At 45.5% G+C, this 144,179-nt stretch overlaps 1 pseudogene; it reads right to left on the minus strand.

Moving 5' to 3' along the window:
• Nucleotides 1-29,901: 29,901 nt before the first annotated feature.
• LOC140912725 (up-regulator of cell proliferation-like) lies at nt 29,902-117,713 on the minus strand (annotated as a pseudogene).
• Nucleotides 117,714-144,179: the final 26,466 nt, after the last annotated feature.

Consider the following 144,179-nt stretch of genomic DNA (forward strand, 5'->3'; position numbering starts at 1 on the left):
TCCTACAACGCCACTAGTGCCCTTTCTGCTCTCCAGACCTGCTCCCTGCAGCAGGACAGAGACACCCCTTAACTCCCCGAGTCCTGATTTCCTGCCATTCAAGGGGCTGGGGGCTTGCATTGCCCCCACCCCCACCATCAGATACTTTTCCGATGGGAATCTCCCTAGAGCAGGGGAGAAATCTGTTCTTCCCTTAGAGCCAGCCTGCTCAGTAAATCAACCCACACTGACCTCATCTTGGCTGCTTTGTTTATCCATGATTAGTGGTGTTGCCGGCACCCAGCGCCGAGAGGCTGAACAACAGCTTGAGTTGGTTCGTTACCTGGTGTGCTGCACCCAATAATCACAACGGGGTGGAGAAACAGAAAAGTTTATTTGCAGCTGCAAAAAGGTACAGGGAGAATAAAATCTCAAATCCTGCACACAGAGCAGGAAGTTACACAGGCTTTTATACATTCTTTTTTCCAGCATACTTATCCAATAGCAAGCTGCCCCAAGTATCCATATAGCCAGCCAATCCAGTTCCCAGCTAGTTCCCTGATTTTCTGTATCATTTGTTAAACTATACATAAAGCTGCTTTATTTAGCATTGTTCTTCCATCTTTCCCCTGTTTGGCCTTGCTTAGTTGCAGGCAGTCTGACTCTGCAACATATTGTTGCAGATTCTTAGCATAACTGCTGTGTGTGCCTCCAGGCGGGGGGTGGGGGGGGGCAAGGACACTTGGGCCTAGTACGCAGAGCTGCTGCGAGTGCCTCCAGGCAGGAGGGGGGGCCAAGGACACCTGGGCCTAGTGCGAGGGGGCTTTATCGACAGTCGTGGTCTTCCATCCCCTCGAGTTACCTAGTGGCCATGCCCCAGTGTCCCCAACAGTGGTATCTTTGGAAATTCCTTCGCGTGTGGGGGAGAGAGCTGGAGCGGGGGATACGGGAGCTCCAGCAGATTCCCCTGAAGAACACCACCCTGTCTTTCTCTGGTCAGGGTCAGACTAGCCGTCCATTGCAGAGGTGAAGACCAGATGGGGGCTGCTGGATTGACCTTGATATGCCATGTCCTTGTGTGGATGAAGGACCTACATCTCAGGCATGGCCAGCAGCAGATGTATCATGTGTCCAGGAATAGTCTGAACAACCTACACTGACAGGTAAGTAAAGTCGTGGCCACATGCAGTGGTGAGCTGGAGCCGGTTCGCACGAACCGGTTGTTACATTTTGAAGCCATTTTAGAACCAGTTGTTAACCCGCTTCCCTGCAGGGGGCGCTGAGGCTTTGATGGGCTCCGGCCGGGAAGTGATGTAATTCCTCCTCCGGCCACCGGGGGCGCTGCGCTGTGGGAGCCACGTGGGCTGCCGCCTGGCCCTGGGCATGAGCCCTGGGGCTGCTGCTGCTCCCCTGGCCCTGGGGCTCCCACTACTGCCTGCTGGGTCCCTGGCTGCTCTGCTGGGCCTGGGCTGCGTCCTGCTGCTCTCCCCGTGAGCACCCACCACCCTGCCTGCAGCCACCCCCTGCCGCACCCCCTGCCCGCAGCCAGCCCCTGTCTCCAGCCACCCCCTGCTGCTCCCACCCCCACATCCACTCGTGCCCTGCTGTTCCCAGGGCAGTAACCCTGCACACCTGCTTCAATGGGGGGGGGGAGGGAGCAGCTGGGACCTACACATGTGCACACCCTAGGGTGACCAGACAGCAAGTGTGAAAAATCAGGACATGGGGTGGGGGGTAATAGGAGCCGGGGGGTAATAGGAGCCTATATAAGAAAGACCCCAAAATCAGGACTGTCCCTATAAAATCAGGACATCTGGTCACCCTAGCACACCCCCAGGGAGTGGCAGGGACCCACACATGTGAAACGGAGCTCATTTCTAGTACAGGCCCATCTTTTTAAAAAAGAACTTTAGGCAGGATTAATATACATCCATATTTTCCCAGACAGGTCAGGCTTTTTGGTTCTTAAATCGCCGTCCAGGAATACAGACGTATGCTGATCCTGTTTGTACAAAAAATACATACTGGGGCACATCCCTTAAATCAGAACTTTTTATAGGGAAGCGGTTGTTAAGATTTTGGCAGCTCATCACTGGCCACATGTAGACACCACAGGAATTGGGGGGATTGAACCAGGGTCCTTCAGCACAAGCTCCGCTCACTCATTGTCAACCAATCCAGCTCCACCCACTAGATCTCACCCCCTTTCACAGTCACAGAATCCAGGAGCCCTAAGTCTCAGATCCATGCCTCACATCACAAGGCCAAACCTCCTCCCAAAATGGGTGCTGTAGAAGGGACCATCTGCACAGACCCCTCTACATTACCCATCAGAGACTGCAGCCACGGGTGACCAGTGAATGAGCAGAGATCTCCCCTGTGGGAATCCGAGGGGCTGCACATTTGGGGTTTCACAGGGAAGGCGTCTGGCAGCCATTAACAGAGTGACCCTGTGAAGAGATTTTCCATCTCTAACGAAGGGTTTCTGTTCCCCCAGATCTCAGCCGCTCAGCAGAATGCAGGAGAGCCGAGTGCTGATGGGCTAGAGGGGTCACAGGAGTCACCGTGCAGCAGCTGTGGTGTCTACAGTCAGCATGGGCCAAACCCTGTGCTCCAGGCTGTTTCTCTGGATTGCGAAGGGGAGTTTGGCTTGGGGAATCGGTTGCTGGTGCCTGTGTCCACAACTGGGATGTTTTCAGGTGGCTACTCAATGGTCCATGAAACGCCATCCAAGCAAGTGGAGAGTGGACATTAAAGAGCGAGGCTGGGACCTCCGCAGAGCTGCTGCAGTCCAGCATCCACAGCCAGAAGAGAGACAATGGGAAAGGTACGGAGATGGCTGGCCACAGCAGCAGCCGCCATCTCATAAACCTCTGCTCATGCTCTACACAACAGAGGCAGGACAAAGAGCCACACAGTGAGAGCTTGGGTTGCAATGAGCAATACACGGTTTTTCAGTAGATTATGCTGCCCTGACAGTCTACTGCCTGTAATGTGCACATCCAGCCTCCCAGGCTGACCTCAGTGGGAGTTAGGTGCTCTGTGCCCACAGGACACGGCTGGCCTTACTAGGAAGTGAACTGAGGTGGCCGCCTCAGGTGCCAGACTGTGGGGGGCGCCACTAGGACCCAGAGTGTAGAAAACTGTGTCTGCTGCTGGTGCATGTGGATTCTCTCTGCTCGAGATGCACAGAGAGGGTGGAGTGCTGTGCTGGAGGAAGGAGGGCACAAGAGACATAACAGGCAGGCAGGAGAAAAGGTGAGAGAGAATCACAGAAAGCAGCAGGAGCTGCAGGGAGAGAGAGGAGGAGGAGCCTCTTATGTACCTCTCTAGCATCCCCAGGAGCCTGGACTGATTAACCCCAGCTTCTCAGGGAGCTTCCTGTTTCCTGCTGCTTCCCTGAACCCACGTGAGGAGAACAGGAAGTCAGCTGAGGTAGTAGGAGCCAGTTAGGCCCTTAAGACGCTGATTTCTTCCCTCACTCAGGCCCTGCTACCAGCCTGCTTATTTGTCCCCTTCAACTGAGTGTTGAGAGCCACTATAGCTGGCACAGAACAGCAGTCATGAGTGAAAGAAGAAAACGTCCCTCTGAGGCAGCATTCAGAAAAAGAGAAATGCTTCTTTTGCTTTCTTTATCTAAGCAGGAAGGAGCTCTCCTGAGATACGTAGACACAAATGTTCACAGTGAGCCTTCCAGCCCCAGTGAGGATGTGAGTGGTGAGGAGATACCTGATCTTCCAGTTCATCAGAGTGCAGGTGACCTGGCAGCTACTGCAGCGTCCCTATCTGCATCTCCAATGGATGTAACCATGCACGTTCCTGAAGAAAAGTGTAGATCAGAGAAGAGTGTGGTGGAGGCGCAAGAAACTGCTGCTGCTGAGTTGAATTCCTTGAGTCTAGATGATCTAGGACTGTGGACCCACTTGAGCAGTAGCCTGAGGGACTTCCTTGTACTGCACGGGCCACAGCAAGTGAAAAACTTCATGTTCCCCAAAGACAATGAAAATAGTAGTTCCCATCCAACACATTACTGGCATGAAATCCCCAATGGTGACAAAGTGGAGAGGCCACGGCTTATGTATTCAAAAATCGAGAATACTGCATTCTAATGTTCCAGCCTCTTGGGGCTCTACAGAAACAAAGGACTGGAGAAATCTGGCATGCCATGAGAAGGCAGCAAATCACCAGAGAGCATTCCATAGGTGGAAAGAGCTTGAGATGAGACTAAGGTTAAAGGCCTCCATAGATGATCAGCCTCAAGAGAAGATTGCATCAGAGTCTCTTTCCTGGCAAAATGTTCGGAAAAGGCTCCTTGCCATTGTGAGAATGCTTGCTACCCAAAACCTAGCACTGCGTGGCATGTCAGATCAGCTGTATGTGCCAAACAATGAAAACTTCCTTAAAATTGTGGAGCTGATGGCTGAGTTTGGTGCTGTACTCCAGGAGCTTCTAAGAAGTGTCATCACCCAAGAAATGTACACACACTACTACCTTGGAAAACCATTCAAAATGGGATCATTCAGTTACTGGCAACAAAAGTCAAATGGATGATTGTGGGAGATCTTAAGTCAGCAAGATATTACCCTTTTATTCTGGACTGCACACCTGACATCAGCCATACGAACACATGCCTTTAATGGTGAGTGTTGTGTGCAGGCCACAGAATCTCACCCACCCACTCCTAAAATAAACCTCTCACCTGCATCTGAGCCATTGAAGTCCTCAAATCATAGTTTAAAGACTTCAAGGTGCAGAGAATCCTCCAGCAAGTGACCCGTGCCCTATGCTGCAGAGGAAGGCAAAAGAACCCCAGGGCTTCTGCCAGTCTGCCCTGGGGGAAAATTCCTTCCTGACCCCAAATATGGCAATCAGCTGAACCCTGAGCATGTGGGCAAGATTCACCAGCCAGATACTACAGAGAATTCTTTTCTGGGTAACTCAGATCCCATTCCATCCAACATCCTGTCCCAGGCCACTAGGCCCCACCTACCACAAATAGTCAAAGATCAATTAATTGCCAAAATCATGTTAACCCATCATACTATCTCCTCCATAAATTTATCAAGCTTAATCTTGAAACCAGCTAGGTCTTTTGCCCCCACTGCTTCCCTTGGAAGGCTGTTCCAGAACTTCACTCCTCTGATGGTACTCTCCTCTAATTTCAAGTCTAAACTTCCTGTGGAAGTAACAAAAAGGGATTTAAGTTCAGCCATCTTAGTTCTGTTGAAAAGAAAGCAAAAGTCAGGCTAACTCTAATGCAAAACTTGTAAAGGCAAAACTGGTAAGCGTATAAAAATTGCAAAGCAAAGCTGGTTTTAACCTTGCCTTACAATAACAATAAAATGTAATTGTTTAACATTTTTGCTACAAATAAAATATAAACAAGTATAAACAAAACAAAGCTTTATTATTACATAAATAATAAAAAGGTATAAATACTTGCTTTACATTTTTTATACTTTAAAAATTTGCGTAAGGACACTCTGTCCAAATGGACATCTTCCTTCTTGCAATTGCCCAAAAATAAAACTGTCTCTAACTTGTTGCATCCAAACTAAAAGTAAGAACTTGTTTTCTTCCACAATTTGGTGCCGTGACTCGGATAACGATGCCCGGCTAAAACAGCAGCAACTACTACAAACCTTTCCCCTTCAAAGCCCAAAGCACCAAACAAAAGGTAAAAAAAAACCTATAAAAATCGATACTGGGGTATCAAAAAAAAAATCCTAACCATGGGACTGTCTGTCCCTTTGGGCTCGCGCCATGCAAACTTATTTATTATGCAACAAGGCCAAATGCAAAGTGGTGCTGAAAAACTTTTTTCCGCACCCCCAATATGAGGTTGAGGTCAAACCTAATCAAAGCTAAAAATTTTTGCTGCCTCAATAAGGGTGTATTACGTCCAAACATAAAACATTAAGGTTATAGATTAAAAAAATGCATCTAAATATAAAAGTAAATAAAATAAAAGTAAATAATAAATGTGTAAAAAGTAAGTGCTGTTATCAAGGTCTGGGACTTAAGCTAACCTCAGGCACACCAGGGCCCTCACTCTCTAAGTAAAAAAGTTCTAAACATAAGGGGGGAGGGGTCAGCCAAACCTCATGACCCAGCAAACAGTGCAAAAAAGTAAAAGCCCTTCCTACTTATAAGCTGCTACCCCGCAAACCCTTTCCCTAAAGTATGTAAAAATCTTTTTAGCTTTTAAGCAGCTAACACAGCAAACAAAATAAACTGGGGAAACTATTTTATAAGCCGCTAAGTGAACAAAATACTCCCTTGTGTAATTAAAAGTTTTACATAATAATCCCTCTAAACAATTCCCACTAAAAGGTACCTTCAATTTAAATAAAATCATACACATTAAAAAAAAAAGCTACAAAAACCTCCATAAGTCTCAAGTGCAAAAGCCAAAAAACTCCCTCCCCAAATTAAAAACTCAAGTACAAAATGTAAAAACTAAATGTAATGCAACCAAATGCCTCCCTACCCAAACTATATTGTTAACCCTCTCAGCTCTTTCATATCCCCAATTAGTTAAAGCTAAATGAAAATAAATAAATAAATAAATAAAGGGCGGGGGGGGGGAGGTTAATTTAAAAGTCAGTTTGGCCTAAAAATAAAAAAAGCTGCCCTGCATTCAAAAATCAAAAAACAGAGACCAAGCCAAGTAGAAAAAAACTGCTTTCACACCCAGCTGGCTGTAAAAAAAATATAAACACACATAAAACAAAAAGCAAATAAGTTGCAAAACTAAAATTACATTTGCAAAGATTGGCTGCCCGGTAAAACCCAACAGTCTGCCTTTGCAACCCTAAAGCCAGAATGGTTTGAAAACGCTAAAAAGGCCACAAACAGCCGGCGTAAACTAAAATACCAAGCAAAGATCCCTAAAAGGAACGCCCCAAAAAACCCAGGGCATAAAAATCCCTCCGAAAAGGAAAAGCAAGTTACAAAATTTTGCAGCGTACCTCTAAACAATCTATACACAAAACAACCTACCATCCACCTTTCTCTCTCTATCTCTCTCTCCTACCCCCAGGGCTGGCTAGCCCGGGCAGCGTGTGTACATGTATAAAAGTGGGTCAAGGTTTAAGTATTAACATTTTTTCTTTCTTTAAGTGACGTAAAAGCAATTCCTACACTCACCACTGTGTTAGTTTATTAATAAAGATTTAAAATTCAGTCACATGGTGTGTGCTCTTCATCTCCGCCCCTGCGATCCTGTGGTCTTAGCCTAATTAACTAAGGCACAGGCAAATTGGTAACAAAAAATCTGAGACAGTTGAAGAAAAAATTGCAAAGGGAAAAAGCCCTGAACAGTGCACCCCATCTATCTGTTTTATCCTTGTTATTTCACGTTTGCTTTGTTTGGCACTGTTGGTATTATAGGTTAAAAATTGCATAATTAAAAATAAGCCCCACTCTCCATTGTAGTATGCCTAAAAAACAAAACACAACAAAACGGTTTAGCATTCCGCTCTCCACCCCGGGCTGCAAACAAAGGGTGCAGGTGGGTCTACCCCAAGTCATAGCAAAACTAAGCAATAAAAAAAAATTAAAAAAATATGTGTACCCAACAGCTCAAGAAAATGAAGCAACTAAAAGCATAAATCACTATCCAAGCAGAAACTCAAACCTCCACCCCAAACAAGTTGCAAGCCTTAAAACTAAACTTCCAGGCAAAAAAAGCGGAATGCACACTCCTGAAGCCCTGGCTAAGCAAGTACCAGCCTTTCAGGAACATGTGAAAATGTAACCATGTGGGCTCAGCATATGCCGCAATGGCCGTGTGTCTGCCGTAAAAAAACATGAAACAGTGACAACGCCAATTGGCCATGCATTCTGCCCAGGTGGCCAGCCTCACACGCCACCACCCGGGTAGCCCTTGGAAATAAAAATGTTTCCAAAAAATAACCCAAAGGGGTGGGGGCTAGTTAAAAAGCCCACCCTCCTTGCTAAAGTGGTAATAAAACAAGGCTTGTACCCATAAAAAGGAACGGTTCCGCAAAAAAAGCAAAATCGGGCCCAAGCAAGCAACACAACATTTTTTTTTCAAGTTAAAAACTTTAAAAGCATAGCTAATTACAAGCATCAAAAATTTAAATCCCTAGAACAATTAATTAACTTAGATTTTACTATTTTAAGTGTCATTTTAAAAAATAAGTAATTTAAAAAAACTAAAGTTAACTCTATAATTGTTAAAAAAATTAAGCAGATAAATTTTACAAAATGCTGGAAAAAAAAAGAAATTCTTGGTTTTTTTGCAGCCAGTCGGAAAAAAAAGGGGCCCTTTCCCAAAAAAAGGTCTGCAAATAAATCCAGGCAAAAAAATGATTTAATTAAAATCATTTGGCCATAAACATTTTAGTCAAATGAGCTAAAAATACATAAGGGGTTTTATTAAAACCTAACTGCCCCAAGAAAAATACGGGGGCTTAAAATGGGTCCAAGCAGCCGTAAAATCTGCAGAACACTGCCAGGCATTAATAAAATGTGTTAGGTCTCTGTATTCACAGGTAAGAAAAGTCCTGCTCCAAGAAACCTCAATCAATCTGCTATTGGTTAAAAAACAGGTAACTGGGTCTATGTACAGGTCCATCAACACAAAACTGCTCTGGCCCCACGCTAAAAAGGCCCTTAGCAAGTCCTGCTAACTACCAACACTGCTGTAAAGTGCCAAGAGCTCACTGCCTGAACCCATGCTTCTTTCTGCAAGAAAGTCCCTCGGCCTCAAAATAACTCCACTTCAACTACTAATCAGCCGCTCCCTCCTTCTCGTATTGCTTTTCCTCCTTCTGGACAGCAAAACTAACAAACAAACAAACAAATTGAAGTGCTAGTAACCGCTCACATGTCCAGTAATGAAATTACCACACAGCCAGCATTTGCCAAAAAAACCCAGACCACTGCAGGGTAACGTGCTGGTCACTTCTCCCCTGCATGGTACTAAACCACAACTGCTTCAAGCAAAAAAACCCGCTCTCTCTGCTAAAACTGCCAACGTCCAAAAATTCCTAACTACAAAAAATATTAAAAACTAACCCTGGTAAAAAAACAAAAAATTATACACTGGCCAAAAAAGCCTTGTAAAACCCATGCTTAACAAAGTGGTATTAATTAAATGTGGGGCTTTATTCAACAGGCTGTGCCCTATGTTTTTAAATAAGTATCTTCAGCATATATTGTCCTTTCTGATTGGCTGTTAAATAACAACTACCAGAAACGCCTTGTTTCCACTGCCCCCGCCATTTTCTCCACTATACTATCCCCCTGTAACACATCCAAGTACAGACAATACCATATAGTCTAATAACACCCAATAGCCAAGGCCTTCCCACTTTAGTAATTTATTTAAATATTGTTTAAAAATATTTTTAACGTTCAAAATATCCCATATAAGCAAACAATTAAGTAATACAAACCGGTCAGTAAAAGTAAAGGTATATCACATGACTACAAATAAGCCTAAAAAATTTAAAATGTAAATTAGTGGGTTTTATAATGGGGTTAATATAATGGCCATTCCAGGGGTCTGTAGTATATATATATATATAAAAAATGGGTCCTTATTGATTTTGGTGACCTAATTAGAAAATAATTAAATTCATGTTTAAAAAAGGTGTGTTCTGCCACCAAAAAATTACCTGTACTAAAATAGTCCCAGTAATTAATAACCTAATCTGTACCATATTGCAATATACCCCTTCCTATGCTATTCATGTCAATGCTTCTTAAAGGTACATAAAAATTTTAAACAAATGTGGTACCGTATTTATTGAAAAAAAAGTTTTAAAATACTAATTTACAGTAATTTATGTTACATTAAAAAATGTAAAATTTGTTTGGCCCTATCTCATTTCAGGTCAATTTTATATATCCAAACTGCTCCAAGGGGGCTGCTGTTCTGTTGGCACAACAAAGGCCGTGGGTCTCCTCTAGAAAAAGGAAATCTGGTAAAACACCTATAAAATGGTGCCAGGAGTGCAGCAGCAATTTAAAACATTTCAAGGCCAACAGCATAATAAAAAATTAAAACAGCTAAAAAAGGCCACTGGTCTTATTACTAAAGGACAGTTAACCCAGGTACAGGCTAAAGTTGGTAAATTACATGTTATCTCCACCCTTAGTTCAAGGACCCAAAAGCGGTTCACAAAAATGGTATTAAATATCACTAAGGCAAAAAAAAAAATGCAGTAAAAACTGGCATGTTCAAACATGCAGAATTTCCCAGATAACCAGCTAACGGCCATTCAAAGTAACCTTAAGCATCAGGCTTGGTCCACTGCCCTTACTAGTGCTTCAAAAGTGCCATCTGATCTGTGGCCGTAAAAACAAACTTAAATGTTTTCAGGGTAAAGTTTCAGGCACTCGCAGTGCTCCTTCCAAGCCTACGGGCCGGTTAAAGGGGTGTGGGCTCCCACATACCAAATCCTGCCAGGTCCATAAAAAAATGCAGGTAAAGTTAAATAATTCACTGTAATATTTAAAAAATTAAACCACCTTGTATGCCTAGCCAATTTGTTGTCAGTGCTCCTAAAATAACACCTAATGTTTAAATAAAAATAAAAAATTAATAAACACTTTGGCCTTTAAAGCCCCCACAGCTTCAGTGCGTACAAAAGCTAAATCCAAAAAAAGTCGTCACTGTTTATAACAATGGTTGTTAAAAAGGTAGCAAACAGAAAATGACCCGAACAAAACACCTAATTTCCCAGTTAGTAACAGCCGTGTAAATGTTGAGGCCACCACTTTGTAAAATATACATTTTAATCTCATCACTGCTGCCAACAATTCCATTATTGGCCTGCAAATAAAGTCCTACAATTAAATCTTAGGTTTCAAATACCTTTGAATTAAACTACCTTCATACCAAACCAATTCCAAAACCTACACTCACTCCTACCAAAGGTTCAAAAAATCTCTAAATTACAAGGTCAAATTTATGTACTTCAAGTTATATTGTATTTATGTACTTCACTGATGTACATATATATTTATGTACTTCAAAGTATATTATATTATACTTCAAATTATATATTCAATTAAAAACCATGCATTCCACAATTTATAAAGTGTCTATCATAATGTAATGTGTTATGTAACTAAGGCTATAAATCAACCCCAGCAGATTGTTACAATAAAAACAGTAATGTTTATATTGTTTTTGTGTAGTTTAAAAATATGTTGTTGTAAAAAATGTAATAACAAAAATACCTTTCATGTTCAAACAGCGTGCTTTGTTGTTATATCCAGTCACAGTTGATAAGGCTAACCATTTAATCTAAAATCAAAAATACAAAATCTAATAAAAATAAAAAATTTAAAATGGTAGTTGTGCTAAAAAATGCACAAAAGGCGGGGGGGGGGGTGTAAAAACAAAATTAAAAAAACATTAAATGTCGGCCTCTCAGTTGATTTAAAAACAAAGCAACAGTCAGGCTAATGCAGAACCATAATAACACAAAATTTGTAAAGGCAGACCTGCTTAAGCGTATAAAAAACTGCAAACAAAGCTGTTTAACCTTGCCTTAAAATAAAAATAAAATGTAATTGTTAGCAAAAAATTTTAAAAACAAATAAAATATCAAAAAAGTATAAACAAAGACACCATCTTATATAATCAAAGGGTATAAATACTGCTTTATATTGTTTATACTTTAAAAAACTACTAAGGCAAAGGTATTCTTCATCCATTGCATTTCTTCCCTTGCAATTGCTTAAAAATAAACTCTTTTTGGCTTGTTGCATTCAAACTAATATATTATGTGTATATATATATTTTCTTCCACAGTACTAAACCACAATTGCTCCAAAACAAACAAACAAACAAACAAAGCCGCTCACTCTGCTAAAACCGCCAAAGTCCAAAAATTCCTAACTACAAAGGACATTAAAAACTGGCCCTGGTAAACAAGGCGAAGCGTTATACACTGGCAAAAAAAAAAAACCCTTGTAAAATCCATGCTTAATAGTGTGGTATTAATTGGGTTTGGGGGTTTATTCCAAGGCTGCGCCCTGTGTTTTTCAATAAGTACCTTCAGCATGTATTGCCCTCCCTACTTCGCTTTCAAATAACAAATACCAAAGGTGCCTTGTTGCCACTGCCCCTGCCATTCCCTCCATGATACTTCTACCCCCGTAACACATCCAAATACAAACAACACCATATATTCTAATAAAACCCAATGGCCAAGGCCTTCACATTTTAATAATGTAATTAAATATTGTTTAAAAAATTAGGTTAAAGGTTCAAAATATCCTATCTAAGAAAACAATTAAATAAAAAACAAACTAGTCCATAAAAAGAAAAGTATACAATATCACTACAAATAAGCCTCAAAAATCTAAAATTAAAATTCGTGGATTTTATAGCGGGGTTAATATAAAAGCCATCTTAGGGGTCTATAATATGTCATAAAAAAGGTCCTTATTGGTTTTGGTTGCCCAATTAGTAAATAATCAAATTCATATTTAAAAAAGGGTGTGTTCTGCCACCAAAAATTTACCTGTACTAAAATAGTCCCAGTAATTAATAACCTAATCTGTACCATATTGCAAAATACCCCTCCTATGCTATTCATGTCAATGCTTCTTAAAAGTATTTTAAATTATATAAACAACAAATGTGGTATGGTACTTTACTAAAAGAAATGTGTTAAAGTAAGAGTAATTAATGCTATATTAAAAACTATAAAATTTACTCTTCCCCTATTTAGCTTTCAGGTCACGTATATCTATCCCAACTGCTCCAAAAAAGCTGCCATTCGGTTAGCAGAGCAAAGCGCCCGTGTCTCCTCTAAAAAAATATTTGGTCAAACACCTGTCAAGTGGGGCCAATAGTGCAGCAGCAATTGAAAACATTTATAAAAGCCAACAACATAATAAAAAATCAGGGCAGCTAAAAAAGGCCACTAGTCTTATGACTGAAGCACAGTTAACCCAAGTGCAAGCTGAAATGGATAAATTACATGTTATCTCCGCCCTTAGGTTAATAACCCAAAAGCTATTAATAAAAATGGTATTAAATATCACTAAGGCAAAAAAAATTGCAATAAAATCTGGCATGTTCCAAATTTCCTAAATAACCAGCTAGCGGCCATTCACAGTGACTTTAAGCACCAGGCCTGGCCCACTGCCCTTACTCGTGCTTCAAAAGTGCCATCTGATCTGTGGCCGTAAAAACAAACTTAAACGTTTTCAGGGTAAAGTTGCAGGCACTCGCAGTGCTCCTGCCAAGCCTACGGGCCGGTGAAAGGGGTGTGGGCTCCCACATACCAAATCCTGCCGGGTCCGTAAAAACAATGCATAGAACATGAAACAATTCACGGTAATATTAAAAAAATTAATTCCCCTGGTATGCCGAGCCAATTTGTTGTCAGTGCTCCTAAAATAACACCCAATGTTTACATAAAAATAAAAAGCCAATAAACATTTTTGGCCTTTAAAGCCCCCACAGCCTCAGTGCGTACAAAAGCTAAAGCCAAAAAAAATTTGTCACTGTTTCTAACAGCGTTTGTTAAAAAAGTAGAAAAGAAACACCGACCCTAACAAAACACCGGCTCTTCCAAGCTAGTTACAGCTGTGTAAACGTTAAGGTCACCATTTGCAAAACATACATTTTAATTTCACCATTGCTGCAAAAAATCCTTATCTATTGGCCTGCAAATAAAATCCTATAATTAAATCTTAGGCTTCAAATACCCTTTCATTAAACCACCTTAATACCCGAACAATTCCAAAACCTACACTCACTCCTACCAAAGGTTCAAAAACTCTCTAAATTACAAGGCCAAATCTATGTGCTTCAAAATATATATCAAATTAAAAAACATGCCTTTCATACCATCTATAAAGCATTTATCTTATGGACTAATTATAATATATTGTGCTATGCAACTAAGGCTACAAAATAACTCCAGCATATTATTACACTAAACACATTAATGTTTGTATTGTTTTTGTTTAATTAAAAATATGTTATTGTTGTTATAAAAAACAGAATAACAAAAATACTTTTCATGTTCATACTAATTATGCATTATCGTTACATCCAACCAAAAGTTATGGAGCCGATCCTTTTAATCTAATATCAAAAATACAAGGTCTAATAACAATAAAAGTTTTAAAATGATGGTTGGGCTAAAAGCACTGAAGAGGGGAGTGTGAAAGTAAAAAAGGGCATTTAAGTGCAGCCATCTTAGTTCTGTTTAAAAAAAAAAAAAAAAAAGCAAAAGTCAGGGTAACTCTAACCCCTAAGAATTCAAAACTTCTAAAGTCAAAACTGGTGTAAGCGTACAAAAATTGCAAAGCAAAAACCTTGCCTTAAAAGAACAATAAAATGTAATTGTAGCAAAAACATGTTAAAAACAAATACAATATAAAAAATGTATAGACAAAGCAGAGCTTTATGTAATAAAAAGGTATAAATACTTGCTTTACATTGTTTATACTTTAAAAATTTGCATAAAAACAGACACCCTGTCCAAACGGCTGTCTTCCTTCTTGCAATTGCCTAAAAATAAAACTGTCTCTAACTTGTTGCATGCAAACTAAAAGTAAGAACTTGTCTTCTTCCACAGTATCCATTTGTTCTTGTGTCCACATTGGTACTGAGCTTAAAGAATTCCTCTCCCTCCATGGTATTTATCCCTCCGATGTATTTACAGAGAGCAATCACATGTTCCCTCAGCCTTCTTTTGGTTAGGCTAAAGCAGCCAAGCTCCTTGAGTCTCCTTTCATAAGACAGGTTTTCCATTTCTCGGATCATCCTAGTAGCTCTTCTCTGTACCTGTTCCTGTATCCTTCTTAAACATGGGAGATCAGAACTGCATACAGTCTTCCAGATGAGGTCTCACCAGTGCCTTGTAGAACGGTACTAACACCTCCTTATCTCTACTGGAAATACCTCACCTGATGCATGCCAAAACCGCATTAGCTTTCTTCACGGCCATATCACATTGGTGGCCCATAGTCATCCTGCGGTCAACCAATCCTCCAAGGGCCTTCTCCTCCTCTGTTACTTCCAATTGATGCATCTCCAGCTTATAACTAAAATTCTTGTTATTAATCCCTAAATGCATGACCTTACACTTCTCACTATTAATTTTCATCCTATGACTATTACTCCAGTTTACAAGGTCATTCAGGTCTTCCTGTATGATATCCCAGTCCTTCTCTGAATTGGCAATACCTCCCAGCTTTGTGTCATACACAAACATTATTAGCATACACTCACTTTTTGTGCCGAGGTCAGTCATAAAAAGATTAAATAAGATTGGCCCCAAAACCGATCCCTGAGGAACTCCACTGGTAACCTCCCTCCAGCCTGACAGTTCACCTTTCAGTAGGACCCTCTGTAATAATTTGTATTCTTGAACTAATAATTCCCCATGTGGCACCGTAACAAACGCCTTACTGAAATCTAGCTAAATTAGATCCACTGTGTTTCCTTTGTCTAAAAAATCTGTTACTGTCTCAAGGAAGGAGATCAGGTTGGTCTGGCACCATCTAACTTTTGTTAAACCATGTTGTATTTTGTCCCATTTACCATTGACCTCAATGTCCTTAACTACTTTCTCCTTCAAAATTTTTTCTATACTACAGATGTCAAACTAACAGGCCTATAGTTACCCGGATCAAATGTTTTCCTTTCTTAAAAATAGGAACTATGTTAGCAATTCTCCAGTCATGTGGTACAACCCCTGCGTTTACAAATTCATTAAACATTCTTGCTCATGGGCTTGCAAGTTCATGTGCCAATTCCTTTAATATTCTTGGATGAAGATTATCTGGACCCCCCATTTAGTCCCATTCAGCTGTACAAGTTTGGCTTCTATCTCGGATATGGTAATCTCTACCTCCATAGCCTCATTCCCATTTGTCATGCTACCATTACCCTAAGATCCTCATTAGCCTCATTAAAGACAAAGGCAAAGTACTTGTTTAGCTATTGGGCCATGCCTAGATATTCTATGATTCTATGATTATCCTTAACTTCCATTCAGTCCTCAGTGTTTAACTGTCCCACTTCTTCTTTCTTTGTTTTCTTCTTATTTATATGGCTATAGCACCTTTTACTATTTGTTTTAATTCCCTTTGCAAGCTCCAACTCTACATGGCTTTTAGCCTTTCTCACTTTATCCCGACATGTTCTAACCTCAATAAGGTAGCTTTCCTTGCTGATCCCTCCCATCTTCCACACCCTGTATACTTTCTGCTTTGTCCTAATCACCTCTCTGAGATGCTTGCTTATCCAGCTTGGTCTACAAGTCCTGCCTATGAATTTTTTCCCCTTTCTTGGGATGCAGGCTTCTGACAGCTTCTGCAACTTTGACTTGCAGGAATCCCAGGCCTCCTCTGCCTTTAGATCCATAAGTTCTTCAGTCCAATCCACTTCCCTAACTAATGTCCTTCATTTTTTTAAAGTTAGCCCTTTTGAAATCAAAAACCCTACTCACAGATCTATTTTTTGTTATCCTTCCCTTCAGGTTAAGGTGAATTAGCTCATGATCACTGGAACCAAGGGTGTCCCCTACAACCATTTCTTCTAGGAGGTTCTCACAACTTACCAAAACCAAATCTAAAATGACATCCCCAGTTGTTGGTTCAGCAACTACTTGATGAAGGAATTCATCAGCTATCGCATCTATTAAAATCTGAGCCCTATTATTATTATTACTAGCACTTGTCCTCCAGTCTATATCTGGGAAGTTAAAGTCTCCCATGAGCTCACAGTTCCCATGAGTATTTACTTCATTAAAAACATTAAAGAGGGCAACAGTGGAAGAAAACATGAGTTTTTCATTGTGTCCTCCACCGCTTGGGTCACCACCACTGCTGCCTCTGTGTCTGCCTTTCCCTTCTCACCTCAGTCCTTCTCCTCCAGCAGAACTCCCCCTCAACCTCCCCTGTCTCCAGCTCTGTTGGCTGGCTCCTCTGCCGCTGCAGCCACCTACACTCCTTCCGGCCAGATGAGGGATTTCAAAACGTTCTGAAGAGTGCGCAGAAATGGGTAGAGGAGTTTCACACTGAAGCTATTTCCCCACCCATTCAAGAATACAAGAGTCACCAAAGAGGACGACATTTTGTATATGAGGCACGGGATAATCTCATAAGAGACCCCAAACAACAATTCAAAGCTGAATTCTTTAACCGGGTGCTAGACTGTGCGATACAATCAGTTGCAGAATGTTTCATGCAGCTCAAGGATCACAGCAGCATATTTGGGATGTTGTAGGATGTTCCCAAACTCCTCACTGTACCTGAAGAAGACCTAAACCAGCAATGCAGGGCACTAGAGACCCTGTTGACACATGATGACATGTGCGATATTGATGCAAGTGATATAGGTGATGAACTGAAAGCCCTTTTCAGATACATTCAACAGGATCAACTCCAAAGGCTGTTCTGGAATATGCATGCACAAATAAGATGACCACCATCTTTCCAAATTATTTTGTTGCTCTGTGCATATTTCTAACACTTCCTGTAACAGCTGCCAGTGGAGAACACAGCTTCTCCAAGCTGAAATTAGTAAAAATACATCTATGCTCCACAATGACCCAGGAGAGGCTAGTCAGCCTTGCAACCATCTCAATAGAGTATGAGTTGGCCCAGACTGTGGACCTTCAGGAAGCAGAAGCAGTTCAAATCTCTGCAACCAAGAAGGCACGGAAGCACCACTTTGATTATTCAAACATCAAAATGCCAGTGTTAACTTTCAAATGCCTGAACAGCATATGTAACTTTTCTTGTCTGCATAATAAAGTGTACTGACAATTTTTGAACAAGGCATTTAAAGTTGTTAGTTCTCCTTTATTGGGGTAGGTAGCAGAGCAGTACCATGGGCGGAGTAGAACAGAAAGTAGGCAGAATTGAGACCTTTCAAAGTTTTGGCCCAAGCAAGGGGGCTTGGGGGTGTCATTTGAGCTCCCCGCCTGATAGGGTGACCAGACAGCAAATGTGAAAAATCAGGAGAGGGGGTGGGGGGTAATAGGAACCCATATAAGAAAAAGACCCAAAAGTCGGCACTGGCCCTATAAAGTTGGGACATCTGGTCACCCTAATGCCTGAGGTGCCAAAATGTTGTGGGCCGGCCCTGCCGGCAGGTGCAGTGTATTGAATAAAACAAACACATACAAAACAGGATGTGATTGAAGAGAATTAGTCATTAAATTACTTATTTCTTTTCTGTTTATCTTGATGGAGGTATTAAATCAGGAATCACAGACTCTGCAAGCCCCAAAGCTGTGGGAGAAAGGTGGCATAAATCCCGAGTTGGAATTAGACTTTCAACAAACCAGAGAGCCGGAGGAGACAGACCTTCCCCAAGACAATGTCCTCTTATCGCCCTTTGTTCTGTAGTGGCAGTGAACATGGTTAGAAGAGATTGGCACTGCCAGGTGTGAATGGGGCTTGTGAGAGTGAAGTATTTTCATTGTATTCTGCAGATAATATTGCTCAGATTCAAAAGGAGATGCCGAGTTAACTCAAGCTACACCTTATGCATTGCCCTAACTCGACTCCTGTCCACATAGAAAAACCCTAAAGATGTGCTGCTTATAACTCAAGTGAGCTGGCCCCTCGGGGCACAGGCTAAAGCCTAAGTTAGCACAACTCACCAGCTAACATGATCTTTCTGTAGTATGGATGCAAGCTAGCTGCACTTGAGTGCTTCTAATTCGCCAATGCCTTCCCACTCTTCCCCCTGTGTCCCAAGAAAGGACAGACAAGTTCTCCCACCATCCACTGGGGAAGAATCCATACAGTGGCTCAGCTCACTGCTGTGCAAAGAGCCTTAGGATGAGCTCCTAAAAGTCTGAGTGCCCCACCTGAGTGAGTGCAGTGCCAGTCTGGACACAGCAGGACCTTTGTTTATTCACAGTGTGGCTCTTCTCATGTGAGAGAGGCTGATTCAAGCCCAGTAATTGAGTGTAGAAAACTCAAGTTAACTCTGCAGTGAAGACAAAGCCTCAGCTCTTTCGGCTGACAGGGATCTATTCTACCACAGTGGTTCTCAACTGGGGGGGTCTGTGGCCCTGTGGGTGACGGGTGTCACAAGCAGGCTTAAGAAGATCTGCCCAAATAAACCAGAGAGCATGGCTGGCCTTAGACTCGGAGGCTTCTCTATCAAGCCTTAAAACCCACAGATTGTGTTAATCACTCCTATTTATGGACCAGGCGATTCCACAGGCTACTGCCCACTACCTCCAACTGTAACACAAACTTTAACTGTGACATCAGCAACATTAACATGAGCTTTCTAGAAACGTGAAGATACATGATCTATTCTTTTTGTGTGGGGGAAGTATGAATTCAGAGTTAAGGTTTTGTGTTGCAGTTCAAGCTAAAGGCATTTTTTTGTGTGTACTGTATTTCTTTATAGGGTTGCCTCTCGGTCCAAGTGCTTAGCAGTATTTGGGGCCTCTCCAGGTTGTTTCCATTAAGAGGAGAAAATGATTATAAATGTCCCATATTTCTTGGTACAATCTTGTTTACTTAAGAAGAAGGTGCACACAGTTCTGTTTCCCTGAACACAGTAGAAATGCAAACTTGCTTATAGCCAGTCCTGCGCCCTAACAAAGGGCTTTTTCTTGGCTTCCTCCACAGCCACATTACCAAGGCTTCTCTGGGTTTCTGCTGGCTTCCTTATTCCTTTCGATAGTTATCTGCAACATAAATCCATTCCCCAGCCCCTGCATTTTTGCAATCAGTCCTAGGGTTCTCCTCAGCCTGCTTGTCTCACCTACTACTCAGGCCTTGCCATGCTGGTCCATGCCTTGGGTGGTGGGTTCTGTTGTTTTTGCTCCCACTAAACCATGGGGTATTTAATTGCTCCCATATTTAGCCTAACTGAAAGGGTGCGTTGTCCACACCTGAACTTCAAAGGTGGCTATCAATGGACGGGATATATTTGACCTCCTTGTAGGAGGTGGAAAGAAGAAGAAACTGCAGTCGTAGGTGGGGAGGGAGAAAGAGCACAGATCCTAGCTCAGCTGCAAAGGCCTCCTTTGCCTTTCACAAAGATCATCAGTGCTGGGATCCCCAGTGATTGAACTAAGGATCTCTTGTACCATGGGCCAATCATCAGGGAGAGAACTCCTGACTAAGGATGCATGACATTAATGGGGGGGGGGGCATTTACAGAGGTTATAGCTGCCCCCACCATTCCTTCTCTCCCATGTTCCTCCCAGATATTCCTGCTCCCCCAGTCCTTCCATAGCATAGGCCAGAAGGGCCTCTCCTTGCCCCCCAGTAACCTCCCTTTGCAGCTGGGGAAGTGTCCCATCAGCACTGGCCCCTCAGAGCAGGACATCCCTTCCCGCAAGCAGCAGGAGAAGCTCTCGGAGAGCAGAACTGGCACCTGAGCTCTGGAAACCGCTTCAGGGACAAGTTTCCTCTCTCTCAATTTGACAAGGGGCAGGAAGAAGAGGCATAAATCCCTGGAGCTGTGTCGAGAGCTGGAGGAAAGGACTGTGTGTCCATGGCTGAAGGTGGGAGGGGAATGGATGGAGATGTGGTTCTCTGCTCTCTCACACGGAACGTGTCAGCCAGCACAGCTGAGCCATCGTGGGGTTCTGTTAATTTTCTGCTGTTAGATGCCTGCCCTAAATTACTGCCTCCCATCTGAATGAAGGCAAAGCAAGAGGGGCACTGTGCCCTCACCCTTGTCTGGACTTAGGGGATGTCTTCACCACCAAGCGTGGCAACGCTTTAATGTGGCTGTGTAGTCGCAGCACCAGCGCTGGGAAAGAGCTCTCCCAGTACTGTAAAAAAACCCACCCTGACCAGGGGAGTAGCTGCCAGTGCTGGGAGCATTTCCCCACCCCCGTGTCCCACCCAGCTACCAAGTGGCGGGAACTTTTACCAGCAGCGGAGGGTGGGGAACCCTGGTGGGCCAGCTTATATTCCATCTTAGTTCTGTTGAAGACTTGCCACTTTTAGGTCTGTAATCGAGTGACCAGAGAGATTGAAGTGTTCTCCAACCAGTTTTTGAATGTTATAATTCTTGACATCTGATTTGTGTCCATTTATTCTTTTACCTAGAGACTGTCCAGTTTGGCCAATGTACATGGCAGAGGGGCATTGCTGGCACATATCACATTGGTAGATGTGCAGATAAACGAGCCTCTGATAGTGTGGCTGATGTGATTAGGCCCTATGATGGTGTCCCCTGAATAGATATGTGGACACAGTTGGCAACGGGCTTTGTTGCAAGGATAGGTTCCTGGGTTAGTGGTTCTGTGGTGTGGTGTGTGGTTGCTGGTGAGTATTTGCCTCAGGTTGGGGGGCTGTCTGTAGGCAAGGACTGGCCTGTCTCCCAAGATTTGTGAGAGTGATAGGTCGTCCCTCAGGATAGGTTGTAGATCCTTGCTGATGCGTTGGAGAGGTTTTAGTTGGGGGCTGAAGATGATGGCTAGTGGCGTTCTGTTATTTCCTCATTGGGCCTGTCCTGTAGTAGGTGAATTCTGGGTACTCTTCTGTCTCTGTCAATTTGTTTCTTCGCTTCAGCAGGTGGGTATTGTAGTTGTAAGAATGCTTGATAGAGATCTTGTAGGTGTTTGTCCCTGTCTGAGGGGTTGGAGCAAATGCAGTTGTATCGTAGAGCTTGGCTATAGACAATGGATCGTGTGGTATGGTCTGGGTGAAAGCTGGAGGCATGTAGGTAGGAGCGGTCAGTAGGTTTCCGGTATAGGGTGGTGTTTATGTGACCATCGCTTATTAGCACCGTAGTGTCCAGGAAGTGGATCTCTTGTGTGGACTGGTCCAGGCTGAGGTTGATGGTGGGATGGAAATTGTTGAAATCATGGTGGAATTCCTCAAGGGCTACTTTCCCATGGGTCCAGATGATGAAGATGTCATCAATATAGCGCAAGTAGAGTAGGGGCAATAGGGGACGAGAGCTGAGGAAGCATTGTTCTAAGTCAGCCATAAAAATGTTTGCATACTGAGGGGCCATGCGGGTACCCATAGCAGTGCCGCTGATCTGAAGGTATACATTGTCCCCAAATGTGAAATAGTTATGGGTGAGGACAAAGTCACAAAGTTCAGCCACCAGGTTGGCCGTGACATTATTGGGGATAATGTTCCTGACAGCTTGTAGTCCATCTTTGTGTGGAATGTTGGTGTTGAGGGCTTCTACATCCATAGTGGCCAGGATGGTGTTATCAGGAAGATCACCGATGGATTGTAGTTTCCTCAGGAAGTCAGTGGTGTCTCGAAGATAGCTGGGAGTGCTGGTAGCGTAGGGCCTGAGGAGGGAGTCTACATAGCCAGACAATCCTGCTGTCAGGGTGCCAATGACTCAGATGATGGGGCATCCAGGATTTCCAGGTTTATGGATCTTGGGTAGCAAATAGAATAGCCCTGGTCAGAGTTCCAGGGGTGTGTCTATGCGGATTTGTTCTTGTGCTTTTTCAGGGAGTTTCTTGAGCAAATGGTGTAGTTTCTTTTGGTAACTCTCAGTGGGATCAGAGGGTAATGGCTCGTAGAAAGTGGTGTTGGAGAGCTGCCGGGCAGCCTCTTGTTCATATGCTGACCTATTCATGATGACAACAGCACCTCCTTTGTCAGCCTTTTTGACTATGCTGTCAGAGTTGTTTCTGAGGCTGTGGATGGCATTGTGTTCTGCACAGCTGAGGTTATGGGGCAAGTGATGCTGCTTTTCAACAATTTCAGCCCATGCACGTCAGCGGAAGCACTCTATGTAGAAGTCCAGTCTCTTGTTTCGACCTTCAGGAGGAGTCCACCTAGAATCCTTTTTGTAGTGTTGGTAGGAAGGTCTCTGTGGATTAGTATGTTGTTCAGAGGTGTGTTGGAAATATTCCTTGAGTCGGAGACGTTGAAAATAGGATTCTAGGTCACCGCAGAACTGTATGATGTTCGTGGGGGTGGAGGGGCAGAAGGAGAGGCCCCGAGATAGGACAGAGTCTTCTGCTGGGCTAAGAGTATAATTGGATAGATTAACAATATTGCTGGGTGGGTTAAGGGAACCATTGCTGTGGCCCCTTGTGGCATGTAGTAGTTTAGATAGTTTAGTGTCCTTTTTCTTTTGTAGAGAAGCAAAGTGTGTGTTGTAAATGGCTAGTCTAGTTTTTGTAAATTCCAGCCACGAGGAAGTTTGTGTGGAGGGTTGTTTTTTTATGAGAGTATCCAGTTCTGAGAGCTCATTCTTAATCTTTCCCTGTTTGCTGTAGAGGATGTTGATCAGGTGCTTCTGCAGTTTCTTTGAGAGCGTGTGGCACAAGCTGTCCGCATAGTCTGTGTGGTATGTAGATTGTAATGGATTTTTTACCTTCAGTCCTTTTGGTATGATGTCCATCTGTCTGCATTTGGAAAGGAAGATGATGCCTGTCTGTATCTGTACGAGTTTTTTCATGAATTTCCGATCTTCCAGTTTTGGACAGTTAAGATAGCGACCCTCATGTCTGTGATTGCGTGACCAGAGAGATGGAAGTGTTCTCCGACTGGTTTATGAATGTTATAATTCTTGACATCTGATTTGTGTCCATTTATTCTTTTACGTAGAGACTGTCCGGTTTGGCCAATGTACATGGCAGAGGGGCATTGCTGGCACATGATGGCATATATCACATTGGTGGATGTGCAGGTGAACGAGCCTCTGATAGTGTGGCTGATGTGATTAGGCCCTTTGATGGTGTTCCCTGAATAGATATGTGGTAGATTGCGTGACCAGAGATCAGATATCACCATCGGCCCTTTACATGCTCCTCCTCCCACTGTCCTGTCCCTGCTTTGCCCCTTCACCCCCACAAGTCCTGCTGCTCCTCCATATCACCACCACCACCCCCCCGCACACACACACACAGCAGGACATATCCCACTCCCAGCGCTGTGCGGAGAACCAGCTCCTGTTTGGAGCACTGCACTTATTAACAGTCTGGCCGGCAGACTCCTTCCTTCCCCCACTGCCTCTGGCTGGGCCAGCACCCTGGGAAAGCCCAAGACCCTCCGGCCCGGGACACTGGCCAGGAGGAGCCGAGCCCTCCGTGTGTCAAAGCCCTGTGCAATCCATGCATGGGGAAGCCGCTAAGCTCTGGACTGGGGTGGGAAACAATTTCCAGCCTGTTCCCAACCTGACCCTGCAGGCTTCACAGCAGCCCCCGGACAGGGGTTTAGTGCCCTCTTTGCCCTGCGGTCCAGCCCCCAAGGAGCGTGGGGCTGCTCTGTCCCCTAGGCACCCTCCCCTGCTGAGCTACCTCTCTGGCCGGGTTCTCTGAAGCCTCTGCAATCAGGTTACCTGGGCCCTGGTGCACAGTGCATTCTTAAGGCTTAACCCCTTCCTTCCCACGCTGTAGCCGGGGGGGACAGAAGGCATCTAGGTTATGTTGGTGGCCAGCAGAAGCATGGAGTCTTAGCTGCTTTATGATACTGTGTGGGCAGGAAGGGACAAGCTGCTTCCAGCCACGGTGGGGGTGGGGGGAACAAGATGAGAATAGCTCTGCAAAGACGAGGGCCAGGTCATCATTTCCTCTCTACTCCTCCCCTGTGGCTGGAAGCAGCTCCTATCCCTTCCCTCCTGCACAGTGCCAATAGGCTGCTGGTGGCCACATGCCACATTTTGGTATAAGCCCTGGCAGAAATGGGGGGAGGCATGTGACCCTGCGTGCCCCCATCCATGTGTTGCCTTGGTAAGATGTGGCACCAGGTACCAGGAGAGGCAGGTCTGACCCGGGGGCCCAGCCAGGCATGGAGGGCAAAGAGCACCAGGCAGGGAAAGGGTCGAGTCCGTCAGTCACACACACATACACCCGTGTGAGAGAGGTGTATGGGCGTGTGTGTGCGTCACCTCACCCTGCAGGCGTGGGAAGGTGTGTGTGGGGGGGTGTCACACACCCCTAAATGTGAACCCTAAAGCCTTAAAGATAAGAAGATAAATAAAAAGAATCCAACTAGGCAGTATTTCTTTTTAATGGAGGCTCAGTCAACTTGATGCTAATTTGAATGTTTGTACTGCATAGTTCTGACTGATTGCCAGTGAACTCACGAGTAATTTTACGAGGTGTTCATATCCAGCATAGGGAAATATGGTCACCCTAATTATAAAACACACCACCATGTTGGGCTCTCTGCCCTATTTTCTGACAGTCTGCCCTGAGATTGGCACTCACAGTTGTGAGCCACTCCAGACAGCATGAAATTAGGAGAACCTGGTATAGGGGGAAGGGGGCACATAGCACCCCTAGCATGGAGGGAAGTTGGGAATGGGGGGCAGACAGAGCTCCTGGCCTGAGAGTGAAGGGAGGCCCTGGTTTAGAGGGAGGGAGTAATAGGGGGCACACAGAGCTCCTGGTGGGGGGAAGATTAGGGAACTCCGGTATGGAGGGAGTGAAGAAGAATGCGTGGGGGGGTAGGGGAATGGGAGCACATTCAGAACCCCTGCTATTGGGGGAGGAATGGGGGGAGTGAGGAATGGGGTACACAAAGCCCCTGGTATGGGGGGAATGGGAGTCACACAGAGCTGCTGTCATTGGAGGGGGAAACGGGGGGTAGTATGGGAGGAGGAGGGACTTTGGGGGGCACAGAGAGCCCCTGAAATAGAGGGGCATGGGAGCGTGGCATGCAGGAAGCTTGTGCGAGGGATGTGAGGGAATGGAGGGATGTGAGGATCCTCTGGGGTGTGAAATAAGTTCACCCGACAGTAGCAACCTAGTGTGTGACCCCCTTCGACACATACACTAAACCCAGAACATAAAGTTTGCAACATCAGCCTTATCCACAGGCCTGTGTCGGGGTACTGATATGGCAGGATGTAAGAGGCTGCACAGGGTGACTGTTGAAAAAAATGAGAAAACTGAATGAGATGATGGGGCTGGCTGCCTAGACAGGGAAAGGTACTTGGACAGAGCAGTGCTGGGGAAGGTCAGGGGGAGCTAGGGTAGCTCTGGCCTGACCAACTCCCAGGCTGAGGGCCTGATACAGGGCCTGGAGGAGGTATTAGGGCTGCAGAGGGGCAGCCAGGGGAGGAAGAGGCAGCAGATCCACCCCCTTACTGATGATGAGTGGCCAGTTCAGACTGCAGTTTGCCCCTGAGGGAAGGGGGCTAGGTGAAGAACGGCAGTGGGTCACTGAGGCGAGTGGTGGGATTAGGGGTAGCCAGTTCCCTGGAGGGGCAGCACCCAGAGAGTGGGGCACTGCCAGAGGGCAGTACCCCAGGAAAGTGCACCATGGTCTGGGAGGGATGTAGGGCCTAATGTGGTGGAGCTTGGAAAAGGGCAGGTAATTGTGGGCAAGACACCACCTGCAGAGGATGCTCCTGAGTGGCGAGAGCTAATGCCCTAGCCTGGCCAGCCTCGTATCTACCTCACAGTCTGTGTGAGAATCTAAAGAGATCCCCTCCCCCAACGAAGCGTCTGTATTATGCAGTGGACACTTATGGTAAGTCAGACATTTCAATAAGTATTCTGGGGAGAGCCGCTGGCCGGTGTCCCTCTGGGTTGACAGAAAATTGGCAGAAGAGAAGAAGTCACATCCCTAAAGAGCGCACATAATCCCCCTCTCCTGTGACCCTTGGCACCATCACAGGCTCTATTTGTATCCAGTCGTGAACCAAGAAGAAACTGAAAGGGTTTGAGCTCAGGTTCAGACTGTCCTTCATCAGAGAGCATGACTCGCAGGGCAAGAGCAGCTGCTTCGGGACACCGATATCTTTCTGCTCTCCTCCAGCTCCCAGGGACGTGCTCCCAGCCAGGAAGCTGGTATGGCAGGGCCAGGTCACTACTGAGCTGTGACTGAGAAAGGCCAAGAAACAAAACAGATCATAGCTAGAGACATAAAGGGTGACAAGAAAACATTCTACAACTACGTTAGAAGCAAAAGGAAGATCAAGGACAGGGGAGGCCCATTACTCAATGAAGAGGAAAAAAACAATAACAGAAAATGTGGAAATGGCAGCGGTGCTTAATGACTTCTTTGTTTCAGTGTTCAAGAAGAGGGTTAGTGGTAATTGGACATCTAGTATACTGAATGCCAGTGAAAGTGAGGTGGGATCCGAGGATAAAATAGGAAAAGAACAAGTAAAAAATTATTTAGACCAATTAGATGTCTTCAGGTCACCAGGGCCTGATGAAATGCATCCTAGAATACTCAAGAAGCTGACTGAGGAGATATCTGAGCCATTAGTGATTATCTTTGAAAAGTCATGGAAAACGGGAGAGATTTCAGAAGACTTGAAAAGGGCATCTATAAAAAGGGAAATAAGGACAACCTGGGGAAATACAGACCAGTCAGCTTAACTTCTGTACCTGGAAAGATAATGGAGCAAATAATTAAGCTCTAAATTTGCAAACATCTGGAAGATAATAAGGTGATAAGTAATAGTCAGCATGGATTTGTCAAGAACAAATCCTGTCAAACCAACCTGATAGCTTTCTTTGACAGGGTAACGAGCCTTGTGGATGGGGAGAAGCAGTAGATGTGGTATATGTTGACGGTAGTAAGGCTTTTGATGCAGTCTCACATGACCTTCTCATAAACAAACTAACTAGGGAAAGACAACTTAGATGGAGTTACTATAAGATGCGTGCAAAACTGGTGGAAAACCATTCCCAGAGAGTAGCTATCAATGGCTAACTTCCTGTCAGGGTGGTTAAGCACTGAAATAAATTGCCTGTGGGGTTCTGGAATCTCCATCAGTGGAGATTTTTTAGAGTAGGTTAAACAAACACCTGTCTGGGATGATCTAGATAATGCTTAGTCATGCCATGAGTGCAGGGGACTGGATTAGATCAGTGGTTCTCAGCCGGGGGTCAGTGAGCCCTTTCAGGGGGGCCGCAGAGCCCCACGGCTGAAACCTGGAGCCCCAGTGCTGAAGCCTGGGGGCCCCCCTTCCTCCTAAGCCAGGAGCAGTGCAGGTCTGAAGCCAGTGGGCCCCCTGCCCTAGTTAGGAGCAGCGCGGGGCTGAAGCCCGTGGTGCCCTCCCCATGCCCCCCAAGCCGTGAGTGTCGCAGCCAGAAGCTAGGTGAGGCTGAAGCTGGCAGGGTCCCCACATCCCCTCCAAGCCAGGAGCAACGCGGTGCTCGAGCCAGCAAACCTCCCCTCCCCCACAAGCCAGGAGCAGCAGGGAGGCTGAAGCCGGGAGTCCCAGTGCCTTGCCCCTGAAGCTGGGCATTGCACTGGAAGCCCCCCTGCATGCATACAGCCCATAGCTACCCCCTGCCCATACACAGCCCTTAGCTATTCCCTCCCTGCACCGTGAGCTACTCCCCTCATTTCACACAGCCCCTAAATAACCTCCTGCCCGCACCTGAGCGGTTTTCAAACTTTTTGAACTGAGTCCCCCCTTTCAGTTATATTTTTGGTTGCATCCCCCCAGAGCCCAGACTAGCTGGGTGACCTCCTGAGTGAGACAGGGGGTGGAGATGGCACATCCTTCCTGCACCCTGCTGTGTGGAGCTGGAATGAGCCCTGCCAGGCCTTCCTCCCCCCAACCCCCCCAAAAATAGAAGTAAAACTATGCCTATGCCCAAGTGTGTCCCCCTGGCCTGGAGCCCATGTTTCCCCGCTGCTGGGCGCTGTTGTTTTTATAGGATGTTGAATGGGGCCTCAGCAAGAAAAAGGTTGAGAACCCCTGGATTTGATGATCTCTCAAGGTCCCTTCCAGTCCTATGATTCTATGTGGAAAGGAAAAATTTCTGGAGGCCGATCAGAGTGCAGTAATGCAACACCTCGTTCACACTGACGCTGGGGCGTTTCAGCCGAGACGCACCAAGCGTTATGCTTCTGGTGGAGGTGGATTAGCAGGGGCACTCCCGCTACAAAGTCCAGGTGCTCTACGTGCCTTGCCAGTGTGGATGCATCGTGAGTTAGGGTGCCTGGGGCTGCTTTAATGCACTCTAACTCACAAGTGTAGCCAAGTCCTTAGTGATTTTCAGCTATTAGGCTGGGCAGAAATGCTGTCCTGCCACAAGTAATTGTCAGCTCTTTTGAGCACTTAAAATAACAAAAGGCCCTATCTTCTGAACAGTGGGGAGAAACAGGTTAAACCAGACCAGGGACCCTTAGGGAGAGTTCACTCCTCCTGGCAGAGATACCTCTCCTCACCCCTCTTACCTTCACAGGAGTCAGGCATTCGAGCACCTGGCTTAATGAGTCCTTTCAGCTGTGGGTGACCCCTCATTTGAGACAGGTTAAGCACAGTTCTGCTCCCCTTTACTCATACAATAAATACAACAACACTGACAACAGCATTTCACTACCCCTTCATTCAGTACTAAAGTGATTTGTAACCCAACACAAGTCAATATTGATCACTTTGAGCAACACCTCTATATCTGATGGATATCTAGGCAGAGTAGGTGAGTTCATGTAAATACAATTTCCTCCTAAAGTCTCTCCCGCTCCCAGCTAGCTGTCATGGGAGAACTCATTCGGACCCTGTTTACATAGTTATGTTAGGAAGAAGCTTCTCCTCTAAAAACGTTTCTATACAATTTCCATTAGATGGTTTCTTGCACCTCCCACTGAGACATTTTGTAATGGCCACTGTCAGAGACAGGATGGATCACTGGTTTGATCCAGTACAGCAGGGAGATGAGATACCGAGCTAGATGGCCTTTAGGTCTGATCCAATACAGCAAGGATGTGGGATACTAGGCTATATGGGTGATTGGTCTGATCCAGTACTGCAGAGAGGTGGGGATACCAGGCTAGATGGGCTGTTATTCTGGTTCAGCAAGGACACAGGGATACACGGACTATCAGTTTGCTTTGGTATGGCTGTTCCTGTGCAGCAGCCTTGCACTAACTGGAAGATGTGACCTGCAATTGATTTTTTGTTTTTAGTTTTCAATTTAAAAAACGGTACAGGCTGTCAGATTTGTTCATATTCCGTTTTTTTTTTAATTAAGGGTTTTGTTTTGTTGAAGTGTATCCTATTTAAAGAGACTCTTGGCATGTCTATTATTTCATGTAAAATGCTTCCTTTAGGCTCTTCAGCGCCTGCTCTTTCATTATATTTTTCCAGTCTCCTGGAAGTTCTGCTGCTTTAGCACCATACGCTCTAGCTAACTGGTCATTGAATGATTTGAAAACAAATTTCCGGAAATCAGAAGCATCAATGCTGGGATCAGGCTGAATGCGCCAGTCTGGGTAGTAATGGCGGTAATCTTTGTAGGGATGAAATTTCCCATCTGCGGCTGCAGTTCGGAATTCACGATTGGAAACCACATCAGAGGAGCATATGGAATGCTCAAGCTTTTGTGAATCACAATCCCTGAAGTTCCCTAACCCTTTGGGTCGATGGACTGATACAAAATGCTCTTTATGGTCAGTGCCTCCTGCTTCACAGGGGGCTTCACAGAACGGACACTGCTTCCCACAGCCAAACACTCGCTTGAAGATCTCATCCTGGGGTTTCACTGGCAGGCTGGAGAGTTTGGTCTCAAGTTCCAAATGATTAAACTGGGTTAAGATTTGTTGTTCCAGCTCCAGAAGGAAGATTTCAATGTTACCAGAAAGCTGCTCAATTTTTGCTGTGGTTTTAAACTGTACTCCAACTAAGCTATTGCTGGAAATGGCCAGGTCCTGCTGCAGCTCTTTGCAAAAGCTGTCTAAAAAGGCAGAAACTGTGTTATTGTTTTTATTTATGGAGTTTTTCAGAACTCCCTTGATTTTATTTATTATTCCGGATAGAATCCCTTTCTCCAAATCTCTCAAACTTGCCTTCCCTCCATAGTGGTCTATCAGACATCTCTGTATCCAGGATTTGACAAACTCTTCATAGTTACTTATGTATTTCACATAGTTGCCAAAGTTCATCTCTTCCAGCAGCTTCTTTAGCAAAAAGAACTGAAAGAAGCTTCGGCTGGCGTATTCAAGGGCCTGTTCACTGCTGAGAATATTGTCAACTATTTCTAGTCCGAGCCTTTTGTTGACATAACCCACCAGGGCAGGTTTGAGACACTGATCACAGAAATTCCTCACCCTTGTTTGGCTCTCTTTCTTTTCCAAATAGAGATCAGTAAATATGGAGAAATAATGAGGTTTCAGCTTCTCCAGACGTTGCTGAGGATCGTTTTCTTTGATAAAATCTTCATGCATCTTCTGAAATGCCCAAGCTGCTTCCCCCAAACGTGACGCTTCAGGTCAACTTCAAACAAAGGAGAAGTGTGAAGTTTCTCAATCTCCTCCTCTTTTAACCTCTCATTAACCATATGCAGCAGTTCTCCACAATAGGTTTCATCATAGTCTGTTTTGGATTTAACTTTTTCTTCAATGTATTTCTTGCATTCAGTCATTAAAGATAGAGCAAGCTCTTCAGTTTTACAGTAACATTCCTGTGAGAAGTATTCTACAACTGCTCTGGTCCATTTTAGGTTTAAGTATTCCTTCTTCATTGTGAAAGACTTCATTCTATAATCCAGCAGGCTTTTTGCATGTTGCAGTATCTGTCTGACAGCACCCGCTCTGTGCTTCAGATCCTTTCTCAGCTGGAGATCCATATCTTGAACAACTTGACATTTCTGTAAAGTACAGAGCGTTAACTCTGACAAGGTTTCTCGTCACATCGTTTCAAATTCTTTCTTCAGTTTCTCATGGTCGAGTTTATCTTCTCTGTTTCGGCATTCAGCCAAGAGTCTGGCAACTTCCCCTTCAATTTTCTGCTTGTACCCAGACTGGATATTGTCTATCTTGCGCTGTCCTCTTCGTATTCGAATTGCTTCCTCACAGTTACTGGTTGAATAATTTTCAAGTTCTCTTTTGAGGCTATTCGTGCTCCTTTTGAAATCTTCTCTGTACTTTTCTATCAGGTTCAAATTTGGAGCTTCACCTTTCAAATACTGTTCTAAGTTATTCAAGAGCTTCTGTTCTCCCTGCTGTAGTTTCCCTTGTGCTTCCATTTTTAAGCTGTGAAAGAGATCACCCTCTAGTGTCTCTGGCAGCTGATTCTAGATAAAAGTTTCTTTTTCAGATATCCAGAGATACATCTCCTTGCGGAAACCCCATTGCCATTCAGAATACTTCACAGACAGCAAGTTATAGGCTTCAGCTACAAGGCTGTTTCTAAAGCTAAAGATGAAGTTCTCATGTTTCACTGACTTCCACAAGCTCTTCAACCATACAATAAAATCAGGAATATCCTTTCCAGCTCTTTTCCGTGAACGGTTCTCTATGAATTCAAACAGTTATTTCTTTAGCTTTCACACCCTCTCACTGTATCCAGTGTTTACGGGAGCCATGGGAGGGACTTCATGCCACAAGCCAGGTATGTACCAATTGTGTTTTTCTGGGTCATACTCCATAATATCAGAAAATGTCATTTCCCTGCTTTGCTTTTCCATCCTTGCTGCAGCTTTGGTCATTTCATTCAGCTGCTCCAGGAGGTGTTTCCTGTCCCTCATATTTTGAACATGAGCAGACACATCACTGACGTTCTGGTGCACAAACTGGCAGTTTGGCTGTTTTCCTATTTCCTCCATTCTGAGAAATGCCTGGACCACAATTTGCAGAACATCCTTCATTTCTGTGGCATTCTCCATGGCCATGTTAACGATGGTGACGTCACTCAGTCCAATCACCAGGGTGGCCAGCTCATTGTCATGTTGATAACTGTCTTCCAGTGCTGTTAGTTCAGGGGCCTTCAGACCTTCAGTGTCTATCACCAGGATGAAATCACAGCCAAGCGGCTCCTGAACAGCTTCTGTAACTTTAATGAGCGTCATGAAGGCTCCTCGCGCACTTCGACCGCTACTCACTGCAAACTGCAGGCCGAACATGGTGTTGAGAGGATGGATTTCCCAGTGCTCTGCACTCTCAGCACTGTTATAACCACCATTCTGGATCTAACCCCTAGCCTGATATGGAGATGAGTTAGAACCTCTACTACCAAGTTCATGGGGATATTGGAGGCATCTCCATCGGTCAGCTAAACAGGAAACCCTTCCAGCATCAGGTCAGCTGCTATGCATGGGAGACGGGTGAAATGTCTTTGGCTTTCTTCCATTTTCCCTTCTTTAACCATTGAGCATTCAGCTTCATAGAACTGCCCCAACTCACGCATGAAATACTCCACCCCCAAGGAACTATCAGATATTAATTCATCTAATTCCTCCAGCTGTTTTTGGTCCACTCCTGGAGTTTCACATTTCTCTTTATAGTCCGCCCGCATTTTAGAAAGATTCGCCTCGCAATATTATCCAGGATAAATTTCATCCATTTCAGAAAGTAATGTTTCTCCACTGGCTTCAGCTGTACTATTCCCTTGATGAACTTAGTCAAACCATTAGTACGGTCACACTGATTCTGCTGTCTGCGTATCTCTAACCATTTCTGTTTCAGCGCAGATTTATAGTCTTCAATGGCCATGACCCCTTGCCTTTTCATTCGGCACATCTCTTCTTCCACTTTAGCCAAGTTTTTCCATAGGTCTCCTTGCAGGCTCAGCATTTCCCTTTTGTATTTTGCCCCATCTCTTATTTCTGCAGTGATTTCTTCAGTATATTTGCTCACACATTGACATGCCTGACAGTCCTCATTCACCAGGATTCCTAGGTCAGGTGCCGTCACAGCCATGGCTTCCAAACTCACTGTCTTCAGAGATGAATTCACTATGGTTCCTATGGTGGACTGCACCTTTTTCACAAATCCTGCATTATTCATGGTACGATCTTTCACCAGTAGCTGTGATTTGCTCAGCTTCAACACTGAGGACAGCTTATTAAGGAATCCCAGAGTTTCTTTGGGTTTCTTATTCTTGTAGTTGAGGATGAAGTAATATTTAGAGCTGGATTCTTTCCAAGATGATATCAGTGCCTATTCTCTCTCACCGATGCTCTCGGTAACTATGAACACTGCGGAGGAGACCTCTGTTCAAAAGCTAAACTGTAGCCAGTGGGACTCAATGTCTCCACGCAGATTTGTAACTGCAATGGGTTCTGGGAAAAGATCAGAATTTTCCATCCCCCCAGGGAAATACCAGGCAATCTCAACCAGCCCATCTGCGATTTTCCGAAGGAAGTTCCCAGACTCCATGTCCCGCACTGATAAAGAAATCGTGGTGCTGCTGGGAGGGGCTGAGAACCTCATTGAGGAGGTGGGACTTGGAGAAGCTGCAGCTCCCCATCCACACAAAAGAAATGGTTGGCATTGACGTGAGCATCAAGCTCTCCTCTCTGAACCCTCTGTTCTCTGCCAGGGAGTGCGGCCTCCACTTCCGCACAATGTCCCTCATGGCCCACAGTATTAGGGTGCACTTGGGGGTGTCAAGGGTGAGTAGCAGCAGAGGAAAGGCAAACTGGCACATGGACATTTTGGACAGGATCTCCTGCTTTAGGAAGCTGTCTGAGCAAAGCAGAACAGCACAGAGAACATCAAGAGGTTGCAGAGAAATTTTCATCTCAGTGTCACTAAAACAGAAAGTGCCATCAATATGCAGCTTCTCCTCATAATCACCCATTTCTTCTGCAGGAGCCTTGTGCCCAATGCTTGTATTTCTGGCCGTCCCATTCAGAGCCATGACCTTCCTCAGGAAATGCCAAGGTAAATCATCTAATGCCTCTGGAATCTTGTTCTTGATGCTTTCTGGGCAAATCTCCAGGACATCCCTCAGCCTGATCTTGATGCTTCTGTGCTTCTCCAGGTTTAATCTGGACAGAACATCTTGAAATGCTTTACTTCTTTCTGCAGAAGGAAGTTAAAACAAACCAAAATTTCAGAGTAGAAAATGGTGACTTTATATACAGTTTACTCATTCCATAGACAGCCTGATGTTTGTAATTTAAAGAAAAGCAGTACCCAGTAAGTAACAGATGACTTATACATCCTGGGTTCAATTCTTCTCTTACTTATATTGATATAACAAAAATGAAGCCAATGGGATTACTTCTATACAAATAAAACATAGTTCTGGCCCACTTTGAACTCCGCTAATGTGAGGTTGGTTTGCATTTTTTGATCCCAATCCTTATCCTCAGTGCAGTGCAGAGTCCACTTTAAAATGGCTTAAGTGGCCAACTGAGAATTTCCTAGAAAATCTTCCAGTATAACCAGCTCTATGACATCCCAGCTCACCGCTACTGGAGGAGGGGGCATAGACTCAGGACCCTGTCTCTGTGGTGATCCCAGAAGCTGGAATGATCCCTTGGCTGCTCTAAGCTGCTGCTCAGGATCAGACTGGTGCCTGGCAGTCTGAGGATCAGGTGGCTGTGATGGTAGCCTTCACCCCTCACCCTGAGCTGTGCTGGGCATCAATGGCTCATCCGGAGGATCTGACCCTTTATTTCCCTTTCAGCAGTCAGTGCAGATTACACCTTCTGGGTTACGCCTTCATTTTTGATTTTCTTCATATCTTCCTCCATCTCTTTGCTGGGACATGTCTTTTACAGGTGTAGCTAACAGCACTGTGGCTTTGCTTACCTCCCAGCGACCAAATCAGTCCCTTCACTCACGCTACTTCCTCTCTCCTTTTGGGGAGCTGTGAGGACTGTCATTACTTACAAAGCAAATTTACCCACATTGCAACCTGGGGAGCTAATGCTAAGACACCTCCAGGCCAGTCCTGGTACGGTAATGTCTCCGGTGCAGTGTTAGGGTATTTGGACCTGATAAACGATTAACCCATTTATTATGTGTTATAGAGACATTATTAAGGTCACAAGAGCAAACTATTCCACTGCACAGGAAAGATAGGAAGAATGGCAAGAGACCACCCTGGCTTAACCAGGAGATCTTCCATGATCTAAAAATAAAAAAAAGAGTCCTATAAAAAGTGGAAACTAGGTCAGATGACAAAGGACGAATACAAACAAACAACACAAGTATGTAGGGGCAAAATTAGAAAGGCCAAGGCACAAAAGGAAATCAAACAAGCTAGGGACATAAAGGGTAACAAGAAAACATTCTACAAATACATTAGAAGCAAGAGGAAGACCAAGGACAGAGTAGGCCCATTACTCAAAGAAGACAAAAAACCAATAACAGAAAATGTGGAAATGGCAGACGTGCTTAATGACTTCTTTGTTTCGGTTTTCACCAAGAAGATTGGTGGCGATTGGACACCTAACATAGTGAACACCAGTGAAAATGGGGTAGGTTCAAAACAGGAAAGAGCAAGGTGAAAATTACTTAGACAAGTGAGATGTCTTCAAGTCACTAGAGCCCAATGAAGTGCATCCTAGAATACACAAGGAGCTGACTGAGGAGATATCTGAGCCATTAGCTATTATCTTTGAAAAGTCATGGAAGACGGGTGATATTCCAGAAGACTGGAAAAGGGCACATATAGTGCCTATCTATAAAAAGGGAAATAAGGACAACCCAGGGAATTACAGACCAGTCAGCTTAACTTCTGGACCCGGAAAGATAATGGAGCAAATAATGAAGGAATCAATTTGCAAACATCTAGAAGATAATAAGGCAATATGTAATAGTCAGCATGGATTTGTCAAGAACAAATCATATCAAACTGACTCGATAGTTTTCTTTGACAGGGTGACGGCCGTGTGGATGGGGGGAAGCGGTAGATGTGGTATATCGAGACTTTAGTAAGGCATCTGATATAGTCTCAAATGACCTTCTCATTAAAAAACTAGGGAAATACAACCTAGATGGAGCTATTATAAGGTTGGTGCATAACTGGTTGGATAACCATTCCCAGAGTAGTTATCAATGGCTCACAGTCATGCTGGAAGGGCACAATGAGTCGGCTTCTGCAAGGATCAGTTCTGGGTCTAGTTCTGTTCAATATAGTCATCAATGATTTAGATAATGGCATAGAGAGTACACTTATAAAATTTGCAGACGATACCAAGGTGGGAGGAGTTGCAAGTGCTTTGGAGGATAGGATTATAATTGAAAAAGAGCTGGACAAACTGGAGAAATGGTCTGAGGTAACTAGGACGAAATTCAATAAGAACAAATGCAAAGTATTCCACTTAGGAAGGAACAATCAGTTGTACATGTACAAAATGGAAAATGACTGCCTGGGAAGGATTACTGCAAAAAAGGGATCAAGAGGTCAGAGTGGACCACAAGCTAAATATGAGTTAACAGTGTAAGACTGTTGCAAAAAAAACCAAACATCATTCTGGGATGTATTAGCAGGAGTGTTGTAAGCAAGACATGCAAAGTAATTCTTCTGCTCCAGTCCACGTTGATTATGCCTCAGCTGGAGTATTGTGTCCAGTTCTGGGTGCCACATTTCAGTAAAGATGTGGACAAACTGGAAAAAGTCCAGAGAAGAGCAACAAAAATGATTCAAGATCTAGAAAGCATGACCTATGAGGGAAGATTGAAAAAATTGGGTTTGTTTAGTCTGGAAAAGAGAAGACTGAGAAGGGACATGATAACAGTTTTCAAGTACCTAAAAGGTTGTTTTAAGGAGGAGGAAGAAAAATTATTTTCCTATCCTCTGATGATTGGACAAGAAGCAATTGGCTTAAATTGCAGCAAGGGAAGTTTTGAGAGGAAATTTTTCCTAATGTCCGAACTGTCAGGGTGGTTAAGCACTGGAATAAATTGGCTAGGGAGGTTGTGGAATCTCCGTCATTGGAGATTTTTAAGAGCAGGTTAGACAAACACCTGTCAGGGGTGGTCTATATGGTGCTTGGTCCTGCCTTGAGGGCAGGGGACTGGACTTGATGACCTCTCAAGGTCACTTCCAGGCCTATGATTGTATAATGAAGCACCAGCTCTGCTTTAGTTTAGGTTGAGAAGCCCTTTCTACTTAAATGTTATTTCTTCTTAGTGCTGTAAGATCTGTATGCTTACTTGGACTGTCTTGAAATTTGTTGTCTCATGGGGGAACAGGATAGGGTTAGTGACCCAAATTTCAGGGTCATTTGAGCAAGGAGTTCCCTAGGCACAGCTCGTCAAAAACACAGCATTTTGCAAAATCAGCAGTCTTATAATGGAGGGGATTGTGCACCACACAGCTCAAGATCCCCTACTTGATCTCAGTCACTCAGCATTTATTTCAGCCAGTGTGTGGCACTGACTGCCCGTTTGAGGAAGCAAAACTGAAAACATCTATTAAAGGAAACCTTTGTCTTTCTAGAACACTGCATGCAAACACTCATGAGCCAAAGAGATTGAAACGTGCATGGGCTGTGAGCCTAGGCAAGAGTCTTTCCAGACAGTCCACTCTCACAGTAGCTGGATGGCTCAAGTACATTTGAGCCCTACTCTACTCCACAGTATTAACAACCTTCCTCAGAATACCATCCTTGCCACCATGGATGTCACTTTCCTATACACCAATATCCCTCACAATGACAGGATAGCTGCCTGCCCCAAATATTTAAAAGACAATGGACAACCATCAATTATCCATCCCAAACACATAGCCAAACTCATCCAGTTCATCCTCGCCTGTCATAGATTTACCTTCAGCAATAAACATTTTGTCCAAAGCATGAGAACAGCCAGGGGTACTAGGATGGCTCCCCAATATGCTAACCTCTTCATGGGTCATCCTGAAGAAGAATTTCTGGAGAAGTGCATCATGAAACCAGTGATATACCTGAGAAATTTTCATCCTATGGGAAGACAGCTTAAACTCCCTCAGACTTCCACCACAACTTCAACAACCACCACCCATCCATTAAACTCTCTCTGGAGCTTTCCCACACTAGCATCAACTTCTGGACACCACAATCAGCTTCAGCAATGGAACCCTACAGACAACCATATACAAGAAACCCATGGATCACCACACCTACCTTCATAGATCTAGTAACCACCCCAACCATACCAAGAAATATGTTATTGACAGCCAGGCACTCAGATACCACAGAATGTGCTCTGAGGAGAAAGTAAGTGATATATACCTTAATGAAGGGATAGCCTATTTTTGTCAAGGTCCAAATTTCTTGGTCAAGGTACAGTCAAGGTCCAGAATCCAAGAAAAAAATGTTTAAAACCCCATAATGATAATAAAGAAATAAAAACATTGTGGGGTCCATTCAAAAGCATCTCGCATTCCGGATTTGGCCCACGGTCCACCTATTGACTATTCCTGGCTTAACACACTTGTTGTCGATATTGTGAAGGCCAAAACTATAACCGTGGTCAAAAAAGACCTAGGTAAATTGATGGAAGATAGGTCCATCAATGACTATTAGCCAGGATGGGCAGGGATGGTGTCCCTAGCCTCTCTTTGCCAGAAGTTGGGAATGGGTGACAGGGGATGGATCACTTGATGATTACCTTTTTTATTCATTCCTTCTGAAGCACCTGGCATTGGCCTCTGTCAGAAGACAGAATACTGAGCTAGATGGACTTTGGTCTGACCCAGTATGGCTGTTCTTATGTTCACTTAAAACCACCTTCACCAAACAAGGACACTTCATCAGAGAAGTAGATTGCATCATGCAACAGGCCACCCAAATACCCCAGGAGAATCTGCTTCAATACAGAAATAAACCCCCTTCTGACTGCATACCCCTATTTGTCACCTACCACCCCACACTGGAACCCATACAGTAAAGCTAGTGTAACCACCAATGGGTGTAAACAACTACACCCCATACTTGATGGGTACCCCATCATGAAAGAAATATTTCAAGAACCATCTCTTCTGGTCTTCGAACAATCTCTTCAAACTCATTGTTGCCCTGGTTTGAGGGATGTGTATACCCCATTATGTGATCAAACTAATTGCAACCATATTATGTGCATTCTGCCAATAGGAATTAATGAAATAGAACACCACATAGTTAAGGGTTAATTTGGAGACAGGCTTTTAGAAGCGAGGTCATATCTAGCTGATAGTTTTTTGCTAATCAGAATGGGAGGAGGGGACAGACAAGTAAACAACTGAGACTGAAAACCTTGGTGGTTGGAAAACTTTGAATCTAGGCACCTCTGATATGAAAAGTTGACTGAAAGTTAGAAAAGAGATGATCCAGTTGGGGTCATTATGACCTATGTGTTTTGTAGAAGTTAGTTATAAAAGATTAGCTAATAGAGTATATTGTGGAGCAGTCCTCTGAAGCCATCTTGAGACACTTTTTTCTGACACCCTTTCTCCCTGGTGGGTGAGCAACTGGCCACTGCAAACCTGCTGTTAATTACACAATACCATTCCAGATCTTAGGAAAAAGATCTGGGATGTTCTAAACCTATTGCTTATGTCTCTGTATGCTTAAATCTAATAAACTGCAGTGTTAGATAAGAGCATACTTACTTGCATTTAATCCTTGATCAGACAGAAGTGCTGTGTTCCTATTGATTGATTCCTGACACTGCATGGAGTGAAATAGTTAAGTTGCCCCTGCTGTGGGTTCTCAAAACCCCAGGTAACCCTCGTCATCAAGAGCAAGCTCCCCACAGACCAGGACACACCCACTCAAAGCAGCACCAGACTCTGCCAGAACTATAGATGCAAAACTTGCAGACATATCTCCATTACTATAATGATCAACATTCCACACAAAACACCTTTCAAGATCCCAGGATCTTATACATGCCTATCACATGTAGCACACTTCATCCAGTGCACTAAATGCCTGAATAATGATTATATGGATGAAACAGATAAGCATTATAAACTCAAATGAATATACACAGGAAAATGATAAAAGACAAAAACACCCTATCACCTGTGGGTGAACACTTTTCATAAAGTAATCACTCTATATCTGACCTATCAGACCCAATCCTCAAAGGCAACTTGCACAGCATTTTCAAAAGAAGAACCAGGGAGCTTACATTCATTACTCTGCTGGACACCAAATCATGGATTATGGACATCATGGATTGAACAGAGACACTAGATTTATGGTTTATTAAAACAATCTGTAATCCACTAACCCCTTCTTTTTTTCCTATGTTTGCAGAGGTGCTAATGGCCCATTCTACTTTGAATGGTCCCTTACAATATTTGCTAACTACTTATGCTAAATAATCTGTTCCATCTTGCATTTTGCTCTGACATTGGGAGTAATGTTCCCAGACCTGAAGAAGAGCTCTTTGTGGCTCAAAAGCTTGTCACTCTCACCAACAGAAGTTGGTCTAAGAAAAGATATTACCTCACCCACATTGGCTTTCCAATATCCTGGGATCTACCCAGCTACATCTACACTGCAGACAACCCTATGCTTGTCAGAAATCTGAGAATCATCTCTAGGAATATTGACAGGTTTCAGAGTAGCAGCCGTGTTAGTCTGTATTCGCAAAAAGAAAAGGAGTCCTTCTGGCACCTTAGAGACTAACCAATTTATTTGAGAATAAGCTTTCGTGAGCTACAGCTCACTTCATTGGATGCATTCAGTGGAAAATACAGTGAGGAGATTTATGTACACACAGAACATGAAAAAAATGGGTGTTATCATACACACTCACTTAAGATGAGCTATTACCAGCAGGAGAGTGGGGGCGGAGGGTGTGGGGAAGAAAACCATTCTTGATAACTTCTGGAAATGGCCCACCTTGCTTATCACTACAAAAGGTTTTCTCCCGTGCCCCCCCCAGTGGTAATTATTATTTTCTGCGAGTATCTGCTGCTGTTCTTGTGACACAGTGCCCTCTGGTGGGCAAAAGGTGGAATGCAGCAACATTTTGGCAGAAGCTTTTTTTTTCTACACAAAAATTAAAGATATGCATGGCTCATTAATTATGCATGCCTACAGTAGTACAGAATTCCTCCAGGAGTAACGTTTGGTGAAAACCTGATTTCACAACAGCTGTTCCTTTGCAGAAGATTTTCTTCTTTGATGAAACAAATGCCTCGTGATTAAAAAAATCCCATTCCCCATGCACCAAGTGAACACTCCAAGGGTTGAAATGCAGGACTATTCAAGTTCAAAATCTTGGTCTTTATCTTCAAGGTGCTCAATGGCCTTGGCCTAGTGTATCTAAAAAATCAACTAACGCTACAGGACAAAGACTGTGGTCAACATTTACTCTTGTCTGCCACAATGAAATGGAATTCTTTACAAGGTAAAGCTCGTCTAGGTAGGAGACAGAGTTTCCTTGAAAAGGTGACCAATAATTTAAATCTGATTGAATATCAGATGAGGAGTGAGCAGAGGGATTCAAAGAGGAAAGTGATGGGTTCAAATCAACAGGTAGAGAACATGCTTTTAGCAGCTCAACCTCAATACATTATTTCTTTAAAAAAATGCTTATGGATACACTGGACACAGAAATATTTTGGATTGCTTTTTCCCAAAATTGGCATTTCTGAATTGTTTGGGATATATACTCAATGTGTGTCCACCTCAGATACCCATCCTACCTGACCTTCAATGAAATTGAGGAGTTCAACATTAAAAATTAAACGTTGTTTTAAAACTAAGTATTTTAAATACTTGTGGCACCTTAGAGACTAACAAATTTATTTATATGCTCAAATACATTTGTTCGTCTCTAAGGTGACACAAGTCCTCCTTTTCTTTTTGCGAATACAGACTAACACGGCTGCTACTCTGAAACCTATTTTACATACATTATTCTTCCTCTATAATGTGGTCATGGCCTTTCCAGTGTGCAGTAAATCAGTTACTGAAATTGCGAACTGATGGTAGTTGGCTTATTTAGGCACATTATGGTACCTTTCCTCAGTCCTCAAGTCCATGCAGTTCCATCCCCCCTCTTGAGTCACATGAGCTTGGGGAGGAGAGAAACTATGGAGACAACCCAGAAACTCAGCTGAGGGGGACTGGGGCATGCAGCTCTAACGAGGACCTGCAGATTCTGATGGTGTCATCAATCACACGTTCATAGAATCATAGAATCATAGAATATCAGGGTTGGAAGGGACCTCAGGAGGTCATCTAGTCCAACCCCCTGCTCAAAGCAGGACCAATCCCCAATTAAATCATCCCAGCCAGGGCTTTGTCAAGCCTGACCGTGAAAACTTCTAAGGAAGGAGATTCTACCACCTCCAAAGGGAACGCATTCCAGTGTTTCACCACCCTCCGAGTGAAAAAGTTTTTCCTAATATCCAACCTAAACCTCCCCCACTGCAACTTGAGACCATTACTCCTTCTCCTGTCCTCTTCTACCACTGAGAATAGTCTAGAACCATCCTCTCTGGAACCACCTCTCAGGTAGTTGAAAGCAGCTATCAAATCCCCCCTCATTCTTCTCTTCTGCAGACTAAACAATCCCAGTTCCCTCAGCCTCTCCTCATAGGTCATGTGTTCCAGACTCCTAATCATTTTTGTTGCCCTTCGCTGGACTCTCTCCAATTTATCCACATCCTTCTTGTAGTGTGGGGCCCAAAACTGGACACAGTACTTCAGATGAGGCCTCACCAATGTCGAATAGAGGGGGACGATCACGTCCCTCGATCTGCTCGCTATGCCCCTACTTATACATCCCAAAATGCCACTGGCCTTCTTGGCAACAAGGGCACACTGCTGACTCATATCCAGCTTCTCGTCCACTGTCACCCCTAGGTCCTTTTCCGCAGAACTGCTGCCTAGCCATTCGGTCCCTAGTCTGTAGCTGTGCATTGGGTTTTTCCGTCCTAAGTGCAGGACCCTGCACTTATCCTTATTAAACCTCATCAGATTTCTTTTGGCCCAATCCTCCAATTTGTCTAGGTCCCTCTGTATCCTATCCCTGCCCTCCAGCGTATCAACCACTCCTCCCAGTTTAGTATCATCCGCAAATTTGATGAGACTGCAATCCACACCATCCTCCAGATCATTTATGAAGATATTGAACAAAACCGGCCCCAGGACTGACCCCTGGGGCACTCCACTTGACACCGGCTGCCAACTAGACATGGAGCCATTGATCACTACCCGTTGAGCCCGACAATCTAGCCAACTTTCTACCCACCTTATAGTGCATTCATCCAGCCCATACTTCTTTAACTTGCTGACAAGAATACTGTGGGAGACCATGTCAAAACCTTTGCTAAAGTCAAGAAACAACACATCCACTGCTTTCCCTTCATCCACAGAACCAGTAATCTCATCATAGAAGGCGATTAGATTAGTCAGGCATGACCTTCCCTTGGTGAATCCATGCTGACTGTTCCTGATCACTTTCCTCTCATGCAAGTGCTTCAAGATTGAATCTTTGAGGACCTGCTCCATGATTTTTCCGGGGACTGAGGTGAAAACCCGTTGTGGGTTTTTTATATATTTTCACTCTAGACATTAGTAGTATACAGCTCAATAGGATTCATCAATATATATATTTTTACAGGTTTCCACACCCTCTTTTGTCCTCCAGTTTCATATGTTGACACATACACATTTGGCACTGTTGACCATTTTTGAAGGAAAAAAAAGTATTTTTTCCTTTTCACAAGGCATATTTATTAGAGATGACTTGAAGAAGTCTTCTTCTGAAAGCAGTGAAATTGAGAAAGCCTTTACAAAATACATACACCACAGGAAGCTGAGTATTTTGTACATTGTGCAAAATGTGTTTTGCCAGGGGAAAAAAGACAAATGATTATTTTAAAAACAAAGTATATGGTTCTCTTTAAAACCATGGAGATAAACTGCAAGTTACAACCCAGGCATGGCAAACGTACCCTGGGAAAACACAATTCTTTTGGGAGGCTTTTGAGGATGCTATCAAAAAGCCCAGAAGTTTCTGCTGGTGGATTTAAATGTTTTAGCACCCGAAGCCTACAGGTTAAGAACAAGCATTTCTCCCCCAGACTGGCCCTATGTATACACCTTGAAAAAAACAGAAAAGTAGTAATTTTTTTAACAATCCTTAGCCATTTTAAAAAAAAAGAGCATCCCCCTGATAAGCATAACTTGACTATACCTTGACCAACAAATTTGGACCGTGACAAAAAAATAATTGACTATCCCTGGCCTAACGTCTAACCGGAAGAAGCCCCATTGTGCTAGCAGACAGTCCCTGCCCTGAAGAGCTTGTAATTTAACTAGTCCGGACATGCCAGCAGAGTGAACAATGTAATGGCAGCAAACATGTTAGTTCCAAGATATATTTTTTGAGGGGGTATTTAGGAGGGGATCAATTCAATGTAAAGAAAAGGGCACAGGGTATGGGAGAGGCAGGTAGGAGGCAGGCGTGATACTGTGGTGAAGAGACTGGGAGGGAGGGTTGGAACAAACAGCCAATTAAGGGACTGCTGCACTAAGGTGAGGGGATAAAATTGGACCCCGTCAAGACTAACCCTCCCTCCAGTACCGGGACACAGAATGTGCCGTGGAAGTTAAGGTTAATATGAGAAGTTAAGGTTAATATGAGAATCTTAACTTGAGCATTTCTCGACTTTATTAAAAATTGTAACCTTAATATTACATTAATGTAATCTGTGTGTACACGTAGTGATGATAATTGTGAGACAAGTTATAGAGGGAGCTAGTAACAAACCCTTTATTTAGATTGCCTCACTATAAAAGATTCTCATGATTCCCTCTCCCCGCCACACACAATATCTAAGACCTCCATTGTTGGAAGCAGAACAGAAAGATAGTCCCTGCCCCAAACAGCTGACAATCTAAATATAAGACAAGATGGTGCAGTAAGTACTTTAGCTTTCAGCCAAAAACTTTTTCTTTCTAATATGGACACATTTCTTTCTCAAACATATATACAATTACTGATAGCTCAGAATTATACTGGATGAAGATCATGACAGGCAATGATAGACTTACCCCATTCGTACCTTTTACAAAAGACCAGGTCTAAACTTTTGACTGAAATGTTCCAACTGGAAAGTTTGGTTTGGATATAATCAAACTTTTTTTTTTTTTGAAACTCAAAAGCCACTCCTGGAAAACACTAGTGAGTAAGGCAACAATTACAAGGGTACTATGAAAGGAGGTTTATTAATTGAGGATAGTCCTTTAACTATATCTTAAAAATACCTTTTAATATTTTATTTATATGCTAGTTTATATCATATTTGGGGAGGTGTCAAGGTTCCTTCCCCACTTTGAACACTAGGGTACAGATGTGGGGACCTGCATGAAAACCTCCTAAGCTTACTTTTACCAGCTTAGGTTAAAACTTCCCCAAGGTACAAAATTATTTTACCCTTGGATTTCCACTGCCACCACCAAACTTTATCTGGGTTTCTGAAAAAATGGAGTTTGGACACATCTTTCCCCCTAAAATCCTCCCAACCCTTGCACCCCACTTCCTGGGGAAGGTTTGGTAAAAATCCTCACCAATGTGCATAGGTGACCACAGACCCAAAGCCTTGGATCTTAGAACAATGAAAAAGCATTCAGTTTCCTTACAAGAAGACTTTTAATAGAAATAAAGGAATCACCTCTGTAAACTCAGGATGGTAGAAACCTTGCAGGGTAATGAGATTCAAAACACAGAGAAAAATCCCTCTAGGCAAAACCTTAAGTTACAAAAAAGACACACAGACAGGAACAGTCATTCTATTCAGCACAGCTCTTTTCTCAGCCATTTCAAGAAATCATAATCTAACACATACCTAGCTAGATTACTTACTGAAAGTTCTAAGACTCCATTCCTGTTCTGTCCCAGGCAAAAGCAGCATACAGACAGACACAGACCCTTTGTTTTTCTCCCTCGTCCCAGCTTTTGAAAGTATCTTGTCTCCTCATTGGTCATTTTGGTCAGGTGCCAGCGAGGTTACCTTTAGCTTCTTCACCCTTTACAGGTGAGAGGATTATTCCTCTGGCCAGGAGAGATTTTAAAGGGGTTTACCCTTCCCTTTATATTTGTGACAACTATTAATCGAAAGAAAGAAAGAAAGAAATTAGTAGTCCTTACATATCCTGCTTTCTTTGTATGTGTCTGTCTTCCTTAGATCATAAGGTCTTTGTATTGTTAAGGAAAAGTTAGCACATGTGACTCCATTTTGGTTTGGGCCCACCATTGTCTAAAAGCAAGCCCATCATGCACCAGGAGGAGTGTTCCTTAGACACTGCATCCCTGTGAAAATCCTCCTCCTTGTCTCCAGCCTGCCTTGACTCCCAGTATCTGGTTTTTGTCAGTCTCTAACTCCCTATCTCCTGGCCTGTGATGTGAGGCCTCCCATCCTGATAAAAAAAGTTCCTGACGCATGGCTTTCGGACCATGCTGTGTAATTAACATACTGGTTTAGCACGAGGAATGCACCAAGCAGGGATAGGTGGTAGATAAGAAAAGGGTTTGTTTATTGGCTAAGGTTTCTGATGCATGAGGGCAATATGCTTTGCTAAAAAGTATATAACCTTTGTATAATCTGTATTCGGGGTCCCCTCCTGGCTAGCAGGGGGTCACCACGCTCGAGCGTAATAAACTTGGTGTTTTGTGGGAACTCTGCAGTTGTGGACTTTGTTTATGTGCCTCAGCCTAGATTCGAACTGTGCGTGTCCTATCAGGTGTAATTCACAGCATTTGTGTACATGTCCTACCAGGTATAATTCGCAGCAGTTGTGTGCGTGTCCTATAAGGTATAATTCGTAACAGTTTTAGGGAGTGTCCTTACACTTTCTGTTTTGTAAAGCACACACGATTGGTACTGAACAGATAAATAATGGATACATCACCAAAAAACAAACAAAAAACAAAACAAAACCCACCTTTGTCATAAAGGTTGGTCTCCTCAGTAAAGTAAGCCATAACAATTAGGACAAAGGCTACGAAGTCAAGTACTCTCAAGTTAGGAAATACCAGAATGAGTATTGCCCATGAAACATTAACTCTGCAATAAATGAGGCAGGGATCCTGCAGACAACAGACTCCTTCAATACACAGCCACAGAGCAAAGAATTTTGTGCACTGAATAAGGCAGGGGTTGCGAGGGAAAAAAATAACATGGGATCATGTAATTAACGTCTGCATCATCGGGCAAAGGCACAAGAGGACTGAATTAAGGGTGCCACGGCAACACTTATTTGGACATTTGCTAACCTGAGAATGCTAAACTTCTTAACCTTTTAATCCTTTTTAAAACCTTGACTTTGTATTTCCTAATTATTTGATGGTTTAATTTATTGATGAAAGCTAAGCTAAGAAGCGTTAAATGAAGGGTTTTTGGTTTCTTAATTTCCTTCATTTTTTAATAGAAAGAACATCTATTATATATGTGCTGTTTAAACAATGAAGCTCTTACTCATCTGTTGTTTTCAGTATATATTTTATTGCCATTCTTATCTTTGTGAAGGTCCCTTTTCACCACTCAGTGCTGTGTTGATCAGAGTATAGAAAGTAATGAAATTAAACTGTATTAAAATAAAACTCATTTTCTGCAACTTCAGTATCAGTGAAAGTTCTAAGCTCTAATCCTCAATTTGTAAGAAGCAGATAAACAATATCCAAGTAAAAGAGCAGGAATTTTGCATCTTATTTTCACTGAGCCTTTACTAAGGAAAGTAGCAAACAATTGCTCTTTGAAAAGAAACACTGTACGGTACCACAGTACAAACCCAAATGAGCCCAGCAGGAGACTGTCCTGCTTATCCAAATCTGGTCCTGTTTCATTACAAACTTCCTTTCTGTGAGGATGTTCTGGTAAGAAGGGGGCAATCAGTTGTCAAAGGTAGCTGTTGCCATGGCAGCCAGGGGCTAGTCATTCTCCCCAGGTGTGACAAGGAGCTGGAGGCAGGGAGCGCTGAGTGGTGGATTATCTCTGATGTCACAATGCTACTGCTCAGGCAACACCAGTGGGCAGCAAATGTGCAGTGTGTGTGTCGGGGGGGGGGGGGGGAACAGGCTTTCCCAGTGCTCCTGTTTCCCCAAATTTCCTAAAGAAACCTACAACATAACACCGAATGCACATTAGTGATTGTTCCACACACATGCTAATTAGTAGCTGAAATTTGATTCAAATTCCCGATGGCATGTTTAGAAACCAGTGTTCCAAAACAAGGAGAGACCTTGTAAAACAGAAAATTTGGATGCTCTGGTGTACTTGTGGTTGTGTTAAATATTGGATACTGCGACTTTAAATTTTGGGCACGGTTCCTGGACCTACTTCCATGCTAAGCAGCGCAGTGGGGGTGTAGCAGCAGTCAGTCAGTCAGCAGGTACCCAGTGAATTGTGCCTCTCTGTTATAGGCAGAAGCTTACATTCTCTCCTTCTGATTTTGGGGTTCCTATGTGTTTTTGTTCTGGTCTTAAGAAACAAATTAGTGAGACATTGCAAACTTCCAGCAAGAATCATTTATGTTTTTCTCTAACTTCTCTGCTTGTGTGCCGGAAAACCTAAAAGACACAATCTCATAAAAACTGAAATAAAATTCTGCAGCCAAAAGTCCTAACTTCCCCTATACTAATTTCCCCCTACTCCTACTGACATCTTCTGGTCAACTGTTTGAAATGGGCCACCCTCATTGCCACGACAAAAGTGATTTTTCCTCCTCTGGTATCCTACTCTTAATTGAATTGTCTCGTTGGAACATGTCCATCTCCATGATTTTTCGTTTGCTGGGAGTCCCAACCAAAATGGGATAGTGGGGGAGTTCAGAGGTTGTTGTAGGGGCGTTACAGCATTGCCACGCTCACTTCCGTGCTGCCTTCAGACCTGGGCTCTGAGGGCAGCAGCCAAGAAACTTTCTGAAGTGAGAGGAGGTTCTAAGATGTGCGGATGGGTCCCTGCTGCTGAGAGCACCTCAGCTGGGGGCTCCTACCTACTAGTCCCCTGGCAAATTAACGCAAGGACCAATTTGGGGGCATCCAGAAAAATGGACCCCTGAGCCCCAGAAGGAACTGCAAGGGAAGCCCTGAGCCCCAGCTGCGGATGCCGGGAAGACACCCAGAGTGCCGAGAGCAGTGGGGAGGGGCATGAAAGTCCTGAGCTCAGCACCCCAGCCTTGGCTGCAGCCACGGGGGTCAGAAGTCCCTAGCCCAGACACCCAGAGACGTGGCTGGAGCAGAAGTTGCCAAGGTCAAACCCCTGAGCCCAACGCTGGGCTGATGCAGTGCACTCACTTCTGCATGCCTCTGGTGCATCTGATATCCCCAGCCCAGCAGACAAACAGCTAGGAGGCCCCTACTGGGTTCTCCTGGCTGGAGGGATCCCAGCAGGACAGGGAGATCAGATTTCATGGGGCAGGGCTAATTCGATCTTGCCAAGAAAGGCACAACAAGAACCAACAGCTGTCAGTTGAAGCCAGAGAAATTCAGATGAGAAGTAAGGCACACATTTTTGACAGTGAGGGAGACTAACCACTGGAACAAACAGAAAAGGAGGACTTGTGGCACCTTAGAGACTAACACATTTATTTGAGCATAAGCATTCGTGAACTACAGCTCACTTCATCAGATGCATGCAGTGGAAAATACAGTGGGGAGATTTCATATACACAGAGAACATGAAACAATGGGTGTTACTATACACACTGTAATGAGAGTGATCAGGTAAGGTGAGCTATTACCAGCAGGAGAGAGGGAAAAAAACAAAAAATAAAAAATCTTTTGTTGTGATAATCAAGGTGGGCCATTTCCAGCAGTTGACAAGACCGTCTGAGGAACAGCGGGTGCTGGCGGGGGGATAAACATGGGGAAATAGTTTTATTTTCTGTAATGACCCATCCACTCCCAGGCTATATTCAAGCCTAAATTAATTGTATCCAGTTTGCAAATTAATTCCAATTCAGCAGTCTCTCACTGGAGTCTGTTTTTGAAGTTTTTTTTTGTTGAAGACTTGCCACTTTTAGGTCTGTAATCGAGTGACCAAAGAGATTGAAGTGTTCTCCCACCCAGTTTTTGAATGTTATAATTCTTGACATCTGATTTGTGTCCATTTATTCTTTTACATAGAGACTGTCCAGTTTGGCCAATGTACATGGCAGAGGGGCATTGCTGGCACATGATGGCATATATCACGTTGGTAGATGTGCAGGTGAACGAGCCTCTGATAGTGTGGCTGATGTGATTAGGCCCTATGATGGTGTCCCCTGGATAGATATGTGGACACAGTTAGCAACGAGCTTTGTTGCAAGGATAGGTTCCTGGGTTAGTGGTTCTGTGGTGTGGTGTGTAGTTGCTGGTGAGTATTTGCTTCAGGTTCAAGCATCAAATCCGTTGGGGTTCTTGCCCCAAACAACAATCACCCATTGTCCTTTAGAGCACAAGGGCTCTAACACGCCTGACGTGCTCAAATCTCTTGCCTGCTAGGACTTAGAGAATTTTCTCCATCTCCATGATAGAGAGGAAAAGAGAAAAGAAGTGACCTCTCTTTGGTCACAAACCACGGTCATGCTGGAGCTAGAAAGAGAAGCATAAGAAAAACGTTGTATGAAAATGTTTTGCATTTAAAACTGATTTCTTAAACAAAGGAAATTTGAAGTTTGGTTAGTGAACTAAAATGATACGTTCTGGTTTTCACATGTTTCTAGATTTATGAACTAGTATATCCATCCCCTCACACCTAGTTTTTATCCATAGATTGAGGGAGGAAAAGAAGTTTGCCTGTTTTGTGAACTCTCAATGGCTTTCTTGAATTTCAACGAATGAGTCGTTGAACTGAACTCTTTGAATAAACTGAAAAGAAGACAATAGTTTCTGCACCTTCCAAGGAAGCTATTGCTGTCCAAAGCTGGCTTAGCATTTCAGCTAACTTTGCTTCCAGGGCTTTAGCTATCAATTCAGTGGTGTGACGCTCTCAAAAACTTGGCAGTGAACATGTTCGATTTCATGTTATTTTTTCCTCTTCTATTTAAATTATTGAAGAGATTTTCATAAATTTTGTCATTAATTTAAAATAGATGATTTTTTTGGTCAAGCTGGGCCTTACAAATCTCTAAGGATGAAGATTCCACCACCTCCATAGGTCACACTCAGGGCCAGGGAGACTGGGAATAGAAGAAAATCACCAGTGAAAGCCAGGAGTCCAGATTCCCACCCCCTGCCTCAGTCACAATAACAAGTCACACTCAGAGCTATGGAGACTCGGAATCGAGTCCCGCTGGCACTTCGCAGCTCTGGAAGGGACTGTTCCTCTAGTGTTTAGTGCGGGAGCCTGGACAAAGGCTCCATCCCCGGCTCTATCCCTGACTCCCTCGGCAACCGTGAGGCAGTGGCTTCTCCTGCCCAGGCCTCTGTTTCCCTCACTGGGGCTGGGGACACTCCCCTACAGCCCTTGGGTCATCACGCTTCAGGAATGTGCTTGAGATACGAGGAGACCTGGAGATGGGAGGTGTGCTGCTGGCCATAGGTCAGTGTTGTAAACCCCCGGTTGCTAGGCTGAGTTTATCCATCCCCTGACAATAAAACGTCATCTTGTTTTCACAGCCACTTTCAACCTGCAGGCTTCTACTCCCTGCTCTGCTGGCAGAGCATTGGGCAGCACCCTTTCCAGCCCACCTTGGTGCAGGAGATCAAGGAGGAGGGCAAGAGACTAGGCCTCGGTGAGTATCTGCCATCCAGCGCTTTCCCATCTAGAGCAAGTGAGTGGAGTTCTCCAGAGCCATCCCCAGTGTGGTGGGAATGGGCCAGCAAGAGGGCTCCCAGGCCTTCCCTTGCAGGAGATTGTTCCCCACGTCGAGAGTCTTTGGGGAGGGCAGAACCTGCCAGGTGCTGAACACCCACAACCGCAATCAGTGAAATCAGTGGGAACTGAGGGCGACTCCTCCCTCCCAGCATTGGCACCTTCTGAACTTTCGCTGGGGACTGTCCGGCTGCTGCTCTTTCCCTGGCCTGGGAGGGAGCGGGACCTTCTGGGGTGGAGGGAGCTGCTTGTCCAAACTAACAGAGAGCCCCACTGCTCTGAAAGGACGAGACTCCCCTGGTGTCACAGGGCCCCAGGGGTGAGGGGGAACGTTGGGAGCAGCCTGTGCTGTGAGCTGCTGCCAGTGGGTGTGGACGGCAGCCCCCATGCTCTGGGGTGGGGTGTGTGGTGAGGAGAAATTGCCTCAGCGGAGGGGAGGTGGATGGAGGAACAGGCAGGCACATTAATGAGAGGCTGCCTTGAACCCAGACTCATGGTTGCTCCCCACTCTTTCCCAGGATGCAGCGGCTGAGGCGGATGCTGAGGAGGAAGGCCGGGCTGGTGGCTCCCGAGCCGGTAGGGAGCAGCGGCCGGCTTTCCCAGGAGGATAGCGGCCCCTCTGTCCCCGCGGGCGGGGAAGAGGCCAGTGGCCAGGCGAGGAGGAGGAGCTCCCTGGCTTTCTGGAGGAGGAGGAAGACACCAGCTCCCTTAGCATGCCCTGAGGCCCCTTCTGGTCCCAAATGGAGGTGGCCCAGGGTGATGCTATGTAGGAGGGACCCAAGAGAGGGTGGGAGCCTGGGAAGGTGGCTCTGCAGCTTCCTTCACAGGAAGCGGAGGAGCCAGGAGCCGCACCCCAGTGCCCAACCGGAGCCATCCACCAGCCTGGCCACTGAGGAGTCCCCAGCCAGCCCAGAGCAGGAGCTGGGCGACTCTGGCACGGGGACCAGCAGCTCCTCCTTCTCCCGAGGGGCCAGCAGCCCCTCCGTAGGGTCTGAGAGCCCTGAGGCTGAAGTCTCCCTCTGTGCAGGTGAGGGGAGACCCACGGGACAGGGGGGAGGACAGGGGCAGCGGGGGACTAGTAACACCCTGTCAAGGTTTCTTCCCTACTCTGAACTTTATGGTACAGAGGTAGGGACCTGCATGAAAGACCCCTAAGCTTATTTTTACCAGCTTAGGTTAAAAAAAACTTTCCCAAGGTATAAACTTTGCCTTGTCCTTGAACAGTCTGCTGCCACCACGAAGCATTTTAAACAAAGAACAGGGAAAGAGACCACTTGGAGACGTTTTCCCCCAAAATATTTCCCCCAGCCCTACACCCCCTTTTCTGGGGAAGGCTTCATAATAATTTTTACCAATTGGTAAAGGTGAACAGAGACCCAAAGTCTTGGATTTTAAGAACAATGAAAAATTAATTAGGTGTTTAAAAGACGAATTTTAATTAAAGAAAAGAGAAAAGAATTACCTATATAAAGTTAGGATGGTAAATACCTTACAGGGTAATTAGATTTAAAACAGAGAATTTCTTGAGGCAAAACCTTAAGTTACAAAAAGACACAAAAACAGGAATATACATTTCCTTCAAAGTTAGTAACAGCCCGTTTGTTGAGCCATTTATGAAACAGATTTGTTATTTGGTTTACATAAGCCACATTAGTTCAGGCCTTTTTTAAGGGTTTGAAATTTTACTTTGTACGTTTTAGGTGTAACTTGAAATTGGCGATTTGGCTGTATTGCGCAACAAATGGCCTGTAATATCTGGCCAAGCCTAAGAAGGATTGGACCAGTTTTTTGTTTTTTGTTTTACTTTGGGACAGGCCACTTTTGGATAGCATTCACTTTGGCCTGTAGGGGGTTGATAGTTTCTTGACCCACCTGATGTTCAAGGTAAGCTACTCTGTTTAGGCCTATTTGACACTTTTTAGTCTTAACAGTTAGTTTTGCCTCCCTTATGCGCTTGAAGACTTTTTGTAGATGTTCCAGGTGTTTTGCCCAGGATTCCAAAAATATGGCCACATCATCAAGGTCTGTGACTGCACATTTTTCCAATTCCGCTAGGAGACCATCTACAAGTTTTTGGAAGGTGGCGGGTGCATTCTGCAGCCTGAAAGAGAGCACATTAAATTCATACAGCCCGACATGTGTGATGAAGGCTGACCTTTTCTTGGCGGATTTATTTAGCGGTACCTGCCAGTACCCCTGGGTTAAGTCCAAGATAGGGATGAACTGGGCCCGTCCCAGTTTCTTCACTAGTTTATTTGTTCGTGGCATTGGATAGTTGTTTGGGAGCGTTACAGCATTCAGCTTATGGTAGTCCATGCAAAAACCTATTTCCCCATTTGGGTTGGGAACTAGAACCACTGGAGATGCCCATGCACTGCCAGAGGGGCAGATTACACCCATTTGTAGCATATCCTGGATCTTCCATTCTATAGCAGTTTTAGCTTGAGGAGACACCCGGTAAGGTCGGGCTCTAATTGGGTGAGCATTACCTGTGTCAATGGAGTGGTATGCCCGTTCAGTCAGTCCTGGGTGGCTGAGAACGTCGGCGTGTAGCTAGTGCTCAGCTGCTTGATTTGCTGTCGCTGCATATGCCCAAGGGTCATGGAGAGGTTTACCTTTTCCACACCACCATCACTTTTTCCTTTGTAGTAGACACCTTTAAGCAACTCAGCGTTATCTCCCCCCTGGGCTGTAAACTGACAAATCTTTAATTCTTTGGAATAAAAGGGCTTTAGAGAATTAATATGGTACACCTTAGGCTTTCGGTTGGAGGTGGGGAATGCTATGAGATAATTAACAGCTCCCAGGAGCTCCTGGACCATTAATGGCCCTTCCCACAACGCTTTTATTCTGTGGGCCTAGAGTGCCTTCAAGACCATGACCTGGTCCCCTACATTGAAGGAACGCTTTCTGGCATGTTTATCATACCAGACTTTTTGCTCTTTTTGAGCATCCTGTAGGTTTTCTTTAGCAAGGGCTAAAGAGGTTCCGCAGGTGTTTTGTAGGTTGGTTACAAAGTTCAGAATGTTAGTTCCTGGAGAAGGTGTAAACCCCTCCCATTGCTGCTTTACCAACTGTAATGGCCCCTTAACCTCGTGGCCATATACAAGTTCAAATGGTGAAAACCCTAAACTGGGATGTGGTACAGCTTTGTAGTCAAAAAGCAACTGCTGCAACACTAGGTCCCAATTATTGGAGTGCTTATTTACAAATGTACGTATTATGGCTTCCAAAGTTTCATTAAACTTCTCCACCATGGCATTTGTTTGATGGTGGTAAGGAGTGGCAACCAAGTGGTTCACCCCATGAGCTTCCCAAAGGCATTCCATAGTTCCTGCCAGGAAATTAGTTCCTGCATCTGTAAAGATGTTGGAGGGCCAACTTACACTGGCAAAAATGTCTGCTGGTGCCTGGCACACACTTTTAGCCCTGGTGTTGCTTAGAGCTACTGTTTCTGGCCATCGGGTGGCAAAATCCATGAAAGTCAGTATGTACTGCTTTCCTCTGGCTGTCTTTTTTGGAAAAGGAGCCAGAATATTTACAGCTACTTGCTGAAATGGAACCTCAATGATGGGGAGTGGCTGGAGAGGGGCTTTGACCTGGTCTTGGGGTTTTCCCACTCTGTGGCACACCTCACAAGACCGGACATAGGTAGAAACATTCTTGCCCATTCCCTCCCAGTGGAACGACTTTCCCAAATGGTTTTTGGTTCTGTTCACCCCAGCATGGCCACTAGGATGATCATGGGCTAAGCTTAATAGCATTACCCGGTACTCAGTTGGAACTACCAACTGTCTCTGAGGATGCCAGTTTTCTTCGTATCCACCAGAAAGAGTTTGCTTGTATAAAAGTCCCTTTTTTACAACAAACCTGGATTGATTCGAAGGCTGAGAGGCGGTGGGTTGTTCCGTGCCGCCGTCCAAGCTCTCTGGAGGCTTTGATCTGCTTTCTGTTCGGTCTGGAACTGTTCCCTTGATGCTGGAGACATCAGTTCCTGATTGGATTGTGGACCTGGGCTTGGTCCCTCTGGAAGCGATGCAGGTGATGGGGCTGTTTTAGTTGACTGTGAACCGCTCTTGGCTGGTGCACTATGTTGGGGTTTAGGCTCTGGCTGAGCCTCTTGTGTAGGGTTATCTGCTGCTGCCAGTGCAGGTTGGGTGGGGCCCTCTGGTGCTGAGGTTGCAAGTACTGGATTCAGTGCTGGCAATGGTTCTGATGCTGGTTTTTTTGCCGGTTCCAGTTCTGGGACTGGCTCTACTACTGCTGTTGCAGACGTTGGTATGGGGTCTGGTTCCAACATCTTTGAGTGCGTCCTGGTAGAAGTCTCCAGAACAGAGCTAGGTGTGATAGCTTGCTTAGCCTGTCTGTGGGTGACCATTCCCACCTTCTTGGCTAGCTTCACATGATTGGCCAAGTCTTCCCTCAACAGCACGGGGATGGGATAATTATCATAGACTGCAAAAGTCCACGTTCCTGACAAGCCCTTGTAGGGAACAGACAACTTGTCTGTAGGCAAGTCAAAAGAGTTGGACTTGAAGGCTTGAATCATTGCTTGGACCTCTGGGTCGATTAAATTGGGGTCCACTAAGGAAGCCTGGATAGCCAACACTCCGGTGTCCCTCCATTTTGTGACCTTCTTCCTGCCCACACTCACAGTTTCCCTCTGCTCTGAGGGTGTCTGGGAGGCATCTGGGCCTGAGGACCTCTGGTGTGATTTCGGTGCAATGAACTGTAATTTCCAGGGGTTCTTGGGGCAGTTGGCCTTTACATGTCCCGGCTTGTTACATTTAAAACTTTGCCCAGCTAACTGGTTACCGGGGCGAGGTGGGTTGCTGGAGAACGGTGTAGTGGGACAACAAGGTGTCTGGAGTGTTCCTTGGAGAATAGTTGGGGCCTTGGGCTGCCCCGGGTAGTAGGGTGTGGTCTGAGGGTGTCCCTTCTGGTATCCGCTCCAACTGTGATCAGGGTTGTTCCTCTCTCCTCCCTCCACCCGTTTTGTTCTGGTTTGCCCCGCCTCTCTGGCAGTCTTGGACTGCTTGTATTGATCAGCATAAAAAGCAAGACTTCCTGCTGAGTCCATTTTTTTATCCCATAAACACTGCTTTCTATCATCCTTGGACATATTCAGGAATTGCTCCTGTATTATCAAATCCCGTATTCCTCCAAAGCTAGTTACATCCTGTCCATTGAGCCATTTCTCAAACAGATCTGTTCTCTGGTTTACATAAGCCACATTACTTAGTCCAGGTCCTCTCTTAAGGGCTTTCACTTTTACTCTGTAAGTTGCAGGTGTAACTTGAAATTGTTTTAAATCCAAACCCTTGGATTTATTATAGTTCGAAGCCTCCTCAATCACCATCTTATTGAATATGTCCAGAGCTCTTCCAGGCAATTTTGCGGCCGACCTGGTCATCTTGTGAGCTTCAGGGATTTGATGGAGTGTGCACAGTCTCTCAAAGGTGAGAAAATAATCAGCAATATCACTGGATTCATTATACTGTGGACATAGTGTAATGGATTGTTGGGGAAGGATTGTTAGGGTTATTTGGTATATTCTGCCGAGCCTTTGCCTTCTCCATCTCCAGTGTATGCTTCCTCTCTTTTTCCTTCTCCTCCTCTGCATGCTTCCTTTCTTTTTTCCTTTGCCTCCATTTCTTTTTCCTTTGCCTTCATTTTCTCTGTCTGAGTTCGACCCATCTTTTATGTTCCTTTTGTTTTTCCTCAGCCTCAAATCTGGCTAATTGCAGCTTCTGTTGAACATGGCATTCTGTCCTCCTAACCTCTCTGTTTTTAACTCACTTTACACCCAGGAGTTAGAAATAAAGCAAAAAAACCCAAAAACCCTGACTTGTAAAATTTTGCTGTGCTGTAACCTGATACCTTTCTTCTTTGATAGCTGTTCTCAGCCTACAGAACACTCCTACAGAAAAATTAATTAGGTTTTTAAAAGAATTTTAATTAAAGTAAAGGTAAAAGAATTACCTCTGTAAAATCAGGATGGTAAATACCTTACAGGGTAATCAGATTTAAAACATAGAGAATCCTTCTAGGCAAAACCTTAAGTTACAAAAAGACACAAAAACAGGAATATACATTCCCTCCAACACAGCTTATTTTACCATCCATTAAACAAAAGAAAATCTAACACATTTGCTAGTTAGATTACTTACTAACTTAGCAGGAGTTGGAAGGCTTGCATTTCTGATTTGTCCCCAGCAAAAGCATTACACAGACAGACAGACCCCTTTATTTATTTAGCCCTCCGCCCCCCTCCAGATTTGAAAGTATTTTGTTCCCTCATTGGTCATTTTGGGTTAGGTGCCAGCGAGGTTATCTTAGCTTCTTAACTCTTTAGAGGTGAAAGGGTTTTGCCTCTGGCCAGGAGGGATTTTATAGCACTGTATACACAAAGGTGGTTACCCTTCCCTTGATCTTTATGTCACACCCTGTGCCCATTGGCTCACCAAGGCGCCAGGACTGAGCCACGGGAGCCCCACTGACACCAGTGGGAGTGGCCCAGCCACACTCCATGGCAGGAGATGCTGGGCAGAGTTGGGGGAGCTCCAGCCTCCCCTGATAATATTGGGCGGGGGCTGATGGCCACGGGGCCCTGAGGCTGATGGGGCTGAGGTCATCTCTGGGAAGGGCAGGGTGGGGACCTCGATGCCATGGGGTTCCTTGTTGAGGATGGGGGACATTGAGCCATTTCTCTACCCTGCATTCTCACAGCAGTAGCATAAATGATGCTTTTCTCCTTCTCTCCCTGGTGCAGAGACCCTCAGTGCCCAGCTGGAGGAGGAGGATGAGGAGGAGGATGTGTCCCCTGAACAAGACACCATCAGGGTCATCCAGCAGCACCTCCAGGGCAGAGTTGAGGTACAAAAATCTTCCAGCTGCACTGCCCCCAAGTCTGTCCTGCCCCTTGTTCCACCCCCACCCACATTCGGGGTCTTGTCCCAGAGAATCCATCACCCGCAATGGGGGGCACTTCTCCCCTGTTACCTGGCACCCCAAAGTGGGGGTGTTCATCTCATGCAGGCCAAGGTGTCCGCTCCCCGCCGACACTGCCAAGTTACAATCCCAGTCTGTGCAGGGTGACACTGGTTTTGGGAAGAGGGGCGGCTTTCCCTGTCCAACTACAGGGAGGTCCTGAGACCTGGAGCTTTTGTAGGTGGGGTGGGGAGGTCCCTACCTGACCGTCTCTCTCTCTCTCTCTCTCTCTCTCTCCCACAACCCCACTCTTAGTGGGTGGAGGACAGGGCCAAACAGCTCCGCTTCCTCCACGCTGTCCCACGTCTGTGCTTCTCGGCACAGCAGCAGGGGTGGGACACTCTGGAGCCGCACTTCTCCAAAGCGGCCCTTGTGGAGAGCATTGCGGTGAGTGGGACCCCGTGCCCGGCTCCTGGGGTGAGGGAGCCCAACATGGGAGGAAGAGTTAGTGGGGCTGGAGGGGGAAGCAGAGGACAGGGCTTCCTGGGGCTGAGGAGCATGGAAAGAGGAAATTCTGATATTGATGGGGAACTGGCAGTGGGGAAATTGTAAGGCCGGAGGGGCAGCTGAGGCTGAGGGGAGGGAAGAATTGGTGGGAGAGGGGGAAGGAAAGAGTAAGTTTGATGGATGGGAGGAATGGGGAGGCCAGCTGGTTGGGGGTGGGGGTGACACTGACTGTTTCTGCAGAGCACTTTGGCCTCCTCCCTGGGAAGCACCTGTGGGTCTACAGGGCCTGAATCTCACATGCAATTTTATCTCCTTGGGGTCTCTCAGGAGCTGATTGAAGATCTGCCCATGGTGTCTGAGCCGAGCTCCATCATCTCCAGCTCCATGGCCGCGGTTTGCAGCCTCAGGTACCAGGACCCTCCCATCCAGCTGCCCTAACCCTGGTGCAGATCTTCTTGGGCCTAGATTAAGCCCAGCCGTGGCTGTTTGCATCCCCCAGCCGAGGAGCTGGGAACATCCCCTCTTTCCTGGCTGGGGGTGATTTCACTCCTGTAACGTTACAGTGGCCATAGGGAGGGATCATTGCAGGGGAGGAGGGTCATGTGCATGACACTGCCAGCGCCACTCCGGTGCTGCCAAGCATAACACAGGCTCCTCTTTCCCTCCAGCAAACTGAAGCCACCACTTGCCCTGGAGCTGGAGTCACGCCTCCTGCGGGCTCTACAATACACCATTTTCACCATGGGCACGGGGCAGGACACCACCCACTTCCGGGTAGGTCATGATCCTACTTCTCTGTCCCAGGAGCAGGAGCGGCCTCTGGTCCCTGCTCCCTCGGTTTGATGGAGCTGCTGAGAATAGGGGAGGGGTGAGCAGAGCGGGGGGCAAGCCCGGGCAGGGTGTGTGGGGTGGGGGGGGATGACACAAACTGCAAGGGAGGGCCCCTTCCCTCCAGTGAGGATTGCGTTACCCCTCTGTGGCTGATCCCAGCCTTCCCTCTTCTCCTCATTCTGTGCTCTGCTGCCTGGACTTTCCCAGGGATCCTACCTCCCACCCATTGCTGTTTGGTTTTTCCATATTCTGCTGGGTACCAGGCCCTGCGCAGAGAACTGCTAAGGGCAAGGATTGAAGAGCCAGCAGGCATCCAGCCATGAACTCCTGCTAAGTGTCCCTGCAGTGATGTGAATGGCAGAGGCCAGGATGTACCTTTTGGGTCTGTCCAGGGCTCCCCAGAGAACCCTCCTGGTCCCCTGAGAGGGGTAGCCCCATGTCCCATGACTGACGGGTGCTCCCTCTTCTTGCAGGCTGTCAAGGTTCCTTCCCCACTCTGAACTCTAGGGTACAGTTGTGGGGACCTGCATGAAAACCTCCTAAGCTTACTTTTACCAGCTTAGGTTAAAACTTCCCCAAGGTACAAAGTATTTTACCCTTTGCCCTTGGATTTCCACTACCACCACCAAACTTTATCTGGGTTTACTGGGAAAACGTAGTTTGGACACACCTTTCCCCCCAAAATCCTCCCAACCCTTGCACCCCACTTCCTGGGGAAGGTTTGGTAAAAATCCTCACCAATGTGCATAGGTGACCACAGACCCAAGCCCTTGGATCTTAGAAGAATGAAAAAGCATTCAGTTTCCTTACAAGAAGACTTTTAATAGAAGTAAAAAGAAAAGAATTACCTCTGTAAAATCAGGATGGTAAATACCTTACAGGGTAATTAGATTCAAAACATAGAGAATCCCTCCAGGTAAAACCTTAAGTTACAAAAAAGACACACAGACAGGAATATTCATTCTATTCAGCACAGCTCTTTTCTCAGCCATTTCAAGAAATCATAATCGAACACATACCTAGCTAGATTACTTACTAAGTTCTAAGACTCCATTCCTGTTCTGTCTCCGGCAAAAGCATCACACAGACAGACACAGACCCTTTGTTTTTCTCCCTCCTCCCAGCTTTTGAAAGTATCTTGTCTCCTCATTGGTCATTTTGGTCAGGTGCCAGCGAGGTTACCTTTAGCTTCTTAACCCTTTACAGGTGAAAGGATTTTTCCTCTGGCCAGGAGGGATTTTAAAGGGGTTTACCCTTGCCTTTATGTTTATGACACAGGCTCTGCACAACACCTACTTAGAGAGCCTGGACACCATGCTCGGGGGCCTGCTGGCAGAGACCCCCACCACGGACAAGCTGCAGCACCTCTTGGAGGTGAGCAGAATGGGAGGGTCTGGGGGGGAATTTCCCATGAACCCCGTGGGAGGGCTGCAAAGGAGAGACTAGAAGAACCATGTTTCCATTGTGTCCTCCCAGCTTGGACCCAGATGGCCACGCTTTCCCAGAGCCATCAGTGCAGTTGAATGTTGGGACCCTTCCGCCATCTGGGGTAGCGGTGGCGGGGAAGGGGCGGGGGCAGAGGGAAGGAGCTGGGACTGTCAGCCAGAGCTCTGCATGGTTCCATTGAGCATTAACAGTGAGCACCAGGCCTGGCTGGGGACTGAGAGACTGAAACCCCTGTGCGATCTGGGACACAGGCCTCTGAGAAAAGTTACTGGCTCCTTTCTAGGGAGACCCTGAGATACAGGAGAAGACTGAGGGAATCAGCTCTTCTGTCCTAGGGACACGGCAGTTCCTGGAGTGATTGTCCCCACGGCCCGTCCATCCATCCTACCAAGGCCTGTGGAGCTGGGGTCTGGGGGCCTAGGGCATGTGCCTCGATCCTGATGGGCTGTTCATGGATCAGGGGTTCAGAGCAAATAGACCAGCCCCAAGGCTGAGCTTTGTCCCAGGCTGGAGAGACAGTGACAACTTGTGCCCAGCAAGATGTGGGCAGTGTCATGAACCCCCACATGAGGAGTCAGATATTCCACCCTGAGCACAAGTTCTCTGCCCCATGTGGAGTGGGAGAGGCTCGTTTGTAGAGCATGTAAGCCTGCGGGCTGACTGTCCCCTGCCTTCTTCTCCCGCAGCACCTCCATTTCTGGCTCGACTCCAGAAACACCCAGGAGAGAGCTAGGGCCATACGGAGCAGCGCTGCCCTGCTCCGATTTGCCACCTCCCTCTCCGGATTTGACGTAAGTGACCTTTGACCCCAGCATCCTGCAGCGCCAGGACTTGAGTCAAATTCCTCATCCCCTGGTTAAGTGGTCCCCCCTGGCTCCGTAAGGGACTGCGACATTCCATAGGCCACTGGCTGGCAGGGTCGTGCCTGGCCTCAGTGCCCTTGTTACTCTGGAGAAGCCTGTCAGCTAGTGCTCATAGAGGACCCAGGCCATGGGTCCCTTTGCTCCAAGCTCCCTTGGGGGCAGAGAGAAAGAGGGCTCTAGTTCCTCTCCCCCAGTGCCTCCTACAGATGGATGGGAGCAGAGCTCAAGCCCAGGGGAGCTGGGGAGCTGAAGGCAGAATGTTGATGGATTCCCCCCTTCTCCTCCTCCACCAGACCTCCTCCGATTTCCCCAAGGCGGGCAACTTTGTGCTGCGGCTGGGTCTCTACATCTCTGACCCAGCCGATGACATCAGCCGGCAAGCCAGGGCTGGGATCTATTGGCTGCAGAGGCTCCTGCTGCAGAGGAGGGGTAAGAAACCCAGCCGGGCAATGGGTCCCCATAGAAATGAGTCCCTTGGAGACTAGCTCCAGCTGGCCATTGGGACACCAATAGAACTAAGGCCTCTGCTCTTAGACCAACTGCAGCAGGGCAGAGGGACCCCAATGGAAAGAAGGCCCCTGTTTTGGGCCCCCCACTTACTGGCCAAGAGACCCTACAGAAAGAAGCTCCCTCCTCTGAGACTGACCCCAGCTTAGATGATGACTCACACTCATTTCCCTAATTCAGGGAGAGAGGAAGGGGACGAAGATGCCAGGGAAATTGGCTGCTTTACCTCATAGCCTGGCTCTGTCCCCCAGTCCAGAGAAATCAGCCCCCCCAGGGGGCTGCCAGCTGGTGAGGGGACAGGAACGGACCTATTGAGACACATGGAGGGAAAGAGCCCATCATGAAGGCAGGGGCAGGGACCACAGGGGATGGACACAAAGCTTGTAGGATGTCACCAGTTTGGTAGCTAGGGCCAGATCCTGAAGTCAGTGGCTGTGGGGCGTTTTCAGCATTAGCAGCCACCATTAACAGGCACCCATGCCCAGAGGACAAGGACCGTAAGGGTCACCTGATTACTGTGACAAATGAGACAAATCCCCCTTCAGGTACTAAAGCACCTGGTGGGGACCCTGCGAGTCCATTGGGCCGTGGATGCCATGAGAACCCCAGCCAGTGTTCACCCAGCAAAGGGAAGAGAAGGAAACAGGCACGAAAGCCAGATGCCAAACCTCCCCAATGGGTGTGTCTTTCTCCCCCAGGGCTGAACATCAGAGAGGAGAGCGATCTGTGGTGTCGGGACGGGCTCCAAGACACCGAGCGCCTGGCATACAGGAACATGGCCAGGGTGGGGGAGGTAAGGACTCTCCGCCAGGGCATTGCAGTAGCTCAGGTGTGGAGCTGTCTCCCCCTGCAGTGAGTGTGTTCTGTAAAGGGAGGGATAGCTCAGTGGTTTGAGCATTGGCCTGCTAAACCTAGGGTTATGAGTTCAATCCTTGAGGGGGCCATTTAAGGACCTGGGACAAAAATCTGTTGGATGATTTAGTTGTGGATTGGTCCTCCTTTGAGCAGGGGGTTGGACTAGATGAACTCCTGAGGTCCCATCCAAACCTGATATTCTATGATACTTATTTCCAGCAGACAGTGTTCGGCTGCAAGAGGCCGAGGAGCCTGGGCTGCAGCCTTGCTAGCGGTCCAGGCTTGTGTGTGTTGCATGGATCCATGGTTATGTGGCATAAAAGGGATTCTCTGGGGGGTTGAGTTAATGAAGGATTGTATCTCCAGGCATCTGGCCCTGCTCACTGTCTCCTTGGCTGACACCCTGGTGTCTGAGAGATGAGCCCCTGGGTCAGTGAGTTGGGAAGCTCACACCAGCAATTGCTGGACCAGATCCTTGTTGGATTCCCTGCACCTCTGGAAGCACAGGCAGGGTGTGGGGTTTGCCGAGCACCAGGGCGAGTCAGGAAGCAGAACCTGCCCCTGCCCTGGGTGTTGTGTGAGGGACACTGAGCTCCTTTCCTGGGCTGAGTCACTGCAGCATATGTGACGCTCGTGGGATTGTCAGTGGGGTGGGGAGCAGGAACGGAAGCAGATCGAAAGGCCCCTAACCTCTACTGGGTGAGCCATGGGAGATAGAGCTGCTGGGAGCAGTAGCGGGTCCTTTGTTGTCTTTGTGAGCTGCGTTCCAGAGCGCGCAGACACGTTCGCAGCATGTCATGGCACCTGTGGTGAATCCTTCTCCAGAAAGAGCTATTCTTCAGTGCCTGCAACCTCTTACTGAAGGGGGTTCCTTGATCCATGGGACCCCAAAAGTTGGCTGCACAAGGAGGACTCTTGTCCACCTTGTGAGATAGTAGAGGGATTTGGAGCCTGGTTCTGGACAATTGACAAGGGCTCTGGTGCTGTTGGTTCTAGGTCTTTGGAGAGATCTTCACAGAAGGCCAGAAAAGATCTTTCCTCCAGGCAGCGCTTCTGGCCATACATGACCCCCAGCTCCGTGTCAGCCAGGCTGGGCTTGTGCTGACATATTCTATCCTGGGGGAAGCCGGCCAGCTGATCGGGAATGAGGTAACCAAAGAAGGATCAATTGGGGAGGGATACCCAGGGCCTTTCACCTCCAGGCTATTGACAGTCACTCCCATCCCATACCCGTGCACTGACCTGGGAGCAAGGAGAGGATGAACCCGGGCAGGTGCCATTGGTAGGTGTCAGCTTCTCCCCTGAGCAGCTCAAAGCAGAGCAGACCCAGCTCGGCTATTTCCGAACATGTGTCACATCAACATGACACGCTGCTATTGCTCATGCTTGGGGCTGCCAACTCCCCCTGTGAGAGTTTCATACCCCTCCCGGCCTCAGGCTGGTTCCTAGGGCCCTAGTATCATGTTATCCCAGCCACCACCTGCTCTGGGAGAACTGGAGGAGTCAGTCAGCAGAGGCTGCTGAAGTGCCCCATTCCCCAGAGCTACTGTCCATGGCATCATCTTAATAACGGGGGGCGGAGGGGGTCCCTTGGGAAAGGTGTCCACATCCTCTCACCCCACAGCACTACTGTCCAGAGCCTTCCAGCCCGTCAGCTGGAGGGGGAGAGGGTGGATAAGGGGATTCTGGGGAGTGGAGCTTAATCCCTGGCTGGGTTGGGAGGTAGAATAGCTCTCACAGGGGGACTGAGAGGAAGGGGACAGGAGTTCATTCCACAGTGGTGGGAGTGGGGTTGGAGGTCACTCGAGAGGAGACAAGATTTTGTCTCGGAGGGTTGGGTGCGGGAATCTGTCCCTTGGATGTGGGGAGGGTTGGGGTGGAAATTTTGCTGGCTCCCAGTGCCGTTCATGCCCTTCATTGCCATGAATGTCGGAGGCTCTGACCAATCCTTGTTCCCTTGCAGCAGGAGGACGTGACAGCGGCGATCATGGCGCACCTGTTCTACATCCGGTGCTTACGCCAGGTGCCCAAAGCGCTGCAGGGGCTGTGCTCCGTGGGACAGCCTTGAAGGGCCCCCCCTTCCCATGCCCAGAAGCTCCCACTCCCTGCTGCAGGTACTGCTCTTTCCTGCTGGGCCTGGGGGAGAAGGGCTAGGGGGAGGGTCCATAAACCCCACAGCACTGAGAGAAACCCAGGCCGAGCACCTCGCTCTCACCACCCTGCCCCACCCTGACCCCTGGAGCTGGGGCCAGGCCAGATACGGTCCCTGCCCCCATGCCCAGAGGCCAGTTTCAGAAGCATCAGGCTTTCAGGGCCATGGGACTGGCCCAGAAATGGGAGCATCCGCAGAGCCAGGGTTTATCCTCAGTAACCATTGCATTCTGGGAGGGGTGGCCTGATGTGGAGCCCTCCCCTGTCGTCACTGCTCAGACCTCCCCATTGGCCATGTTGCCCCGTCGTAGTGAATGTCTGACCATCCCCCACCTGGAGCCCAAGCCACACACATGGTATCTGAACCCTTCCCAGACAGGAATGAAACTCCCCCCTAACATCTTGGGGCAAGGAAGGATCCTCCCCATCTGGCAGGTGGGGACTGAGACACAGAAGAAGGGCTGCAATCCTGGTCACACACTCCTTGGGGTAGATCTGGGAACTGGAGTGGATCCCAGGGTAGTCCCTTTCCCCGAGAGGCAACTTCACTTTCTGCCCTTTATTCTCCCCTCCTGCTGCGGGTGGGTCTCTGAGTGTGAAATGAACCAGGAGGGGGATGGGGTCCTGGCACAATGCTTGGGTGGGAGCTCCCCTTGGCTTGGACCCCAGGGTCAGAGACATCTTTGTCATCTTGCTCTCCTTCTTTTATTCCTAGGAAGGGAGTCCCCCGATTAGGGGTCTCTAGGGATCCAGCTGGGCAGTGCCTAGGAGAACCTGTAAGTCATCCTGGTTCCCGCCTGCATGCACCACCCTGTCCTGCCCTGCCCTCCGGTTCTTCATTGTTGACTCTGGTTTGACCCTTGGCTCCGGTCTCTGATTATGATTTTGGCGTGACCCTTCTTGACTCCAGATGTTGCCTGCCCACCTTGATTCCATATCTCCTTGCCCTTCTTTAGCCCCGCTCCAGGCCCTCCACTGACCCGCTCCAGCATTGCCTTCTCCTCCTGATCTTCCCCAACCACTCGGATATTGACTACCCGGCTTTGACCCTCGGCCTGTATCTGGACTCTGGCTTGACACTGACTTGGCTGATCTTTGCTCTCTGACTACCGGGCTGTGACCTTTGGCATGGATTTAGACTCTGGCCCTGGTTCTGCTTCTGCTTTGTCGATGGACTCTGATCTCGATTTTGACCCTGCTGTGTCCCTGGACCTTGATTCTAGTACCACTCTTAGCCTCGGCACAATCCTGCACCTTGCTGCGACCTGTGCTCCCACCCCTGGGCATCATTATCAGATGCAATACATGACATTAGGTGGTGCAACATTTTGGAGAAAAGCAGGATCTCTGCAAGTCAGTGGCCTGTATGCAACAGGGACACACCACACCAGGTGTGAACCAGGGCCTCACTACATGAGCCTGGCCCGATGATGTCCCTGCTGGAGCTGCACAATGGAAATGACTGAATATGTCGGGGTTCCTTGAACCAGCCTCTGCCTCTGGACCTACTTCACCTTCTTGACTCGGACACCCGGCATTCCTGATCAATACCCGGATTACATGGATACCTTTGAAAGAAATGGGGACTTGTTGCCTCTGCACCAGGACTATGACTGCCCCCTTGACCTGCAACCTTGGTTGAGACTTGCCTTCATCAGTATTTACACATTGGTGGAACCAGAATTAGTGGCTCTCCCTGCGTACAGACTTGAAAACCGGTCCTAAGAGTTTATGAGCAAATTAGCGTTTCCCACGGGTGCCCAGGCCCTTTTGGGGAAGAAGAAATGTGGGACTCTACTATGTCTCTCTTTAGACAATCAGCCCCTGAAAAAAAGGATCATTTGGAACTATAACCCCCAGTTAGGAATCCCACAATTGTTTGCTCGCAGGAAATCTGCAAAGTTGTTCATCAAACTTCATCTGTGAGGATTTCCAATCTAACACTCATTTGGGCAGGGGACAAATGGAAGGCAGATTTCAATGCACACTATGGACATTTTAACTGTCAGACATGCCATTTGAGCTAACTAACGGTCCCCTGCCCTTGCAACACTTCATCAGTGATGTATTTGGGGCCATTGTGGATCTGCACAGTGTCATCTATTCAGGTGACAGACTTCTTTTTTTTGGAGAACCAAGAGCAGCATGCGCACCAGACCTGAACCTGGAGAGGTTTCGGCAGCATGGTCTCAGCACAGAATTCGAAAAGCGTACCTCCGGCCAACTCTCCACAGAGTTTTTGGGCTACATCCTCTCCCCGGAAAATGTTACGATTGATCCAAATAAGGTGGAAGCCATTCATAGATGGGATGAAGTTTAAAGTCCTCAAGAAGACCAGTGCTTCCTAGACTTCACCCGCTTTACTGCTCCTTCGGCCCAGGGTTCTCAGAGCCAATAACCCCGACGAGAGCTCTCCTCCACATAATGGCCACGTTTGTTTGGTCACCCAAGTTCCAAAAAGCCCACAAACAGCTCACAACTGCCTTCACTACTGCACCTATTTGGAGACTCAGTGCTCATCCTGGAAGTAGATGTATCTACTATGACCACCAGGGCCTGCTTCATTAGCTGGTGCCAGATGTGGGCTGAAATTCAGACTTAGCTTGACTGATGTGACTTCTACGCTTTCAGCAAGGCACCACGCACCAAACTCCTTGGCATTTCAGGCCTCTGGAGACCCTGCCCTGGCCATGGGCAGTCATTGCCAGGAATTTTACCGAATCAAATGGCCACATGATGGAACTGACTCTCATAGATCACCTGACCACGATGGCGTGCTTCATCCTCTTCTGAACATGTACCGTCGATTGATAGGACAGATCAGTTCCAAATTTGCAAAGGCCATTGAAACCTTTATTTTGCTAAATGTAGATTTCCCACTGATTTCATGTCATGCTACAAATGACCTCTCCGAAATTCCCAGCTATCGACCTGGGTCAACGAATCCATCACCTGCAAGAAGAATGAAGGGAGCCCCTTCAGGACACTTGGAAGGAGTTCAGATACTGTATGGACTGCTGATGACAAGAGGGAAGCCATTTGCTGAAGGGAGGTACAAAGTCCCTGGCACTGACCAAATCCCTAAGCTCTGTCCATGGCAGCAGTTCCTGGCCCATCCCCTTTGCTGACCTTCTGATAACATCTTCCTCCCCTGGGTCTAGGGAGCAAACTCTGGGTCCCTTCCCTCACTCTGGCACAATCTGTGCCCAGAGTGTCTGAGTCCCTCACCGAAAATGGGTCTCTCCTCCCTTCTCCTCCCTGTGGGGCGGGGGAGACTTGTACCCCCATTTTAAGGACAGGGAATGAAAGTGAGGAAGTGACGTCTCCAAGGTCACACCGAGCAATGTCGGGGAGAGCTGGGAACTGACTGGGTTCTACAGGAGTGCCCTCCCCAGAGGGGCAGCTTCACTTTCTGCCCTTCCTCCTCTCCTTCCCTCTTGACCCGTCTTTGAAGGGGGCTCTGAAAGGGAAATGAGCAAGGGTTTCCTCCCTGCTCTGTCTTCCAGGTTCTGGGATCTGTCCATGTCGCCAACAGCAATGCAGCCTGCAGCTGGCCCGGCTTGGGGAGCCATGGCCTCATCCTGTGAAATCGAGAAGTACTGGCTCTCAGGGATGCTTAGATGGAAAACCACACACCCCACCCGGAGGTAGGAGCCACCCATTCCCAGGTTGTCCTGAGGAGCCGCAATTCCTCCAGGAGCTGGGGAAGGGCACAGTGATCAGTTTATCAAAAGGTAGGGAAGGATCGTGTAAGAAGAAGGTCTAAGAGAGAAGGAGCATGAGCTACTCTCTGTATTTGGGCGTGGCAGGGATCAAGAGAAGGGACAGGGGCTGTTAGAGAGCAATGGTGAGGTACAAGGGGTGTCAGAGGTGGGGGCAAGGCCTGAAAAGTTCAGATACATTAGAACAATTGTGCCAGAGACTCACCGGTTGACGTGACTGAAAGCTCTGAACTTGGGTTGGCCAAAATCATCCTCCTCAGATGGGAACATCCCAAAAGTCTGTAGAAGCTTAGCCTCTGAGGTGAACGTTGTGGCCCCAACCTCTCTGCTCTGTACCTCACAGGATTCCCACTGGCTGTTCCAATCCAGGATGAAAACTATGCCACCGAAGTCTCACAGCACCTGGGCAGTGAAGTGGCCACTTAAACCCACTGTGATGCACAGACCTTGCCCTGGCTGTCTGCACAGGGCTGAATTTCACCCATTCAGAGTGTAAGGAAATAATTGGCTGAAGGCCTTTTTCTGGTCGGATTTGGTTCTAGGGGGAAAGAACCATGGAGATTTTTAACCTGTATTGCTCCCGGGACTGGTGCTGCAGTGATGCAGAGAAGTGCTGATGCACTGGATTTTTTTGGATCCCCCCCCACTATTAATCCATTCTCTTCCTCTCTTTTAACTGGTAGTCTAAGGGCACCCCATGCTTCATGTGGGTATTCTTGGGTGGGCAGATTGCATCAGACCTGCACCACAATAAATACTTGTGAACGACATCTGCAGACACTAAAGTTCTGCAGCCTAATTCTCAGAAACTTTTCTCTTCAATGTAGAATCAGGATTTTGTTTTTAATTTATTTTTTGAAGGTGCTAAGCAGATGCTATCCTGTAATAAGAGGAAAGAGAAGCAAAAACGGAAAGAATGTTACTTAAACCAATGAACAGATGCAGAGAGTGGAAACACAGTAAAGCAAACGAATGAATCCTGTGAGTAAATAACCTGGAAGCAAATGGGGGAGAAAACCTCATCTGGGTAATTGTGGTTCTTGGGATAAAGATCAGGTTCCTGGTGCGTAGCCTGGCTGAGATTCTGCCTTTTCCCTGGATCCCAGACCTGGGCTTCACATGTCATTCTCCTTATTTTATTCTTAGGGAAAAAGGATCCCCAAAGTAGGTGTGAGGATCTTCGACTAATGTCTGCAAGAAGCTTCAGCCACCTTCACAGGTAGAAGTCACTGTCTTTCCTACAACGCCACTAGTGCCCTTTCTGCTCTCCAGACCTGCTCCCTGCAGCAGGACAGAGACACCCCTTAACTCCTCGAGTCCTGATTTCCTGCCATTCAAGGGGCTGGGGGCTTGCATTGCCCCCACCCCCACCATCAGTTACTTTTCCGATGGGAATCTCCCTAGAGCAGGGGAGAAATCTGTTCTTCCCTTAGAACCAGTCTGCTCAGTAAATCAACCCACACTGACCTCATCTTGGCTGCTTTGTTTATCCATGATTAGTGGTGTTGCCGGCACCCAGTGCCGAGAGGCTGAACAACAGCTTGAGTTGGTTCGTTACCTGGTGTGCTGCACCCAATAATCACAACGGGGTGGAGAAACAGAAAAGTTTATTTGCAGCTGCAAAAAGGTACAGGGAGAATAAAATCTCAAATCCTGCACACAGAGCAGGAAGTTACACAGGCTTTTATACATTCTTTTTTCCAGCATACTTATCCAATAGCAAGCTGCCCCAAGTATCCATATAGCCAGCCAATCCAGTTCCCAGCTAGTTCCCTGATTTTCTGTATCATTTGTTAAACTATACATAAAGCTGCTTTATTTAGCATTGTTCTTCCATCTTTCCCCTGTTTGGCCTTGCTTAGTTGCAGGCAGTCTGACTCTGCAACATATTGTTGCAGATTCTTAGCATAACTGCTGTGTGTGCCTCCAGGCCGGGGGTGGGGCAAGGACACTTGGGCCTAGTACGCAGAGCTGCTGCGAGTGCCTCCAGGCAGGAGTGGGGGCCAAGGACACCTGGGCCTAGTGCGAGGGGGCTTTATCGACAGTCGTGGTCTTCCATCCCCTCGAGTTACCTAGTGGCCATGCCCCAGTGTCCCCAACAGTGGTATCTTTGGAAATTCCTTCGCGTGTGGGGGAGAGAGCTGGAGCGGGGGATACGGGAGCTCCAGCAGATTCCCCTGAAGAACACCACCCTGTCTTTCTCTGGTCAGGGTCAGACTAGCCGTCCATTGCAGAGGTGAAGACCAGATGGGAGCTGCTGGATTGACCTTGATATGCCATGTCCTTGTGTGGATGAAGGACCTACATCTCAGGGATGGCCAGCAGCAGATGTATCATGTGTCCAGGAATAGTCTGAACAACCTACACTGACAGGTAAGTAAAGTCGTGGCCACATGCAGTGGTGAGCTGGAGCCGGTTCGCACGAACCGGTTGTTACATTTTGAAGCCATTTTAGAACCAGTTGTTAACCCGCTTCCCTGCAGGGGGCGCTGAGGCTTTGATGGGCTCCGGCCGCGAAGTGATGTAATTCCTCCTCCGGCCGCCGGGGGCGCTGCACTGTGGGAGCCACGTGGGCTGCCACCTGGCCCTGGGCATGAGCCCTGGGGCTGCTGCTGCTCCCCTGGCCCTGGGGCTCCCACTACTGCCTGCTGGGTCCCTGGCTGCTCTGCTGGGCCTGGGCTGCGTCCTGCTGCTCTCCCCGTGAGCACCCACCACCCTGCCTGCAGCCACCCCCTGCCGCACCCCCTGCCCGCAGCCAGCCCCTGCCGCACCCCCTGCCCGCAGCCAGCCCCTGTCTCCAGCCACCCCCTGCTGCTCCCACCCCCACATCCACTCGTGCCCTGCTGTTCCCAGGGCAGTAACCCTGCACACCTGCTTCAATGGGGGGGGGAGGGAGCAGCTGGGACCTACACATGTGCACACCCTAGGGTGACCAGACAGCAAGTGTGAAAAATCAGGACATGGGGTGGGGGGTAATAGGAGCCGGGGGGTAATAGGAGCCTATATAAGAAAGACCCCAAAATCAGGACTGTCCCTATAAAATCAGGACATCTGGTCACCCTAGCACACCCCCAGGGAGTGGCAGGGACCCACACATGTGAAACGGAGCTCATTTCTAGTACAGGCCCATCTTTTTAAAAAAGAACTTTAGGCAGGATTAATATACATCCATATTTTCCCAGACAGGTCAGGCTTTTTGGTTCTTAAATCGCCGTCCAGGAATACAGACGTATGCTGACCCTGTTTGTACAAAAAATACATACTGGGGCACATCCCTTAAATCAGAACTTTTTATAGGGAACCGGTTGTTAAGATTTTGGCAGCTCATCACTGGCCACATGTAGACACCACAGGAATTGGGGGGATTGAACCAGGGTCCTTCAGCACAAGCTCCGCTCACTCATTGTCAACCAATCCAGCTCCACCCACTAGATCTCACCCCCTTTCACAGTCACAGAATCCAGGAGCCCTAAGTCTCAGATCCATGCCTCACATCACAAGGCCAAACCTCCTCCCAAAATGGGTGCTGTAGAAGGGACCATCTGCACAGACCCCTCTACATTACACATCAGAGACTGCAGCCACTGGTGACCAGTGAATGAGCAGAGATCTCCCCTGTGGGAATCCGAGGGGCTGCACATTTGGGGTTTCACAGGGAAGGCGTCTGGCAGCCATTAACAGAGTGACCCTGTGAAGAGATTTTCCATCTCTAACGAAGGGTTTCTGTTCCCCCAGATCTCAGCCGCTCAGCAGAATGCAGGAGAGCCAAGTGCTGATGGGCTAGAGGGGTCACAGGAGTCACCGTGCAGCAGCTGTGGTGTCTACAGTCAGCATGGGCCAAACCCTGTGCTCCAGGCTGTTTCTCTGGATTGCGAAGGGGAGTTTGGCTTGGGGAATCGGTTGCTGGTGCCTGTGTCCACAACTGGGATGTTTTCAGGTGGCTACTCAATGGTCCATGAAGCGCCATCCAAGCAAGTGGAGAGTGGACATTAAAGAGCGAGGCTGGGACCTCCGCAGAGCTGCTGCAGTCCAGCATCCACAGCCAGAAGAGACAATGGGAAAGGTACTGAGATGGCTGGCCACAGCAGCAGCCGCCATCTCATAAACCTCTGCTCATGCTCTACACAACAGAGGCAGGACAAAGAGCCACACAGTGAGAGCTTGGGTTGCAATGAGCAATACACGGTTTTTCAGTAGATTATGCTGCCCTGACAGTCTACTGCCTGTAATGTGCACATCCAGCCTCCCAGGCTGACCTCAGTGGGAGTTAGGTGCTCTGTGCCCACAGGACACGGCTGGCCTTACTAGGAGGTGAACTGAGGTGGCCGCCTCAGGTGCCAGACTGTGGGGGGCGCCACTAGGACCCAGAGTGTAGAAAACTGTGTCTGCTGCTGGTGCATGTGGATTCTCTCTGCTCGAGATGCACAGAGAGGGTGGAGTGCTGTGCTGGAGGAAGGAGGGCACAAGAGACATAACAGGCAGGCAGGAGAAAAGGTGAGAGAGAATCACAGAAAGCAGCAGGAGCTGCAGGGAGAGAGAGGAGGAGGAGCCTCTTATGTACCTCTCTAGCATCCCCAGGAGCCTGGACTGATTAACCCCAGCTTCTCAGGGAGCTTCCTGTTTCCTGCTGCTTCCCTGAACCCACGTGAGGAGAACAGGAAGTCAGCTGAGGTAGTAGGAGCCAGTTAGGCCCTTAAGACGCTGATTTCTTCCCTCACTCAGGCCCTGCTACCAGCCTGCTTATTTGTCCCCTTCAACTGAGTGTTGAGAGCCACTATAGCTGGCACAGAACAGCAGTCATGAGTGAAAGAAGAAAACGTCCCTCTGAGGCAGCATTCAGAAAAAGAGAAATGCTTCTTTTGCTTTCTTTATCTAAGCAGGAAGGAGCTCTCCTGAGATACGTAGACACAAATGTTCACAGTGAGCCTTCCAGCCCCAGTGAGGATGTGAGTGGTGAGGAGATACCTGATCTTCCAGTTCATCAGAGTGCAGGTGACCTGGCAGCTACTGCAGCGTCCCTATCTGCATCTCCAATGGATGTAACCATGCACGTTCCTGAAGAAAAGTGTAGATCAGAGAAGAGTGTGGTGGAGGCGCAAGAAACTGCTGCTGCTGAGTTGAATTCCTTGAGTCTAGATGATCTAGGACTGTGGACCCACTTGAGCAGTAGCCTGAGGGACTTCCTTGTACTGCACGGGCCACAGCAAGTGAAAAACTTCATGTTCCCCAAAGACAATGAAAATAGTAGTTCCCATCCAACACATTACTGGCATGAAATCCCCAATGGTGAGAAAGTGGAGAGGCCACGGCTTATGTATTCAAAAATCGAGAATACTGCATTCTAATGTTCCAGCCTCTTGGGGCTCTACAGAAACAAAGGACTGGAGAAATCTGGCATGCCATGAGAAGGCAGCAAATCACCAGAGAGCATTCCATAGGTGGAAAGAGCTTGAGATGAGACTAAGGTTAAAGGCCTCCATAGATGATCAGCCTCAAGAGAAGATTGCATCAGAGTCTCTTTCCTGGCAAAATGTTCGGAAAAGGCTCCTTGCCATTGTGAGAATGCTTGCTACCCAAAACCTAGCACTGCGTGGCATGTCAGATCAGCTGTATGTGCCAAACAATGAAAACTTCCTTAAAATTGTGGAGCTGATGGCTGAGTTTGGTGCTGTACTCCAGGAGCTTCTAAGAAGTGTCATCACCCAAGAAATGTACACACACTACTACCTTGGAAAACCATTCAAAATGGGATCATTCAGTTACTGGCAACAAAAGTCAAATGGATGATTGTGGGAGATCTTAAGTCAGCAAGATATTACCCTTTTATTCTGGACTGCACACCTGACATCAGCCATACGAACACATGCCTTTAATGGTGAGTGTTGTGTGCAGGCCACAGAATCTCACCCACCCACTCCTAAAATAAACCTCTCACCTGCATCTGAGCCATTGAAGTCCTCAAATCATAGTTTAAAGACTTCAAGGTGCAGAGAATCCTCCAGCAAGTGACCCGTGCCCTATGCTGCAGAGGAAGGCAAAAGAACCCCAGGGCTTCTGCTAGTCTGCCCTGGGGGAAAATTCCTTCCTGACCCCAAATATGGCAATCAGCTGAACCCTGAGCATGTGGGCAAGATTCACCAGCCAGATACTACAGAGAATTCTTTTCTGGGTAACTCAGATCCCATTCCATCCAACATCCTGTCCCAGGCCACTAGGCCCCATCTACCACAAATAGTCAAAGATCAATTAATTGCCAAAATCATGTTAACCCATCATACTATCTCCTCCATAAATTTATCAAGCTTAATCTTGAAACCAGCTAGGTCTTTTGCCCCCACTGCTTCCCTTGTAAGGCTGTTCCAGAACTTCACTCCTCTGATGGTACTCTCCTCTAATTTCAAGTCTAAACTTCCTGTGGAAGTAACAAAAAGGGATTTAAGTTCAGCCATCTTAGTTCTGTTGAAAAGAAAGCAAAAGTCAGGCTAACTCTAATGCAAAACTTGTAAAGGCAAAACTGGTAAGCGTATAAAAATTGCAAAGCAAAGCTGGTTTTAACCTTGCCTTACAATAACAATAAAATGTAATTGTTTAACATTTTTGCTACAAATAAAATATAAACAAGTATAAACAAAACAAAGCTTTATTATTACATAAATAATAAAAAGATATAAATACTTGCTTTACATTTTTTATACTTTAAAAATTTGTGTAAGGACACTCTGTCCAAATGGACATCTTCCTTCTTGCAATTGCCCAAAAATAAAACTGTCTCTAACTTGTTGCATCCAAACTAAAAGTAAGAACTTGTTTTCTTCCACAATTTGGTGCCGTGACTCGGATAACGATGCCCGGCTAAAACAGCAGCAACTACTACAAACCTTTCCCCTTCAAAGCCCAAAGCACCAAACAAAAGGTAAAAAAAAACCTATAAAAATCGATACTGGGGTATCAAAAAAAAAATCCTAACCATGGGATTGTCTGTCCCTTTGGGCTCGCGCCATGCAAACTTATTTATTATGCAACAAGGCCAAATGCAAAGTGGTGCTGAAAAACTTTTTTCCGCACCCCCAATATGAGGTTGAGGTCAAACCTAATCAAAGCTAAAAATTTTTGCTGCCTCAATAAGGGTGTATTACGTCCAAACATAAAACATTAAGGTTATAGATTAAAAAAATGCATCTAAATATAAAAGTAAATAAAATAAAAGTAAATAATAAATGTGTAAAAAGTAAGTGCTGTTATCGAGGTCTGGGACTTAAGCTAACCTCAGGCACACCAGGGCCCTCACTCTCTAAGTAAAAAAGTTCTAAACATAAGGGGGGAGGGGTCAGCCAAACCTCATGACCCAGCAAACAGTGCAAAAAAGTAAAAGCCCTTCCTACTTATAAGCTGCTACCCCGCAAACCCTTTCCCTAAAGTATGTAAAAATCTTTTTAGCTTTTAAGCAGCTAACACAGCAAACAAAATAAACTGGGGAAACTATTTTATAAGCCGCTAAGTGAACAAAATACTCCCTTGTGTAATTAAAAGTTTTACATAATAATCCCTCTAAACAATTCCCACTAAAAGGTACCTTCAATTTAAATAAAATCATACACATTAAAAAAAAAGCTACAAAAACCTCCATAAGTCTCAAGTGCAAAAGCCAAAAAACTCCCTCCCCAAATTAAAAACTCAAGTACAAAATGTAAAAACTAAATGTAATGCAACCAAATGCCTCCCTACCCAAACTATATTGTTAACCCTCTCAGCTCTTTCATATCCCCAATTAGTTAAAGCTAAATGAAAAAAAAAATAAAGGGGGGGGAGGGTTAATTTAAAAGTCAGTTTGGCCTAAAAATAAAAAAGCTGCCCTGCATTCAAAAATAAAAAAACAGAGACCAAGCCAAGTAGAAAAAAACTGCTTTCACACCCAGCTGGCTGTAAAAAAAATATAAACACACATAAAACAAAAAGCAAATAAGTTGCAAAACTAAAATTACATTTGCAAAGATTGGCTGCCCGGTAAAACCCAACAGTCTGCCTTTGCAACCCTAAAGCCAGAATGGTTTGAAAACGCTAAAAAGGCCACAAACAGCCCACGTAAACTAAAATACCAAGCAAAGATCCCTAAAAGGAACGCCCCAAAAAACCCAGGGCATAAAAATCGCTCCGAAAAGGAAAAGCAAGTTACAAAATTTTGCAGCGTACCTCTAAACAATCTATACACAAAACAACCTACCATCCACCTCTCTCTCTCTATCTCTCTCTCCTACCCCCAGGGCTGGCTAGCCCGGGCAGCGTGTGTACATGTATAAAAGTGGGTCAAGGTTTAAGTATTAACATTTTTTCTTCCTTTAAGTAACGTAAAAGCAGTTCCTACACTCACCACTGTGTTAGTTTATTAATAAAGATTTAAAATTCAGTCACATGGTGGGTGCTCTTCATCTCCGCCCCTGCGATCCTGTGGTCTTAGCCTAATTAACTAAGGCACAGGCAAATTGGTAACAAAAAATCTGAGACAGTTGAAGAAAAAATTGCAAAGGGAAAAAGCCCTGAACAGTGCACACCATCTATCTGTTTTATCCTTGTTATTTCACGTTTGCTTTGTTTGGCACTGTTGGTATTATAGGTTAAAAATTGCATCATTAAAAATAAGCCCCACTCTCCATTGTAGTATGCCTAAAAACCAAAAAAAAAAAAAAAAGGTTTAGCATTCCGCTCTCCACCCCGGGCTGCAAACAAAGGGTGCAGGTGGGTCTACCCCAAGTCATAGCAAAACTAAGCAATAAAAAAAAAAATTAAAAAATATGTGTACCCAACAGCTCAAAAAAATGAAGCAACTAAAAGCATAAATCATTATCCAAGCAGAAACTCAAACCTCCACCCCAAACAAGTTGCAAGCCTTAAAACTAAACTTCCAGGCAAAAAAAGCGGAACGCACACTCCTGAAGCCCTGGCTAAGCAAGTACCAGCCTTTCAGGAACATGTGAAAATGTAACCATGTGGGCTCAGCATATGCCGCAATGGCCGTGTGTCTGCCGTAAAAAAACATGAAACAGTGACAACGCCAATTGGCCATGCATTCTGCCCAGGTGGCCAGCCTCACACGCCACCACCCGGGTAGCCCTTGGAAATAAAAATGTTTCCAAAAAATAACCCAAAGGGGTGGGGGCTAGTTAAAAAGCCCACCCTCCTTGCTAAAGTGGTAATAAAACAAGGCTTGTACCCATAAAAAGGAACGGTTCCGCAAAAAAAGCAAAATCGGGCCCAAGCAAGCAACACAACTTTTTTTTTTAAAGTTAAAAAGTTTAAAAGCATAGCTAATTACAAGCATCAAAAATTTAAATCCCTAGAACAATTAATTAACTTAGATTTTACTATTTTAAGTGTCATTTTAAAAAATAAGTAATTTAAAAAAACTAAAGTTAACTCTATAATTGTTAAAAAAATTAAGCAGATAAATTTTACAAAATGCTGGAAAAAAAAAGAAATTCTTGGTTTTTTTTGCAGCCAGTCGGAAAAAAAAAGGGGCCCTTTTCCAAAAAAAGGTCTGCAAATAAATCCAGGCAAAAAAATGATTTAATTAAAATCATTTGGCCATAAACATTTTAGTCAAATGAGCTAAAAATACATAAGGGGTTTTATTAAAACCTAACTGCCCCAAGAAAAAAACGGGGGCTTAAAATGGGTCCAAGCAGCCGTAAAATCTGCAGAACACTGCCAGGCATTAATAAAATGTGTTAGGGCTCTGTATTCACAGATAAGAAAAGTCCGGCTCCAAGAAACCTCAACCAATCTGCTATTGGTTAAAAAACAGGTAACTGGGTCTACGTACAGGTCCATCAACACAAAACTGCTCTGGCCCCACGCTAAAAAGGCCCTTAGCAAGTCCTGCTAACTACCAACACTGCTGTAAAGTGCCAAGAGCTCACTGCCTGAACCCATGCTTCTCCCTGCAAAAAAGTCCCTCGGCCTCAAAATAACTCCACTTCAACTACTAATCAGCCGCTCCCTCCTTCTCGTATTGCTTTTCCTCCTTCTGGACAGCAAAACAAACAAACAAACAAACTGAAGTGCTAGTAACCGCTCACTTGTCCAGTAATGAAATTACCACACAGCCAGCATTTGCCAAAAAAACCCAGACCACTGCAGGGTAACGTGCTGGTCACTTCTCCCCTGCATGGTACTAAACCACAACTGCTTCAAACAAAAAAACCCGCTCTCTCTGCTAAAACTGCCAACGTCCAAAAATTCCTAACTACAAAAAATATTAAAAACTAACCCTGGTAAAAAAACAAAAAATTATACACTGGCCAAAAAAGCCTTGTAAAACCCATGCTTAAAGAGGTATTAATTAAATGTGGGGCTTTATTCAACAGGCTGCGCCCTATGTTTTTAAATAAGTATCTTCAGCATACATTGTCCTTTCTGATTGGCTGTTAAATAACAACTACCAGAAACGCCTTGTTTCCACTGCCCCCGCCATTTTCTCCACTATACTACCCCCCCGTAACACATCCAAGTACAGACAATACCATATAGTCTAATAACACCCAATAGCCAAGGCCTTCCCACTTTAGTAATTTATTTAAATATTGTTTAAAAATATTTTTACCATTCAAAATATCCCATATAAGCAAACAATTAAGTAATACAAACCGGTCAGTAAAAGTAAAGGTATATCACATGACTACAAATAAGCCAAAAAAATTTAAAATGTAAATTAGTGGGTTTTATAATGGGGTTAATATAATGGCCATTCCAGGGGTCTGTAGTATATATATATATAAAAAATGGGTCCTTATTGATTTTGGTGACCCAATTAGAAAATAATTAAATTCATATTTAAAAAAGGTGTGTTCTGCCACCAAAAAATTACCTGTACTAAAATAGTCCCAGTAATTAATAACCTAATCTGTACCATATTGCAATATACCCCTTCCTATGCTATTCATGTCAATGCTTCTTAAAGGTACATAAAAATTTTAAACAAATGTGGTACCGTATTTATTGAAAAAAAATTTTAAAATACTAATTTAAATACTAAATACTAATGTAATTTATGTTACATTAAAAAATGTAAAATTTGTTTGGCCCTATCTCATTTCAGGTCAATTTTATATATCCAAACTGCTCCAAGGGGGCTGCTGTTCTGTTGGCACAACAAAGGCCGTGGGTCTCCTCTAGAAAAAGGAAATCTGGTAAAACACCTATAAAATGGTGCCAGGAGTGCAGCAGCAATTTAAAACATTTCAAGGCCAACAGCATAATAAAAAATTAAAACAGCTAAAAAAGGCCACTGGTCTTATTACTAAAGGACAGTCAACCCAGGTACAGGCTAAAGTTGGTAAATTACATGTTATCTCCACCCTTAGTTCAAGGACCCAAAAGCGGTTCACAAAAATGGTATTAAATATCACTAAGGCAAAAAAAAAAATGCAGTAAAATCTGGCATGTTCAAACATGCAGAATTTCCCAGATAACCAGCTAACGGCCATTCAAAGTGACCTTAAGCATCAGGCTTGGTCCACTGCCCTTACTAGTGCTTCAAAAGTGCCATCTGATCTGTGGCCGTAAAAACAAACTTAAATGTTTTCAGGGTAAAGTTTCAGGCACTCGCAGTGCTCCTTCCAAGCCTACGGGCCGGTTAAAGGGGTGTGGGCTCCCACATACCAAATCCTGCCAGGTCCATAAAAAAATGCAGGTAAAGTTAAATAATTCACTGTAATATTTAAAAAATTAAACCACCTTGTATGCCTAGCCAATTTGTTGTCAGTGCTCCTAAAATAACACCTAATGTTTAAATAAAAATAAAAAATTAATAAACACTTTGGCCTTTAAAGCCCCCACAGCTTCAGTGCGTACAAAAGCTAAATCCAAAAAAAGTCGTCACTGTTTATAACAATGGTTGTTAAAAAGGTAGCAAACAGAAAACGACCCGAACAAAACACCTAATTTCCCAGTTAGTAACAGCCGTGTAAATGTTGAGGCCACCACTTTGTAAAATATACATTTTAATCTCATCACTGCTGCCAACAATTCCATTATTGGCCTGCAAATAAAGTCCTACAATTAAATCTTAGGTTTCAAATACCTTTGAATTAAACTACCTTCATACCAAACCAATTCCAAAACCTACACTCACTCCTACCAAAGGTTCAAAAAATCTCTAAATTACAAGGTCAAATTTATGTACTTCAAGTTATATTGTATTTATGTACTTCATTGATGTACATATATATTTATGTACTTCAAAGTATATTATATTATACTTCAAATTATATATTCAATTAAAAACCATGCATTCCACAATTTATAAAGTGTCTATCATAATGTAATGTGTTATGTAACTAAGGCTATACATCAACCCCAGCAGATTGTTACAATAAAAACAGTAATGTTTATATTGTTTTTGTGTAGTTTAAAAATATGTTGTTGTAAAAAATGTAATAACAAAAATACCTTTCATGTTCAAACAGCGTGCTTTGTTGTTATATCCAGTCACAGTTGATAAGGCTAACCATTTAATCTAAAATCAAAAATACAAAATCTAATAAAAATAAAAAATTTAAAATGGTAGTTGTGCTAAAAAATGCACAAAAGGCGGGGGGGAGTGTAAAAACAAAATTAAAAAACATTAAATGTCGGCCTCTCAGTTGATTTAAAAACAAAGCAACAGTCAGGCTAATGCAGAACCATAATAACGCAAAATTTGTAAAGGCAGACCTGGTAAAGCGTATAAAAAACTGCAAACAAAGCTGTTTAACCTTGTCTTAAAATAAAAATAAAATGTAATTGTTAGCAAAAAAATTTAAAAACAAATAAAATATCAAAAAAGTATAAACAAAGACACCATCTTATATAATCAAAGGGTATAAATACTGCTTTATATTGTTTATACTTTAAAAAACTACTAAGGCAAAGGTATTCTTCATCCATTGTATTTCTTCCCTTGCAATTGCTTAAAAATAAACTCTTTTTGGCTTGTTGCATTCAAACTAATATATATATATATTTTCTTCCACAGTACCAAACCACAATTGCTCCAAAACAAACAAACAAACAAACAAACAAAGCCGCTCACTCTGCTAAAACCGCCAAAGTCCAAAAATTCCTAACTACAAAGAACATTAAAAACTGGCCCTGGTAAACAAGGCGTAGCGTTATACACTGGCAAAAAAAAAAAAAAACCCTTGTAAAATCCATGCTTAATAACACCATTAGTGGTGTTGCCGGCACCCAGCGCCGAGAGGCTGAACAACAGCTTGAGTTGGTTCGTTACCTGGTGTGCTGCACCCAATAATCACAATGGGGTGGAGAAACAGAAAAGTTTATTTGCAGCTGCAAAAAGGTACAAGGAGAATAAAATCTCAAATCCTGCACACAGAGCAGGAAGTTACACAGGCTTTTATACATTCTTTTTTCCAGCATACTTATCCAATAGCAAGCTGCCCCAAGTATCCATATAGCCAGCCAATCCAGTTCCCAGCTAGTTCCCTGATTTTCTGTATCATTTGTTAAACTATACATAAAGCTGCTTTATTTAGCATTGTTCTTCCATCTTTCCCCTGTTTGGCCTTGTTTAGTTGCAGGCAGTCTGACTCTGCAACATATTGTTGCAGATTCTTAGCATAACTGCTGTGTGCGCCTCCAGGCGGGGGGGGGGGGCGGGGGCAAGGACACTTGGGCCTAGTACGCAGAGCTGCTGCGAGTGCCTCCAGGCAGGAGGGGGGGCCAAGGACACCTGGGCCTAGTGCGAGGGGGCTTTATCGACACTCGTGGTCTTCCATCCCCTCGAGTTACCTAGTGGCCATGCCCCAGTGTCCCCAACAGTGGTATCTTTGGAAATTCCTTCGCGTTTGGGGGAGCGAGCTGGAGTGGGGGATACGGGAGCTCCAGCAGATTCCCCTGAAGAACACCACCCTGTCTTTCTCTGGTCAGGGTCGGACTAGCCGTCCATTGCAGAGGTGAAGACCAGATGGGAGCTGCTGGATTGACCTTGATATGCCATGTCCTTGTGTGGATGAAGGACCTACATCTCAGGGATGGCCAGCAGCAGATGTACCATGTATCCAGGAATGGTCTGAACAACCTACACTGACAGGTAAGTAAAGTCATGGCCACATGCAGTGGTGAGCTGGAGCCGGTTCGCGCGAACCGGTTGTTACATTTTGAAGCCATTTTAGAACCAGTTGTTAACCCGCTTCCCTGCAGGGGGCGCTGAGGCTTTGATGGGCTCCGGCCGGGAAGTGATGTAATTCCTCCTCTGGCCGCCGGGGGCGCTGTGCTGTGGAAGCCACGTGGGCTGCCGCCTGGCCCTGGGCATGAGCCCTGGGGCTGCTGCTGCTCCCCTGGCCCTGGGGCTCCCACTACTGCCTGCTGGGTCCCCGGCTGCTCTGCTGGGCCTGGGCTGCATCCTGCTGCTCCCGTCTCCAGCCACCCCCCACCCCCTGCCCGCAGCCAGCCCCTGCCCACAGCCAGCCCCTGTCTCCAGCCACTGCCGCTCCCCCTGCCTGCAGCCAGCCCCTGGTGCTGCTGCTGCTCCCCTGGCCCTGGGGCTCCCACTACTGCCTGCTGGGTCCCTGGCTGCTCTGCTGGGCCTGGGCTACGTCCTGCTGCTCTTCCCGTGAGCACCCACCACCCTGCCCACAGCCAGCCCCTGTCTCCAGCCACCCTCTTCCGCTCCCCCTGCCTGCAGCCACCCCCTGCCGCACCCCCTGCCCGCAGCCAGCCCCTGTCTCCAGCCACCCCCTGCTGCTCCCACCCCCACATCCACTGGTGCCCTGCTGTTCCCAGGGCAGTAACCCTGCACACCTGCTTCAATGATGGGGAGAGGGAGCAGCTGGGACCTACACATGTGCACACCCTAGGGTGACCAGACAGCAAGTGTGAAAAATCAGGACACGGGGTGGGGGGTAATAGGAGCCGGGGGGTAATAGGAGCCTATATAAGAAAAAGACCCCAAAATCAGGACTGTCCCTATAAAATCAGGACATCTGGTCACCCTAGCACACCCCCAGGGTGTGGCGGGGACCCACACATGTGAGCTCCTTTTTAGTATAGGCCCATCTTTTTAAAAAAGAACTTTAGGCAGGATTAATATACATCCATATTTTCCCAGGCAGGTCAGGCTTTTTGGTTCTTAAATCGCCGTCCAGGAGGAATTTTTAAATTTTAAAAATTCCTCCCGGGAAAATACAGACTTATGCTAACTCTGTTTGTACAAAAAATACATACTGGGGCACATCCCTTAAATCAGAACTTTTTATAGGGAACCGGTTGTTAAGATTTTGGCAGCTCATCACTGGCCACATGTAGACACCACAGGAATTGGGGGGATTGAACCAGGGTCCTTCAGCACAAGCTCCGCTCACTCATTGTCAACCAATCCAGCTCCACCCACTAGACCTCACCCCCTTTCACAGTCACAGAATCCAGGAGCCCTAAGTCTCAGATCCATGCCTCACATCACAAGGCCAAATATCCTCCCTTTATGGGTGCTGTAGAAGGGACCATCTGCACAGACCCCTCTACATTCCCCCCGTCAGAGACTGCAGCCACGGGTGACCAGTGAATGAGCAGAGATCTCCCCTGTGGGAATCAGAGGGGCTGCACATTTGGGGTTTCACAGGGAAGGCGTCTGGCAGCCATTAACAGACTGACTCTGTGAAGAGATTTTCCATCTCTAACAAAGGGTTTCTGTTCCCCCAGACCTCAGCCGCTCAGCAGAATGCAGGAGAGCCGAGTGCTGATGGGCTAGAGGGGTCACAGGAGTCACCGTGCAGCAGCTGTGGTGTCTGCAGTCAGCATGGGCCAAACCCTGTGCTCCAGGCTGTTTCTCTGGATTGCGAAGGGGAGTTTGGCTTGGGGAATCGGTTGCTGGTGCCTGTGTCCACAACTGGGATGTTTTCAGGAGACTACTCAATGGTCCATGAAGCGCCATCCAAGCAAGTGGAGAGTGGACATTAAAGAGCGAGGCTGGGACCTCCACGGAGCTGCTGCAGTCCAGCATCCACAGCCAGAAGAGAGACAATGGGAAAGGTACGGAGATGGCTGGCCACAGCAGCAGCCGCCATCTCATAAACCTCTGCTCTTGCTATACACAACAGAGGCAGGACAAAGAGCCACACAGTGAGAGCTTGGGTTGCAATGAGCAATACACGGTTTTTCAGTAGATTATGCTGCTCTGACAGTCTACTGCCTGTAATGTGCACATCCAGCCTCCCAGGCTGACCTCAGTGGGAGTTAGGTGCTCTGTGCCCACAGGACACGGCTGGCCTTACTAGGAGGTGAACTGAGGTGGTCGACTCAGGTGCCAGACTGTGGGGGGCACCACTAGGACCCAGAGTGTAGAAAACTGTGTCTGCTGCTGGTGCATGTGGATTCTCTCTGCTCGAGATGCACAGAGAGGGTGGAGTGCTGTGCTGGAGGAAGGAGGGCACAAGAGACATAACAGGCAGGCAGGAGAAAAGGTGAGAGAGAATCACAGAAAGCAGCAGGAGCTGCAGGGAGAGAGAGGAGGAGGAGCCTCTTATGTACCTCTCTAGCATCCCCAGGAGCCTGGACTGATTAACCCCAGCTTCTCAGGGAGCTTCCTGTTTCCTGCTGCTTCCCTGAACCCACGTGAGGAGAACAGGAAGTCAGCTGAGGTAGTAGGAGCCAGTTAGGCCCTTAAGACGCTGATTTCTTCCCTCACTCAGGCCCTGCTACCAGCCTGCTTATTTGTCCCCTTCAACTGAGCGTTGAGAGCCACTATAGCTGGCACAGAACAGCAGTCATGAGTGAAAGAAGAAAACGTCCCTCTGAGGCAGCATTCAGAAAAAGAGAAATGCTTCTTTTGCTTTCTTTATCTAAGCAGGAAGGAGCTCTCCTGTGATACGTAGACACAAATGTTCACGGTGAGCCTTCCGGCCCCAGTAAGGGTGTGAGTGGTGAGGAGATACCTCATCTTCCAGTTAGTCAGAGTGCAGGTGACCTGGCAGCTACTGCAGCATCCATATCTGCATCTCCAATGGATGTACCATGCACGATCCTGAAGAAAAGTGTAGCTCAGAGAAGAGTGTGGTGGAGGCACAAGAAACTGCTGCTGCTGAGTTGAATTCCTTGAGTCTAGATGATCCAGGACTGTGGACCCACTTGAGCAGTAGCCTGAGGGACTTCCTTGTACTGCACGGGCCACAGCAAGTGAAAAACTTCATGTTCCCCAAAGACAATGAAAATAGTAGTTCCCATCCAACACATTACTGGCATGAAATCCCCAATGGTGAGAAAGTGGAGAGGCCACGGCTTATGTATTCAAAAATCGAAAATACTGAATTCTAATGTTCCAGCCATGTTGGGTTCTACAGAAACAAAGGACTGGAAAAATCTGGCTAGAAATCTGGCATGCCATGAGAAGGCAGCAAATCACCAGAGAGCATTTTATAGGTGAAAAATTTTGAGATGAGACTAAGGTTAAAGGCCTCCATAGATGATCAGCATCAAGAGAAGATTGCATCAGAGTCTCTTTCCTGGCAAAATGTTCGGAAAAGGCTCCTTGCCATTGTGAGAATGCTTGCTACCCAAAAACCTAGCACTGCGTGGCATGTCAGATCAGCTGTATGTGCCAAACAATGGAAACTTCCTTAAAATTGTGGAGCTGATGGCTGAGTTTGGTGCTGTACTCCAGGAGCTTCTAAGAAGTGTCATCACCCAAGAAATGTACACACACTCCTACCTTGGAAAACCATTTAAAATGAGATCATTCAGTTACTGGCAACAAAAGTCAAATGGATGATTGTGGGAGATCTTAAGTCAGCAAGATATTACCCTGTTATTCTGGACTGCACACCTGACATCAGCCATACGGAACACACGCCTTTCATGGCGAGTGTTGTGTGCAGGCCACAGAATCTCACCCACCCACTCCTACAATAAACCTCTCACCTGCGTCTGAGCCACTGAAGTCCTCAAATCATGGTTTAAAGACTTCAAGGTGCAGAGAATCCTCCAGCAAGTGACCCGTGCCCTATGCTGCAGAGGAAGGCAAAAGAACCCCAGGGCTTCTGCCAGTCTGCCCTGGGGGAAAATTCCTTCCTGACCCCAAATATGGCAATCAGCTGAACCCTGAGCATGTGGGCAAGATTCACCAGCCAGATACTACAGAGAATTCTTTTCTGGGTAACTCACATCCCATTCCATCCAACATCTCGTCCCAGGCCACTAGGCCCCTTCTACCACAAATAGTCAAAGATCAATTAATTGCCAAAATCATGTTAACCCATCATACTATCTCCTCCACAAATTTATCAAGCTTAATCTTGAAACCAGCTAGGTCTTTTGCCCCCACTGCTTCCCTTGTAAGGCTGTTCCAGAACTTCACTCCTCTGATGGTACTCTCCTCTAATTTCAAGTCTAAACTTCCTGTGGAAGTAACAAAAAGGGATTTAAGTTCAGCCATCTTAGTTCTGTTGAAAAGAAAGCAAAAGTCAGGCTAACTCTAATGCAAAACTTGTAAAGGCAAAACTGGTAAGCGTATAAAAATTGCAAAGCAAAGCTGGTTTTAACCTTGCCTTACAATAACAATAAAATGTAATTGTTTAACATTTTTTGCTACAAATAAAATATAAACAAGTATAAACAAAACAAAGCTTTATTATTACATAAATAATAAAAAGATATAAATACTTGCTTTACATTTTTTATACTTTAAAAATTTGCGTAAGGACACTCTGTCCAAACGGACATCTTCCTTCTTGCAATTGCCCAAAAATAAAACTGTCTCTAACTTGTTGCATCCAAACTAAAAGTAAGAACTTGTTTTCTTCCACAATTTGGTGCCGTGACTCAGATAACGATTCCCGGCTAAACAGCAGCAACTACTACAAACCTTTCCCCTTCAAAGTCCAAAGCACCAAACAAAAGGTAAAAAAAACCTATAAAAATCGATACTGGGGTATCAAAAAAAATATCCTAACCATGGGACTGTCTGTCCCTTTGGGCTCACGCCATGCAAACTTATTTATTATGCAACAAGGCCAAATGCACAGTGGTGCTGAAAAACTTTTTTCCGCACCCCCAATATGAGGTTGAGGTCAAACCTAATCAAAGCTAAAAAAATTTGCTGCCTCAATAAGGGTGTATTACGTCCAAACATAAAACATTAAGGTTATAGATTAAAAAAATGCATCTAAATATAAAAGTAAATAAAATAAAAGTAAATAATAAATGTGTAAAAAGTAAGTGCCGTTATCGAGGTCTGGGACTTAAGCTAACTTCAGGCACACCAGGGCCCTCACTCTCTAAGTAAAAAAGTTCTAAACATAAGGGGGGAGGGGTCAGCCAAACCACATGACCCAGCAAACAGTGCAAAAAAGTAAAAGCCCTTCCTACTTATAAACTGCTACCCCGCAAACCCTTTCCCTAAAGTATATAAAAATCTTTTTAGCTTTTAAGCAGCTAACACAGCAAACAAAATAAATAAATAAAATCATACACGTCAAAAAAAAAGCTACAAAAACCTCCATAAGTCTCAAGTGCAAAAGCCAAAAAACTCCCTCCCCAAATTAAAAACTCAAGTACAAAATGTAAAAACTAAATGTAATGCAACCAAATGCCTCCCTACCCAAACTATATTGTTAACCCTCTCAGCTCTTTCATATCCCCAATTAGTTAAAGCTAAATGAAAAAAACAATAAGGGGGGGGGAGGGTTAATTTAAAAGTCAGTTTGGCCTAAAAATAAAAAAAGCTGCCCTGCATTCAAAAATCAAAAAACAGAGACCAAGCCAAGTAGAAAAAAAACTGCTTTCACACCCAGCTGGCTGAAAAAAAATATAAACACACATAAAACAAAAAGCAAATAAGTTGCAAAACTAAAATTACATTTGCAAAGATTGGCTGCCTGGTAAAACCCAACAGTCTGCCTTTGCAACCCTAAAGCCAGAATGGTTTGAAAACGCTAAAAAGGCCACAAACAGCCGGCGTAAACTAAAATACCAAGCAAAGATCCCTAAAAGGAACGCCCCCAAAAACCCAGGGCATAAAAATCGCTCCGAAAAGGAAAAGCAAGTTACAAAATTTTGCAGCGTACCTCTAAACAATCTATACACAAAACAACCTACCATCCACCTCTCTCTCTCAATCTCTCTCTCCTACCCCCAGGGCTGGCTAGCCCGGGCAGCGTGTGTACATGTATAAAAGTGGGTCAAGGTTTAAGTATTAACATTTTTTCTTCCTTTAAGTGACGTAAAAGCAGTTCCTACACTCACCACTGTGTTAGTTTATTAATAAAGATTTAAAATTCAGTCACATGGTGTGTGCTCTTCATCTCCGTCCCTGCGATCCTGTGGTCTTAGCCTAATTAACTAAGGCACAGGCAAATTGGTAACAAAAAATCTGAGACAGTTTAAGAAAAAATTGCAAAGGGAAAAAGCCCTGAACAGTGCACACCATCTATCTGTTTTATCCTTCTTATTTTACGTTTGCTTTGTTTGGCACTGTTGGTATTATAGGTTAAAAATTGCATAATTAAAAATAAGCCCCACTCTCCATTGTAGTATGCCTAAAAACCAAAAAAACGGTTTAGCATTCCGCTCTCCACCCCGGGCTGCAAACAAAGGGTGCAGGTGGGTCTACCCCAAGTCATAGCAAAACTAAGCAATAAAAAAAAATTAAAAAAATATGTGTACCCAACAGCTCAAAAAAATGAAGCAACTAAAAGCATAAATCACTATCCAAGCAGCAACTCAAACCTCCGCCCAAAACAAGTTGCAAGCCTTAAAACAAAACTTCCAGGCAAAAAAAGCGGAACGCACATGCCTGAAGCCCTGACTAAGCAAGTACCAGCCCTTCAGGAACATGTGAAAATGTAACCATGTGTGCTCAGCATATGCCGCAATGGCCGTGTGTCTGTCGTAAAAAAACATGAAACAGTGAGAATGCCAATTGGCCATGCATTCTGCCCAGGTGGCCAGCCTCACACACCACCACCCGGGTAGCCCTTGGAAATAAAAATGTTTCCAAAAAAATAACCCAAAGTGGTGGGGGCTAGTTCAAAAGCCCACCCTCCTTGCTAAAGTGGTAATAAAACAAGGCTTGTACCCATAAAAAGGAACGGTTCTGCAAAAAAAGCAAAATCGGGCCCAAGCAAGCAACACAATTTTTTTTTTTTAAAAGTTAAAAACTTTAAAAGCATAGCTAATAACAAGCATCAAAAATTTAAATCCCTAAAACAATTAATTAACTTAGATTTTACTATTTTAAGTGTCATTTTAAAAAATAAGTAATTTTAAAAAACTAAAGTTAACTCTATAATTGCTAAAAAAATTAAGTAGTTAAATTTTACAAAATGCTGGGAAGAAAAAAGAAATTCTTGGTTTCTTTGCAGCCAGTTGAAAGAAAAAAAAAGGGCCCTTTTCAAAAAAAGGTCTGCAAATAAATCCAGGCAAAAAAAAAATGATTTAATTAAAATCATTTGGCCATAAACATTTTAGTCAAATGAGCTAAAAATACATAAGGGGTTTTATTAAAACCTAACTGCCCCAAGAAAAAAACGGGGGCTTAAAATGGGTTCAAGCAGCCGTAAAATCTGCAGAACAATGCCAGGCATTAATAAAATGTGTTAGGTCTCTGTATTCACAGGTAAGACAAGTCCTGCTCCAAGAAACTTCACCCAGCCTGCCATTGGTTAAAAAACAGGTAACTGGGTCTACGTACAGGTCCATCAACACAAAACTGCTCTGGCCCCACGCTAAAAAGGCCCTTAGCAAGTCCTGCTAACTACCAACACTGCTGTAAAGTGCCAAGAGCTCACTGCCTGAACCCATGCTTCTTTCTGCAAGAAAGTCCCTCGGCCTGAAAATAACTCCACTTCAACTACTAATCAGCCTGTCCCTCCTTCTGGTATTGCTTTTCCTCCTTCTGGACAGCAAAACTAACAAACAAACAAACAAACTGAAGTGCTAGTAACCGCTCACTTGTCCAGTAATGAAATTACCACACAGCCAGCATTTGCCAAAAAAACCCAGACCACTGCAGGGTAACGTGCTGGTCATTCTCCCCTGCATGGTACTAAACCACAACTGCTTCAAACAAAAAAAACCCGCTCTCTCTGCTAAAACTGCCAACGTCCAAAAATTCCTAACTACAAAAAATATTAAAAACTAACCCTGGTAAAAAACCAAAAAATTATACACCGGCCAAAAAAGCCTTGTAAAACCCATGCTTAACAAAGTGGTATTAATTAAATGTGGGGCTTTATTCAACAGGCTGCGCCCTATGTTTTTAAATAAGTATCTTCAGCATGTATTGTCCTTTCTGATTGGCTGTTAAATAACAAATACCAGAAACGCCTTGTTGCCACTGCCCCCGCCATTTTCTCCACTATACTATCCCCCGTAACACATCCAAGTACAGACAATACCATATAGTCTAATAACACCCAATAGCCAAGGCCTTCCCACTTTAGTAATTTATTTAAATATTGTTTAAAAATATTTTTAACGTTCAAAATATCCCATATAAGCAAACAATTAAGTAATACAAACCGGTCAGTAAAAGTAAAGGTATATCACATGACTACAAATAAGCCTAAAAAATTTAAAATGTAAATTAGTGGGTTTTATAATGGGGTTAATATAATGGCCATTCCAGGGGTCTGTAGTATATATATAAAAAATGGGTCCTTATTGATTTTGGTGACCCAATTAGAAAATAATTAAATTCATATTTAAAAAAGGTGTGTTCTGCCACCAAAAAATTACCTGTACTAAAATAGTCCCAGTAATTAATATCCTAATCTGTACCATATTGCAATATACCCCTTCCTATGCTATTCATGTCAATGCTTCTTAAAGGTACATAAACAAATTTAAACAAATGTGGTACCGTATTTATTGAAAAAAAAGTTTTAAAATACTAATTTACAGTAATTTGTGTTACATTAAAAATTGTAAAATTTGTTTGGCCCTATCTCATTTCAGGTCAATTTTATATCTCCAAAACTGCTCCAAGGGGGCTGCTGTTCTGTTGGCACAACAAAGGCCCTGGGTCTCCTCTAGAAAAAGGAAATCTGGTAAAACACCTATAAAATGGTGCCAGGAGTGCAGCAGCAATTTAAAACATTTCAAGGCCAACAGCATAATAAAAAATTAAAACAGCTAAAAAAGGCCACTGGTCTTATTACTAAAGGACAGTTAACCCAGGTACAGGCTAAAGTTGGTAAATTACATGTTATCTCCACCCTTAGTTCAAGGACCCAAAAGCGGTTAACAAAAATGGTATTAAATATCACTAAGGCAAAAAAAAATGCAGTAAAATCTGGCATGTTCAAACATGCAGAATTTCCCAGATAACCAGCTAACGGCCATTCAAAGTGACCTTAAGCATCAGGCTTGGTCCATTGCCCTTAGAATCATAGAATCATAGAATATCAGGGTTGGAAGGGACCCCAGAAGGTCATCTAGTCCAACCCCCTGCTCAAAGCAGGACCAATTCCCAGTTAAATCATCCCAGCCAGGGCTTTGTCAAGCCTGACCTTAAAAACCTCTAAGGAAGGAGATTCTACCACCTCCCTAGGTAACGCATTCCAGTGTTTCACCACCCTCTTAGTGAAAAAGTTTTTCCTAATATCCAATCTAAACCTCCCCCACTGCAACTTGAGACCATTACTCCTCGTTCTGTCATCTGCTACCATTGAGAACAGTCTAGAGCCATCCTCTTTGGAACCCCCTTTCAGGTAGTTGAAAGCAGCTATCAAATCCCCCCTCATTCTTCTCTTCTGCAGGCTAAACAATCCCAGCTCCCTCAGCCTCTCCTCATAACTCATGTGTTCCAGTCCCCTAATCATTACTAGTGCTTCAAAAGTGCCATCTGATCTGTGGCCGTAAAAACAAACTTAAACGTTTTCAGGGTAAAGTTTCAGGCACTCTCAGTGCTCCTTCTAAGCCTACGGGCCGGTTAAAGGGGTGTGGGCTCCCACATACCAAATCCTGCCAGGTCCATAAAAAAAATGCAGGTAAAGTTAAATAATTCACCGTAATATTTAAAAAATTAAACCACCTTGTATGCCTAGCCAATTTGTTGTCAGTGCTCCTAAAATAACACCTAATGTTTAAATAAAAATAAAAAATTAATGAACACTTTGGCCTTTAAAGCCCCCACAGCTTCAGTGCATACAAAAGCTAAAGCCAAAAAAAGTCGTCACTGTTTATAACAATGGTTGTTAAAAAGGTAGCAAACAGAAAACGACCCGAACAAAACACCGAATTTCCCAGTTAGTAACAGCCGTGTAAATGTTGAGGCCACCACTTTGTAAAATATACATTTTAATCTCATCACTGCTGGCAACAATTCCATTATTGGCCTGCAAATAAAGTCCTACAATTAAATCTTAGGTTTCAAATACCTTTGAATTAAACTACCTTCATACCAAACCAATTCCAAAACCTACACTCACTCCTACCAAAGGTTCAAAAAATTTCTAAATTACAAGGTCAAATTTATGTACTTCAAGTTATATTGTATTTATGTACTTCACTGATGTACATATATATTTATGTACTTCAAAGTATATTATATTATACTTCAAATTATATATTCAATTAAAAACCATGCATTCCACAGTTTATAAAGTGTCTATCATAATGTAGTGTGTTATGTAACTAAGGCTATAAATCAACCCCAGGAGATTGTTACAATAAAAACAGTAATGTTTATACTGTTTTCATGTAGTTTAAAAATATGTTGTTGTAAAAAATGTAATAACAAAAATACCTTTCATGTTCAAACAGTATGCTTTGTTGTTATATCCAGTCACAGTTGATAAGGCTAACCATTTAATCTAAAATCAAAAATACAAAATCTAATAAAAATAAAAAATTTAAAATGGTAGTTGTGCTAAAAAATGCACAAAAGGCGGGGGGAGAGTGTAAAAACAAAATTAAAAAACATTAAATGTCGGCCTCTCAGTTGATTTAAAAACAAAGCAACAGTCAGGCTAATGCAGAACCATAACAACCGAAAATTTGTAAAGGCAGACCTGCTTAAGCGTATAAAAAACTGCAAACAAAGCTGTTTAACCTTGCCTTAAAATAAAAATAAAATGTAATTGTTAGCAAAAAATTTTAAAAACAAATAAAATATCAAAAAAGTATAAACAAAGACACCATCTTATATAATCAAAGGGTATAAATACCGCTTTATATTGTTTATACTTTAAAAAACTACTAAGGCAAAGGTATTCTTCATCCATTGCATTTCTTCCCTTGCAATTGCTTAAAAATAAACTCTTTTTGGCTTGTTGCATTCAAACTAATATATATATATATATATATATATATATATATATATATATTTTTTTTTTTCTTCCACAGTACTAAACCACAATTGCTCCAAAACAAACAAACAAACAAACAAACAAAGCCGCTCACTCTGCTAAAACCGCCAAAGTCCAAAAATTCCTAACTACAAAGAACATTAAAAACTGGCCCTGGTAAACAAGGCGTAGCGTTATACACTGGCAAAAAAAAAAAAACCCTTGTAAAATCCATGCTTAATAGTGTGGTATTAATTGGGTTTGGGGGTTTATTCCAAGGCTGCGCCCTGTGTTTTTCAATAAGTACCTTCAGCATGTATTGCCCTCCCTAATTCGCTTTCAGATAACAAATACCAAAGGTGCCTTGTTGCCACTGCCCCTGCCATTCCCTCCATGATACTTCTACCCCCGTAACACATCCAAATACAAACAACATCAGATATTCTAATAAAACCCAATGGCCAAGGCCTTCACATTTTAATAATGTAATTAAATATTGTTTTAAAATTAGGTTAAAGGTTCAAAATATCCTATCTAAGAAAACAATTAAATAAAAAACAAACTAGTCCATAAAAAGAAAAGTATACAATATCACTACAAATAAGCCTCAAAAATCTAAAATTAAAATTCGTGGATTTTATAGCGGGGTTAATATAAAAGCCATCTTAGGGGTCTATAATATGTCACAAAAAAGGTCCTTATTGTTTTTGGTTGCCCAATTAGTAAATAATCAAATTCATATTTAAAAAAGGGTGTGTTCTGCCACCAAAAATTTACCTGTACTAAAATAGTCCCAGTAATTAATAACCTAATCTGCACCATATTGCAAAATACCCCTCCTATGCTATTCATGTCAATGCTTCTTAAAAGTATTTTAAATTATATAAACAACAAATGTGATATGGTACTTTACTAAAAGAAATGTGTTAAAGTAATAGTAATTAATGCTATATTAAGAACTATAAAATTTACTCTTCCCCTATTTAGCTTTCAGGTCACGTATATCTATCCCAACTGCTCCAAAAAAGCTGCCATTTGGTTAGCAGAGCAAAGCGCCCGTGTCTCCTCTAAAAAAATATTGGGTCAAACACCTGTCAAGTGGGGCCAATAGTGCAGCAGCAATTGAAAACATTTATAAAAGCCAACAACATAATAAAAAATCAGGGCAACTAAAAAAGGCCACTAGTCTTATGACTGAAGCACAGTTAACCCAAGTGCAAGCTGAAATGGATAAATTACATGTTATCTCCGCCCTTAGGTTAATAACCCAGAAGCTATTAATAAAAATGGTATTAAATATCACTAAGGCAAAAAAAATTGCAGTAAAATCTGGCATGTTCAAAATTTCCTAAATAACCAGCTAGCGGCCATTCACAGTGACCTTAAGCACCAGGCCTGGCCCACTGCCCTTACTCGTGCTTCAAAAGTGCCATCTGATCTGTGGCCGTAAAAACAAACGTAAACGTTTTCAGGGTAAAGTTGCAGGCACTCGCAGTGCTCCTGCCAAGCCTACGGGCCGGTGAAAGGGGTGTGGGCTCCCACATACCAAATCCTGCCGGGTCCGTAAAAACAATGCATAGAACATGAAACAATTCACGGTAATATTAAAAAAATTAATTCCCCTGGTATGCCGAGCCAATTTGTTGTCAGTGCTCCTAAAATAACACCCAATGTTTACATAAAAATAAAAAGCCAATAAACATTTTTGGCCTTTAAAGCCCCCACAGCCTCAGGGCGTACAAAAGCTAAAGCCAAAAAAAAATTTGTCACTGTTTCTAACAGCATTTGTTAAAAAAGTAGAAAACAAAAACCGACCCTAACAAAACACCTGCTCTTCCAAGCTAGTTACGGCTGTGTAAACGTTAAGGTCACCATTTGCAAAACATACATTTTAATTTCACCATTGCTGCAAAAAATCCTTATCTATTGGCCTGCAAATAAAATCCTATAATTAAATCTTAGGCTTCAAATACCCTTTCATTAAACCACCTTAATACCCGACCAATTCCAAAACCTACACTCACTCCTACCAAAGGTTCAAAAAATCTCTAAATTACAAGGCCAAATCTATGTGCTTCAAAATATATATCAAATTAAAAAACATGCCTTTCATACCATCTATAAAGCATTTATCTTATGGACTAATTATAATATATTGTGCTATGCAACTAAGGCTACAAAATAACTCCAGCATATTATTACACTAAACACATTAATGTTTGTATTGTTTTTGTTTAATTAAAAATATGTTATTGTTGTTACAAAAAACAGAACAACAAAAATACTTTTCATGTTCATACTAATTATGCATTATCGTTACATCCAACCAAAAGTTATGGAGCCGATCCTTTTAATCTAATATCAAAAATACAAGGTCTAATAAAAATAAAAGTTTAAAAATGATGGTTGGGCTAAAAGCACTGAAGAGGGGAGTGTGAAAGTAAAAAAGGGCATTTAAGTGCAGCCATCTTAGTTCTGTTTAAAAAAAAAAAAAAGCAAAAGTCAGGGTAACTCTAACCCCTAAGAATTCAAAACTTCTAAAGTCAAAACTGGTGTAAGCGTACAAAAATTGCAAAGCAAAAACCTTGCCTTAAAAGAACAATAAAATGTAATTGTAGCAAAAACATGTTAAAAACAAATACAATATAAAAAAATGTATAGACAAAGCAGAGCTTTATGTAATAAAAAGGTATAAATACTTGCTTTACATTGTTTATACTTTAAAAATTTGCATAAAAACAGACACCCTGTCCAAACGGCTGTCTTCCTTCTTGCAATTACCTAAAAATAAAACTGTCTGTAACTTGTTGCATGCAAACTAAAAGTAAGAACTTGTCTTCTTCCACAGTATCCATTTGTTCTTGTGTCCACATTGGTACTGAGCTTAAAGAATTCCTCTCCCTCCATGGTATTTATCCCTCCGATGTATTTACAGAGAGCAATCACATGTTCCCTCAGCCTTCTTTTGGTTAGGCTAAAGCAGCCAAGCTCCTTGAGTCTCCTTTCATAAGACAGGTTTTCCATTTCTCGGATCATCCTAGTAGCTCTTCTCTGTACCTGTTCCTGTATCCTTCTTAAACATGGGAGGCCAGAACTGCACACAGTCTTCCAGATGAGGTCTCACCAGTGCCTTGTAGAACGGTACTAACACCTCCTTATCTCTACTGGAAATACCTCACTTGATGCATGCCAAAACCGCATTAGCTTTCTTCACGGCCATATCACATTGGTAGCCCATAGTCATCCTGCGGTCAACCAATCCTCCAAGGGCCTTCTCCTCCTCTGTTACTTCCAATTGATGCATCTGCAGCTTATAACTAAAATTCTTGTTATTAATCCCTAAATGCATGACCTTACACTTCTCACTATTAATTTTCATCCTATGACTATTACTCCAGTTTACAAGGTCATTCAGGTCTTCCTGTATGATATCCCGGTCCTTCTCTGAATTGGCAATACCTTCCAGCTTTGTGTCACACACAAACATTATTAGCATACACTCACTTTTTGTGCCGAGGTCAGTAATAAAAAGATTAAATAAGATTGGCCCCAAAACCGATCCCTGAGGAACTCCACTGGTAACCTCCCTCCAGCCTGACAGTTCACCTTTCAGTAGGACCCTCTGTAATAATTTGTATTCTTGAACTAATAATTCCCCATGTGGCACCGTAACAAACGCCTGACTGAAATCTAGCTAAATTAGATCCACTGTGTTTCCTTTGTCTAAAAAATCTGTTACTGTCTCAAGGAAGGAGATCAGGTTGGTCTGGCACGATCTAACTTTTGTTAAACCATGTTGTATTTTGTCCCATTTACCATTGACCTCAATGTCCTTAACTACTTTCTCCTTCAAAATTTTTTCTATACTACAGATGTCAAACTAACAGGCCTGTAGTTACCCGGATCACTTGTTTTCCTTTCTTAAAAATAGGAACTATGTTAGCAATTCTCCAGTCATGTGGTACAACCCCTGCGTTTACAAATTCATTAAACATTCTTGCTAATGGACTTGCAATTTCATGTGCCAATTCCTTTAATATTCTTGGATGAAGATTATCTGGGCCCCCCATTTAGTCCCATTCAGCTGTACAAGTTTGGCTTCTACCTCGGATATGGTAATCTCTACCTCCATAGCCTCATTCCCATTTGTCATGCAACCATTACCCTAAGATCCTCATTAGCCTCATTAAAGACAAAGGCAAAGTACTTGTTTAGATATTGGGCCATGCCTAGATATTCTATGATTCTATGATTATCCTTAACTTCCATTCAGTCCTCAGTGTTTAACTGTCCCACTTCTTCTTTCTTTGTTTTCTTCTTATTTATATGGCTATAGAACCTTTTACTATTTGTTTTAATTCCCTTTGCAAGGTCCAACTCTACATGGCTTTTAGCCTTTCTCACTTTATCCCGACATGTTCTAACCTCAATAAGGTAGCTTTCCTTGCTGATCCCTCCCATCTTCCACACCCTGTATACTTTCTGCTTTGTCCTAATCAGCTCTCTGAGATGCTTGCTTATCCAGCTTGGTCTACAAGTCCTGCCTATGAATTTTTTCCCCTTTCTTGGGATGCAGGCTTCTGACAGCTTCTGCAACTTTGACTTGCAGGAATCCCAGGCCTCCTCTGCCTTTAGATCCATAAGTTCTTCAGTCCAATCCACTTCCCTAACTAATGTCCTTCATTTTTTTAAAGTTAGCCCTTTTGAAATCAAAAACCCTACTCACAGATTTATTTTTTGTTATCCTTCCCTTCAGGTTAAGGTGAATTAGCTCATGATCACTGGAACCAAGGGTGTCCCCTACAACCATTTCTTCTAGGAGGTTCTCACAACTTACCAAAACCAAATCTAAAATGACATCCCCAGTTGTTGGTTCAGCAACTACTTGATGAAGGAATTCATCAGCTATCACATCTATTAAAATCTGAGCCCTATTATTATTACTAGCACTTGTCCTCCAATCTATATCTGGGAAGTTAAATTCTCCCATGAGCTCACAGTTCCCATGAGTATTTACTTCATTAAAAACATTAAAGAGGGCAACAGTGGAAGAAAACATGAGTTTTTCATTGTGTCCCCCACCGCTTGGGTCACCACCACTGCTGTCTCTGTGTCTGCCTTTGCCTTCTCACCTCAGTCCTTCTCCTCCAGCAGAACTCCCCCTCAACCTCCCCTGTCTCCAGCTCTGTTGGCTGGCTCCTCTGCCGCTGCAGCCACCTACACTCCTTCCGGCCAGATGAGGGATTTCAAAACGTTCTGAAGAGTGCGCAGAAATGGGTAGAGGAGCTTCACACTGAAGCTATTTCCCCACCCATTCAAGAATACAAGAGTCACCAAAGAAGACGACATTTTGTATATGAGGCACAGGCTAATCTCATAAGAGACCCCAAACAACAATTCAAAGCTGAATTCTTTAACCGGGTGCTAGACTGTGCGATACAATCAGTTGCAGAATGTTTCATGCAGCTCAAGGATCACAGCAGCATATGTGGGATGTTGTAGGATGTTCCCAAACTCCTCACTGTACCTGAAGAAGACCTAAACCAGCAATGCAGGGCACTAGAGACCCTGTTGACACATGATGACATGTGCGATATTGATGCAAGTGATATAGGTGATGAACTGAAAGCCCTTTTCAGATACATTCAACAGGATCAACTCCAAAGGCTGTTCTGGAATATGCGTGCACAAATAAGATGACCACCATCTTTCCAAATTATTTTGTTGCTCTGTGCATACTTCTAACACTTCCTGTAACAGCTGCCAGTGGAGAACACAGCTTCTCCAAGCTGAAATTAGTAAAAACACATCTATGCTCCACAATGACCTAGGAGAGGCTAGTCGGCCTTGCAACCATCTCAATAGAGTATGAGTTGGCCCAGACTGTGGACCTTCAGGAAGCAGAAGCAGTTCAAATCTCTGCAACCAAGAAGGCACGGAAGCACCACTTTGATTATTCAAACATCAAAATGCCAGTGTTAACTTTCAAATGCCTGAACAGCAAATGTAACTTTTCTTGTCTGCATAATAAAGTGTACTGACAATTTTTGAACAAGGCATTTAAAGTTGTTAGTTCTCCTTTATTGGGGTAGGTAGCAGAGCAGTACCATGGGCGGAGTAGAACAGAAAGAAGGCAGAATTGAGACCTTTCAAAGTTTTGTCCCAAGCAAGGGGGCATGGGGGTGTCATTTGAGCTCCCCGCCTGATAGGGTGACCAGACAGCAAATGTGAAAAATCAGGAGAGGGGGTGGGGGGTAATAGGAACCCATATAAGAAAAAGACCCAAAAGTCGGCACTGGCCCTATAAAGTTGGGACATCTGGTCACCCTAATGCCTGAGGTGCCAAAATGTTGTGGGCCGGCCCTGCCGGCAGGTGCAGTGTATTGAATAAAACAAACACATACAAAACAGGATGTGATTGAAGAGAATTAGTCATTAAATTACTTATTTCTCTTCTGTTTATCTTGATGGAGTTATTAAATCAGGAATCACAGACTCTGTGAGCCCCAAAGCTGTGGGAGAAAGGTGGCATAAATCCCGAGTTGGAATTAGACTTTCAACAAACCAGAGAGCCGGAGGAGACAGACCTTCCCCAAGACAATGTCCTCTTATCGCCCTTTGTTCTGTAGTGGCAGTGAACATGGTTAGAAGAGATTGGCACTGCCAGGTGTGAATGGGGCTTGTGAGAGTGAAGTATTTTCATTGTATTCTGCAGATAATATTGCTCAGATTCAAAAGGAGATGCCGAGTTAACTTGAGCTACACCTTATGCATTGCCCTAACTTGACTCCTGTCCACACAGAAAAACCCTTAAGATGTGCTGCTAATAACTCAAGTGAGCTGGCCCCTCGGGGCACAGGCTAAAGCTTAAGTTAGCACAACTCACCAGCTAACATGATCTTTCTGTAGTATGGATGCAAGCTAGCTGCACTTGAGTGCTTCTAATTCTCCAATGCCTTCCCACTCTTCCCCCTGTGTCCCAAGAAAGGACAGACAAGTTCTCCCACCATCCACTGGGGAAGAATCCATAGAGTGGCTCAGCTCACTGCTGGGCAAAGAGCCTTGGGATGAGCTCCTAAAAGTCTGAGTGCCCCACCTGAGTGAGTGCAGTGCCAGTCTGGACACAGCAGGACCTTTGTTTATTCACAGTGTGGCTCTTCTCATGTGAGAGAGGCTGATTCAAGCCCAGTAATTGAGTGTAGAAAACTCAAGTTAACTCTGCAGTGAAGACAAAGCCTCAGCTCTTTCGGCTGACAGGGATCTATTCTACCACAGTGGTTCTCAACTGGGGGGGGTCTGTGGCCCTGTGGGTGACGGGTGTCACAAGCAGGCTTGAGAGGATCTGCCCAAATAAACCAGAGAGCATGGCTGGCCTTAGACTCGGAGGCTTCTCTATCAAGCCTTAAAACCCACAGATTGTGTTAATCACTCCTATTGATGGACCTGGCGATTCCACAGGCTACTGCCCACTACCTCCAACTGTAACACAAACTTGAACTGTGACATCAGCAACATTAACATGAGCTTTCTAGAAACGTGAAGATACATGATCTATTCTTTTTGTGTGGGGGAAGTATGAATTCAGAGTTAAGGTTTTGTGGTGCAGTTCAAGCTAAAGGCATTTTTTTGTGTGTACTGTATTTCTTTATAGGGTTGCCTCTCGGTCCAAGTGCTTAGCAGTATTTGGGGCCTCTCCAGGTTGTTTCCATTAAGAGGAGAAATTGATTATAAATGTCCCATATTTCTTGGTACAATCTTGTTTACTTAAGAAGAAGGTGCACACAGTTCTGTTTCCCTGAACACAGTAGAAATGCAAACTTGCTTGTAGCCAGTCCTGTGCCCTAACAAAGGGCTTTTTCTTGGCTTCCTCCACAGCCACATTACCAAGGCTTCTCTGGGTTTCTGCTGGCTTCCTTATTCCTTTCGATAGTTATCTGCAACATAAATCCATTCCCCAGCCCCTGCATTTTTGCAATCAGTCCTAGGGTTCTCCTCAGCCTGCTTGTCTCACCTACTACTCAGGCCTTGCCATGCTGGTCCATGCCTTGGGTGGTGGGTTCTGTTGTTTTTGCTCCCACTAAACCATGGGGTATTTAATTGCTCCCATATTTAGCCTAACTGAAAGGGTGCTTTGTCCACACCTGAACTTCAAAGGTGGCTATCAATGGACGGGATATATTTGACCTCCTTGTAGGAGGTGGAGAGAAGAAGAAACTGCAGTCGTAGGTGGGGAGGGAGAAAGAGCACAGATCCTAGCTCAGCTGCAAAGGCCTCCTTTGCCTTTCACAAAGATCATCAGTGACGGGGATCCCCAGTGACTGAACTCAGGATCTCTTGTACCATGGGCCAATCATCAGGGAGAGAACTCCTGACTAAGGATGCATAACATTAATGGTGGGGGCATTTACAGAGGTTATAGCTGCCCCCACCATTCCTTCTCTCCCATGGTCCTCCCAGATATTCCTGCTCCCCCAGTCCTTCCATAGCATAGGCCAGAAGGGCATCTCCTTGCCCCCCCAGTAACCTCCCTTTGCAGCTGGGGAGGTGTCCCATCAGCACTGGCCCCTCAGAGCAGGACATCCCTGCCCGCAAGCCGCAGGAGAAGCTCTCGGAGGAGCAGAACTGGCACCTGAGCTCTGGAAACCGCTTCAGGGACAAGTTTCCTCTCTCTCAATTTGACAAGGGGCAGGAAGAAGAGGCATAAATCCCTGGAGCTGTGTCGAGAGCTGGAGGAAAGGACTGTGTGTCCATGGCTGAAGGTGGGAGGGGAATGGATGGAGATGTGGTTCTCTGCTCTCTCACACGGAACGTGTCAGCCAGCACAGCTGAGCCATCGTGGGGTTCTGTTAATTTTCTCCTGTTAGATGCCTGCCCTAAATTACTGCCTCCCATCTGAATGAAGGCAAAGCAAGAGGGGCACTGTGCCCTCACCCTTGTCTGGACTTAGGGGATGTCTTCACCACCAAGCGTGGCAACGCTTTAACGTGGCTGTGTAGTCGCAGCACCAGCGCTGGGAAAGAGCTCTCCCAGTGCTGCAAAAATACCCACCCTGACCAGGGGAGTAGCTGCCAGTGCTGGGAGCATTTCCCCACCCCCGTGTCCCACCCAGCTACCAAGTGGCGGGAACTTTTACCAGCAGCGGAGGGTGGGGAACCCTGGTGGGCCAGCTTATATTCCATCTTAGTTCTGTTGAAGACTTGCCACTTTTAGGTCTGTAATCGAGTGACCAGAGAGATTGAAGTGTTCTCCAACCAGTTTTTGAATGTTATAATTCTTGACATCTGATTTGTGTCCATTTATTCTTTTACCTAGAGGCTGTCCAGTTTGGCCAATGTACATGGCAGAGGGGCATTGCTGGCACATGATGGCACATATCACATTGGTAGATGTGCAGATAAACGAGCCTCTGATAGTGTGGCTGATGTGATTAGGCCCTATGATGGTGTCCCCTGAATAGATATGTGGACACAGTTGGCAACGGGCTTTGTTGCAAGGATAGGTTCCTGGGTTAGTGGTTCTGTTGTGTGGTGTGTGGTTGCTGGTGAGTATTTGCCTCAGGTTGGGGGGCTGTCTGTAGGCAAGGACTGGCCTGTCTCCCAAGATTTGTGAGAGTGATAGGTCGTCCCTCAGGATAGGTTGTAGATCCTTGCTGATGCGTTGGAGAGGTTTTAGTTGGGGGCTGAAGATGATGGCTAGTGGCGTTCTGTTGTTTTCCTCATTGGGCCTGTCCTGTAGTAGGTGAATTCTGGGTACTCTTCTGTCTCTGTCAATTTGTTTCTTCGCTTCAGCAGATGGGTATTGTAGTTGTAAGAATGCTTGATAGAGATCTTGTAGGTTTTTGTCCCTGTCTGAGGGTTTGGAGCAAATACAGTTGTATCGTAGAGCTTGGCTGTAGACAATGGATCGTGTGGTATGGTCTGGGTGAAAGCTGGAGGCATGTAGGTAGGAGCGGTCAGTAGGTTTCCGGTATAGGGTGGTGTTTATGTGACCATCGCTTATTAGCACCGTAGTGTCCAGGAAGTGGATCTCTTGTGTGGACTGGTCCAGGCTGAGGTTGATGGTGGGATGGAAATTGTTGAAATCATGGTGGAATTCCTCAAGGGCTACTTTTCCATGGGTCCAGATGATGAAGATGTCATCAATATAGCGCAAGTAGAGTAGGGGCAATAGGGGACGAGAGCTGAGGAAGCGTTGTTCTAAGTCAGCCATAAAAATGTTTGCATACTGAGGGGCCATGCGGGTACCCATAGCAGTGCCGCTGATCTGAAGGTATACATTGTCCCCAAATGTGAAAGAGTTATGTGTGAGGACAAAGTCACAAAGTTCAGCCACCAGGTTGGCCGTGACATTATTGGGGATAATGTTCCTGACGGCTTGTAGTCCATCTTTGTGTGTAATGTTGGTGTAGAGGGCTTCTACATCCATGGTGGCCAGGATGGTGTTTTCAGCAAGATCACCGATGGATTGTAGTTTCCTCAGGAAGTCAGTGGTGTCTCGAAGATAGCTGGGAGTGCTGGTAGCGTAGGGCCTGAGGAGGGAGTCTACATAGCCAGACAATCCTGCTGTCAGGGTGCCAATGCCTCAGATGATGGGGCATCCAGTATTTCCAGGTTTATGGATCTTGGGTAGCAAATAGAATAGCCCTGGTCGGGGTTCCAGGGGTGTGTCTGTGCGGATTTGTTCTTGTGCTTTTTCAGGGAGTTTCTTGAGCAAATGGTGTAGTTTCTTTTGGTAACTCTCAGTGGGATCAGAGGGTAATGGCTCGTAGAAAGTGGTGTTAGAGAGCTGCCGGGCAGCCTCTTGTTCATATTCTGACCTATTCATGATGACAACAGCACCTCCTTTGTCAGCCTTTTTGATTATGCTGTCAGAGTTGTTTCTGAGGCTGTGGATGGCATTGTGTTCTGCACAGCTGAGGTTATGGGGCAAGTGATGCTGCTTTTCAACAATTTCAGCCCATGCACGTCAGCGGAAGCACTCTATGTAGAAGTCCAGTCTCTTGTTTCGACCTTCAGGAGGAGTCCACCTAGAATCCTTCTTTTTGTAGTGTTGGTAGGAAGGTCTCTGTGGATTAGTATGTTGTTCAGAGGTGTGTTGGAAATATTCCTTGAGTCGGAGACGTTGAAAATAGGATTCTAGGTCACCGCAGAACTGTATCATGTTCGTGGGGGTGGAGGGACAGAAGGAGAGACCCCGAGATAGGACAGATTCTTCTGCTGGGCTAAGAGTATAATTGGATAGATTAACAATATTGCTGGGTGGGTTAAGGGAACCATTGCTGTGGCCCCTTGTGGCATGTAGTAGTTTAGATTGTTTAGTGTCTTTTTTCTTTTGTAGAGAAGCAAAGTGTGTGTTGTAAATGGCTTGTCTAGTTTTTGTAAATTCCAGCCACGAGGAAGTTTGTGTGGAGGGTTGTTTTTTTATGAGAGTATCCAGTTCTGAGAGCTCATTCTTAATCTTTCCCTGTTTGCTGTAGAGGATGTTGATCAGGTGCTTCTGCAGTTTCTTTGAGAGCGTGTGGCACAAGCTGTCAGCATAGTCTGTGTGGTATGTAGATTGTAATGGATTTTTTACCTTCAGTCCTTTTGGTACGATGTCCATCTGTCTGCATTTGGAAAGGAAGATGATGTCTGTCTGTATCTGTACGAGTTTTTTCATGAATTTCCGATCTTCCAGTTTTGGACAGTTAAGATAGCGACCTTCATGTCTGTGATTGCGTGACCACAGAGATTGAAGTGTTCTCCGACTGGTTTATGAATGTTATAATTCTTGACATCTGATTTGTGTCCATTTATTCTTTTACGTAGAGACTGTCCAGTTTGACCAATGGACATGGCAGAGGGGCATTGCTGGCACATGATGGCATATATCACATTGGTGGATGTGCAGGTGAACGAGCCTCTGATAGTGTGGCTGATGTTATTAGGCCCTTTGATGGTGTTCCCTGAATAGATATGTGATAGATTGTGTGACCAGAGATCAGATATCACCATCGGCCCTTTACATGCTCCTCCTCCCACTGTCCTCTCCCTGCTTTGCCCCTTCACCCCCACAAGTCCTGCTGCTCCTCCATATCAACCCCCCCCCCCCAAACACACAGCAGGACATATCCCACTCCCAGCGCTGTGCGGAGAACCAGCTCCTGTTTGGAGCCCTGCACTTATTAACAGTATGGCCGGCAGACTCCTTCCTTCCCCCACTGCCTCTGGCTGGGCCAGCACCCTGGGAAAGCCCAAGAGCCTCCAGCCCGGGACACTGGCCAGGAGGAGCCAAGCCCTGCCTGTGCCAAAGCCCTGGGCAATGCATGCATGGGGAAGCCGCTAAGCTCTGGACTGGGGTGGGAAACAATTTCCAGCCTGTTCCCAACCTGACCCTGCAGGCTTCACAGCAGCCCCTGGACAGGGGTTTAGTGCCCTCTTTGCCCTGCGGTCCAGCCCCCAAGGAGCGTGGGGCTGCTCTGTCCCCTAGGCACCCTCCCCTGCTGAGCTACCTCTCTGGCCGGGTTCTCTGAAGCCTCTGCAATCAGGTTACCTGGGCCCTGGTGCACAGTGCATTCTTAAGGCTTAACCCCTTCCTTCCCACGCTGTAGCCGGGGGGGACAGAAGGCATCTAGGTTATGTTGGTGGCCAGCAGAAGCATGGAGGTCTTAGCTAATTTATGATACTGTGTGGGCAGTAAGGGACAAGCTGCTTCCAGCCACGGTGGGGGGAACAAGATGAGATGAGCTCTGCAAAGACAAGGGCCAGGTCATCACTTCCCCTCTACTCCTCCTCTGTGGCTGGAAGCAGCTCCTAGCCCTTCCCTCCTGCACAGTGCCAAAAGGCTGCTGGTGGCCACATGCCATATTTTGGTATAAGCCCTTGCAGAAATGGGGGGAGGCATGTGAGCCTGCGTGCCCCCATCCATGTGTTGCCTTGGTAAGATGTGGCACCAGGTACCAGGAGCGGCAGGTCTGACCCGGGGGCCCAGCAAGGCATGGAGGGCAAAGAGCACCAGGCAGGGAAAGGGCCAAGTCTGTCAGTCACACACACATACACCCGTGTGAGAGAGGTGTATGGGCATGTGTGTGTGTCACCTCACCCTGCAGGTGTGGGAAGGTGTGTGTGGGGGTGTCACACACCCCTAAATGTGAACCCTAAAGCCTTAAAGATAAGAAGGTAAATAAAAAGAATCCAACTAGGCAGTATTTCTTTTTAATGGAGGCTCAGTCAACTTGATGTTAATTTGAATGTTTGTACTGCATAGTTCTGATTGATTGCCAGTGAACTCACTAGTAATTTTACGAGGTGTTCATATCCAGCACAGGGAAATATGGTCACCCTAATTATAAAACACACCACCATGTTGGTCTCTCTGACCTATTTTCTGACAGTCTGCCCTGAGATTGGCACTCACAGTTGTGAGCCACTCCAGACAGCATGAAATTAGGAGAACCTGGTATAGGGGGAAGGGGGCACATAGCACCCCTAGCATGGAGGGAAGTTGGGAATGGGGGGCAGACAGAGCTGGCCTGAGAGTGAAGGGGGGCCCTGGTTTAGAGGGAGGGAGTAATGGGGGGCACACAGAGCTCCTGGTGGGGGGAAGATTAGGGAAGTCTGGTATGGAGGGAGTGAAGGAAAATGGGGGAGGTAGGGGAATGGGAGCACATTCAGAACCCCTGCTATTGGGGGAGGAATAGGGGGAGTGAGGAATGGGGTACACAAAGCCCCTGGTATGGGGGGAATGGGAGTCACACAGAGCTGCTGTCATTGGAGGGGAAAACGGGGGGGGGGTGTAGTATGGGAGGAGGAGGGACTTTGGGGGGCACACAGAGCCCCTGAAATAGAGGGGCATGGGAGCGTGGCATGCAGGAAGCTTGTGCGAGGGATGTGAGGGAATGGACGGATGTGAGGATCCTCTGGGGTGTGAAATAAGTTCACCCGACAGTAGCAACCTAGTGTGTGACCCCCTTCGACACATACACTAAACCCAGAACATAAAGTTTGCAACATCAGCCTTATCCACAGGCCTGTGTCGGGGTACTGATATGGCAGGATGTACGAGGCTGCACAGGGTGACTGTTGAAAAAATAAATGAGAAAACTGAATGAGGTGATGGGGCTGGCTGCCTAGACAGGGAAAGGTACTTGGACAGAGCAATGCTGGGGAAGGTCAGGGGGAGCTAGGGTAGCTCTGGCCTGACCAACTCCCAGGCTGAGGGCCTGATACAGGGCCTGGAGGAGGTATTAGAGCTGCGGAGGGGCAGCCGGGGAGGAAGAGGCAGCAGGTCCACCCCCCTTGCTGATGATGAGTGGCCAGTTCAGACTGCAGTTTGCCCCTGAGGGAAGGGGCTAGGTGAAGAACGGCAGTGGGTCACTGAGGCGAGTGGTGGGATTAGGGGTAGCCAGTTCCCTGGAGGGGCAGCACCCAGAGAGTGGGGCACCGCCAGAGGGCGGTACCCCAGGAAAGTGCACCATGGTCTGGGAGGGATGCAGGGCCTAATGTGGTGGAGCTTGGAAAAGGGCAGGTAATTATGGGCAAGACACCACCTGCAGAGGGTGCTCCTGAGTGGCGAGAGCTAATTCCCTAGGTTGGCCAGCCTAATATCTACCTCACAGTCTGTGTGAGAATCTAAAGAGATCCCATCCCCCAACGAAGTGTCTGTATTATGCAGTGGACGCTTATAGTAAGTCAGACATTTCAAGAAGTATTTTGGGGAGAGCCGCTGGCTGGTGTCCCTCTGGGTTTACAGGAAATTGGCAGAAGAGAAGAAGTCACATCCCTAAAGAGCGCACATCATCCCCCTCTCCTGTGACCCTTGGCACCATCACAGGCTCTATTTGTATCCAGTCGTGAACCAAGATGAAACTGAAAGGGTTTAAGCTCAGGTTCAGACTGTCCTTCATCAGAGAGTGTCACTGGCAGGGCAAGAGCAGCTGTTTCGGGACACTGATATCTTTCTGCTCTCCCCCTGCTCCCAGGGACGTGCTCCAAGCCAGGATGCTGGTATGGCAGGGCCAGGTCACTACTGAGCTGTGACTAAGTCTACAGAATTAACAGTTTTCAGAGTAACAGCCGTGTTAGTCTGTACTCGCAAAAAGAAAAGGAGTACTTGTGGCACCTTAGCGACTAACCAATTTATTTGAGCATGAGCTTTCGTGAGCTACAGCTCACTTCATCGGATGCATACCGTGGAAACTGCAGCAGACTTTATATATACACAGAGAATATGAAACAATACCTCCTCCCACCCCACTGTCCTCCTGGTAATAGCTTATCTAAAGTGATCATCAGGTGGGCCATTTCCAGCACAAATCCAGGTTTTCTCACCCTCCACCCCCCCACACAAATTCACTCTCCTGCTGGTGATAGCCCATCCAAAGTGACAACTCTTTACACAATGTGCATGATAAACAAGTTGGGCTATTTCCTGCACAAATCCAGGTTTTCTCACATCCCCCCCACCCCCATACACACACACAAACTCACTCTCCTGCTGGTAATTAACAGTGATGATCAGATTGTGTCTGGCAAAACTGAACTGAGTTTATCAGAGTGGGTTCAGTCCAGACCTAGGCCAATCACATAACTCCCTTTCCCCTCAGGCACAGCCCTGGATCAGTTATTAGCAATCAGGTTAGAGTTCCACTCTTGGGGAGGTGACTCATTTATTAGCCTAGTCAGTCACTAGGGTTGCCAATTTTAGTTAGATGTATTCCTGGAGGTAAACTCCTCATGTTACATATCTTTAATTCAAGATTAATCTTTAATTCCTGGAGACTCCAGGGCAATCCTGGAGGGTTGGCAACCCCAGAGGGTTGGCAACCCTACAGTCAATCTGTAATTATATGCTACTGACACACCTAAGAGATGTGGGGAGTGTTTGTTCCCCACATTTCTAGTCACATGCCATCATGCCATGCAGTAGAGAGTCCTCCTTAACTTGGGGTCTTGAAACAAATGACCTGTTCTTTTATCACTGAGATTAATAACAAAGGGGAAGAAGTTTCAGTCATGTGTGTTGCAGTCGTACCTAGTGACCAACCGAGATCGGGGCCCCATTGTACTGGAAACTATACAAACAGAGGATGGCAGACAGTGCTAGTCTGAGGAACAATTCTAAATAGACCAGACAAAGACAGGGTAGGGGGAAGCGATATAACTCTCAGACAGAACCATCAATGGGATGGCAGCAGACCCCATGTTAGTGCCAGTGGGATGTGTGTTTTTTGGCAGTGGTGGTGCTGGGTTTAATTAGGAAGGGAGAAACTAAACAGAAAGACAAGAGAAGGGAGGATGCAGTGAGGAGGACAGAGCAGGGGAGAAGGAAGGGAGGAAGGTCTGAGGGGCAGCGATTTTGTGATATTACAGTCATTTTCTTTTTATCTCCATTATTATTTGAATCAGGTTCCGCACAGCCCGAGTGCCTCCCTCCCACATTCCCGGCTGCAGTGTACAGCCCAGTGAGCCTTAGCCCTGCTCTGGGGAATGGGGTACACGAGTAGGACTTAGATTTGCTCTCTAGCTAACACCTATGCTATATATTTTTATTGGAGGTCGTTGGGCTTCTTCACAAGCAATATTATCACAAGCAGTAAGGTATAAACCCTTATAACTGTTACAAAATCTTCCTCTCCAGTCACCCACAAGGGAGAAAGCTTGGAAGCAAGTGCTGTGTTGGAGTTAAAATTTTGATCCCACCAGATCTTTTATACAAATATCCATCGTCAGAGAGTTACATATTAAATATAGACATTGCAGCTGTCACTTCTCTGTCTGCTGGGCTATGGGAGCCAAGAAACCCTTGGCAAACTTCCAGCCATGTTAGACAGAAGAGAGCAGGACCAGCCGGTCAGATATAAACATTTATAAACAGCCTCAGAGTAACTGAGGATTAAGGTTCGTGTTGATGTGATTAGATCAGCCACTGACCTCGCTACTGTTGATCATGACATGCTGTGAACTCACCTGTGTATGTTATTAGTAGGTTTTCACACACTGTGGACCAAAGCAGGGGTGGTCAGGGCTGCTCGTGGGTGGCTCCATCCCTACCTTTGCTGAGAGAAAAGGAGTACTTGTGGCACCTTAGAGACTAACCAATTTATTTGAGCATAAGCTTTTGTGAGCTACAGCTCACTTCATCGGATGTGTACAGTGGAAAATACAGTGAGGATGTTTTTATACACACAGACCATGAGAAAATGGGTGTTTATCACTTCAAAAGGTTTTCTCTCCCCCCACCCCACTCTCCTGCTGGTAATAGCTTATCTAAAGTGATCACTCTCCTTACAATGTGTATGATAATCAAGGTGGGGCATTTCCAGCACAAATCCAGGGTTTAACAAGAACATCTGAGGAACGGGGGGCGGGGGGGGGGAGGAAGGAAGGAATAAACAAGGGGAAATAGGTTACTTTTTATGATGACTCAACCACTCCCAGTCTCTATTCAAGCCTAAGTTAATTGTATCCAATTTGCAAATTAATTCCAATTCAGCAGTCTCTCGTTGGAGTCTGTTTCTGAAGTTTTTCTGTTGTAATATCGCAACTTTCATGTCTGTAATCGCGTGACCAGAGAGATTGAAGTGTTCTCCGACTGGTTTATGAATGTTATAATTCTTGACATCTGATTTGTGTCCATTTATTCTTTTACGTAGAGACTGTCCAGTTTGACCAATGTACACGACAAAGGGCCATTGCTGGCACATGATGGCATATATCACATTGGTGGATGTGCAGGTGAACGAGCCTCTGATAGTGTGGCTGATGTTATTAGGCCCTGTGATGGTGTCCCCTGAATAGATAGGTGGACACAGTTGGCAACGGGCTTTGTTGCAAGGATAGGTTCCCGGGTTAGTGGTTCTGTGGTGTGGTATGTGGTTGCTGGTGAGCATTCGCTTCAGGTTGGGAGGCTGTCTGTAGGCAAGGACTGGCCTGTGTCCCAAGATTTGTGAGAGTGATGGGTCGTCCCTCAGGATAGGTTGTAGATCCTTGATGATGCGTTGGAGAGGTTTTAGTAGGGGCTGAAGGTGATGGCTAGTTCAGCAGGTGGGTATTGTAGTTGTAAGAATGCTTGATAGTGAAGAAACAGATTGACAAGCCAGAAGAGTACCCAGAAGTCACCTACTACAGGACAGGCCTAACAAAGAAAATAACAGAACGCCACTAGCCATCACCTTCAGCCCGCAACTAAAACCTCTCCAACGCATTATCAAGGATCTACAACCTATCCTGAAGGAGCTCACAAAAGCTTATGCTCAAATTAATTGGTTAGTCTCTAAGGTGCCACAAGTACTCCTTTTCTTTTTGCAAATATAGACTAACACGGCTGCTACTCTGAAACATGCCTTAGAGTGATTTAGCTTAACAAAGAGAAGGTGAAGGGGTGACTTGATTACAGTCTATAAGTATCTAAATGGGGAACAAATATTTTCTCTAGCAGAGATGGTATAACTCGCTCCAATGGATGGAAGTTGAAGCTACACAAATTCAGACTGGGAATAAGTTGTACATTTTTGACAGTGAGGGTAATTAGCCACTGGAACAATTTACCAAGGGTCATGGTGGATTCTCTATCACTGATCATTTTTAATTCAAGTTTGGCCATTAAAAAAAAATCTGCTCTATGAATTATGGGGCAGTTCTCTGGCCTGTGTTATACAGAAGGTCAGACTAGACTAGACAATCACAATTGTCCCTTCTGGCCTTGGAATCAATGAATAAGCCCATCAGGAACTGATTAAATACTTAGGTTCCTGGGCAGGGTAAAGGGATGTACAGTAGGGAGAGGGCTGATGGGAGTTGTTGTGCCCTCATTAGCAAAGCCATCGTACTTGTAAAGTATCCTTTTCCCATGTCTATCTTTCACAGTTCTGTTAAAGTTCTCCACATCTCCTTGCTGATGAAGAATGTAAGCCATACTTACAGGATGGGGGACTCTATCCTGGGAAGGGTACCAATATCCCACCTTCATTAAATAAGTCATTATTGACTAGAGCCTAAGCTACTTACACAGTTTTACTTAGGGTACGTCTACACTTCAAGCTGGGGGTCTGATTCCCAGCTCAGGTAGAGATACACACACTAGCTCTGATCCAGGTTGGGCACTAAAAACAACGTTGCTGCAGCAGTGTGAGTGGCAGGAGGGACTAGCTGCCAGAGGATGTGGCTAGCATCATGGATGGGTGTTTACACCTAGCCACTTGTGCCCCTACGACTACACTCTGGTTTTAGTGCACTAGAATGGGTTAGTGTCCTCGAGCTTGGAATCCTGAAAATGTAGCCAAGCCCCCACTAAAACTTACTGAGGCAACTGCCATTTGAAATCCTAAGTAAGGAGTTCAGGGTTTGAGCCATGTGTCTTTATTCTGTGCTCTGTCAGCATCTAGAGATCCCAACAAAGTGCCTGCTCTGCTTGATATACAGCAAGATCTCAGGCTGTCAGAAATGTAAATCAATTTAAATTTAGTAAATGAGTCAGGAACAGGATATGGAGAGGAAGGTATTTTGGGCAGAGTGGACAAACAGCTTTTCCCAGGGTTTATGGGAAATCACTGCAAGAGAATCATAGAATATCAGAGTTGAAAGGGACCTCTGGAGGTCATCTAGTCCAACCCCCTGCCCAGAGCAGGACCAATCCCCAATTCAATCATCCCAGCCAGGGCTTTGTCAAGCCTGACCTTAAAAACTTCTAAGGAAGGAGATTCCACCACCTCCAAAGGGAACGCATTCCAGTGTTTCACCACCCTCCGAGTGAAAAAGTTTTTCCTAATATCCAACCTAAACCTCCCCCACTGCAACTTGAGACCATTACTGCTTGTCCTGTCATCTGCTATCACTGAGAATAGTCTAGATCCATCCTCCTTGGATCCACCTTTCAGGTAGTTGAAAGCAGCTATCAAATCCCCCCTCATTCTTCTCTTCTGTAGACTAAACAATCCCAGCTCCCTCAGCCTCTCCTCATAACTCATGTGTTCCAGGCCCCTAATCATTTTTGTTGCCCTTCGCTGGACTCTCTCCAATTTTTCCACATCCTTCTTGTAGTGTGGGGCCCAAAACTGGACACAGTACTCCTGATGAGGCCTCACCAATGTCGAATAGAGGGGAACGATCACGTCCCTCGATCTGCTCGCTATGCCCCTACTTATACATCCCAAAATGCCATTGGCCTTCTTGGCAACAAGGGCACACTGCTGACTCATATCCAGCTTCTCATCCACTGTAACCCCTTGGCCCTTTTCCGCAGAACTGCTGCCTAGCCATTTGGTCCCTAGTCTTTAGTGGTGCATTGGATTCAGTCAGAAGGATGGGGGTCGATGCCAGCAGGAGGGGACGGCTCTCTTTCACTGGATGAGAATGTGGGAGGCTTGCAACCCATGAAACAAAGAGCTAAAAATAATGAGGTGTTTTATGAAAGGGGCCCCCGCTGTTACCCCAGCATTATGACTGAGACTGGGGTATGAATGAAGCCCAGTTTGTCCTCCCTTACAGGGTGGATCCCAAGCGTGTGACAAATGCTCCAGACCTCTCCCCTGGAGCCCCACAGAGGGGGAGCTGCAGTGACTGGGGCCTCTTGTACCCAGCTCTTGCCCCACCCTGCGCAGCACCAGAGCCTCCCGCTTCCCCTGCCTGCTCTGGGGCTGGGCCCAGACCCCTCCCTGACCCTGCAGCCCGGGCTCCCAGCACAGCCACAGCCCTGCCCAGGGGTCTGCAAGCCCTGAGGAGCCCTTTATAGTCCCCCCGGCACCCAGGCCAGCCCCTGATTGGCTGCTCCATTATCCTCTGTGCAAATTAGCTCCCACCCCCGAGGCTAATGAGGGCCCAGGTGGCTGTAAGGGGGGAGGGGAGCTTGGCATGTCCTGGGGTGACAGTTAAACCGACACAGCAGAGTCACCCTGTGGAGCTGGGGGTCACTAGGGAAGGGAGGGGGCAGTTCAGGGGGGCTGAGGTGCAGGAGGGGCTGCAGGGGTCAGGAGGTGGGTTCAGGGGAGCAGAGGGGGTTGGGGGTTCATACAGGGCTCATTAGGGGGACTGAGGAGGGGGCCAGGATGGGGGAGGGGCAGAGTCCAGGCACGGGGTAGATTTGGGGGGCAGAGTTGAGGGGATTGTTGAGGAGGGGGAAGTTCGGGGGCAGTTTACAGGGGTCAGTGTTGGGGAGGGGGAGAAGTTCAGGCTGACCCCCTCCCTCCCCAAGGCAGGGCTGTGGGGCACAAACTGGCTTTATTAGCAGGCAAGGACTTTCTCCTCCTCCCAGCCCCATGCGGTTTGGGGCTGGGGGCACAGAGGTTGGAGCAGGGGAGGGGTGTTATCAAGCCAAAGGGCGGGGGGTTGTTTGCTTCAGGGCAGGGAGCAGAATGGGGCGGGTGCCGTCCAAAGGGCAAGCGAAGGAGATGGAAGCAGGAGGCGGCAGGTGGCAGTTCAGGGGGCATGAGGGGCAGGAGGGGGAAAAGGCTTTTTGGGGCTGACTGAAGGGCAGGAAGTGCAGGGCGAGGGAGGGTGTCAGGAGGCGGATTCAGGGGAGCAGAGAGGATTTGGAGGGGTTAGTAGAAGACCCATGGGGAGATTTGTGGGGGGAGGGTGTGGGAAAGGTCAGATTACAGGAACTACTGCTGCTTCCCCCTGCTCCCCCCAATTAGCCCAGCTGGGCCCCTCTGCCCTGGGGTGGGGAACTCCCAGGGGCTGCTAGGGTGCCCAAATAGCAAGTTTGAAAAATCGGGACAGAGTGTGTGTGGGGTAATAGGCACCTATACAAGAAAAAGCCCTGAATATTGGGACATCTGGTCACCCAAGCCCCTGCAGCATCCCTGCCCCAGGAGACCTGTTGCCCCATCGCCCCCAGGCCAAGCTGTGGGAAGGGAGACCTGAGCCACCCAAAGGAGGGAGGCCGGAGAGCCTCAGTGCAGCAGCAGGAGGGGAGAAGAGCCCAGTGCTGGGAGCAGCAGAGAGACAGAGCCCATATGTGAGGTGTAAGAATTGGATGGGGAGAGGTGGGAATTAATGATCACCTGGAGAGTGGGAGGCCCTGAGTGGCAACACTAGGATTGGTCGTGTTCTGTGTGTTTATTATTGACCTGGAATAATGGTCTAAAAAACTTGAGATAGGAAAACTTGCCCAGGCCACCGAATTCTTTTGTTTGGGTGGATTGTGAGGAATTTCAGAAAGAGCTTGATAATGTCAGGCAACATTCAATGCGTCTGTGCAAGGTGCTGCCTTTCAAGAAGGCTGACTTAAGAAAATTCAGGGAGTTGGTAGGTAAGATCCCTGGGTAGCAAGTCTAAAGGGAAAAACAGTTCAAGAGTTGGCAGTTTTTCAGAGACATTATTATGTGCCTGTAGGAAGGCGAAGGCTCACCGGCATAGCGCCTCCTGCTGGTCATCTTGGAAGTTAGCTCTTCAGCACTGGGAGCCCCCTCTGCAGGCTGGTGTCTTGCCTGCCTTAGGGCCCCCATATCCCTCCTGGACCTCGGTGCCCTTTTACCTTGGGGTGCTGCCCCCTAGCTGTACCCCCACACTCTGGGTCTCCCCTCCCAGGGGAACCCCCAACCCTCTAAACCCACCTTGCCTCAGTGGCTACTGCCAGTCATCATCTAGCCCCTGCTCACTGGAGCAGACTGCAGTCTGTAATGGCTACTCATCATTGGCAAGGGGGTAGGACCTGGTGCCTTTGCCTATCCCCAGGCTGTCCCTCTGCCTCCCCAGTACCTTTCTTAGGCCTTCAACGAGGCCTCAGCCTGGGGATTTACCAGGCTGCTGCTCCCCAGCTCCCTTTGCCCTTCCCCAGCACTGCTCCACTTCAGGTACATTGCTCCCAGGCAGCTAGCCCTTCTCCCTCCAGGGCTAGAGTGATACTCCTCTCACTTCTGGCCCCAAGCCCTCTTATAAGGGCCAGCTGGACCCTGATTGAGCTGGCCACAGCTGTGGCTGCTTCCCGAATCAGCCTAGCCCAGCCACAGCCCTCTCCAGGGATGCTTTTAACCCCTGTTTTACTGGAGTGGGGCAGTTGCCCCACTACAGGGCCTAAAAGCAAACTATTCCACTGCATAGGAAAGATAGGAAGTATAGCCAGAGACCATGCTGGCTTAACCAGGAGATCCTCAATGATCTAAAAATCAAAAAATTGTTGTACGTAAAGTGGAAACTAGGTCAAATTACGACAAAGGATGAACATAAATAACACAAGTATGTAGGGACAAAACGAGAAAGGCCAAGGAACAAAACAGATCATAGCTAGAGACATAAAGGGTGACAAGAAAACATTCTACAAATACGTTAGAAGCAAGAGGAAGATCAAGGACAGGGTAGGCCCATTACTCAATGAAGAGGGAAAAAACAATAACAGAAAATGTGGAAATGGCAAAGGTGCTTAATGACTTCTTTGTTTCAGTGTTCAAGAAGAGGGTTAGTGGTAATTGGACATCTAGCATACTGAATGCCAGTGAAAATGAGGTGGGATCCGAGGATAAAATAGGAAAAGAACAAGTAAAAAATTTAGACCAATTAGATGTCTTCAGGTCACCAGGGCCTGATGAAATGCATCCTAGAATACTCAAGAAGCTGACTGAGGAGATATCTGAGCCATTAGTGATTATCTTTGAAAAGTCATGGAAAACGGGAGAGATTCCAGAAGACTGGAAAAGGGCATCTATAAAAAGGGAAATAAGGACAACCTGGGGAAATACAGACCAGTCAGCTTAACTTCTGTACCTGGAAAGATAATGGAGCAAATAATTAAGCTCTAAATTTGCAAACATCTGGAAGATAATAAGGTGATAAGTAATAGTCAGCATTGATTTGTCAAGAACAAATCGTGTCAGACCAACCGTAAGTAGTAAGAAAGTAGTAGTAAGGCTTTTGATGCAGTCTCACCTGACCTTCTCATAAACAAACTAGGGAAAGACAACTTAGATGGAACTACTATAAGATGCGTGCAAAACTGGTGGAAAACCATTCCCAGAGAGTAGCTATCAATGACTAACTTCCTGTCAGGGTGGTTAAGCACTGAAATAAATTGCCTGAGGGGTTTTGGAATCTCCATCAGTGGAGATTTTTAAGAGTAGGTCAGACAAACACCTGTCCGGGATGATCTAGATAATGCTTAGTCATGCCATGAGTGCAGGGGACTGGATTAGATCAGTGGTTCTCAGCCGGGGGTCAGTGAGCCCTTTCAGGGGGGCCGCGGAGCCCCACGGCTGAAACCTGGAGCCCCAGTGCTGAAGCCTGTGCCCCCCCTTCCCTCTAAGCCAGGAGCAGTGCGGGTCTGAAGCCAGTTGGCCCCCTGCTCTAGTTAGGAGCGGCGCGGGGCTGAAGCCCGCGGTGCCCTCCCCATTCCCCCCAAGCCGGGAGTGGCGCAGCCAGAAGCTAGGTGGGGCTGAAGCCGGCAGGGTCCCCACATCCCCTCCAAGCCAGGAGCAACGCGGTGCTCGAGCTGGCAAACCTCCCCTCCCCCACAAGCCAGGAGCAGCAGGGAGGCTGAAGCCGGGAGTCCCAGTGCCTTGCCCCTGAAGCTGGGCATTGCACTGGAAGCCCCCCTGCCTGCATACAGCCCATAGCTACCCCCTGCCTGCACCCTGAGCTACCCCCTGCCCATACACAGCCCTTAGCTATCTCCTCCTTGCACCCTGAGCTACTCCCCTCATTTCACACAGCCCCTAACTAACCCCCTGCCCGCACCCTGAGCGGTTTTCAAACTTTTTGAACTGAGTCCCCCCTTTGAGTTATATTTTTGGTTGCATCCCCCCAGAGCCCAGACAAGCTGGGTGCCCTCCTGAGTGAGTCAGGGGGTGAAGATGGCACATCCTCCCTGGACCCTGCTGTGTGGAGCTGGGATAAACCATGCCAGGCCTTCCTTACCCCCCCCACCAAAAAAAAAAAAAGAAGTAAAACTATGCCTATGCCCAAGTGTGTCCCCCTGGCCTGGAGCCCACGCTTCCCCCCTGCCGGGCCCTATTGTTTTTATAGGATGTTTTTATAGGGGCCTCAGCAAGGAAAAGGTTGAGAACCCCTGGATTTGATGATCTCTCAAGGTCCCTTCCAGTCCTATGATTCTATGTGGAAAGGAACAATTGAAACCGGGTGACATGGGCAAATCCACTGAGCAGCTGGGCTGACGGATAGAGTACGGCAACTGCGTGGCATGTGGCAATGAAGAGAAGAGATTCCCCCATGGGACAGTAGAGGGAGCCACTGCCCAATCCAGCTACACTCACAGCCCCACTGTCGAGAAGAGACACAAAGAGGGAGTGTCACGGGTTGGGGTCACTGAAGAGAGTTTGGGCCATCAATGTTGTTACTGGGGATTTCTAACACTACATATTTCAGTCTGTTTGTGTGTGTGTGTGTATAGTTATCTAATTTCCCTTGTAACTGTGGAAAATCCAGTCTTTGGGTTGGGGTTTAACTGCTTCACCTGGGGGTTGCTCCATTGACTCCAGATCTGGCCCTGCCTATCCCACCACAGCGGTTACTAACTTGTGCCCCATTGGGTCTCCACACACCCCCCCCCAATGAGAGCTCAGGGCTCCATGAAATTTTCTCACTGTTTAAATGAGAAAACAAAGCCCATTTTTCATGAGGTCAGTCATTCTTATCAGCATCAGGCCTCTCAGAAGGGCTAATTTAAATGTTAAGGGGTCCTGTATCGCTTGGGATCTTGGGTTTGTACTTTGGAAGCATCACATCTCCTGAAATGTTTGCTGACCTCACCCACTATCCTTCCTCTCAGGGCTAAATAAAACAAAAAGTTTCAAGGCAACATTTCAAAATGTTGAAATAAGCCACCACGAAAAAGTCTGTTCCCAAGTTTATTTTGTTTAACTGTAAATGGTTTTCTGTTGCTTCTTATGTGTGATTACATTGAAACAAGAATACTAATTTCTTAATGCACAATAGGGAGAGTAAATGACAGTCATGCTCTAAATATAGCAGTTTAATTATCTTCAACGGATTCTTATTTGGGGGGGAGAGACTCAGTTTAAACACTCAACATACATGCCAATCATTTATCTGTGTTTACAGCCTATTCTAAAGTAATTACTTCCTACTATGTAATACTCAGGTCCTGAATCTGCCCTTGTGTTGAATAAAGAAAGTTTCACTGATGTAACTCAGGCTATGTCTACACTGGCAGATGTACAGCGCCAGGAGCTGCAGTGCCCCTCAGAGAGCGCTGCAGGGAAAGCGCTGCTGTGTGTTCACACTGCCAGCACAATGGCAGCTCTTGCAACGGCCACAGAGAGCAGTGCATTGTGGTAGCTATCCCAGCATGCAAGTGGCTGCAACATGCTTTTCAAATGGGGTGGTGTTGGGTGGAGTGTGACAGGGAGTGTGTTGCATGTATGTGGGGGGAGAGAGAGTGGGTTTTGGGGGGGGCTGAGAGCATGTCACCATGCTGTCTTGTAAGTTCAGACAGCAGCAGACTCCCCTCCTCCTGCCTCTCAAGCAGCATGCCACAGTAATGGTTTCTTTGTCCCAGAGCAGATAAGCCTGCCAGCTGTCAGAAACGGAGCTTTGAAAGGACAGATCCGCATTCCTACAGCCGATTCCAAACAATGACAAGAGTGGCCACTTGACTTAAGGGGATTAGGGGACGTTTCTGGAGGCCGATCAGAGCGCAGTAATGCAACACCTCGTTAACACTGATGCTGAGGCGTTTCAGCTGAGACGCACCACGCGTTATGCTTCTGGTGGAGGTGGATTAGCAGGGGCACTCCTGCTGCAGAGTCCAGGCGCTCTACGTGCCTTGCCAGTGTGGATGGGTCGCGAGTTAGGGTGCCCGGGGCTGCTTTAATGCACTCTAACTCACAAGTGGAGCCAAGTCCTTAGTGATTTTCAGCTATTAGGCTGGGCAGAAATGCTGTCTTCCCACAAGTAATTATCAGCTCTTTTGAGCACTTAAAATAACAAAAGTCCCTATCTTCTGAACAGTGGGGAGGAACAGGTTAAACCAGACCAGGGACCCTTAGGGAGAGTTCACTCCTCCTGGCAGAGATCCCTCTCCCCACCCCTCTTACTTTCACAGGAGTCAGGCATTCAAGCACCTGGCTTAATGAGTCCTTTCAGCTGAGGGTGACCCCTCATTTGAGACAGGTTAAGCACAGTTCTGCTCCCCTTTACTCATACAATAAATGCAACAACACTGACAACAGCATTTCACTACCCCTTCATTCAGTACTAAAGTGATCTGTAACCCAACACAAGTCAATATTGATCACTTTGAGCAACACCTCTATATCTGATGGATATCTAGGCAGAGTAGGTGAGTTCATGTAAGTACAATTTCCTCCTAAAGTCTCTCCCGCTCCCAGCTAGCTGTCATGGGAGAACTCATTCGGACCCTGTTTACATAGTTATGTTAGGAAGAAGCTTCTCCTCTAAACATGTTTCTATACAATTTCCATTAGATGGTTTCTTGCACCTCCCACTGAGACATTTTGTAATGGCCACTGTCAGAGACAGGATGGATCACTGGTTTGATCCAGTACAGCAGGGAGATGAGATACAGAGCTAGATGGCCTTTAGGTCTGATCCAATACAGCAAGGATGTGGGATACTAGGCTATATGGGTGATTGGTCTGATCCAGTACTGCAGAGAGGAGGGGTTACCAGGCTAGATGGGCTGTTATTCTGGTTCAGCAAGGACACAGGGATACACGGACTATCAGTTTGCTTTGGTATGGCTGTTCCTGTGCAGCAGCCTTGCACTAACTGGAAGATGTGACCTGCAATTGATTTTTTTTTTTTTAGTTTTCAATTTAAAAAACTGTACAGGCTGTCAGATTGGTTCATATTCCATTTTTTAAAATTAAGGGTTTTGTTTTGTTGAAGTGTATCCTATTTAAAGAGACTCTTGGCATGTCTATTATTTCATGTAAAATGCTTCCTTTAGGCTCTTCAGCACCTGCTCTTTCGTTATATTTTTCCAGTTTCCTGGAAGATCTGCTGCTTTAGCACCATACGTTCTAGCTAACTGGTCACTGAATGATTTGAAAACAAATTTCCAGAAATCAGAAGCATCAATGCTGGGACCAGGCTGAATGCGCCAGTCTGGGTAGTAATGGCGGTAATCTTTGAAGGGATGAAATTTCCCATCTGCGGCTGCAGTTTGGAATTCACGATTGGAAACCACATCAGAGGAGCATATGGAATGCTCAAGCTTTTGAGAATCACAATCCCTGAAGTTCCCTAACCCTTTGGGTCGATGGACTGATACAAAATGCTCTTTATGGTCAGTGCCTCCTGCTTCACAGGGGGCTTCACAGAACGGACACTGCTTCCCACAGCCAAACACTCGCTTGAAGATCTCATCCTGGGGTTTCACTGGCAGGCTGGAGAGTTTGGTCTCAAGTTCCAAATGATTAAACTGGGTTAAGATTTGTTGTTCCAGCTCCAGAAGGAAGATTTCAATGTTACCAGAAAGCTGCTCAATTTTTGCTGTGTTTTTAAACTGTACTCCAACCAAGCTATTGCTGGAAATGGCCAAGTCCTGCTGCAGCTCTTTGCAAAAGCTGTCTAAAAAGGCAGAAACTGTGTTATTGTTTTTATTTATGGAGTTTTTCAGAACTCCCTTGATTTTATTTATTATTCTGGATAGAATCCCTTTCTCCAAATCTCTCAAACTTGCCATAGTGGTCTATCAGACATCTCTGTATGCAGGATTTGACAAACTCTTCATAGTTACTTATGTATTTCACATAGTTGTCAAAGTTCATCTCTTCCAGCAGCTTCTTTAGCAAAAAGAACTGAAAGAAGCTTTGGCTGGCGTATTCAAGGGCCTGTTCACTGCTGAGAAAATTGTCAACTATTTCTAGTCCGAGCCTTTTGTTGACATAACCCACCAGGGCAGGTTTGAGACACTGATCGCAGAAATTTCTCGCCCTTGTTTGGCTTTCCTTCTTTTCCAAATAGAGATCAGTAAATATGGAGAAATAATGAGGTTTCAGCTTCTCCAGACGTTGCTGAGGATCGTTTTCTTTGATAAAATCTTCATGCATCTTCTGAAATGCCCAAGCTGCTTCCCCCAAAACGTGAAGCTTCAGGTCAACTTCAAACAAAGGAGAAGTGTGAAGTTTCTCAATCTCCTCCTCTTTTAACCTCTCATTAACCATATGCAGCAGTTCTCCACAATAGGTTTCATCATAGTCTGTTTTGGATTTAACTTTTTCTTCAATGTATTTCTTGCATTCAGTCATTAAAGATAGAGCAAGCTCTTCAGTTTTACAGTAACATTCCTGTGAGAAGTATTCTACAACTGCTCTGGTCCATTTTAGGTTTAAGTACTCCTTCTTCATTGTGAAAGACTTCATTCTATAATCCAGCAGGCTTTTTGCATGTTGCAGTATCTGTCTGACAGCACCCCCTCTGTGCTTCAGATCCTTTCTCAGCTGGAGATCCATATCTTGAACAACTTGACATTTCTGTAAAGTACAGAGCGTTAACTCTGACAAGGTTTCTCGCCACATCGTTTCAAATTCTTTTTTCAGTTTCTCATGGTCTAGTTTATCTTCTCTGTTTCAGCATTCAGCCAAGAGTCTGGCAACTTCCCCTTCAATTTTCTGCTTGTACTCAGACTGGATATTGTCTATCTTGTGCTGTCCTCTTCGTATTCGAATTGCTTCCTCACAGTTACTGGTTGAATAATTTTCAAGTTCTCTTTTGAGGCTATTTGCGCTCCTTTTGAAATCTTCTCTGTACTTTTCTATCAGGTTCAAATTTGGAGCTTCACCTTTAAAATACTGTTCTAAGTTATTCAAGAGCTTCTGCTCTCCCTGCTGTAGTTTCCCTCGTGCTTCCATTTTTAAGCTGTGAAAGAGATCACCCTCTAGTGTCTCTGGCAGCTGATTCTGGATAAAAGTTTCTTTTTCAGATATCCAGAGATACATCTCCTTGCGGAAACCCCATTCCCATTCAGAATACTTCACAGACAGCAGGTTATAGGCTTCAGCTACAAGGCTGTTTCTAAAGCTAAAGATGAAGTTCTCATGTTTCACTGACTTCCACAAGCTCTTCAACCATACAATAAAATCAGGAATATCCTTTCCAGCTCTTTTCCGTGAACGGTTCTCTATGAATTCAAACAGGTATTTCTTTAGCTCACACACACTCTCACTGTATCCAGTGTTTACGGGAGCCATGGGAGGGACTCCATGCCACAAGCCAGGCATGTACCAATTGTGTTTTTCTGGGTCATACTCCATAATATCAGAAAATGTCATTTCCCTGCTTTGCTTTTCCATCCTTGCTGCAGCTTTGGTCATTTCATTGAGCTGCTCCAGGAGGTGTTTCCTGTCCCTCATGTTTTGATCATGAGCAGACACATCACTGACATTCTGGTGCACAAACTGGCAGTTTGGCTGTTGTCCTATTTCCTCCATTCTGAGAAATGCATGGACCACAATTTGCAGAACATCCTTCATTTCTGTGGCATTCTCCATGGCCATGTTAACGATGGTGATGTCTCTCAGTCCAATCACCAGGGTGGCCAGCTCATTGTCATGTTGATAACTGTCTTCCAGTGCTGTTAGTTCAGGGGCCTTCAGACCTTCAGTGTCTATCACCAGGATGAAATCACAGCCAAGCAGCTCCTGAACAGCTTCTGTAACTTTAATGAGCGTCATGAAGGCTCCTTGCGCACATCGACCGCTACTCACTGCAAACTGCAGGCTGAACATGGTGTTGAGAAGGATGGATTTCCCAGTGCTCTGCACTCCCAGCACTGTTATAACCACCATTCTGGATCTACCCCCTAGTCTGATATGGAGATGAGTTAGAACCTCTGCTACCCAGTTCATGGGGATGTTGGAGGCATCTCCATCGATCAGCTCCACAGGAAACCCTTCCAGCATCAGGTCAGCTGCTATGCATGGGAGACGGGTGAAATGTCTTTGGCTTTCTTCCATTTTCCCTTCTTTAACCATTGAGCATTCAGCTTCATAGAACTGCCCCAACTCACGCATGAAATGCTCCACCCCCAAGGAACTATCAGATATTAATTTATCTAATGCCTCCAGCTGTTTTTGGTCCACTCCTGGAGTTTCACATTTCTCTTTATAGTTCGCCCGCATTTTAGAAAGATTCGCCCTCGCAATATTATCCAGGCTAAATTTCATCCATTTCAGAAAGTAATGTTTCTCCACTGGCTTCAGCTGTACTATTCCATTGATAAACTTAGTCAAACCATTAGTACGGTCACACTGATTCTGCTGTCTGCGTATCTCTAACCATTTCTGTTTCAGCTCAGATTTATAGTTTTCAGTGGCCATGACCCCTTGCCTTTTCATTCGGCACATCTCTTTTTCCACTTTAGCCAAGTTTTTCCATAGGTCTCCTTGCAGGCTCAGCATTTCCCTTTTGTATTTTGCCCCATCTCTTATTTCTGCAGTGATTTCTTCAGTATATTTGCTCGCACATTGACACGCCTGACAGTCCTCATCCACCAGATCTTCCATGATCTAAAAATAAAATAAAAGAATCCTACAAAAGGTGGAAACTAGGTCAGATTACAAAGGATGAATACAAACAAACACCACAAGTATGTAGGGGCAAAATTAGAAAGGCCAAGGCACAAAAGGAAATCAAACAAGCTAGAGACATAAAGGGTAACAAGAAAACATTCTACAAATACATTAGAAGCAAGAGGAAGACAAAGGACAGAGTAGGCCCATTACTCAATGAAGACAAAAAATAATAACAGAAAATGTGCAGCAAGGGAAGTTTAGATAGGAAATTTTTCCTAATGTCCGAACTGTCAGGGTGGTTAAGCACTGGAATAAATTGCCTAGGGAGGTTGTGGAATCTCCATCATTGGAGATTTTTAAGAGCAGGTGAGACAAACACCTGTCTGGGGTGCTCTAGATGGTGCTTGGTCCTGCCATGAGTGCAGGGGACTGGGCTTGATGACCTCTCGAGGTCCCTTCCAGTCCTATGATTCTGTAATGAAGCACCAGCTCTGCTTTAGTTTAGGTTGAGAAGCCCTTTCTACTTAAATGTTATTTCTTCTTAGTGCTGTAAGATCTGTATGCTGACTTGGACTGTCTTGAAATGTGTTGTCTCATGGGGGAACAGGATAGGGTTAGTGACCCAAATTTCGGGGTCATTAGAGCAAGGAGTTCCCTAGACACAGCTCGTCAAAAACACAGCATTTTGCAAAATCAGCAGTCTTATAATGGAGGGGATTGTGCACCACAGAGCTCAACATCCCCTACTTGATCTCAGTCACTCAGCATTTATTTCAGCCAGTGTGTGGCACTGACTGCCCGTTTGAGGAAGCAATACTGAAAACATCTATTAAAGGAAACCTTTGGCTTTCTAGAACACTGCATGCAAACACTCATGAGCCAAAGAGATTGAAACGTGCATGGGCTGTGAGCCTAGGCAAGAGTCTTTCCAGACAGTCCACTCTCACAGTAGCTGGATGGCTCAAGTACATTTGAGCCCTACTCTACTCCACAGTATTACCAACCTTCCTCAGAATACCATCCTTGCCACCATGGATGTCACTTTCCTATACACCAATATCCCTCACAATGACAGGATAGCTGCCTGCCCCAAATATTTAAAAGACACTGGACAACCATCAATTATCCATCCCAAACACATAGCCAAACTCATCCATTTCATCCTCGCCTGTCATAGATTTACCTTCAACAATAAACATTTTGTCCAAAGCATGAGAACAGCCAGGGGTACTAGGATGGCTCCCCAATATGCTAACCTCTTCATGGGTCATCCTGAAGAAGAATTTCTGGAGAAGTGCATCATGAAACCAGTGATATACCTGAGAAATTTTCATGCTATGGGAAGACAGCTTAAACTCCCTCAGACTTCCACCACAACTTCAACAACCACCACCCATCCATTAAAATCTCTCTGGAGCTTTCCCACAACTTCTGGACACCACAATCAGCTTCAGCAATGGAACCCTAGAGACAACCATATACAAGAAACCCATGGATCACCACACCTACCTTCATAGATCTAGTAACCACCCCAAACATACCAAGAAATATGTTATTGACAGACAGGCACTCAGATACCACAGAATGTGCTCTGAGGAGAAAGTAAGTGATATATACCTTAATGAAGGGATAGCCTATTTTTTGTCAAGGTCCAAATTTCTTGGTCAAGGTATAGTCAAGGTCCAGACTCCAAGAAAAAAATGTTTAAAAACCCATAATGATAATAAACAAATAAAAACATTGTGGGGTCCATTCAAAAGCATCTCACATTCCGGATTTGGCCCACGGTCCGCCTATTGACTATTCCTGGCTTAACACACTTGTTGTCGATATTGTGAAGGCCAAAACTATAACAGTGGTCAAAAAAGACCTAGGTAAATTGATGGAAGATAGGTCCATCAATGACTATTAGCCAGGATGGGCAGGGATGGTGTCCCTAGCCTCTCTTTGCCAGAAGTTGGGAATGGGTGACAGGGGATGGATCACTTGATGATTACCTTTTTGATTCATTCCTTCTGAAGCACCTGGCATTGGCCTCTGTCAGAAGACAGAATACTGAGCTAGATGGACTTTGGTCTGACCCAGTACGGCCACCCAGTATGGCCACTTAAAACCACCTTCACCAAACAAGGACACTTCATCAGAGAAGTAGATTGCATCATGCAACAGGCCACCCAAATACCCCAGGAGAACCTGCGTCAACACAGAAATAAACCCCCTTCTGACTGCATACCCCTATTTGTCACCTACCACCCCACACTGGAACCCAGACAGTAAAGCTTGTGTAACCACCAATGGGTGTAAACAACCACACCCCATACTCGATGGGTACCCCATCATGAAAGAAATATTGCAAGAATCATCTCTTCTGGTCTTCGAACAATCTCTTCAAACTCATTGTTGCCCTGGTTTGAGGGATGTGTATACCCCATTATGTGATCAAACTAATTGCAACCATATTATGTGCATTCTGCCAATAGGAATTAATGAAATAGAACACCACATAGTTAAGGGTTAATTTGGAGACAGGCTTTCAGAAGCGAGGTCATATCTAGCTGATAGTTTTTGCTAATCAGAATGGGAGGAGGGGACAGACAAGTAAACAACTGAGACTGAAAACCTTGGTGGTTGGAAAACTTTGAATCTAGGCACCTCTGATATGAAAAGTTGACTGAAAGTTAGAAAAGAGATGATCCAGTTGGGGTCATTATGACCTATGTGTTTTGTAGAAGTTAGTTATAAAAGATTAGCTAATAGAGTATATTGTGGAGCAGTCCTCGGAAGCCATCTTGAGACACTTTTTTCTGACACCCTTTCTCCCTGGTGAGTGAGCAACTGGCCACTCCAAACCTGCTGTTAATTACTCAATACCATTCCAGATGTTAGGAAAAAGATCTGGGATGTTCTAAACCTATTGCTTATGTCTCTGTATGCTTAAATCTAATAAACTGCAGTGTTAGATAAGAGCATACTTACTTGCATTTAATCCTTGATTAGACAGAACTGCTGTGTTCCTATTGATTGATTCCTGACACTGCATGGAGTGAAATAGTTAAGTTGCCCCTGTTGTGGGTTCTGAAAACCCCAGGTAACCCTCGTCATCAAGAGGAAGCTCCCCACAGACCAGGACACACCCACTCAAAGCAGCACCAGACTCTGCCAGAACAATAGATGCAAAACTTGCAGACATATCTCCATTACTATCATGATCAACACTCCACACAAAACACCTTTCAAGATTCCAGGATCTTATACATGCCTATCACATGTAGCACACTTCATCCAGTGCACTAAATGCCCGAATAATGATTATATGGATGAAACAGATAACCACTATACACTCAAATGAATATACACAGGAAAATGATAAAAGACAAAAACACCCTATCACCTGTGGGTGAACACTTTTCTTAAAGTAATCACTCTATATCTGACCTATCAGTCCCAATCCTCAAAGGAAACTTGCACAGCATTGTCAAAAGAAGAACCAGGGAGCTTACATTCATTACTCTGCTGGACACCAAATTGTGGATCATGGACATCATGGATTGAACAGAGACACTAGATTTATGGTTTATTAAAACAATCTGTAATCCACTAACGCCCTCTTTTTTTCCTATGTTTGCAGAGGTGCTCATGGCCCATTCTACTTTGAATGGTCCCTTACAATATGTGCTAACTACTTATGCTAAACAATCTGTTCCATCTTGCATTTTGCTCTGACATTGGGAGTAATGTTCCCAGACCCGAAGAAGAGCTCTTTGTGGCTCAAAAGCTTGTCACTCTCACCAACAGAAGTTGGACTAAGAAAAGATATTTCCTCACCCACATTGGCTTTCCAATATCCTGGGATCTACCCAGCTACAACTATGCTGCAGACAACCCTATGCTTGTCAGAAATCTGAGAATAATCTCTAGGAATATTGACAGGTTTCAGAGTAGCAGCCGTGTTAGTCTGTATTCGCAAAAAGAAAAGGAGTCCTTGTGCCACCTTAGAGACTAACCAATTTATTTGAACGTAAGCTTTCGTGAGCTACAGCTCACTTCATTGGATGCATTCAGTGGAAAATACAGTGAGGAGATTTATGTACACACAGAACATGAAAAAAATGGGTGTTATCATACACACTCACTTAAGATGAGCTATTACCAGCAGGAGAGTCAGGGCGGGGGGGGAGGGGAGAAAACCTTTCTTGATAACTGCTGGAAATGGCCCACCTTGCTTATCACTACAAAAGGTTTTCTCCCGTGCTCCCCCCCCCCCCCCCGCCCACTGGTAATTATTATTTTCTGCGGGTATCTGCTGCTGTTCTTGTGACACAGTGCCCTCTGGTGGGCAAAAGGTGGAATGCAACAACATTTTGGCAGAAGCTTTTTTTTCTACACAAAAAATTAAAGATCTGCATGGCTCATTAATTATGCATGCCTACAGTAGTACAGAATTCCTCCAGGAGTAATATTTGGAGAAAACCTGATTTCACAACAGCTGGTCCTTTGTAGAAGATTTTCTTCTTTGATGAAACACAAATGCCTCATGATTAAAAAAATCCCATTCCCTATGCACCAGGTGAACCCTCCAAGGTTGAAATGCAGTAGCATTCAAGTTCAAAATCTTGGTCTTTATTTTCATACCTAGTGTATCTAAAAAATCAACTAACGCTACAGGACAAAGACTGTGGTCAACATTTAGTCTTGTCTGCCACAATGAAATGGAATTCTTTACAAGGGTAAAGCTCATCTAGGTAGGAGACAGAGTTTCCTTGAAAAGGTGACCAATAATTTAAATCTGATTGAATATCAGATGAGGAGTGAGCAGAGGGATTCAAAGAGAAAAGTGATGGGTTCAAATCAACAGGTAGAGAACGTGCTTTTAGCAGCTCAACCTCAATACATTATTTCTTGAAAAAAATGCTTATGGATACACTGGACACAGAAATATTTTGGATTGCTTTTTCCCAAAAATGGCTTTTCTGAATTGTTTGGGATATATACTCAATGTGTGTCCACCTCAGATACCCATCCTACCTGACCTTAAATGAAATTGATGAGTTCAGCATTAAAAATTAAACATTGTTTTAAAATTAAGTATTTTAAATACTTGTGGCACCTTAGAGACTAACAAATTTATTTATATGCTCAAATAAATTGGTTAGTCTCCAAGGTGCCACAAGTCCTCCTTTTCTTTTTGCGAATACAGACTAACACGGTTGCTATTCTGAACCCTATTTTAAATACGTTATTCTTCCTCTATAATGTGGTCATGGCCTTTCCAGTGTGCAGTAAATCTGAAATTACTGAAACTGAAAATTTCTGAAGCTTACTTTTACCAGCTTAGGTTAAAACTTCCCCAATGTACAAAATTATTTTACCCTTGGATTTCCACATGTCAAGGTTTCTTTCCCACTCTGAACTCTAGGGTACAGATGTGGGGACCTGCATGAAAACCTCCTAAGCTTACTTTTACCAGCTTAGGTGAAAACTTCCCCAAGGTACAAAATTATTTTACCCTTGGATTTCCACTGCCACCACCAAACTTTATCTGGGTTTCTGAAAAAATGGAGTTTGGACACGTCTTTCCCCCCAAAATCCTCTCAACCCTTGCACCCCACTTCCTGGGGAAGGTTTGGTAAAAATCCTCACCAATTTGCATAGGTGACCGCAGACCCAAACCCTTGGATCTTAGAAGAATGAAAAAGCATTCATTTTCCTTACAAGAAGACTTTTAATAGAAGTAAAGGAATCACCTCTGTAAAATCAGGATGATAGAAACCTTGCAGGGTAATTAGATTCAAAACATAGAGAAAAATCCCTCCAGGCAAAACCTTAAGTTACAAAAAAGACACACAGACAGGAATAGTCATTCTATTCAGCACAGCTCTTTTCTCAGCCATTTCAAGAAATCATAATCTAACACATACCTAGCTAGATTACTTACTAAAAGTTCTAAGACTCCATTCCTGTTCTGTCCCCGGCAAAAGCATCATACTGACAGACACAGACCCTTTGTTGTTCTCCCACCTCCCAGCTTTGGAAAGTATCTTGTCTCCTCATTGGTCATTTTGGTCAGGTGCCAGCGAGGTTACCTTTAGCTTATTCACCCTTTACAGGTGAGAGGATTATTCCTCTGGCCAGGAGGGATTTTAAAGGGGTTTACCCTTCCCTTTATATTTGTGACAACTATTCATCGAAAGAAAGAAAGAAAGAAATTAGTAGTCCTTACATATCCTGCTTTCTTTCTATGTGTCCATCTCCTTTAGATCATAAAGTCTTTGTATTGTTAAGGAAAAGTTAGCACATGTGACTCCATTTTGGTTTGGGGCCCATCATTGTCTAAAAGCAAGCACATCATGCACCAGGAGAAGTCTTCCTTAGACACTGCATCCCTGTGAAAATCCTCCTCCTTGTCTCCAGCCTGCCTTGACTCCCAGTATCTGTTTTTTGTCAGTCTCTAACTCCCTATCTCCTGGCCTGTGATGTGAGGCCTCCCATCCTGATAAAAAAAGTTCCTGATGCATGGCTTTCGGACCATGCTGTGTAATTAACATACTGGTTTAGCACGAGGAATGCACCAAGCAGGGATAGGTGGTAGATAAGAAAAGGGTTTGTTTATTGGCTAAGGTTTCCAATGCAGAAGGGCAATATGCTTTTCTAAAAAGTATATTACCTTTGTATAATCTGTATTCGAGGTCCCCTCCTGGCTAGCAGGGGGGCACCACGCTCGAGTGTAATAAACTTGGTGTTTTGTGGGAACTCTGCAGTTGTGGACTTTGTTTATGTGCCTCAGCCTAGATTCGAACTGTGCGTGACCTATCAGGTATAATTCATAACAGCATTTGTGTGCATGTCCTACCAGGTATAATTCGCAGCATTTGTGTGCGTGTCCTACCAGGTGTAATTCGTAGCATTTGTGTGCGTGTCCTATCAGGTATAATTCGTAACAGTTTTAGGGAGTGTCCTTACTTTTTCTGTTTTGTAAAGCACACACGATTGGTACTGAAGAGATAAATAATGGATACATCACCAAAAAACAAACAAAAAACAAAAGAAAACCCACCTTTGTCATAAAGGTTGGTCTCCTCAGTAAAGTAAGCCATAAAAATTAGGACAAAGGCTACGAAGTCAAGTACTCTCAAGTTAGGAAATACCAGAATGAGTGTTGCCCATGAAACATTAACTCTGCAATAAATGAGGCAGGGATCCTGCAGACAACAGACTCCTTCAATACACAGCCCCAGAGCAGAGAATTCTGTGCACTGAATAAGGCAGGAGTCGCGAGGGAAAAAAATAACATGGGATCATGTAATTAAAGTCTGCATCATCGGGCAAAGGCACAAAAGGACTGAATTAAGGGTACCACGGCAACACTTATTTGGACATTTGCTAACCTAAAAATGCTAAACTTTGTCACCTTTTAATCCTTTTTAAAACCTTGACTTTGTATTTCCTAATTATTTGATGGTTTAATTTATTGATGAAAGCTAAGCTAAGAAGCGTTAAATGAAGGGTTTTTGGTTTCTTAATTTCCTTTGTTTTTGAATAGAAAGAACATCTGTTATATATGTGCGGTTTAAGCAATAAAGCTCTTACTCATCTGTTGTTTTCAGTATATAATTTATTGCCATTCTTATCTTTGTGAAGGTCCCTTTTCACCACTCAGTGCTGTGTTGATCAGAGTATAGAAAGTAATGAAATTAAACTGTATTAAAATAAAACTCATTTTCTGCAACTTCAGAATCAGTGAAAGTTCTAAGCTCTAATCCTCAATTTGTAAGAAGCAGATAAACAATATCCAAGTAAAAGAGCAGGAATTTTGCATCTTATTTTCACTGAGTCTTTACAAAGGAAAGTAGCAAACAATTGCTCTTTGAAAAGAAACACTGTACAGTACCACAGTACAAACCCAAATGAGCCCAGCAGGAGACTGTCCTGCTTATCCAAATCTGGTCCTGTTTCATTACAAACTTCCTTTCTGTGATGATGTTCTGGTAAGAAGGGGGCAATCAGTTGTCACAGGTAGCTGTTGCCATGGCAGCCAGGGGCTAGTCATTCTCCCCAGGTGTGACAAGGAGCTGGAGGCAGGGAGCGCTGAGTGGTGGATTATCTCTGATGTCACAATGCTACTGCTCAGGCAGCACCAGTGGGCAGCAAATGTGCAGTGTGTGTGTGTGTGGGGGAAAAAGGCTTTCCCAGTGCTCCCGTTTCCCCAAATTTCCTAAAGAAACCTACAACATAACACCGAATGCACATTAGTGATTGTTCCACACACATGCTAATTAGTAGCTGAAATTTGATTCAAATTCCCGATGGCATGTTTAGAAACCAGTGTTCCAAAACAAGGGGAGACCTTGTAAAACAGAAAATTTGGATGCTCTGGTGTATTTGTGGTTGTGTTAAAATTGAATACTGTGACTTTAAATTTTGGGCACAGTTCCTGGACCTACTTGCATGCTAAGCAGCTCAGTGGGGGTGTAGCAGCAGTCAGTCAGCAGGTACCCAGTGAATTGTGCCTCTCTGTTATAGGCAGAAGCTTACATTCTCTCCTTCTGATTTGGGGGTTCTTATGTGTTTTTGTTCTGGTCTTAAGAAACAAATTAGCGAGACATTGCAAACTTCCAGCAAGAATCATTTATGTTTTTCTCTAACTTCTCTACTTGTGTGCCAGAAAACCTAAAAGACACAATCTCATAAAAAAATGAAATAAAATTCTGCAGCCAAAAGTCCTAATTTCCCCCTATTCTTACTGACACCTTCTGGTCAACTGTTTGAAATGGGCCACCCTCATTGCCACGACAAAAGTGATTTTTCCTCCTCTGGTATCCTACTCTTATTGAATTGTCTCGTTGGAACATGTCCATCTCAAGGATATTTCGTTTGCTGGGAGTCCCAACCAAAATGGGATAGTGGGGGAGTTCAGAGGTTGTTGTAGGGGGGTTACTGCATTGCCACGCTCACTTCCGTGCTGCCTTCAGACCTGGGCTCTGAGGGCACCTGCCAAGAATCTTTCTGAAGTGAGAGGAGGTTCTAAGATGTGCGGATGGGTCCCTGCTGCTGAGAGCACCTCAGCTGGGGGCTCCTACCTACTAGTCCCCTGGCAAATTTATGCAAGGACCAATTTGGGGACATCCTTAAAAATGGATCCCTGAGCCCCAGAAGGAACTGCAAGGGATGCCCTGAGCCCCAGCTGCAGATGCCGTGCAGACACCCAGAGTGCTGAGAGCAGTGGGGAGGGGCATGAAAGTCCTGAGCTCAGCACCCCAGCCTTGGCTGCAGCCACGGGGGTCAGAAGCCCCTAGCCCAGACACCCAGAGACGTGGCTGGAGCAGAAGTTGCCAAGGCCAAACCCCTGAGCCCAATGCCGGGCTGATGCAGTGCACTCACTTCTGCATGCCTCTGGTGCATCTGATATCCCCAGCCCAGCAGACAAACAGCTAGGAGGCCCCTACTGGGTTCTCCTGGCTGGAGGGATCCCAGCAGGACAGGGAGATCGGATTTCATGGGGCAGGGCTAATTCGATCTTGCCAAGAAAGGCAAAACAAGAACCAACAGCTGTCAGTTGAAGCCAGAGAAATTCAGATGAGAAGTAAGGCACACATTTTTGACAGTGAGGGAGACTAACCACTGAAACAAACAGAAAAGGAGGACTTGTGGCACCTTAGAGACTAACACATTTAGTTGAGCATAAGCATTCGTGAACTACAGCTCACTTCATCAGATGCATGCAGTGGAAAATACATTGGGGAGATTATTATTATTATTATTATTTTCTTTGTTGGGCCTGTCCTGTAGTAGGTAACTTCTGGGTACTCTTCTGGCTCTGTCAATCTGTTTCTTCACTTCAGCAGGTTGGTATTGTAGTTGTAAGAATGCTTGATAGAGATCTTGTAGGTGTTTGTCTCCGTGTGAGGGGTTGGAGCAAATGCAGTTATATCGTAGAGCTTGGCTGTAGACAATGGATTGTGTGGTGTGGTCTGGATGAAAGCTGGAGGCATGTAGGTAGGAATAGCGGTCAGTAGGTTTCCGGTATAGGGCGGTGTTTATGTGACCATCCGTTCTTAGCACCATAGTGTCCAGGAAGTAGATCCATTGTGCGGACTGGTCCAGCCTGAGGTTGATGGTGGGATGGAAATTGTTCAAATCATGGTGGAATTCCTCAAGGGCTTCTTTTCCATGGGTCCAGATGTTGAAGATGTCATCAATGTAGCGCAAGTAGAGTAGGGGCATTAGGGGACGAGAGCTGAGGAAGCATTGTTCTAAGTCAGCCATAAAAATGTTGGCATACTGTCAGGTCATGCGGATACCCATGGCAGTGCCGCTGATTTGAAGGTATACATTGTCCCAAATGTGAAATAGTTATAGGTGAGGACAAAGTCACAAAGTTCAGCCACCAGGTTTGCCATGACATTATCGGTGATACTGTTCCTGATGGCTTGTAGTCCATCTTTGTGTGGAATGTTGGTGTAGAGGGCTTCTACATCCATCGTGGCCAGGATGGCCTTTTCTGGAAGATCACCGATGGATTGTAGTTTCCCCAGGATGTCGGTGGTGTCTCGAAGATAGCTGGGAGTGCTGGTAGCGTAGGGCCTGGGGAAGAGGTGGATTCTCTGTTTCCTGGTATCCTCCCATCACAACTGGTTATCATTCTGGAAGGTGCCATGGCACCTTTTTGTGAATGACAAGCAATTGGGCTTAATATGGTGGTAAGTGTGTGAAATGTCATAGCCAGTGAAATAGAGGCCGGATGAGGAGATCAAATAGTTTCACAACCGATGCCTCTATGAAAAACTCAGTGTGGGGTGAGGCATAGATTCTGCTGTTTTAATGGGTGGCCTGCTCGCTCCCCAGAATCAATAATGAGCAAGTGGGGTGATCCAGGGTGCAGCTGAAACATCCAGCCAGGCTGGCCAGGGGCAGACATCAGGCCTGCAAGGGAAAGGTGAGTATGGCAGTGACTTCACAAAGGCCTTTGGCAGGAACTCAGCCTATTGGGCAAAGATGATGAGGCGGGTGTGACCCCACAGAGCTCCCTTGACAACAGCCCGGCAGGACAGGGGTGCGGGGCAGGGGGAACCTCGGAGACCCCTGTAGCCTTGCTGCAGCAAGCCTCCATCTCGCGGTCTCTCAGTGGGGACCAAGAGACGGTTGGTGTGGAGGAGATTCTTGGGATTATTTTTATGACTGTATTGATTGTGTGGAAAGAAATCGTCATCTGTGTAGAAGGTAAGAAAAAATATAGGCTCTAAGTAGAAGATGGGGGACCCTATCCTAGCAGATTCAAAGGCATCCCCACCCTCCCAGGGAAAAAGTTTTTCCTAATATCCAAGCCTTCCACACTGCAACTTGAGATCATTGCTCCTTGTTCTGTCATCTGCCAGCTCTGTGAATTTCATGAGAATCAATCTTTCATTAGGAAAATAATTCAAAAATACAAAGACAAAAAATGTGAATTGAAATCTATCCATCCTGATCTTCAGTGTCTGGGGGGTGTGGGCCTCGGAGGCCAGACTGAGACCCTTATTGGCTAGGGACACCCAGGAAGCCAGTAAAAAAATTCCAGTCCTCTTTGCAACCAAGCCTCCATAATCCAAGGAACACCTGAGGGCCGCGGGAGATAGAGGAGTGCTGAGAATGTCTAACTCATGATTGAAAATACAGAGATGTGTTATTGGCTTTGGATGGGGGACAAGTATCAAATCTGTTGGGGTTCTTGCCCCAAACAACAATCACCCATTGTCCTTTAGAGCACAAGGGCTCTCACACGCCTGACGTGCTCAAATCTCTTGCCTGCTAGGACTTAGAGAATTTTCTCCATCTCCATGATAGAGAGGGAAAGAGAAAAGAAGTGACCTGTCTTTGGTCACAAACCACGGTCATGCTGGAGCTAGAAAGAGAAGCATAAGAAAAACGTTGTATGAAAATGTTTTGCATTTAAAACTGATTTCTTAAACAAAGGAAATTTGAAGTGTGGTTAGTGAACTAAAATGATACGTTCTGGTTTTCACGTGTTTCTAGATTTATGAACTAGTATATCCATCCCCTCACACCTAGTTTTTATCCATAGATTGAGGGAGGAAAAGAAGTTGCCTGTTTTGTGAACTCTCAATGGCTTTCTTGAATTTCAACGAACGAGTCATTGAACTGAACTCTTTGAATAAACTGAAAAGAAGACAATAGTTTCTGCACCTTCCAAGGAAGCTATTGCTGTCCAAAGCTGGCTTAGCATTTCAGCTAACTTTGCTTCCAGGGCTTTAGCTATCATGTCAGTGGTGTGACTCTCTCAAAAACTTGGCAGTGAACATGTTCGATTTCATGTTATTTTTTCCTCTTCTCTTTAAATTATTGAAGAGATTTTCATAAATTTTGCCCTTAATTTAAAATAGATGATTTTTTTGGTCAAGCTGGGCCTTACAAATCTCTAAGGATGAAGATTCCACCACCTCCATAGGTCACACTCAGGGCCAGGGAGACTGGGAATAGAAGAAAATCACCAGTGAAAGCCAGGAGTCCAGATTCCCACCCCCCTGCCTCAGTCACAACAACAAGTCACACTCAGAGCCAGGGAGACTGGGAATCGAGTCCCGCTGGCACTGGCTCTGGAAGGGACTGTTCCTCTAGTGGTTAGTGCGGGAGCCTGGACAAAGGCTCCATCCCCGGCTCTATCCCTGACACCCTCAACGACCCTGAGGCAGTGGCTTCTCCTGCCCAGGCCTCTGTTTCCCTCACTGGGGCTGGGGACACTCCCCTACAGCCCTTGGGTCATCACGCTTCAGGAATGTGCTTGAGGTACGAGGAGACCTGGAGATGGGAGGTGTGCTGCTGGCCATAGGTCAGTGTTGTAAACCCCCGGTTGCTAGGCTGAGTTTATCCATCCCCTGACAATAAAACATCATCTTGTTTTCACAGCCACTTTCGATCTGCAGGCTTCTACTCCCTGCTCTGCTGGCAGAGCATTGGGCAGCACCCTTTCCAGCCCACCTTGGTGCAGGAGATCAAGGAGGAGGGCAAGAGACTAGGCCTCGGTGATTATCTGCCACCCAGCGCTTTCCCATCTAGAGCAAGTGAGTGGAGTTCTCCAGAGCCATCCCCAGTGTGGTGGGAATGGTCCAGCAAGAGGGATCCCAGCCCTTCCCTTGCAGGAGATTGTTCCCCACGTCGAGAGTCTTTGGGGAGGGCAGAACCTGCCAGGTGCTGAACACCCACAACCGCAATCAGTGAAATCAGTGGGAACTAAGGGCGACTCCTCCCTCCCAACATTGGCACCTTGTGAACTTTCGCTGGGGACTGTCCGGGTGCTGCTCTTTCCCTGGCCTGGGAGGGAGTGGGGCCTTCTGGGGTGGAGGGAGCTGCTTGTCCAAACTAACAGAGAGCCCCACTGCTCTGAAAGGACGAGACTCCCCTGGTGTCACAGGGCCCCAGGGGTGAGGGGGAACGTTGGGAGCAGCCTGTGCTGGGAGCTGCTGCCAGTGGGTGTGGACGGCAGCCCCCATGCTCTGGGGTGGGGTGTGTGGTGAGGAGAAATTGCCTCAGCGGAGGGGAGGTGGATGGAGGAACAGGCAGGCACATTAATGAGAGGCTGCCTTGAACCCAGACTCATGGCTGCTCCCCACTCATTCCCAGGATGCAGCGGCTGAGGCGGATGCTGAGGAGGAAGGCCGGGCTGGTGGCTCCGGAGCCGGTAGGGAGCAGCGGCCGGCTTTCCCAGGAGGAGAGCGGCCCCTCTGTCCCCGCGGGCGGGGAAGAGGCCAGTGGCCAGGCGAGGAGGAGGAGCTCCCTGGCTTTCTGGAGGAGGAGGAAGACACCAGCTCCCTTAGCATGCCCTGAGGCCCCTTCTGGACCCAAATGGAGGTGGCCCAGGGTGATGCTATGTAGGAGGGACCCAAGAGAGGGTGGGAGCCTGGGAAGGTGGCTCTGCAGCTTCCTTCACAGGAAGCGGAGGAGCCAGGAGCCGCACCCCAGTGCCCAACCGGAGCCATCCACCAGCCTGGCCACCGAGGAGCCCCCAGCCAGCCCAGAGCAGGAGCTGGGCGACTCTGGCACGGGGACCAGCAGCTCCTCCTTCTCCCGAGGGGCCAGCAGCCCCTCCGTGGGGTCTGAGAGCCCTGAGGCTGAAGGCTCCCTCTGTGCAGGTGAGGGGAGACCCACGGGACAGGGGGGAGGACAGGGGCAGCGGAGGACTAGTAACACCCTGTCAAGGTTTCTTCCCTACTCTGAACTTTACGGTTCAGAGGTAGGGACCTGCATGAAAGACCCCTAAGCTTATTTTTACCAGCTTAGGTTAAAAAAACTTTCCCAAGGTATAAACTTTGCCTTGTCCTTGAACAGTCTGCTGCCACCACGAAGCATTTTAAACAAAGAACAGGGAAAGAGACCACTTGGAGACGTTTTCCCCCAAAATATTTCCCCCAGCCCTACACCCCCTTTCCTGGGGAAGGCTTCATAATAATTTTTACCAATTGGTAAAGGTGAACACAGACCCAAAGTCTTGGATTTTAAGAACAATGAAAAATTAATTAGGTGTTTAAAAGACGAATTTTAATTAAAGAAAAGAGAAAAGAATCACCTATATAAAGTTAGGATGGTAAATACCTTACAGGGTAATTAGATTTAAAACAGAGAATTTCTTGAGGCAAAACCTTAAGTTACAAAAAGACACAAAAACAGGAATATACATTTCCTTCAAAGTTAGTAACAGCCCGTTTGTTGAGCCATTTATGAAACAGATTTGTTATTTGGTTTACATAAGCCACATTAGTTCAGGCCTTTTTTAAGGGTTTGAAATTTTACTTTGTAAGTTTTAGGTGTAACTTGAAATTGGTGATTTGGCTGTATTGCACAACAAATGGCCTGTAATATCTGGCCAAGCCTAAGAAGGATTGGACCAGTTTTTTTTTTTTTAACTTTGGGACAGGCCACTTTTGGATAGCATTCACTTTGGCCTGTAGGGGGTTGATAGTTTCTTGACCCACCTGATGTTCAAGGTAAGCTACTCTGTTTAGGCCTATTTGACACTTTTTAGTCTTAACAGTTAGTTTTGCCTCCCTTATGCGCTTGAAGACTTTTTGTAGGTGTTCCAGGTGTTTTGCCCAGGATTCCAAAAATATGGCCACATCATCAAGGTCTGCGAGTGCACATTTTTCCAATTCCGCTAGGAGGCCATCTACAAGTTTTTGGAAGGTGGCGGGTGCATTCTGCAGCCTGAAAGAGAGCACATTAAATTCATACAGCCCGACATGTGTGATGAAGGCTGACCTTTTCTTGGCGGATTTATTTAGCGGTACCTGCCAGTACCCCTGGGTTAAGTCCAAGATAGGGATGAACTGGGCCCGTCCCAGTTTCTTCACTAGTTTATTTGTTGGTGGCATTGGATAGTTGTTTGGGAGCGTTACAGCATTCAGCTTATGGTAGTCCATGCAAAAACGTATTTCCCCATTTGGGTTGGGAACTAGAACCACTGGAGATGCCCATGCACTGCCAGAGGGGCAGATTACACCCATTTGTAGCATATCCTGGATCTTCCATTCTATAGCAGTTTTAGCTTGAGGAGACACCCGGTAAGGTCGGGCTCTAATTGGGTGAGCATTACCTGTGTCAATGGAGTTGTATGCCCGTTCAGTCAGTCCTGGGTGGCTGAGAACGTCGGCGTGTAGCTAGTGCACAGCTCCTTGATTTGCTGTCGCTGCATATGCCCAAGGGTCATGGAGAGGTTTACCTTTTCCACACCACCATCACTTTTTTCCTTTGTAGTAGACACATTTAGGCCACTCAGCATTATCTCCTCCCTGGGCTGTAAAATGACAAATCTTTAATTCTTTGGAATAAAAGGGCTTTAGAGAATTAATATGGTACACCTTAGGCTTTCGGTTGGAGGTGGGGAATGCTATGAGAAAATTAACAGCTCTCAGGAGCTCTTGGACCATTAATGGCCCTTCCCACAACGCTTTTATTCTGTGGGCCTAGAGTGCCTTCAAGACCATGACCTGGTCCCCTACACTGAAGGAATGCTTTCTGGCATGTTTATCATACCAGGCTTTTGGCTCTTTTTGAGCATCCTGTAGGGTTTCTTTGGCAAGGGCTAAAGAGGTTTGGCAGGTGTTTTGCAGGTTAGTTACAAAGTTCAGAATGTTAGTTCCTGGAGAAGGTGTAAACCCCTCCCATTGCTGCTTTACCAACTGTAATGGCCCCTTAACCTTGTGGCCATATACAAGTTCAAATGGTGAAAACCCTAAACTGGGATGTGGTACAGCTTTGTAGTCAAAAAGCAACTGCTGCAACACTAGGTCCCAATTATTGGAGTGCTTATTTACAAATTTACATATTATGGCCCCCAAAGTTTCATTAAACTTCTCCACCAGGCCATTTGTTTGATGGTGGTAAGGAGTGGCAACCAAGTGGTTCACCCCATGAGCTTCCCAAAGGCATTCCATAGTTCCTGCCAGGAAATTAGTTCCTGCATCTGTAAGGATGTCGGAGGGCCAACTTACACTGGCAAAAATGTCTGCTAGTGCCTGGCACACACTTTTAGCCCTGGTGTTGCTTACAGCTACTGCTTCTGGCCATCGGGTGGCAAAATCCATGAAAGTCAGTTTGTACTGCTTTCCTCTGGCTGTCTTTTTTGGAAAAGGAGCCAGAATATTTACAGCTACTTGCTGAAATGGAACCTCAATGATGGGGAGTGGCTGGAGAGGGGCTTTGACCTGGTCTTGGGGTTTTCCCACTCTGTGGCACACCTCACAAGACCGGACATAGGTAGAAACATTCTTGCCCATTCCCTCCCAGTGGAACGACTTTCCCAAATGGTTTTTGGTTCTGTTCACCCCAGCATGGCCACTAGGATGATCATGGGCTAAGCTTAATAGCATTACCCGGTACTTAGTTGGAACTACCAACTGTCTCTGAGGATGCCAGTTTTCCTCGTATCCACCAGAAAGAGTTTGCTTGTATAAAAGTCCTTTTTTTACAACAAACCTGGATTGATTCGAAGAGCTGAGAGGCGGTGGGTTGTTCCGTCCAAGCTCTCTGGAGGCTTTGATCTGCTTTCTGTTTGGTCTGGAACTGTTCCCTTGATGCTGGAGACATCAATTCCTGATTGGATTGTGGACCTGGGCTTGGTCCCTCTGGAAGCGATGCAGGTGATGGGGCTGTTTTAGTTGACTGTGAACCGCTCTTGGCTGGTGCACTATGTTGGGGTTTAGGCTCTGGCTGAGCCTCTTGTGTAGGGTTATCTGCTGCTGCCAGTGCAGGTTGGGTGGGGCCCTCTGGTGTTGGGGTTGCAAGTACTGGATTCAGTGCTGGCAATGGGTCTGGTGCTGTTTTTTTTTGCCGGTTCCAGTTCTGGGACTGGCTCTGTCTGGGTCTCTGTGACTGGATTCACTACTGCTGTTGCAGACGTTGGTA

Source organism: Lepidochelys kempii, chromosome 6, assembly GCF_965140265.1.
Source record: "Lepidochelys kempii isolate rLepKem1 chromosome 6, rLepKem1.hap2, whole genome shotgun sequence".
Classification (NCBI taxonomy): Eukaryota; Metazoa; Chordata; order Testudines; family Cheloniidae; genus Lepidochelys; species Lepidochelys kempii.